The sequence below is a fragment of the Marmota monax genome, unplaced genomic scaffold (genome assembly GCF_021218885.2).
Source record: "Marmota monax isolate L192 unplaced genomic scaffold, Marmota_monax_Labrador192_F-V1.1 WCK01_AAM20220418_F8-fsc00102, whole genome shotgun sequence".
NCBI lineage: Eukaryota > Metazoa > Chordata > Mammalia > Rodentia > Sciuridae > Marmota > Marmota monax.
The window spans coordinates 1,939,543-2,072,297 of record NW_026692494.1 but is presented as its reverse complement, the minus strand read 5'-3'; the positions used below and the strand labels follow the sequence as shown (position 1 = coordinate 2,072,297).

At 55.2% G+C, this 132,755-nt stretch overlaps 14 protein-coding genes across 25 annotated transcripts; 7 read left to right on the top strand and 7 right to left on the bottom strand.

The window, feature by feature from the left end:
• Positions 1-10,351: 10,351 nt before the first annotated feature.
• On the top strand, positions 10,352-25,100 carry Camsap3 (calmodulin regulated spectrin associated protein family member 3). 5 transcript variants are annotated; one of them, XM_046443866.2, is made up of 19 exons: positions 10,352-10,540; positions 15,771-16,024; positions 16,564-16,686; positions 16,766-16,861; positions 17,036-17,068; positions 17,981-18,028; positions 18,286-18,424; positions 18,999-19,138; positions 19,213-19,306; positions 19,377-19,431; positions 19,629-19,702; positions 20,021-20,090; positions 20,237-21,677; positions 22,804-22,943; positions 23,039-23,346; positions 23,722-23,821; positions 24,100-24,212; positions 24,292-24,410; positions 24,495-25,100. In XM_046443866.2, exons 1-19 carry the CDS (start codon positions 10,393-10,395, stop codon positions 24,798-24,800), a joined length of 3,801 nt encoding a protein of 1,266 aa, XP_046299822.1. In that variant the 5' UTR covers positions 10,352-10,392; the 3' UTR covers positions 24,801-25,100. The 5 variants fall into 5 exon arrangements, with proteins under 5 accessions (XP_046299822.1, XP_046299819.1, XP_046299820.1 ...); XM_046443863.2 differs by having other exon boundaries at positions 10,353-10,540; positions 20,186-21,677; XM_046443864.2 differs by lacking the exon at positions 17,036-17,068 and having other exon boundaries at positions 10,353-10,540; positions 20,186-21,677.
• Positions 25,101-26,132: 1,032 nt separating this feature from the next.
• Positions 26,133-35,209, bottom strand: Xab2 (XPA binding protein 2). Its single transcript, XM_046443868.2, has 19 exons — positions 35,102-35,209; positions 33,760-33,908; positions 33,356-33,479; positions 32,897-33,094; positions 31,986-32,120; positions 31,735-31,899; positions 30,584-30,728; positions 30,019-30,170; positions 29,814-29,933; positions 29,547-29,678; positions 29,330-29,461; positions 29,143-29,256; positions 27,735-27,897; positions 27,465-27,655; positions 27,166-27,288; positions 26,871-27,042; positions 26,536-26,665; positions 26,324-26,433; positions 26,133-26,239 (listed from the first exon to the last, which is right to left on the bottom strand). Exons 1-19 carry the CDS (start codon positions 35,150-35,152, stop codon positions 26,178-26,180), a joined length of 2,568 nt encoding a protein of 855 aa, XP_046299824.1. The 5' UTR covers positions 35,153-35,209; the 3' UTR covers positions 26,133-26,177.
• Positions 35,210-35,356: 147 nt separating this feature from the next.
• LOC124092627 (protein PET100 homolog, mitochondrial) lies at positions 35,357-36,856 on the top strand. Of its 2 annotated transcripts, none has more exons than XM_046444468.2 (4): positions 35,357-35,490; positions 36,152-36,238; positions 36,373-36,405; positions 36,709-36,856. In XM_046444468.2, exons 1-4 carry the CDS (start codon positions 35,464-35,466, stop codon positions 36,790-36,792), a joined length of 231 nt encoding a protein of 76 aa, XP_046300424.1. In that variant the 5' UTR covers positions 35,357-35,463; the 3' UTR covers positions 36,793-36,856. The 2 variants fall into 2 exon arrangements, with proteins under 2 accessions (XP_046300424.1, XP_046300423.1); XM_046444467.2 differs by having other exon boundaries at positions 35,418-35,505.
• A 64-nt stretch (positions 36,857-36,920) lies between these two features.
• Positions 36,921-38,679, bottom strand: Pcp2 (Purkinje cell protein 2). The gene is made up of 4 exons (XM_046444469.1): positions 38,626-38,679; positions 37,935-38,049; positions 37,647-37,771; positions 36,921-37,040 (listed from the first exon to the last, which is right to left on the bottom strand). The coding sequence occupies exons 1-4, from the start codon at positions 38,677-38,679 to the stop codon at positions 36,921-36,923; spliced, it is 414 nt and encodes a 137-aa protein (XP_046300425.1).
• A 4,610-nt stretch (positions 38,680-43,289) lies between these two features.
• Stxbp2 (syntaxin binding protein 2) lies at positions 43,290-51,190 on the top strand. Of its 2 annotated transcripts, none has more exons than XM_046443862.2 (19): positions 43,290-43,386; positions 44,523-44,572; positions 44,824-44,905; positions 45,409-45,485; positions 45,642-45,720; positions 45,807-45,910; positions 46,271-46,419; positions 46,627-46,711; positions 46,813-46,943; positions 47,046-47,153; positions 47,459-47,516; positions 47,672-47,737; positions 47,851-47,931; positions 48,229-48,367; positions 48,804-48,913; positions 49,618-49,713; positions 50,300-50,385; positions 50,477-50,634; positions 51,047-51,190. In XM_046443862.2, the coding sequence occupies exons 1-19, from the start codon at positions 43,350-43,352 to the stop codon at positions 51,130-51,132; spliced, it is 1,782 nt and encodes a 593-aa protein (XP_046299818.1). In that variant the 5' UTR covers positions 43,290-43,349; the 3' UTR covers positions 51,133-51,190. The 2 variants fall into 2 exon arrangements, with proteins under 2 accessions (XP_046299818.1, XP_058435148.1); XM_058579165.1 differs by lacking the exon at positions 43,290-43,386 and adding an exon at positions 44,353-44,370.
• Positions 51,191-60,419: 9,229 nt separating this feature from the next.
• Retn (resistin) lies at positions 60,420-61,828 on the top strand. Its single transcript, XM_046443686.2, has 4 exons — positions 60,420-60,570; positions 60,711-60,838; positions 61,286-61,363; positions 61,620-61,828. Exons 2-4 carry the CDS (start codon positions 60,721-60,723, stop codon positions 61,754-61,756), a joined length of 333 nt encoding a protein of 110 aa, XP_046299642.1. The 5' UTR covers positions 60,420-60,570; positions 60,711-60,720; the 3' UTR covers positions 61,757-61,828.
• A 3,781-nt stretch (positions 61,829-65,609) lies between these two features.
• Positions 65,610-68,084, top strand: Mcemp1 (mast cell expressed membrane protein 1). The gene is made up of 7 exons (XM_046443697.2): positions 65,610-66,179; positions 66,456-66,545; positions 67,012-67,149; positions 67,278-67,328; positions 67,407-67,553; positions 67,780-67,845; positions 67,950-68,084. Exons 1-7 carry the CDS (start codon positions 66,125-66,127, stop codon positions 67,964-67,966), a joined length of 564 nt encoding a protein of 187 aa, XP_046299653.1. The 5' UTR covers positions 65,610-66,124; the 3' UTR covers positions 67,967-68,084.
• Positions 68,085-69,269: 1,185 nt separating this feature from the next.
• Trappc5 (trafficking protein particle complex subunit 5) lies at positions 69,270-70,859 on the top strand. Of its 2 annotated transcripts, none has more exons than XM_046443679.1 (2): positions 69,270-69,335; positions 70,248-70,859. In XM_046443679.1, the coding sequence occupies exon 2, from the start codon at positions 70,260-70,262 to the stop codon at positions 70,824-70,826; it is 567 nt and encodes a 188-aa protein (XP_046299635.1). In that variant the 5' UTR covers positions 69,270-69,335; positions 70,248-70,259; the 3' UTR covers positions 70,827-70,859. The 2 variants fall into 2 exon arrangements, with proteins under 2 accessions (XP_046299635.1, XP_046299636.1); XM_046443680.1 differs by having other exon boundaries at positions 69,299-69,408.
• A 2,081-nt stretch (positions 70,860-72,940) lies between these two features.
• Fcer2 (Fc epsilon receptor II) lies at positions 72,941-83,395 on the bottom strand. Of its 4 annotated transcripts, none has more exons than XM_046443859.2 (11): positions 81,413-83,395; positions 79,988-80,154; positions 79,060-79,173; positions 78,744-78,797; positions 78,249-78,311; positions 77,985-78,047; positions 77,796-77,858; positions 77,615-77,704; positions 75,357-75,508; positions 75,133-75,239; positions 72,941-74,873 (listed from the first exon to the last, which is right to left on the bottom strand). In XM_046443859.2, the coding sequence occupies exons 2-11, from the start codon at positions 80,007-80,009 to the stop codon at positions 74,675-74,677; spliced, it is 927 nt and encodes a 308-aa protein (XP_046299815.1). In that variant the 5' UTR covers positions 80,010-80,154; positions 81,413-83,395; the 3' UTR covers positions 72,941-74,674. The 4 variants fall into 4 exon arrangements, with proteins under 4 accessions (XP_046299815.1, XP_046299816.1, XP_046299814.1 ...); XM_046443860.2 differs by having other exon boundaries at positions 79,988-80,098; XM_046443858.2 differs by lacking the exons at positions 79,988-80,154; positions 81,413-83,395 and adding an exon at positions 79,682-79,935.
• A 9,537-nt stretch (positions 83,396-92,932) lies between these two features.
• Positions 92,933-96,438, bottom strand: Clec4g (C-type lectin domain family 4 member G). The gene is made up of 9 exons (XM_046443671.2): positions 96,349-96,438; positions 95,973-96,083; positions 95,626-95,679; positions 95,385-95,447; positions 95,163-95,267; positions 94,817-94,906; positions 94,487-94,635; positions 94,266-94,381; positions 92,933-93,948 (listed from the first exon to the last, which is right to left on the bottom strand). Exons 1-9 carry the CDS (start codon positions 96,401-96,403, stop codon positions 93,810-93,812), a joined length of 882 nt encoding a protein of 293 aa, XP_046299627.1. The 5' UTR covers positions 96,404-96,438; the 3' UTR covers positions 92,933-93,809.
• A 10,173-nt stretch (positions 96,439-106,611) lies between these two features.
• On the bottom strand, positions 106,612-110,932 carry LOC124092217 (CD209 antigen-like protein E). Of its 2 annotated transcripts, none has more exons than XM_046443690.2 (6): positions 110,832-110,932; positions 110,294-110,383; positions 109,879-109,971; positions 109,336-109,487; positions 108,525-108,634; positions 106,612-107,694 (listed from the first exon to the last, which is right to left on the bottom strand). In XM_046443690.2, exons 1-6 carry the CDS (start codon positions 110,875-110,877, stop codon positions 107,544-107,546), a joined length of 642 nt encoding a protein of 213 aa, XP_046299646.1. In that variant the 5' UTR covers positions 110,878-110,932; the 3' UTR covers positions 106,612-107,543. The 2 variants fall into 2 exon arrangements, with proteins under 2 accessions (XP_046299646.1, XP_058435147.1); XM_058579164.1 differs by lacking the exon at positions 110,832-110,932 and adding an exon at positions 110,646-110,727.
• A 3,676-nt stretch (positions 110,933-114,608) lies between these two features.
• LOC124092374 (CD209 antigen-like protein E) lies at positions 114,609-118,533 on the bottom strand. Its single transcript, XM_046443857.2, is given in 7 exon segments — positions 114,609-115,249; positions 115,251-115,398; positions 116,179-116,288; positions 117,014-117,165; positions 117,560-117,652; positions 117,932-118,018; positions 118,407-118,533. Coding segments are annotated over 7 exon segments (774 nt in total). The 5' UTR covers positions 118,453-118,533; the 3' UTR covers positions 114,609-115,111.
• An 899-nt stretch (positions 118,534-119,432) lies between these two features.
• Positions 119,433-122,447, top strand: LOC124092297 (C-type lectin domain family 2 member D-related protein). Its single transcript, XM_058579301.1, has 7 exons — positions 119,433-119,501; positions 120,043-120,205; positions 120,481-120,534; positions 120,630-120,713; positions 120,961-121,050; positions 121,363-121,452; positions 121,847-122,447. The coding sequence occupies exons 1-7, from the start codon at positions 119,433-119,435 to the stop codon at positions 122,212-122,214; spliced, it is 918 nt and encodes a 305-aa protein (XP_058435284.1). The 3' UTR covers positions 122,215-122,447.
• Positions 122,448-124,866: 2,419 nt separating this feature from the next.
• Positions 124,867-129,624, bottom strand: LOC124092373 (CD209 antigen-like protein C). The gene is made up of 7 exons (XM_046443856.2): positions 129,290-129,624; positions 129,111-129,194; positions 128,774-128,863; positions 128,372-128,461; positions 127,826-127,977; positions 127,000-127,109; positions 124,867-126,218 (listed from the first exon to the last, which is right to left on the bottom strand). Exons 1-7 carry the CDS (start codon positions 129,333-129,335, stop codon positions 126,071-126,073), a joined length of 720 nt encoding a protein of 239 aa, XP_046299812.1. The 5' UTR covers positions 129,336-129,624; the 3' UTR covers positions 124,867-126,070.
• Positions 129,625-132,755: the final 3,131 nt, after the last annotated feature.

Here is a 132,755-nt window from a genome sequence, read left to right as displayed (position 1 = left end):
GCTGCCTTAGCTGGGCATGATGGCACATGCCTGTCATCCCAGAGACTTGGGAGGCTGAAGCAGGAGGGATGGCAAGTTCAAGGCAACTTAGCAAGACTCTGTCTCAAAATAAAAAATAAAAATGATTGGAGATGTATCTCAGTGGTAAACACCCCTGGCTTTAATCTCCAGTACCAAATAAATAAATAAACATGATAAATTCATTTTAAAAGTTAATAATGCTTTTGCCTTCCTAGCATTGGGAGTTGTTCTCTCATCTTGTATTTTTTGAAAGAATTTGTGTAGAATCAGAATGATTTCTTTCTTATATTTTTGTAGGATTCACCCATGAAGCCATCTGGACATGGAGTCTCAATTGTAGGTAGTTTTTTTTTTTTAATCATACATTTCATTATTTCAAATAGACACAGGACTATTCCAGTTGTCTGTACCTTCTGAAGTAAGCTTTGATAGTTTGCCAACCAGAGAACGTATCTGTGTCATGTAAACTGTCAACTTTATGGACATAAAGGTGTTTACAGAGTCCCTTCCCTAACCTTCTAATGTCTTTAGGGGCAGAGTGATAGCCCCTCTTCTATTCTGCCTGCAAATGCTTCTCAGGCCTTTGCTCATTTTATATTGGCCCAAGGAAGTCACTCTGCCAAGCCCCAGGTCAGCATGGGGACAGGCTCACTGAAAACCTTGGATACAAGTAGACATGGATAAATTTGGAGCCATTACTTCAATGATCTATCTCACAAGGTCCCTCCCTGTGATAAGATTCTACCACCAAGACACAAGTTTGTTGGCATTATCTGTCTGGTGTTTTATCTATCTAGGTGTAACAAGGATATTGTACATCAAGACCTCCTTGCATGGGGGTTGGGGATATAGCTCAGTTGGTAGAGTGCTTACCTCGCATTCAATTCCCCAGCACCCCACATTAAAAAAAAAAATTAAAAAGACCTCCTTGCTATGCTGAGTACCTGTCATCAACCCTTCATCACAATCATAGTTAATGATTCATGGTGTCCGGGTTCCACTAGAACGGAAGTTCCAGGGAATACAGAGGTCTGTATTTCTCCAGGTCATACCCTCAGCTGCCCGCACATAGTACGTGCTGTGTTAACGCACTCACTCAAAACGAAAACCCATGGTTGCTACGAGTTACTCCACACTTTGATGATTACATCCCTGTCTAGGACACATTGCATAATAGAGCACTGAGAAGTGAGGAGAGGGCAGTGACAGAGAGGATGACAAGGTCAAGGACTGAGAACCTGCCAGGAGGGCAGAGAAACAGATTCCACAAATAGCAGCTGAGGACGGCTCCCCTCCTGGCTGGAGATAACCAAAGGGCTGGGCTCCTTGAGCTCTGGGTAAAACTTTGGAGTGGCTGATGCTGAAGGTTCATTTTATCTCCAAGACCCTACAATTCTGCAAGACAGGTTCTGTTTGGAGGAGAGAGAGGAGGCGGGCAAAGAGCACCGAGTGAGGAGGAAGAGGGCTGTGGGAGAGAACAGCCTGGCGGGGAGGTTAGGGTTAGGGTTAGGTGCAGGCGGAGTGCGTGTGTCCAGCTGGGGACGGAACCCAGGGCTGCTCAACACTGGACGTGGGCTCTGCCCCTGAGCTGCACCCCAGCCCCCTGCTGGCTTCCCACTGCTCCTCCCTGAGCCTCCTCACGGAGCAGCCTTGAGGCAGCTTCCTCCAAGGTCACTTCGCCACACACACACCTCTGGGTGCTGCTGACCACACCCACCTTCCCGAGGCCCTTCTCTCTCCTGTGCTCCTCCTCTTGAAGCCCAGACACTCCTCCTCCTCCATCCCCCTTCCTGGGGTTCTCTCAGGTTCTGTTCTCAGCCCACCTCTCCCTCTCCTTGTGGCTGCCATTTCTCTAACTCTCACGCCTGTATTCCAAGCCTTGACCATGACTGGGAAGCGCAGACCTGTGCAGTGGGGGTCCCAAGCTGCAGGGGCTTGGCCAGCTCATGTATCTGAAGGCTGTGGGTTGTACATGATGCACTTTCTCCTCTGGGTCCCTTAGCTGCCCGTGGTAAGGGCCAGCGGGCCCAGGGACAGCGGACCCCTCTTTTCTCCCTACTGCTTCCTCCCGCCTCCTCTCCCCACCCAGGTTGGTGTTTGTCTTTCAAACTCAAAAAGTTACTGCTTTGCTTCTGTTGGCCCCCAGACCTCCTCCTACCAGAGGGAGGGAGGGGAAGAGGCCACGGGTGGACAGAATGTTTCTTCCCATCAAGGACGGGCAAGTGACCGAGGCGCGCTTGCAGGGATCTCTCTCCCCGGACCACACCAATCCTGAGTGCGCACACGTTTGTGTGTGTGGAGGTGTTTGTATTCGTGACAGCATTTGTGCAAGAACCACTAGGCACATTCAGGAGTGCCCGAGCGTGTCTTGGTAGAGTGTTTATGGGTCCCCACGTGAGTGTGTGTTCAGGACAGACTTCATTTTCAGAATGATTTTAGGTTCACAGCAAAACTGAGCAGAGTACAGAGTTCACACACACACACACACACACACACACATTCTGTCCCCACTGTTGATGTCCCATATCTGAGTGGCACATCGGTCACCCTGATGAACCCCCATGGACAAATCATTATCACTGAAACCCGTGGTTCCCTCAGGGCTCACTCCTGATGTCACTGTCCAACAGGCACACAATGACATGTCCCCTCCATCATGGTACACAGAGGGGTTCCACTGCCCCCAGAATCCTCTGTGCTCCACCCACTCATCTCTCCCCCCTCCCGCAGCCCCTGGCAACCTTTGATCCTTTTCTGCCTCCTCAGTCTGCCTCTTCCAGAATGCGATGTGGCTGGAGTCCTATCCTACGTGGCTTTTTCTTGGTTGGCCTCTTTCCCTTCATAGAGTCGGCCTCCATCTTTGTGGGTTCTGTAGCCTCGGATTCCACCCCCCGCAGATTAAAAATATCTGAAAAAACAATTGTGCCTGCACTGACCCTGCTCAGACTTTTTCTTGTCATCAGTTCCGAAGTGACACAGGGTGACGACTATTTCCACAGCATCAACATCGCGTTGGTTGTTGTGCATCATCGAGAGATTATTTAAAGCACGCAAGAGGTGTGCAGGTTCTGTACAAACATTGGGCCATTTTATACAAGGGACTTGAGGATTTGCGGATTTGGGTATCCGCTAGAGGGGCCGGAACCCGTCCCCTGTGGACACCAACAGATGCTCCAACATGCACGTGAGCATCCTTTGTCTTTTCATGGCTTGGAAGCCACTTCTCAGCACTGAGCAATGCACTGCTGTGCCGGTGAACAGCCATTTCTTTATCCACTCACCTGCTGCAGGGGATCTCAGGCTGCTTCCAGATCTCACTGTGTTTTTGCACTGGAGAGAGGGAATGGGGTCCAGTCACTCCCCGGAGGATCTCATACCTTCACAGAGGCTCATGGGTTACCCCTCAGTATGACCTGGAGAGGATGACAAACTTCTGCCCCTGCCAATGGCCTGCAGCGACCTGAAACTCAGCCTGTCCAAGACGAAACTCACCATCCTCACCCAACCCAGCCCCTCATCTCTTGTCCCCATCTCGGCACATGGCACCGCCATCTGCCCAGTTGTGAAAGGCAGCGATTTGGGCATCTTCCAAGGCTCCTCCCTTCCTCTCCTGCCCTCCTGCGTACTTTAATTGGCAAGTCCTGTCGATTCTTAATCCACTGAATCCTGCACTCCCTGGCTCCGAAACCACTCCCTGAGATTGGCCTCTTTAGCTTTATGGTCCTCATGGGGTCCCTTGGGGGCCCCCCTCAGATGCACAGGTATGCACGAGATGGGTCTTTCTGTTCAAATTTGCAGACTTGCTTCGTCACCTACATGTGTGCGTGGTTTTCAGGGACAGTGATTATGCCCACTGGAGGAACATTTGCACATCTGGAGACACTTTGGGTTGGCATGACTGGAAGGGACTTCTCCTGACATCAAGCAGGATGTTGCTAAACCATGCAGGGCGGCCCCCATAGTCAAGAACGCTGCTGGGTCCCCAGACATTGAGAAACCCAGTGCCAGCACTGAAATGTGATCCACAGACCATGCGGGTCTCAAACTGTTGCTCACCATTCAAATGAGAGAGTGCAGGAAATAATAAGTGTTCAGAAACTCAGCAGTAAGTGACAGTAATTTTAGGATTTCTGGGCTCGAGTTTTGTTCTAAGTTATTATTATTATTATTATTATTATTATTATTATTAATAGACCTTTAAAGGAATAGTTTTTGCTTTTGCTTTGTTTGGTTTGCAGTTCTCAGGCCTGAACACACACATTGGACACATGCTCTACACCCAGCCATGCAGAATAGTTGCAAATTTATAAAAATTTAAACAGATATTAGGAGTCTCCATATTCTCCTTTTGCCCTCCTACAACACACACACACACACACCCCAGAGTTTCCAATTTCCTCTACTCAGGATTAACATTTTAAACTAGTATGGTATGTTTGTTACAATCAATGAACCAACTTTGATACATTGTTATTAAAGTTATTAAGGTCCATACTTTGTTCAGATTCTCCAGTTTTTCCCTAACATTCTTGTTCTGTCCCAGGACTCCCTTTAGGTTGTCACATACTCTGTGTGTGTGTTGCTGGGAATGGAACCCAGGGTCTTGTAGCATACTGGGCAAACACTTACACTGAGCCACATCCCAGCCCCCACATGACATTTAATCTTTGTGTTTCCTAGATTTCTCTTGAATAGGACAGCTTTTTCTAATATTCATTTTTTCCCCAAAGGGTTTTGGCTTTGTTTTATTTATTTATTTTTGATATGCTGGGGATAGAACCCATGGACCCTACCACTGAGCTACATCCCAGCACATTGATTCATTTACTTTTATTTTAAGATAGGGTCTCTTTAGGTTACCCAGGCTGTCCTTGAATTTGTGGTCCCTGACTCACAGGGACCACAGGCATGTGCCACCACCACATTTGGCAGAAATATACCTTGATCGCCTTTAAAAAAAATTATTTTAGGGCTGGGGTTGTAGCTCAGTGGTAGAGCACTTACCTCACACGCATGGGGCTCTGGGTTCAATCCTCAGCACCACATAAAAAATGAACAAGTGAAGATACTGTGTCCATCTACAATTAAGATATTTTTAAAAATCATTTTGTCTGTGGACCTTTATTTTATTTATTTATCTGTGGTGCTGAGAATCGAACCCAGTGCTTCACCACTGAGAGACAACCCCAGCCCCCTTGATTGCCTTTTATGGATCAGAACGAAGAAGGGCTTTTCCCCAGGAAAAGGAGTTTGAAATTCTTCCTAAGAAGGCGCAGCCGCTCCTTCTCTGCTGCTCCTGTCAGGGCTCTCCTTGAACAGGCTGGTCTCTGCCCAGGGCCTCTGCTGGGGGGTTCCCTCTGCCTGGAGTGCTCTTTCCCAATGCTTCTTTCCCCTATTCCAGTGGCGGCCCTCCCTACCCCTCCAGAAAAAAGTTTCCCCCAACCGCCAGGGTGCAGGGCTCCACCCACCACGGTGTGAGGCTCCACCCACCACCGTGTGGGGCTCCACCCACCACCGTGCAGGGCTCCACCCAGCTGCCTCTATCTCCCTTGTTTTGCTTTATTATCCTCCCCATATTTGGGGGGGTGGTGGTGTTCTGAAAACAAAACCCAGACCCTGGCCTATGCTGAGCATGCACTTAACCACCGAGCTGCAGCCCTAGCCATATCCCAAAATTTTATCCCTAGCTGAAATGTTCTCGTTCACACCTTTCCTCGCTGTACATTGCTACTAAATGCAAGCGTCACAAAGACAGGGCCCTTGGCATGTACCACAACATACATCAAAAGTTAGGTTGACCCATTTTGGACATATCTCCTGGAGGTCCCTAGAGGTCCTGGTAATACTCACTGATTTGAACTTCAGAGGGGCTACCAGTGGCCTGGCTCTACAGCTCATTTTGGGCTGGAGGTACCAAGAGGGGACCCCAGACCTCCTCTTCTCTGAGATCCCCAAATTTATTGCCCTTCCCCAACTCCATGTGAGGATCATAGATGTTTAGAGATGGTGACGCCAGCCTTGGAATAGAAGGTCAGCGCGTGTGTTTACCAGGGGACCTGAGATTCTAGGGACTTGGGCTCAAAGTCTCCTCCCTTACCTGTGTTCCCAGCTACCAGGGAGGCTGAAGGAGAACTGCTGGAGGCCAGAGGCTCAAGGCAACAGAGTGAGGCCCGGGGGGGGGGGGGGGGGGGGGGACAGAAAGAGAGGAGGACAGGAGGGGTGGTGTGTGTGTGGGAGAGATCATTGTGTTAGGCTCCTTCTAACGCTTGAGCCATTAAGGGTTTGGGATTAAAAGCAACGGTGCCAGGCCTATAGCGCACTAAACCATCCTGACCTGTTAATAAGATCTGCCAAATGCACACGGTCGGGATTTTGCAGATGACTTTATAGGGATCCACACACCTCCCAGACCTGACCCCTGAACCCCCGGGTCCACAAACCCTCTAAGTCATCGCCGCCCCCAGCCTAATAACCAGGGCCTCTAATGAGCTGGAAGGCGTGAGAGCCCCAGGAGGCTCCAGGTGAGGGAGGAGGCGGGAGGCAGGAATCTGAGGAGGGGCCGAGGGGGCCTCGCGCACAGGGGAGCCAGTGTGTCTGAGGCCGCCTGCGCCGCAGGAACAGGCCCCCGGGGGCAGGTGGGACCTCGATTCCAGCGGGACACGTGTGGGTGGGGCGGTCCAGCCCAGCCAGGCGTTCCAGTCGGCCCGGTGTGGGGGCTGGGCCTAAGGAGGCCCCTGGCGCCCGGGCGGGGGCACCGAGCCGGCTCCTGCTGCTTCGCCACCCCCCACGCCCCCTGCACCTCCCAGCCCAGGGCGGCCTGGGCCCAAAGCCCCCTCCTGGGGCCGAAAAGTTGCGTGTTCTCTTCGCGCCCTGAGAGTGTTTGCTGCAAGCAGCTGGAGGCACCTTCCCGGGGCTTGTTCCTGGGGTCCGCGGAGGTCATGGGAACTTTCCCAGAACGAGCAAACACGGAGTGGGAGCTGGCGTGCAGAAGGGACTGAGCATGAGGCCAACACCCCTCCCTGCCCGGAACCCTCCTGCCCTGAGCCTTAGATCCCCCTAAGTGCTGCAGATTGGGAAACTGAGGCCTGGTGCAGAAACGACCCTGTTGAGGTGCTAGAAGGGATTGGGACAGGATCCGAGGCACGCGACCCGTGCGTCATGCACATTCACACGTGTGTTCCAACACACACACACTGGCCCTTTGTGTGCCCACACCCAATCTGGCACAGGCACATCCAGACAGGAGGGCACACGCCCAGCTCCCCCCCCCCCCCCCCCTCTCTCTCTCTCTCTCTCTCTCTCTCCCTCGGCACACCCACACCCTTGCCTGGTCACACGCTCTAGACCATGAGACCCACACCCAAACACACACGGGCAACATGTGGCAGCAGGACTCTGGAATTTCAAACCCGGCCTGCTCAGGGGCCACCATCTGGGGTGGGGTGTCTTGGAGGTAGGCATGATGTTTTTTTCTATCTTAAAGCATTTATGTAGCCCTCTGTGTGTGTGATCGAAATCCCCTCTGTAGTTATAGATCACATACTTACATTTGCTCAGAAGTCACCCACCCAGTCTCACTTGTATAAGACACATAAATACACCTCAATACAAATCAATACACGTATGTATGAATACAACCACTCAGGCATACAGACCTATATACTTGAGCACAGTCATCTGCTAATATCCAGATGCCACAAAAACATACATATGCAGAGGTTCATTCAGATACTTGGTTTATATTCAGAAAACACATGCACATGCATGTACCTGGTCACCTTGTGGGTGTGAATGCTCACACAGATCCATGTGCATTTCCACAAATTTACACAGATGTAAACACCCAGCTCTAACCACACAAATACACTCAGAAATTGATACATAAAGAGAACAAACTCATATACATGTGTGCACTTGTTATTTACACAGTCACACCCATGTATACACACCTGGACTTATAGATCTGGAAAGATCTAATACTTGCAAACACAAACACTTGTGCATTCACAGTTTCACACAGCTAAGAGTCACACTGTGGATTTTTTGTTTTGTTTTGTACTGCGGATTGAACCTGGGGGTACTCAACCATTGAGCCACATCCCTAGGCCTTATTTGTATTTTATTTAGTAACAGGGTCTCCCTGAGTTGTTTGGGGCCTCACTAAGTTGCTGAGGCTGACTTTGAGCTTTCTATCCTCCTGCCTCAGCCTCCTGAGCCACTGGGATTATAGGCATGGGTCACCACGCCCGGCTACACAGCTGGTTTTTTTTTTTTTAAATATATTTTTAGTTGTAGATGGACACAATGCTTTTCTTTTGTTTATTTAGTTGTATGTGGTGCTGGGGATCGAACCCAGGGACTCACACATGCTAGGCAAGCGCTCTACCACTGAGCCACAACCCCAACCCCTACACAGCTGTTTTGACAGAAAACTACAATGGAACACACAAATAAATGGTAAACAAATGTATACAAATATATCCACACAATTATGCTCATGTGCATACATATCTGCATACATAACACACACCTTCATATGGAAACAATCAGATTCATATCACTCATAAATACATTCAAGTACACAAATATACATTTCTTAGATAATTGTGCATGTGTGCACTCTCATGAATGCACTCAGAAATGGGAATTCTTGAACATTTATATCCACTTCCTTGACTTACAAAACCTGTCACCCTCATGTTCACATCATATACTCAAAGCCACAAATACACTTACATGTAAACACACATAAAGTCATCCCTTGGTATTTGAAGAGGATTGGTTCTAGGACCTGCTGCAGATTCCAAACCTACAGGTGCTTGAGTTTTATATAAAAAGGCAAAATCTTACATAGAACATGTGCAGCCCTCCCATGTTTTAAATCACCTCTAGATGACTTAGAACAACTAATACAATGTAAATGCTGTTTACATAGTTGTTATACTGTATCATTTATGGAGTAATGTCATGAAAAAAGAATGTACATGCTTTGTTCATTCAACTCAGATGCATTTTTTTTTGTACTAGAGACTGAACCCAGAGGTGTTTAACCACTGAGCAACACCCTCAGCCTTTTCTGTGTTTTATTTAGAGACAGGGTCTTTCTGAGCTGCTTAGGGCCTCTCTAAATTGCTGAGGCTGACTTTGAACTCGAAGTTCTCCTGCATCAGCCTCCTGAGCCACTGGGATTATAGGCACCTGCCACTGGGCTGGCTCAGATGCATTTTTGTTTCCAAATATTTTAATACCTGGTTGGTTGAATCCATGGATGTAGAATCTAAGAATACAAAGGACTAATTACATGTGTACAAAACTACACCCAGAAATTGTTTCTCCTATACACACACCGGTATGCATAGCCACATTCACATACTCATATACAAATCCACTTAGACTCAAAAGTGTCCTCATCTACACAGGATCAGAGCCTTCTCCCAACATATACTGTAGATACCCAGGTACAAAGATATTCTCAAATATGCCCATTAACGACTATACATCCACACTCCTAGATACCGCCACACTCCTGCACAAATACATATATTCACTCTCAATTTCTCTTCCATGCTCCTGCATTGACACAAACATCAACCACACACTTATACAAAGTACAAACACATTTAGACACCAATGAATACACTCATATATACACTCACAAAACAGATACCCTCACACTTTTGTTCTCAGACATCTACCTAATATTGATCTTTCTACACACGAGTTAAAAACACATATACACACTCTTACACACACATGCAGTGTCCCACTCATGCACACATATACACACGCAGACGTCCTCCAAGTCACCACCCAAATATATTTAGAGATGCACAGACATAGGAGGACACAGGTTCTTGTGCCTTAGAAGCAGGTGCACCCACGCACACGCTGCCTACTGGCCAGGCTTTACAAGCCCGCGCAGGTGTTCACAGATCTGAGTGTAGACATTCAGGCCTGCACACGCATCCAGAGGGTCCCTAATCCTCTTCAGTGCCCCAGACGCGCACGCGCGCGCGCACACACACACACACACACACACACTCCTCCGCAGCGCCCCTCCCCCTCCATCACTGCAGTCCCGCCCGCCGGGCCCCGGACAGCGGCAGCTGGGGGCCAGGCAAAGCCTGGCGAGGCGAGGCGAGGCGAGGCGAGGCCAGACCAGAGGACCCGCCCCGGTCCGGGTCCGGTCCGGGGGGCGGAGCGCACCTGGGCTCCGCCCCGGGGCGGGGCCGACGCAGCGTCGCCCGCGCCAGCGGCCGCACCTGGTTCAGCAACGGCGGCGGCGGCGGGCCCGGCCAGGGCACGAGCGCGGCGCGGCGCAGCCCAGCCCAGCCTGAGCGCGGACCCGGCGCCCGCAGCCCCGGCGCCGCCATGGTGGAGGCGGCGCCCGCGGGGCCCGGGCCGCTGCGGAGGACCTTCCTGGTGCCCGAGATCAAGTCGCTGGACCAGTACGACTTCTCGCGGGCCAAGGCTGCTGCGAGCTTGGCGTGGGTGCTGCGGGCCGCATTCGGGGGCGCAGGTATCCGGCCGGGGGACGGCGGGCCGGACGCGGCAGGTGCGGGGGGCGGGGCGCCCGGCCCGGGAGGCCAGGGCCGTGGGAACAATAGCGCTGGTCGCGAGGGGTCCCCGGGCCCCGGCCCGCTGCTCCGGGCCTCAGAGCTTCCTGTTCGGCCCGGGCGGTGGACTTTGCCCACTGGGCTGCGGGAGCGCGATGGGGGTGGGGCGCCGGCACAGCGCCCCTTGGGGACCCTGGCGTCCCGAGTCCCAGGTGAGCGGGGCGGGATCTGCGGGTCGGGTGGGGTCGACGGGTGCCGGCCTTTGGGACCCGCCTCCCACACCCCCCAGCCTTGCTTTGCACGCCCTCCTCTCTTTACACACATCACGCGCCCTCGATGACCCCCTCCCCACTGTCCTCGGCCTCCCGCGGGGCCGTAAGCGCTGGGGTCCACAGCTCTGCACGCTCCCCGGGCAGGACACACGCCCCGCGTCGGCCCTGCCTGCGCTGTGGGCGGCGGGGCGAGCTCTGGGAGCCCCCTGCCTCCACCGCCCGGCCTGCGGCTGGCAGCTGTGACTTATTGCCCCATTTACCAGGGAGGCAGGCGAGCCCTGTAAAGCGAAAAGGTTTGTCCATGGTTGCCCCGGGTGGGGGCCTCCGCCTCAGGGCCTTCTCCCTTTAGGGCATTCCCCAGGCCTGCATATCTAAATAACCCAGGCCACCCCTGCGGGGAAAATGCGGGTGGGTCCTCTGGATGAGAAGCCCTGGGCTCACTGTCTTGACTTTGGGCAGCTCCACCGCCCTAGACCAGAGCTGGGAGCAGGGGCCTGGCCTTGGGGACTACAGGGGTTAATTAAGGTCTGGGCCTTCCGGGGAGCGGTGGGGGGACGCCCTGCCTTCCCACTGGTCCTGCCTACTGGTCTTGGCACTGGCTGGGCACAGCCCATCCCCCTTCTCAGTGGCCTTCCCAGACCAACCTGTTCTGGGTGTGGGTCTCAGTGACAGCTATCCCTCTCCTGCTTCCGCTTCAGCCTGTGCCTTCCACTTTCCCCTAGTATCCTTCCTTGCATGACCCACTCTGAAGCCTGCCTACCCCCAGGGGTTTACTAGAGGAAGAAAGGACTGAGGATTGGGACCCGGGACTGCCTAGCCCCTCACATCCAAGGTTATGAGGCTATAGAAAGCTTAACTTTGCAAGTCAGAATCGAGTTTGAGTGGCAGCTTCTCTAGGATGTAGAGGAATTATCTCAGTTCTGAGCTTCTGTGTCCCTCTCTGTAAAGGAAGGCTTTCACTGATTTATTTATCTATGCCTGAAAGTGTTTGTGGGGTACACACATGTGGCAGGACAGCCCACAGGGGATTGAGACCCCGTACCTTTTGGGCAAGGTTGCTGGGAGGCATCAAAGAGGTACTGACTGTCGAATCACATTGTGTTTGGCAACTGGTACACGCTAAATGGATTCTGTTGGTTCTGGTGTGATTGGAAAGGTGATTTTTATTAGTACTATGAATATCATTCATTGTTCTTGGCCAGGAGACAGGACAGGGGTTACTATCCCATTTCACAGAATGGAAAGCAGATCCTCCTGTGGGGGTTGTTAAGGTCCTGATGCTCTGACTCACCCTGTTCTGACCCAGCTCCCTCTGCTGTGTAACACCCTCGGGTGGCTGCCACTACGCTGAGGGTCAAGTTCAGTCTCTTTCCTATCCACCTGCCTGAAATGGAGGGGAGCAGAGGGCTCTGGATTCATGAACTCTGTGACTCCACCAGGGCTTGTCAGGTGCCTGCCGTGCTGGGTGCTCAGGATGTGGAGTACAGAGGATGGATACAGGAGAGGGGGGATGGGATGAAACCAGATCGTGGCTGCTTAGAGTGATAAGCTCCACGGTGTGGAGCAGGCAGTGATGCTTGGGGGGAGGAAATCCCTCAAATCTTCCTGGGAGGGAGGGAGAAGGGAAGGCTCCCCAGGGGAGGAGGAGCTTGACTCTTGAAGGATGTGTAGGAGTTTGCCAGGGGAAGGAGTCTCTGTAAAGGCACGGGGTGTGGATGGGCAAGGAGTTCTCAGAGAAGAACACACAGGTCCCAGCAGTGGTGGGGGGAGGCTGGAGATGAGGAAGACTCTGAGACTTCAGGAGGAGGGGATCTGAGGACAGTGGGGAGCCATAGCAGGTGTTTGGGAACTGACAAGATCAGACGTGCAGTTGCCCAATGGGGCTTGTGGCTGGGGAAGGAATGGTTCTGGTGGCCCTGAGGTACAGAACTGAGAGGCTTCTGCAGGAATGCAGGCAGATGGCCTCAGCAGAGCACACACTTGGAGATAAGAAAGTTTCTATGTTAAATAAGTCTGGGAAATCAGAACATCAGTAAGATATGCGAGGGAAGCAGTTTATGTGGGTTCTGCAGTTTACTAGCTGTGCCATCTTGGACAAGTTAATTCAGCTCTCTGGATCTTGGTTTTCTTATCTGAACAGTGGTGTAAGGAAAGTGTCAGGATGAAATGAAGGGCACAATATAAACAAACACTGTGCCCCAGAGCTTTGCTGTCCAGTAGGTTAGCCACTAGCCCCAAGTGCTTGTGAGAGCACCTGCAGTGTGGCTGATTGAATCCAGGTGTGTTGTCAGGTAAACTAGACACTGGATCCAACTTGGTACCAAAAAAAAAAAAAAAAGTGAAATATCTCATTAATGGTCTTATATTGATTACATGTTGAACTAATAATGTTTTGAATACATATTGGGTTGAATAAACTACGCTATTAATGTTCCTTGTTTCTAATTTTTCAACATAGCTACTAGAAAACTTCCTAAAACTACTTATGTGGCTCCCATTGTATTTCCATGGGACAGCTCTGCTGTACAGTAGATGCTCAATAAACATTTTGTAGCATAGGGCACTGTTTCTCAGCTTGTGACGTTTTGGTCTTTAGAAGACACTTGGCAGTGTCTGGAGACATTTTTGGTTGTCACTACCTGGGAGGAAGGTGCTGCTGGCATCTACTTAGAGACCAGGGATTTTGTTAAAATCCTAAAATGCACATGACAGCCATTCCCACAACACAAATAGGGTCAAGGAGGACACTGGTACAGGGGGAGTGCTTGCTTGAGAAACTTTGGCAATCAGTAGCTTAGCTCACTTGTTTTTTTTTTTTTTGTTGTTGTTTTTTTAATCATCTTGAAGGTTGAAGGCCCTGAGAAAAGTCTTAGGGGAAAGAAACTTGTTACATTTTGCTGATGGGAGCAGGAAGTGCACTGGGCTGATCTCAGGGTCTGGGGAGATAGGAGGGTTTGGATTTGGGAGATGTCAGAGGGTTGAACTAGAGGACTGATTGGATGTGAGTGGGGATAAGAAGGAGCCCACGCAGTGGTGCATGCCTATAATCCCAGTGACTCAGGAGACAGAAGGATTGCAAGTTTGAGGCCAGCCTCAGCAATTTAGTGACTCTGTCTCAAAAAATAAAATGGACTGGGGATGTAGCTAAGAGGCAGAGCTTCAACCCCTGGGGGTGGGGTGGGGTGGGGTGGGGGAGGTGGGTGCACTGGTGCCTGTCTCTAATCCCAGATACCTGGGAGGCAGAGGTAGGAGGACTGCAACTTCAAATCCAGCCTCAGCAATTTAGCAAGATCCTGTCTCAAAATTTAAAAAGGGCTGGAGATACAGCTCAGTAGTAGAGTGCTTGCCTAGCATGCACGAGGCCCTGGGTTCCATTCCTAGCACTGCAAGGAGGAGGAGAAAGAAAAGAAAAGAAAAAAACAAAAGGAATGGTGATTTGTCACTGTGATGGGGACAGGGAGGAGCAGGAGGTTTGGAGCAAGATGTTGAGGATTATGAAAGATCCTTGGTGGTGGTGGGGGAGTGGGACCCAGAGCCTGGGCAGCAGCAGGTAACAGTCCTCAGATATATGGAAGCAGTCAAGGGGTGAGGTGAGGCCTGTCCATGTATACGGAGACCCCAGGGGGAAGGAGGTCGTGCTGGGCAGAGAGCCCAGGCGCCTACAGGCCCCAGATGTGTGGCGGGGAGGCTGGGAACCTGAGGGCAGAAGCCAGGTCCAGGGGGTTGAATGGGCAGGGAAGGGGCAGGGGGCAGAGGGAGGAGGAAGTGAGCCGGGAAAGCCCTCTTCTGTCCAGGAGGCTGGAGAAGGTGGCTCTACACAGGGGTGGGGCTTAAGTGGGAAGGTCAAGTGCAGGTTCAAGGGGTGGGAAAGGAGGTGGCAGGAAGGGAGTTCTGTCAAGGGTGCCTGGGTCCTTGCACTGGAGCCTGGCTTTGAAGAGGGCAACCTGGGAAAGGTCTGGTCTGATGCAAGCCCCCGTCCCCTTCTCTCAGACCCATGTAGAACCCCAGGCTCCAAAAGAGATGTGCTGACTGCAACAGCAGCACGGGCAGCGTCCCCCATGTTGACCGCGTCATCTCCTCCCCGACTCCCCACATCTGCCAGGCTTTCTCCTCTCCACCCTTGGGCCTATGCCCACTTCTGCCCCCTACCTAGGATTCTGGTGGCCCCCTCTGACATGACCTCGCTGCTCCTCTAGGCTCCATTCCTTCATGTTCTCTGCTCCAGGGTGTCCCTCAGGCCCTCTGCTTTTACTCTCTCACCTGCTGTCCCTCCTGTCCCGTCCCCCCCCCCCCAGCCACTGATCTCAATGTCCCTATCTCTTCCCTCAGGCCCCATGGAGCCCTAGATGCCTCCTCCTCTTCCCCTCCGCCTCTTTAGTTACCAAGTTCAGTTCCCTCAAAGCTCTGGCCTCTGTCACCTCCCACTTTCCATGCCCTGCCCCCACCTCACACCTCACCCTGCCCAGCCACCAAGCTGGGTGTGGGTTTGCTTCTCAGCCTGGCATTGGAGAGCTGTGTGGCCCTGGGCGGGTTACTTTCCTTCTCTGTGCGTGCTCTGTAAGGCGCCCTGGCTGCTTCCTAGGGTGGAGAAGGGCTTTTGTGAAGCCAGCACCCGGTGCGCACGGGTCGGTTTCTGCGATTGGGCTGCCAGTGTCTTGTCTTTCCCTGTGGCCTCCCCTCGCTGTCCCACAGCCCACCGTCGCAGTGAGGCACTGTCCTTTCTCCCAGCCTCTGGCCTGTGCCAGCGCAGCCCTCTCTGCCGCAGGACCTTCTTTCCTTCCTGCGGCAAACGGCTCGCATTCCCTCCTTTCCCCTCCGGGTGCCCTAGGTTCCTAGATCGCCCCCTTAGTTGGGGCCCTGTCACTGTGAGTGGTGTCTGTGGCCCTGACTCCCGGCATGCCCCTCCCACGTGCCCCTGCAGAGCACGTGCCCCCGGAGCTGTGGGAGCCCTTCTACACTGACCAGTACGCGCAGGAGCACGTGAAGCCCCCGGTGACGCGGCTGCTCCTCTCGGCCGAGCTCTACTGCCGGGCCTGGCGCCAGGCGCTGCCGCAGCTCGAGACACCTCCTAGCCCCTCTGCACTGCTGGCCCTGCTGGCACGGAGGGGCACAGTGCCAGCACTGCCCGAGCGCCCTGTGCGCGAGGCTGACCTGAGACACCAGCCCATTCTCATGGTAGGCTCCGCCCCTGCCCAGTGCGTCCTTCCCGCCAGGCCGGGTTCCTTCCCTGAACCCCAGTCCTGAGGCCCACCTTCCTCCAAGGCCTTTCCACCAGGCCTGGCCCTCTCCTCGGGCCCCACCCACCAAACCTAGCTGTTCCCTTAAAGCTCCACCCACTGGGTAGCTCCTCCCACAAAGCCCCACCCATCAGGGTAGCTCCTCCTCATGAAGCTCCACCCATCAGACTGGCTTTTCCTGCCAAGCCTTGCCCCTCCCCTCACCCCTCCTACCAGGCCTGGCTCCTCCCCCCGACACACTTCTGCCCCTCAAAGCTTCCCTGCATGGCCCGCTCTCTGCCGAGGCCTCGTGTCGGATGTCAAGGCCCGGCCCATTTTGAGTGGTTCTTCCAGGACCACAGCCTGCAAGGACCCGCACCAACCCCGCCCCCAGCCCGGGGATCCCCTCCTACTTCACCACCCTTCCGCCTCTAGCTTCTAGCCAAGGGAGCCCCCACCCTACCTTCTGGTCTCATTCTTTAGCCCTTGCCCCCACAGGGAGCCCATCTAGCTGTTATTGATGCCCTCATGGTTGCCTTCTCCTTCGAGTGGACCAAGACGCTGCCTGGTCCTTTGGCTCTGACCAGCTTGGAGCACAAGCTCCTTTTCTGGGTGGACACGGTAGGTGGGGTTGGCCCAGGATGGGTGGGGACCAGGATCATCCTGCGAGCAGAGCTCTGAACTTCTCCTTGGCCCCCAGACTGTCAGGAGGCTGCAGGAAAAGACAGAGCAAGAAGCGGCCCAGCGTGCATCTCCTGCTGCCCCTGCAGATGGGGCAGCCCCCGTGCAGCCCTCGGTGAGGCCAGGGCAGTGCATGCCTGAAGAATGATGGATGGTTGGCTGCCAGAGGGCTGGGTGGTCAGGACCAGGTTGGGGGTGGCTGGAGGTGACTCTCTCTTTCCCTCTCTTTCTCTCTCTCTCTGCCCTCTCCCCTGCACCGGCCCCTGCTGTACCCCTCTCTGCCCCTCAGTGCCCCACGCGCTGGTATTGGAAGCTGGTTCCTGTAAGTGGGGCTGTCTGTCCGCCCCGTCTGCCTGCCCTGCTGTTGCTGTCTGTGTGTTCAGTTCTGCCTGCTTGTCTGCATCCTCTTCTCTTCCACTAGCTGTGAGCAAAGGGGGTGGGGCTGGGGAGGACCCCCCAGTGAACCAAGGGAAGGGTGCAGTCTTGATTATTACCCGAGAGGGCCAGCCTACCTGGGGAACTGGAAGTCGATGAACTGTCCCCAGGGCAAACCCTCTGCCACTAACTAAGAGGGCAGGACCCCTGTTGTTAGTTGAAGTGAGGGGAACCCCAATCCATCAGCTGCATGGATCCTGACCCCAGTGGGCAGGACACATGGGGGATCTCCCCGCCTACAGGAAGAGCCTTAAACCTTCCTAACCAAGGCACTAAGGAAGGTTTAATTTCCCTAAGGAAAAAATCCCGGCTTTGAGAGGAGGCCCATTTCTTGAAGCTTGACATTTGAATCTCTCTTCCCTAATTAGCTGTGTGACCTCGCACAAGCATTTAAACCTCTCTGTTTCATGGAATTTGTCTTTGCAACAGATAGACGGGGGGAAAGTGGGGGGGAGTTTTGGACTGGATGACTCCCCACCTTTGCTCACACCTTACCCCCACCCTGGGGTCTGGGTTGGGGGGTTCCTTTCCTGCCTACTTGCTTCCTCTGCATCCTCTCCTCAAGCTGGGGCCTGGTTTCATATGGGAGGAGGGTTCCCTGCATGGGAGGCTGCTCTGTGGGGTCCCTCATGGCTGGGAGGAGCTGGGGTCCCCAAAGCCGGCCAGAACACAAGTCAGGGAGCTGGACGGCCAGCGCTCAGGACAGGGGTCAGGACTACTCCCCTCCTCGGAGGTGGGCTTGGGGGCCCGCAGGTCAGCATCCCTCCCGCCCTGCTGACGGCTGCTCCTCTCCCCCCAGCACGCAATTGCCTTCTGTTTGAAGGAGTCGGGGAACAAACCCCCCATGGTAATGTATCCCCCACTCCTGGGTCCCAGGAGTCCCTGTCCCCAGCCCCTGCTGCTGGCCTGGCTGCTCGCAGACACCTCCTCTGCCTCTCGCTGCTGCCCCTCCCCTGCTCCAGGCTGGCCCCCACCATCTGGCTCTGGGACCCCCGGCTTCCCGCCCCCTCGTGGCGGAAACCCCAGGCCTCCCCACCCAGCCTGCATGACCGCTGACCTGGGGGGCCAGCCTGACCTCTGATCTGACCTGGGTCCTCTCCACAGATCCGATACCGCAAGGACCGTGCTGTGGCCCGTCGTGCTCCCTGCTTCCCAACTGTGACGAGCCTCCAGGACCTGGCCAGCGGGGCGGCCCTGGCCGCCACAATCCACTGCTATTGCCCCCAGCTGTTACGACTTGAGGGTGAGTGAATGGTCCAGCCGCACCTGGAAGCCTGGTGTCCTCAGCCCCCGCCCCCAGGCTTCTGTCCCCAGGTCTGAGAGACCAGGATGATGCAGTGGTTATGCGGGCAGCTTCTGAAATCAGCAGACCTGGGTTTGCATCTCTAATCCCTAATTAGCTATGTGACCTTGAACAAGTTTCTAAACCTCTCTGTGCTTCAAAGAATTCTGCCTGTGGCAGGACTGTGTGCCAGGGATCCTGTGAGAATAGATAGAGGCACACTTCTCACTGACCCCACAGATGCCCATGGACACAGGGAGAGACAATAAATTCATCTAGAAGTACCTTTGGGATTAGGTGCCCCAGGGAGTGAGGGGTGGTCAGACAAAGGTTTCCGAGTTGAGCTCTTGGGGGTGTAGTGTTGCAGGCAGAGTCAAAGGCTGGAGGAATGGTCCGTCTTGGTATGCCCCTTGCAGAGGGCACCTGGCACGAGACCCAGCCCATCGTAGGTCCTCAGGTATGGGCTGCTGGGTTTCCCCGGGGCCCCCTTCCTCCTCCTGTTAGAGCCGGGGACCCAGGCCTCCTGTCCCTGCAGAGGTGTGCCTCAAGGACCCCATGTCTGTGGCGGACAGCCTGTACAATCTCCAGCTGGTGCAGGATTTCTGTGCCTCCCGCCTTCCTCGTGGCTGCCCGCTGTCCCTTGAGGACTTGCTTTATGTCCCACCGCCCCTCAAGGTAAGGCTGCCTTGGGGGCCTGGGCGGGCGTCCAGGGAGGTGTGGTCTGTTCGCTGACCCATTCCCGCCTGCAGGTCAACCTGGTGGTCCTGCTGGCCGAGATGTTCATGTGCTTCGAGGTGCTGAAGCCTGACTTTGTGCAGGCCAAGGACTTGCCGGACGGGCATGGTGAGCTTTGGCCGCTCTCTGGGTGGGGCTGGGGGCCAAGCCATGCCTGACCCTCTTTTCTGTGTCACAGCTGCCTCCCCCCGGGGCACTGAGGCCTCCCCACCTCAGAACAATAGTGGCAGCAGGTATGGTCCTGTGGGGTGCATCCGTGGGCTTCTCCCCCTCCCCCCAGGGGCTCGGGAGGGGGCGGGAATACCAGGGAGGCGAGAGGGTGGGGGGAGCAGGGGCGGGGCGGCAGTTCGGGTGCAAGGTAGGGAGGGGACGTGGCAGTGGGGGAGTGAGGTGGCAGCGGGGTCCAAGGTTGATGCGTGTCTCCTGGCAGTTCTCCTGTCTTCAACTTCCGTCACCCGCTCCTGTCACCTGGCGGCCCCCAGTCCCCACTCCGAGGATCCACAGGTGAGGAATGGGGGCAGCTTCTACCATGAGGGACTCACCCCCCAGAGACTGCCCCAGTTGACCTATGTCTTCTCAATGACCCCTCCAGTGGCCCTGCACTGGGTCTCACTGTCACCCTAAGGTGACCCCCAGGACTTCCCCTGTGGCTCCTCAGCATCCCTTAATGATACCAAAGGGCCCCCGGTACCCATTTCTGGAAACTTCTCATCTGACTAGACACATAATGACCCATCAGTGACTCATCTGGTGACCTTGCAGAGGATGCTGACCTCACCCAGGGCCCCAGTGACCCCATAGTGATCATTTGCCCCTCCCCAGGCTCCCTGAAGTCCTCTCCGTCCATGTCCCACATGGAGGCCCTTGGCAAGGCCTGGAACCGTCAGCTCAGGTGAGCACATCTCAAGGGCCTGGCGCCAGTGGAGGAGGCTGGGCGGGGCAGGGCGGAGGCTGGTCTGGGGGCTGACCCCTCCCTCTGGCCGCCAGCCGTCCCCTCTCCCAGGCTGTGTCGTTCAGCACCCCCTTTGGCCTGGACAGCGACGTGGATGTCGTCATGGGAGACCCTGTCTTACTCCGCTCCGTCAGCTCGGATAGTCTCGGTCCCCCGCGTCCCGTGCCGGCCCGGACGCCCTCCCAGCCGCCCCCGGAGCCTGGCGACCTGCCCACTATCGAGGAGGCCTTGCAGATCATCCACAGTGCCGAGCCCCGGCTGCTCCCGGACGGGGCCGCCGACGGCAGCTTCTACCTCCACTCCCCGGAGGGGCTCTCCAAACCGCCGCTGGCCCCCTCCTACCTGCCCGAGGGGGCCTCGAAACCACTGTCTGATGGGCCTGCCAAAGCGCCCGTCTATGTGTCCCACCCAGAGGCCCCCTCAAAACCATCTCCCTGCCCATCAGGGGAGGTGTCGAAACTACCAGCCCCATCCGAGGGGTCTCCGAAGGCAGTGGCTTCATCCCCAGCAGCCACCAACTCTGAGGTGAAGATGACCAGTTTTGCTGAACGCAAGAAGCAGCTGGTGAAGGCTGAGGCTGAGGCCGGAGCAGGGTCCCCCACGTCCACTCCAGCAGCACCTGAGGCCCTAAGCTCAGAGATGAGTGAGCTGGGAGCCCGGCTGGAAGAGAAGCGCCGAGCCATAGAGGCCCAAAAGCGGCGCATTGAGGCCATCTTTGCCAAGCACCGCCAGCGGCTGGGCAAGAGCGCCTTTCTACAGGTGCAGCCGCGGGAGGCCGCAGGGGAGGCCGAGGCCGAAGCTGAGGCTGAGGCCGAGGCTGAGGCCGAGCCAGGCTTGGCCCCTGGTGGCGAGCGGCCAGCAGGTGAGGGCCAGGGTGAGCCATCCTCACGGCCTAAGTCAGTGACCTTCTCCCCAGAGCTGGGCCCAGTGCCCCCAGAGGGCCTGGGGGACTACAACCGAGCAGTCAGCAAGCTGAGTGCTGCGTTGAGCTCGCTGCAGCGGGACATGCAGAGGCTCACGGACCAGCAGCAGCGGCTTCTGGCCCCCCAGGAGGCCCCTGGACCTGCCCCACCACCTGCTGCATGGGTCATTCCTGGCCCCACAGCGGGGCCCAAAGCTGCCTCCCCCAGCCCTGCCCGGCGTGCTTCCGCTACTCGTCGCAGTCCGGGGCCTGGCCCCAGCCCGGCACCTCGCAGCCCCAAACACGCCCGGCCAGCGGAGCTGCGCCTGGCACCCCTGACCAGGGTGCTCACCCCACCCCACGACGTGGACAGCCTCCCTCATCTGCGCAAGTTCTCACCAAGCCAGGTGCCTGTACAGACGCGTTCCTCCATCCTCCTGGCGGAGGGGACACCTCCCGAGGAGCCCTCGGCCAGGCCTGGCCTCATCGAGATCCCCCTGGCTAGCCTCGGAGAGCCTGCTGCCGAGGAGGAGGGAGATGGGAGCCCCCCTGGGGCCGAGGATTCCTTAGAGGAGGAAGCATCTTCCGAGGGAGAGCCTCGGGCTGGCCTCGGCTTCTTCTATAAGGTGAGTCACAGAGGGGACAGGGGAACAGAATGGCTGGGCCAGGAAGTGAGGACATCTGGGGTAGGTGGGGCCTTGAAGAGGTAGGTGGATAGTTGGACAGACAGGCATTACTAATGGATGGGTGGGAAGATGGGTAAATAGATGGGTTGGACAGATGCGTGGAGAGGTGGGTGGGTGGGCGGGTAGGTAGATGGTTGGGTAGATGGATGGATAGGTTGTGTGGGTGGATAGAAGGGTGGATAGCCAGGTATGAGTGGTCAGATCGGGGTGGGTGGCCAGATGGACACATAAATGGGGTGGGTGGAGAGACAGAGACTGGATGGTAGACAGATGGACAGGTAGTTGGTGGGTAGGTGAAGGATGGGTGGGTGATGGGCAGATGGGCAGGAGTGGGTAGGTGGACAGACAGGGCTAGGTCTTCCATGGCACCTCTTCCCAGTGACCAGTTCCTCTCTGTGATCCTGTCCTATGCTCTTCCTCTTCATGGCCCCTGCTTCCTGGACCATCGTGGTAGCCAATGCGGTCACCTCCTGACCCATCTCTGCTACCTCCTTCCAATCCCACTCACTTTCCACTGAGCATTCAGCAATTTTGGCTCTTAGGATAAAAGTCCTCCCCACGACTTTGGGCTCTGCTCACCTCTGACCGTGTCCTATACCATTCCCCCAAGCTGTGCATCCCAGCCACATCATCCTCACACCTCTGCTGGGCTTGTTCTGGCCTCAGGGCCTTTGCACTTGCTTTCTCTGAAAGGCTCTTCTCACCCATCACCCCTGCCCAGTTAAGCCCTTGTCATTCCCAGGGGTGCTTCTCCCAGGAAGCCTCCTCAGTGCTCCCAGGGTAGGATAGGCCTCTCCCTGCAGTGTAGACTTGCAGGGCCCCATACCCTCCTCCTCGAGGTATTCACCTGCCCGGTGCTCCTTGGGTCAAGCACTCGGCGCGAGCAGTGCCACAGTCCTCCCCATCCCTCTCATACCTAGCATAGGGCAGTGTAAAGTAGGCACAGTTAAATCCTTTTAGTGCGTTTATAAAAGATGGATGAGTGGCTGGCCAGCTGGGTCAGTGGGAGACGAGATTCCAGCCACGGCAGGGGAGGGCTGGCCAGCTGGACTGTGTCTTCCCCTAGGACGAAGACAAGCCCGAGGATGAGATGGCTCAAAAGCGGGCCAGCCTCCTAGAGCGGCAGCAGCGGCGAGCCGAGGAGGCCCGGAGACGCAAACAGTGGCAGGAGGCTGAGAAGGAGCAGCGGAGGGAGGAGTCTGTGAGGTGAGGCTGGGCCCAGCTGGGGGACCCCTGCCTTTGGTTTTCCTGTCCCCAGTGACCCCATGCCGTTTTGACTGCTGTCTTCCCCTCATCTGCAGACTGGCCCAGGAGGCCCCTGGCCCCGCCCCTGCAGCACCCACAGCTCCTGTGGCCCCAGTGGCCACCCAGATCCCCGCTGCCCGGGCCCCAGCTGAGGAGGAGGTGGGCCCCCGGCGAGGGGACTTCACGAGACTTGAGTATGAACGCCGGGCCCAGCTAAAGCTGATGGATGACCTTGATAAGGTGCTGCGGCCCCGGGCCACGGGGACCGGGGGGCCGGGTCGGGGCGGGCGGAGGGCCCCCCGGCCACGCTCTGGTTGCTGTGATGACTCGGCCCTGGCACGAAGCCCAGCCCGCGGCCTGCTGGGTGAGGACACTGTGGGGGTGGGGCCTGCCCAGGGCCCTTTCTGGGGCTCTCTGGGGGAGGCCCCATGGATGTGTGGGGAGGGGGTCTGCAGGGGTGCTGGGCAGGGGCGGGCATGAGTGGTGGTAAGGTCCCCAAGGGGGTTTGACCCTACCTTTGGGGGGATACAGGGGGGCGAGGCCTTCCCTCCGTGGCTGGTGAGGCCCTCTTGGGGGTGTTGGACAAAGCCCCCTCACAGCGGGTGTGTGGGAGCCCTGAGCTGGGGGGCTGCAGAGGGCAGGGGTCTTGGCAGGGCTGGCCTGTCTGCACCCCCGCAGCTGCTGGGTCAGGTAGATGAGGGGGCTTCAGGTGGGGCTGACCTGTGGGGTCTCTCCCCAGGCTCGAGGCTCAGCAAGATCTACTCTCAGTCCACCCTGTCCCTGTCCACTGTGGCCAATGAGGCCCCCAATCACCTCGGTGTGAAGAGGCCCACGTCGCGGTGAGCTCTGGTGGGGTGACTGCCCAGAGCTTGTGGGTTTGTGCACCCCCCATGCCTGGAGTGGGGCGTGGCCTGGGTGTGGATGCCCCCTGGGACAGAGGCATGCTTGGGCAGTGAGGCTGGGGCTGCCTGCGTCTGGCTGAGGGCCCTGGAGCCTGCGGTGCCTAGGGATGAGCACGGATCGGGCTGTCTGGCCCGTGTCAGTGTCCGTGTCCTCTGCGGTGCGCTAGGCTCGCCTCTGCTACCACCTCACTCCTTCCGCCCCTTTGCTGCTGCAGGGCGCCGTCCCCATCTGGTCTCATGTCCCCCAGCCGCCTGCCCGGAAGCCGAGATCGCGACTGGGAGAATGGCAGCAATGCCTCCTCCCCGGCGTCGGTGCCCGAGTACACAGGTGAGCATGGCCCGAGGCAAGGTGTGAGCAGCAGGCTCCTCCAGGCCCCTGGTCGCCCCTGCTGACCTCCTCCCTCCAGGTCCAAGGCTGTACAAGGAGCCCAGCGCCAAGTCCAACAAGTTCATCATCCACAACGCCCTGTCGCACTGCTGCCTGGCGGGCAAGGTGAACGAGCCTCAGAAGAACCGCATTCTTGAGGTGAGCCTGCACCTGCCTAGCTGCCAGACAGGGGAGGGGTCAGTGGTCCCACCTGGCTGGCTCACGGCTCTCACCACCCACCAGGAAATTGAGAAGAGCAAGGCCAACCACTTCCTGATCCTCTTCCGTGACTCGAGCTGCCAGTTCCGGGCGCTCTACACGTTGTCTGGGGAGACGGAGGAGCTGTCTCGGCTGGCGGGCTATGGCCCCCGTACTGTCACCCCCGCCATGGTGGAAGGCATCTACAAGTACAACTCAGACCGCAAGCGTTTCACTCAGATTCCCGCCAAGACCATGTCTATGAGCGTGGACGCCTTCACCATCCAGGGCCATCTCTGGCAAAGCAAGAAGCCCACCACTCCCAAGAAGGGCGGCAGCACCCCCAAATAGCCCCACCCTGGGTGTGCACGGGCTGGGCCCCATGAGCTTTGGCCGCCGCCCCCTGGAGGACAGTTGGTCAGTATTCCTGGGTCCTGTCTCCGACCTTGTCTGGGTGGGGCTGGAGTCCTCACCCCCAACTTTTGAGTCCGGTCCTACTGTGGGGACTGAGCTGGGAGGTTCAGGGACTCAGGGCTCAGCTCAGTCCCCTTGTCTGTCCTCCCCACCTTCTTGAATAAAATAATGTAAAGAGAAGCTGAGCCTTGTCACCTCCCGGAGGTTGGCTGGGTCTCGGTCTCCTGCTCTCTTGAACTAATTCTAGTTTGTCTCTTCTGTCCCCTAGATGGCCCCAACACCCCTCCACCTAGGGTGTTCAGTGGCCTTTCAGCTGACATCTTGGTGCAGGAGGCTCATGACCAGCTCCTCTCCCGGGGCCTCCTCCGCTTCCCCATTTTCCTCCTGTGTGGCTGTTGTTATTGGCCTTTCCTGCATTTGGTCCAGGGCCAACTTCCAACTCCTCCTGTCCTCTCGCCTCCCCCTGGAGCCAGCCTGCCTGGTCTCTGTGCTGTTGCTGCCTGAGGGCCAGGGCCTCTGTGCTGCCCTCCTGAGCCCTGCGTCTGAGGATCCAGTTGCCTTCCTGGCATCGCACTAGCCGTCTCAGGTGCAGGCTCATGTGGCTACCCAAGTCGAGCAGGGCCTGGCTTCCCTGCCACTGCCCAGTCCTGGGCAGCTCACCGCCTAAAGTGCTCTCTGGCCCCATGACCACCCCGAGTCCAATCCAACAGCCTGGACCTCCTCACGTCCCCAGCTGCCTCCTGCCCACACAGCATCTTGTGTGACCTGCTAAAGCAGAAATCGGATTATGTCCCCTGATGCCTAAAACCCCTTAATAGCTTAGAGCCTGCTTGTGGCTTCCCAGAGCTTAGGACTAAGGACCACACCCCGGACATGGCCTGGCTCCTTGCCAGGGACAGAAGCACCTTGCTAATAAGTCCACAGAGCTGGGCCAGAGCCCCCTGGCCCACACCCCACAGCTCAGGACTATGGAGCAGAGCCCCAGGACAGTCCTGGTAGCAGGGGTGGCGAGACCTGGGAAGTGGGGGTCAGGTGCTCCCAGGCTCTGGGCTCTAGGAGGCATCTGGGAAGCCCTGACTGGAGGCCTCAGGTGGTAGTGGGACTGGCCATGCAGCCTCCAGAACTGGCTCTGCAGGGTGAGGGCAGGGTGTCTGTCTGGCCTGGGGCCCGGCTGCCCCACCTCCCTCACCAGCCAATCAGGGCCCAGGGCCAGGGCGCTCCTGAACTGGCAACTCTTGAAGCACCTAGTGGCAAGGAGAAGGCACAGACTGTGACATAAAAATAGACTGTATTGTGGGGGGTTTGCGGGAGGGGTCAGTCTTCCTTCAGGCTCCCAAACACAGCGGCTGGAACGCTCTGCTGCTCCAGCCGAACCTCTGTGGGAAAGGAGGGAGAGGGGGGGTTACTCCCCTGGAGGGGTTCCGGCCCCGGGCCTGCCCACTACCTGGGTGGTCACTGACCGTTGGGCTCCAAGTCCATCTCATCCTCGTCCTCGTCCTCCCCCAGCTGGATCTCCTCGGGATTGGCTTGCTGAGCCAGCGCTGCCAGCTCCTCTCGAGACGCGTCACTCCTGGGAGAGTGGCCATGCTGCTTCAGCAGGGGGCCTCTCACCAGCCTCCCCGTGCCTTCCCTCGCCCAGCACAGCTGGCTCCCGTCCTTCCCAGGTCCTCACCTCACAAAAAGAATCTTGCTCTGGGCCCGTGGGGGCTGGTCCCGCTCGGCCTCGGCCGCGAGCTGCTCTGCCCGCTGCTCCAGCAGCTTCATGTCATCCATGCCGCTCTGCCCAGGGGCCAGGTCAGACACTGGAGGGACAGGGGTTCAGACCCTCAGTGGTTCTCCCTCAGGCATGTCACACACCCCAAGGTCCCCAAGGAGTTCCCAATGGAGGTGACGAAGGCCAGGTTGAGCTCCCAGTGCTCCCAGGGCCACGAGGTCAAGGCTGGACGGTGGTACTCTGAGAGCAGGGTGCAGACATGGCCATGGCAGGGGAGTGATGGAGCTGCTCACCTGTGCCTGTCGCACTGCCCGACACCTTGAGCATCTGCGAGGCCATGAAGTTGACCTGTGTGTTATATGTGGCCTGCACACTGCGCCGGATCCGCAGCATCTCCCTGATGGTGTCCTCGTTGCCGTGCCGAACTTCAAAGTCCTTCCATGTTTGCCAGAATGCCCCAGTGGTCTGTGGCGGTGGGAGGAGGGATTGGGCGGGGGGGGGGGGGGGACAGGAGTGCATGTGTGAGCCAGCTGCTGGGCTGTACCTCCTCAGTGCCTGTTCCTCCATCCCTGATGGCCCCAGACCTACCCGGGGGTCACATATCTGGGAGCAGAAGCTGTAGATGGCCCTGGCGCGGTCAATCTCGCCGAGTTTGCACTCCATGTCTGCAAACCGCAGGCACATCTCCCGCGCATGCTCATCTGACAGCACCTGGGCGGCGGGAAATCAAGAAGGCAGGCGTGAGGCAGAGGGGGCTTGGAGGGATCCCAACACTGTCACCAACCCTGGGATTCCAGAATGAGTCGTGGGCTCCCGGCCCCTACGTGCAGGATCCTCCTGCCTACCAGGCACCCCTCATCCACTCAGGGACCCCTGCTGGCAGGCACCTCAATGGCCTTCTGGTAGATGCCACGGGTATGGGTGACACCGTAGATCTCAGCAGCCCTCTTGATGTAGATGTTGAACATGTCATACTGCTGGGCGGGTTCCACAGCCCTGGTGGCACGATCATATACAGCCATGGCATGCCGGGCCAGGCCCCATTCTTCTTCCAGCTGCGCATACAGTAGGTACAGGGCTGCATGATGGGAGGAGAGGGTCAGTAGCCCAGCCCGCCACACCCTCCCCAGGCACCAGGGAGTCCACAGCCTCCTCACTCTTAGCGTATTTAGGTGGGCAGCCATCCAGCGCCTGCTCAAAGAGGTCCCGTGCCCTCTCCAGCTTGCGGCCTCCGTAGCGGGCGATGAATTTGGTCAGGTAGGTGCTCCAGATGTCAGACACATTGGGCCACTTGAACAGGGAGATGCCACGCTCGTAGGCCTGTTCCAGGGGAGCAAGTGTAGGAGTGTGCAGGGGGTTGACCACCCTGTCACCCTCAGGTGGTCCTGGGAGGAGGCTGCCAAGTCTCCCTCAGGCTCAGCAAACAGGCCCCTCCCGTCCACTTCACAGCTTGCCTACATACACACGCTGCCCTCTCTCCCTCAACACACTGCAGGGATCTAAGGATAGAAGTGACAGGTCTCGGGGCTGGGGATGTGGCTCAAGCGGTAGCTGACTCAAGCAGTAGTGTGCTCGCCTGGCATGCGCGGGGCGCTGGGTTCGATCCTCAGCACCACATAAAAAATAAAATAAAGATGTTGTGTCCACTGAAAACTGAAAAATAAATATTAAAAAAAAAAAAAAAAGAAGTGACAGGTCTCAATACGGTGTCTGTCACTTCTTAGGTGACATTATAGGTGAGGTAGAGGTGGTTCCTGACCTCTGCAGACATTGGTGCCCAGGGTGCCCTCCCCATCTGTTTGTCTGCTTATGGGCTTCCCAACCACTCTGGCGGTGGAGTGGGGCCTCACACACATGGACACGTAAGAACCCCCCCACCTATAACCTGTCCCCTATGGAAGTACAGCCACATACTGCTAGCAACATCCTGCCCCATGTACTTGGAGGCAGGACTGCCTGTTAGACGCTGAACTGTGGCCTCCCACATAACCATGCTGACGTTCTAACACCCAGAACCTCAGAACACAAGCCTGTTTGGAGATGAAGGCACTAAGTTCAAATGAGCTGTTAGAGTGGCCCTGATCTACTGTGGACTAGTGTTCTTGTAAAAGATGAGGCTGGGTGTAGTGGTGCACATCTGTATTGCCAGTTACTCAGGAGGCTGAGGCAGAAGGACCACAAGTTTGAGGCCAGTCTCAGCAACTTAGTAAGATCCTGTCTCAAAAAAACAAAGAAAATTAAAAAAGGGCTCGGTGGGTACCTCAGTAGTAAATTGTCCCTGGGCTCAATCCCCAGTACCAAAAACACAAGTGAACAGTACACAAATGCAACCAGAGGGCTCACACATGAGGCACAGGGAGAGACGGCATCTCTAAGCTGAGGTGAGAGGCCTCAGAGGCACCAACCCTGCCGCACCTCCAGCCTCCTACACCTTGAGAGTAAAGCTGCTGTTCTGAGTCCCCTACTCTGGGACACTCGGTCACCACAGTGACAGCTGAGCACACACACCATGCCCCCCACACTAGGAGCAGCCAGTCTGGGACCTCCATGTCTGTGTGCCCTCACCTTGAAGCTCTCCTCAAAGTACTTGTGTTCCTCCAGGAACATGGCGTAGTTGATGACGATCTGGGGCGTGGCTATGCGCAGGTCCAGGATACGGTCGTACACAGCCTTAGTGGACTGTGGGGAGAGGCAGGGGTTGGGGCATGCTCCAGGCTGGGCAGTCCCCACCGCTCTCCCCACGGCAGCTGACCTGGAAAGTGCCCAGGCTCTCCTCCAGGTCAGCCAGCATCGACCACACCTTCAGGGACTTGTACACGCGGTTCTGCACGGGCTCTGAGCCATCAAAGTACTCAGCCCTGCGTGCGGGCAGCGCTGTTGCCTTCTGCAAGGGAGATGGCAGCAGTGGGAGGGGCACTCAGGGGTTGTCCTGCCCACTGCACCCACCGGTGACCTGCTCCTCTCCTCACCCGCAGCAGCCGCAGGGCTTCATCATAGTTCTCGTGCCGGAGCTCCAGTTCCCCGCACTGGCACCACACACTTGCCAGGTCATCCACCTGCTTGAAGTTCACCTTGGTGGCCTTCTCCAGGATGATGCGGGCCTGTCAGGGACAGGCAGAGGACAGACTGGGACCCTTCAATCTCACCACCCCACCATGAGAATGCAGGTGCAAGTGCACCCACAGATGAGACTGTGCTCACACCCGGTCACACGGGCACACCAGTACGGCACTTACGTCGTCCAGCTGCCCGTTGTCCTCATAAAACTTGGCAAACGCGACCCACAGAGTGTGGGGCTTGCCTGTAGCCTTGAAGGGGTCCACCGTCTGCACGGCTTCCGTATAGGTGTTGATGATCTGGGGCAAGAGAGTCAACCAGGCTGCTGGGGCGGGCCCTGTAGGTGAGGGTGGGGCGGGCTGGGGCCAGGGGGCCAGTACATACCTCCCGAGGGCGGCCCTGGTGCAGGGCCACGCGCTTGTGCCACTCATGGACGTGGTGTGGGTTCTGGCGCAGCAGGACACTATTGAGGAGCAGGGGCCGCCGGCTGATGAGCTGCTCAAAGCGAGCCAGGCGCAGCTCCAGGTCCACGTCATCTGGGAACCACAGAGGTGGTCACAAGTGCCGGGGAGGTGGGGGTGTGGGCCTTGCTGCTTGGCCTCCTGGCCCCTTCCAGCCCCCAGCCAAGCAACCGCCTTGGCTCCAGCCCCAGCCCCAGCCCCTCGGGAAGCCTCTCCTCCCTGCACCAGTCCTCCAGCTCTCCTGCTCTGTCAAGCTCTGACCTGAGCCTGGGCAGTGCGTCCAGCCCTTGTTGCTCCAGGACCCCCAACACCACTAACCACCCTCCCTCCCCCCTCTCTCCCCACACGCCCCTGGCTGAGCCTCCTGAAGATGTCCCCAGGTGAGACCCACTCACTGCCTGCCCTGGTCAATCAGAATCGCCCTCTCCCCCACCCTCCAGGTCCACCCAGTCCTCAGCGCCTCCAGTGAAGGCTGCCGCAGGGCTCACCCTCCTCCTCCCGCCCCAGCTCTGAGGCAGTCTCCATCTTGGCGGCAATCATGCTTTCCTCAAACTGGGCATAGCTGTCAAACACTTGTGTGAAGTCCCGCACGGTCATCACAGTGCGGATGGCCTCCTCGTACACGTCCCGGGCCTGTGGGATGGGAGCAGTGAGAGGGAAGCGCTGGCAGGGGGAGGCCCGTGAGCTCGCTGTCCCGGGCCCACGCTGGGATCCTGCAAGGCCTTTCCAGGTGCCCCAGCACCCGCAGGCTCAGAGGGGCGGCATGAAGCACTTCCCATCCTCCCTGCCCTGGGAGCTGCAGAGTCCTCAGTAAACTGGGTGACAGCCCTTGTACAAAGGGACCTCGAGGCTCAACTGAAACACCAGTGTAAAGCATTTTGTACCCAGTAAGGCCAACACCATGCCTGTCGCCATGGTCCTCCCTGAGGAACCACACCCTCACTTGTCACAGAGGGCTCCACCTTTGCTCCTGAGTACCCCTCATGCCCACCTCACCCCTTCTCCACCTCGTGTTCTCCCAACCACCAGCCCCACCCCCTCATGGCTCCATCTCTCCACTCCCGGCCCTGCCTGGTGCTGCCCACTGCCCCTGCTGGCCTTGGCAGGACACTCTTGTGGAAGGAGCAGAAGAGTCACCCCTGGCTGCAAGGCCTCACTCCCCTTTCCCACCCTGCACTGCTCCTGCTTCTGCTCCCCCACTCACTCACTGAAGCCCTGTTCCCACCCTTCCTCAGAGCACAGGAGCCCCAGCCAGCCCCTCCACTCCCGATGATGAGAACACCACGACAAGGACAACCAGGCACACAAGATCCCACATGAGGCACCTGCTTGGTGCTCTGCCTGAACCTCAGAGATAACTCCTCACAGGCAGGGGACCCAGGTAGGGGCAGCCAGGCTTGGCAAGACTAAGGGCACACAGCCAGGAGCCCGATCCTGAACCCAGATGAGCTGGCCCCAGGTGTGTTCAGCTGCAGGACTGCCCTGCCTGGCCTTTCTATCAGATGGCGTGTGTATGTGTGTATACACGTCACAAACAGTACGTCTGCATGTGTGTTCTGCCCATGCCCGATGTTCCTGAATGTCCCCCAAGTGTCAGAGGAAGACCTGCCCCACATGCAAGGCTAAGGGGCCCAAGCACCTTCTCAAAGTGGCCACTGCGGATGTAGTAGTCAGCCAGTGAACACCACAGCTTGCCTAGCTGGTCGGTGAAACGGGTGAGGCCACCACGGATGATGGCGTCCACGTTGAGGGACTGCACCTTGTCCGGATTCTGGGAGATGAGGTCACACAGCTCGTGCCACAGCTGCAGGGAACAGGGTGTGGGAGTCTTAGCCTTGGTCTTGGAGGGAGGAGCCCTCCTGCCTTGTCCCCATCTCCTCACAGGCCCACCTGGTAGTTGGACTTGCCAGCCTTGGACACAAAGCGCTCATCATTCACCACAGTGGCCAGGCGCTGTGCAGCCTCGTCCAGCCGGTCACTCGACTTGAGGTACTCGATGTATTCCTCAGCACTCTCTGGACTCAGCTGGGGACCCACCAACACCACCGGAGTCAGAGGTGCCACAGGGCCACACCTCCCTCCTGATCCATTGCCTCTGGGCTTCCTATAACCCACCTACCCACCACTGTCCTCCTGGCCAAGAGCCTGCCCTGCTGACCCAGCCCCAGCCCCAAGGTGGTCCAGCCTGGGTCACTATTCCAGCCTCAGTCCTGACTGGTCTGGTCTTAGCCCTTTTCTTCAGCCTTGATCCCATTGGTCCAACCCCAGTCCTGAATGCTGCAGTTTCGGCTCCCAGGGTCTGCTCTACACAAACCAGGACTGCTTCTGTCACAAGCCCCTATCCAAACAACATCATGCAAAGGGTTTGCCATGTAAAAAATGGTACAAGTTTGAGCAAATGATGTCCCACCCCCACTTTGTCTGTACCTCTGCCCAATAGAAGGGCCTATTACACATCCCATAGCTGTTATCTCCCATTCTTGGCCCTCCCCATGGCATAGTTTTACTATGGCTCACACAGTCAACTCCTGTGTACCCGTTTACTCAGTTAGACTGCAAGTTTCATGCAGGTGACAACCATCTATCTTATTTACTCTGTCCCCTGCATCTTCCCTATGTATAATGTGGAGAAGATGCTAGCAAGTTATTTGGAAAATGAAGAATCAGAAATTCTAGGTGCCTCCAGGAGCCCTCTCCCCATATCCATATCATGTCTGTTGGATGACATCTGCATGGGGCTAGTGTCCCAGTGAACCACCATTTGTGAACTCCAACCTGGGGAACCAGCCCCCTGGGCTCACCTTGAGGAAACGCCGATATCCTCGCACAGCTGTCTCAGGCAGTGGGTGGGAGCGCAGGAAGCGCAGGTACAGGGGCCAAATACGAGAGTGCTGGGTGATGGGTAGTGCCCGGAGGGCACGGTCGAAGGTGCGGCGGGTGTGTGTGACACGTCCCTGGTCCATCAGGAACTGACAATAATCTAGCCATAGACGGGGCATCTGGAATTGTGGGAAAAGATGGTCAGGTCAGAGCTGTGGGCTCCATGGCCTGGCCACAGATGCCAGAGGTCTTATGGCCCAGTCACATCTGGAACATAAATATGGAAGAGCTCAGAAATCCCAATCCCAGGACTGCCTCTGCACCAACATCTCATGCAGAGGCAACAGGACTTTAACCCTCCACCCCTTCCATGCTGAGCTCACCCCTCCTGCTTTGCCCACCTCTGTGGAGTCTGAGCTCCACTTTTCCCAGTTCCCCACCTTGTGCATGAACACAAAGGCCCTCTCATGGCAGTTGTTGACATCTTCATAGGCAGGGTCAGTCACGCAGCGATGCTTTACCTGTGCCCGACGTGCCTTTAGGTAGCGGTACCAGAGTTTGTAGCTGGGGAATAGGAAGGGACAGACACTAATGAATTACGAACCCACAGAAACCTTCCTCCTATCCCAGGAGGTAACTTTGGGGAGAAAGGCACTAAGGAAGGGTGACAAATCTCGGAAGAGAGGGAAGGACTGGGACATCAGGGAAGTGCAGTGGCTTATCAGGGGATGCATATCCAGTGATGGAAACACATAGCAATCACCTGGGATCTATTTGCCAGTTCCATTATGACTGGATAAGTGGGATGGGACCTGGTTGGCAGGTCAGTTAGAGGTATGCCTACCTGCAGGGCAGCAGCTTGAGTGCCCGCTCATACAGCTGATTGAGCCTGGGCTTGGGAGCTCCCTGTTTGAATTCAATGTAGCGTAGCCAGCATTTGACTGAAAACTGGTTCCGCATGATTTCCTCCTCATAGGGAAGGTCCTCTTCTTCCTGTAAAGGCCAGAGAAAGAAGAGAAGGGAGACCTACCCTCAGAGTCTGAGGGCAGCAGCAGCCCACCACTGGAGTTTATGCCCAACCTCCAGATTTAAACTCAGATCACAGATCTCACTGTCCACCATCAAATCCAAATCACCAGATGCCCAGACACCAGGATGCTGGTTCAGACCTTTGCCCATGATCTGGCCCAGTTAGTCTGACTTCTCAGTAGTAGAGATCTAAACCAGATAATGAGACCATAAAGCTTTAGCCCTCTCAAATCACACCACCTGCTTGCTGGTCCACATCACCAGGCTCCTTATACACCAGGGCCCTGGTCCAGATGCCAGGTCTCTGCCTTACCTCCTCACAACACCTCTTCCCAGACACCAAATCTTTGGACCCTCCAGCTCCCACTGCCACAACCACATTCCAAGCCAGGTGAGTAGATCTTTATCTCAGTCACTAGGGTTCTTGGTACCAGACACCAAACTGCTGAACTCCTAAGATCCCACCAGCCAATAATATAGCTCAACTCTGCCCCAAGGCTTGGAGGTTAGGCCTTTGCTCCAGAAAGAGATGTATGGACCAGACCTGAAGCCCTTAACTCTGGATGCCAAGAGTCTGATGAAAATGGTAGACCTGACTCCAGACATCAAGTCTTTGGCTATTTAGGATCTCGCTGGTCGTTGCCTCACAGGCTCCACATCACCAATTCCTTTCTTCAAACTCCAGGGTTCTTGAAGCACCCCCCACACTAGGCCTTTACCCCAGAAACCATAACACTTGGAACCAGACATAGAACGTTTTGCCGAACGCAAGCCTTTACCCACAAACCAGACCTGACCTGGTTCCTTTGCCTTCAAAGACCAGTTCTTTCAGGGTCAAGATCCAGTTATGCGACTTCCCTTCTCCCCAGTTCCCGGCGCGCCCCCATTTCCGCCCCCAGCCCGAAACTCCTGCCCCTTCGCCTCGGCAGCAGCTCCTTCTTTAGGCCACCGGGAATCCGGTTCTGACACTAGATCTTTACTTGTGGCCAGCTCGGTTGGGACTTCACCATCCGACCCCGTCAGGGATTCCCCTCACCCCGTCCTTGGATAGGCACAGTGTTGGCCTAAATCCCTCGGGCGTCCCGGCCCCGATCCCCCGCGGCATCTAGGCCCCCATGCGCTCCCGCGGGCCACCCGCGGTCCCGCCACGAACTCACAAAGACAAGGTCTGGCCGCTCGGGCCGCGAGACGCGCGCCATCACCACCATCTTCCCGGCTCTCCAGGTACAGGCGACGTCGCGCACTTAAAGACGTCTCCCACTGAAGGCCCGCCCCTCCGAGCCAGACTCGTTTCCGATTGGCTGTACCCTTCTCGGCCGTCAGGCTGGAGTTGTTGACTTCCGAGTGGACTGAGCCAACGACCGGAAGCGGGGATGAGGCGCTCGAACATTACGTCATCTTGGGGTTGATGGGCCAATCAGCTTCAGCAGCGGGACTCACGAAACACCAATGAGCGGCTGTCTAGCTGCTGCGGGGTCAGCTTTGGGCGGAAGTGGGTTTATAGACCCAGACGAGCGAGATGGGGGTGAAGCTGGAGGTGTTTCGGGTCAGTGACTCTGGAGTAGGTTAGGTAGCTGGTTGGGAGATTTCCTTGGTTTTGGGGCGAAGCTGTACAGAGTGGGGACTTCAAAGAGGGAGCCGCTCCTGGGAGAACACACCGGAGACTTGAGAGAGACCTTGACGGTTGGGAACTCAGGAGGGGGCGTTAGATTTGGGGGTCGGAGTGGAGCGTCTGGATTTGGGGAATCTAAGAGTAGGGCCTCTCGGGGGTGGGCAGGCGGCTCAGTGAAGGAAAGCTCCAGATCCTTCTGGTGGGTGGGCGGGCGCCTCCGACAGGGAGACTCCTAGACTTAGGGAAGCTAAGAAATTTGAAAGTTGGGAACTTCTGGCTTTGAGGTGTTCCCGGCATCTGATTAGGGGAGTGATGAGGTCTCAAGAAGGTGTCTTTGTAGTAAATGCTCTTGTGCTGCTGCTGGGATCTGTGTGTTCCTTGAGACAAAGACTTGGAGGGGACTCACAGGAATAAAGCCTCCTGGATTATGGGGACCAGGCTTTCTGTACCTTTAGTGGGAGTTCTGGGGTTCATAGGGGAGAGCATGAGGAGGTAGTCCTGGATTCTGCCGGAGAGTGTGTCTGTCCTCCAGGCACTGCAGTCTTCCTGGGATAATGGTCCCAGGTCCCTGTTCATGTACCTACTGCCTTTGCAGATGACACTCTACCTCACTTTCCCTGTGGCTATGTTCTGGATTTCCAATCAGGCTGAGTGGTTTGAGGACTATGTCATACAGCGCAAGGTGGGCATAGAGAGAATATTCACCTGTTCATTCAAGCTGGTGGTGAAGTGGGTGGGGCACCAGCCTACTGGGGACCAGTATGTGGTTCTTTAGTCTCCTGGCTTGTGCCTTCAGCTGTGACTTTGTCCCCACAGAGGGAGCTGTGGCCACCTGAGAAGGAGAGCCAGGTAAGTAACCTCCTTTTCATCCCATCAGAGGGAGAGAGGAGTCTGGGTCCCCACAGCCATGATGCATTTTGAATGGAAGTTTTCCCCTTAACCATGGGTAGGTAACTGAGAGCAGAAGGGCGTATGATTTCTTTTTTGCCTTCTTGAGGGATGAAGCTGAACTCACTTAGACTCCCTATAATTGGCATGGGGCATCCAGTTTAGATACTGAAATCTGAAGCCAGGGGCAGGGTGGTGGGAGAGGGTCCAGTACCTGAATGTGCCCCTTCCTTCCTTCCCATCCCATCCCTTTCCCACTCCCAGCGTCAAGAGCTAGAAGAATTCAAAGAGAGGATACGGAAGCAGCGGGAGGAGAAACTCCTTCGCGCTGCCCAGCAGAGCTCCTGAGGCCTCCAAATGCTTGAGTCCCAACCCCTCCACCCATGAAATAACACATACTCAGTTCCTTGTTGCTTGTGCTAGTGTTTTATTGTTTGCTTTCAGGGGCCCAGTGGGGCCCAGGACAGTTTGGGCCCTCAAGGTGCTTGTGTCTGGGGCTGGGGGCTGCTGTTCCTGCGGAAACCAAGAGCACTGGGGTCCTGAGGGGTGAGCAGGGGTTGAGGGCTGAGGGTCCCAGCTCGTTTCTGCGCTCCGTCCTGTGGATGAGAAGGTATCAGCCAGAGGGAGGACCAAGGGCAGCACAGGCCAGAGATGACACAAACATTGGAGAGAAGGTACTGATGGGAATCCGTGTCCTTCCTCCTCCTGTGTGACTGCCCCCTCTGTCCCCATAGAGAAATCTGTTTACTTTCATTATCTGCCATTTAGGGTGGTGTTTGGGTGTGAGGTGGCAGGTCTTAGGGCTCTTACTGGGGTCTTGATCAGAACTCAGCTGTGCGTAGGTACGTGGGAATGTGTGGATGTGCTCCTTGTGTGAGTGAGCTCCTGTGTGTCCTCTTCCCTGAGATGTCACCCCAGGAAGGTGGCCTGTTCTCTCCCTCTTTCTTTCTTAAAACCCTCAGACAGGGTAGGGGCAAGAGCCATGAGTTTCAGCCACAGCTCTGACACTAAATGGCCCTTGTGTGACCTTGAGCCCTTTTCAGGTCTGCCGTGTCTGGGGCTTGCTTGGTCTTCTTAACTGAATTCTCAGCAGAAGATGGACAGAGATGAAGGGAGGGTCCCATTCACTCCTGGCCAGGGATGAGCAAGGTTAGAGAGTACAGCCTGGTAGGTGTCATCAGCATTGATGGAACATCACCTACCTTAGGGCCAATGGGCTGGAAGCCAGGCAGGGTGCTGACTGTCACACGCTGGTCATCCATTCGGCGGCCCTGGGTGCTGGCCAGCATGTCCATGAGACTGTCGATCTCGGGTGTGGGGCCATCTTCTGCACGGAGCAGAAACACGTGGCCATGAACATATAGACAGATTCCAGAGGAGCCTGGCGCGGTCATCTCCCTGCCGCCCCCACCCGCACCCCACAGGCTGCCCCTGCACACTGTACTTCCCCCATTCCCACCAGCAGGCAGCATCCCCATGCCCAGGCTCACGGCTCTCAGAAGTCTGGCCCGGTCCAGCCTGCAGCGAACAGCGCTGCTCCTCCATCCGACCACCCTGAACGTGGCTCAGCAGGTTGAAGAAACCCTCCTGGTCTGGTGAGCCCGCCTGGGGACAGACACACTTGGTCTGACTGGGGATTCCTCCCCTTCTTTCCCAGTGAGCTGGCTCCCAACCCGTCCCTGAGCCTGCCCTCTTGGCTCCGCCAGCTCTTACCATGGTCCTTGTCGATCTGCTGCTCTGCAGAGCTACTCTGAATGAGACATGAGTCTCCTTGATGCTGGTCCCTGCCCCAGGGGCCCCAGCCAGCAGCATCACTTCACGTGGTGTCACCTCTAGGGATAGGCCTGCCTGTGACAGCGTCCTGCCTGCCGTCCTAGATTGGGTCCTGACTGGGATGGGCTGGGGTCTGGGGCACAAAGGAAGAAAATGGGGCTCTGGAGCCACCCCTAAGTCCCAGCACCTGCCACCTTCTAGGGGTCAGTACCAGGATTCTTGCCCTCTGCCTTGGGACTAGGGACCAGTTCATAAACCTTCTGCCCATCAGCACCTCCATGTGGTGACAAATGGGTCAGGGGACCCCGGAGACTCACTTGCTAATTAGGTGCCCTACAAATTAACTAGTCCTGTCAGTTTCAGGCTCTGAGAGTTGGAGGAGCTGAGGTGGGGGTGGGGCGTTCTTACCTGGCTCGAGGGGTCTGAGCCCCCCTCCTCTCCTTTCTCTCCCTGCTCCATCATTGTTCTTCCACTGGACTCCACTTTCTGCTCTTCTCTGTTCCAGCCCTGTGCCAGGAAGGCCTTTTAAACAACCAGGATGTGGGGGGAGTGGATACCCTCTCTAGTCCCAAATCCCCAGCTCATGCCCCATCTGCTCCCACCCAAGCTTAAGCCCCATAAAGATGATCCAGATAATTGTTTGTCCAGAATATTGCTGGGCCTGGCACAGGGTGGGAGGGAGGGTGGCCTGGGTGTGAACCTCACCAGACCCAGCGGCACTTACTAACCAGGCCCCAAGAGCTGTCAGGTGGAGTGTGGAAGAAGCCTAGAGCAGTTTTGGAGAAAACAGGCCAACAGGGGAGGGTAAGGCTGCAGCCAACCTGTGGGATCCAGTGGAGTCTCTGTCCACCCTGGCCAGCCCACTAGCTCCCTCTTGGTACCTGTGGCCTCATCCTGCTGGAAGGGCAGTTGCCATTGGCAGGGGGAAGCAGAAGAGGAAGCTGGAGCCCAGGAGCCCTTCCCCACCTCCCTGCAACCTCCTCAGGCACCACCACCCAGCCTAACTCCAGCTCTGCCACTTGGACAGCATTTCCAAAGGACATCCAGGCCACCCTGCCCTCTGCTCATTGTCCTTGAGACCTGGTTGCCTCCCCACTGGGCCCCAAGACAAAATCTGTGTTCCCCTGTCCACCTGCCACCCAGATGCAAGTTGAACTGCCTCTGATCCATCACCCCAGACCCATGTGGGAACAGGAGATGAAGTCCCTGCCCCCATCCCTTAACAACTTTATTTCAGTGACTAGGAGCCCTGACCCCTCAAACAAGATGTCTTTCTGGAAACCAGTTACAGTTTCTTCTCAGAATAAACTGTCTCCACTATCCTACCCCTGCCTGGGACACCCTAATCCAGGGCTCAAGTCCTCAGTGATGATGGGATGTTCAGCAGTAGGTGCACACGGTTTCCAAGGGCTGCTGGAAAGAGGTATCGCAGACTGGGTGGTTTAAAGCAACACTATTGTCTAAAGGCTCTGGAGGACGGAGGTCTGAAATCAGTGTTAGCAGGGCCGTGCTTCCTCTGCAACCCGGTTTCAGGGTCTTTCTTAGCTGCACTTCTGCTAGCTGCGGGCTGCCTTTGCTGTGCCTTGGCTTGTAAGTACTGCACTCCAGCCGGCCTGTGTGGGCACAGGGTATTCTCTCTGTGTGCCTTCATAGGACAGTCTTATATGGACACCAGTCATATTGGAATAGGGGCTCACCTCCTCTGTGTGACCTCATATTAACTAACTAATCTGTGATGACATTACTTCCAAATAAGGTCACATTCTGAGGCATTGGGGATTAGAATTTCAACATCTTTGATGGTGGTAGGGGTGCCGATGGTAGGGACACAATTCAACCCATTACACTGGAGGACCCTGGTTACCCCATCAAGTACAGTGGGAGGAGCTTCTGGCTCCTCCTTTTGTACCTGCTGCCTATTCTGTCTCCAAGGTCTGGAGGAGATATCTCATCTTCTCTGCTCTTAACCCTCCCTTGGCCTCCATTGTTGTCAAAAGCAAACCCAAATACCCTGGAGGTAAGGGAATGGTCAAAATGGATTTGGGTGGAGGAACAGCCCTGAAGGTGCTGAAAGCCACTGATCCAGGCAGCTCCTTGGGGTTGCAAGTTTGAGCCCAACCTGAGCAACTTAGCAGGACACCATCTCAAAATAAAAAGGACTGGATACATAGCTCAGTGTTAGAATGCCCCCGAGTAGTTCAATCCCCAGACACGGAGGTGGGGGGTGGGGGGCACTGATGTACACTTCAGGTGGAGGGAACGTGTAGCTTATGAACCACTTATTGAGATCAAACTGTTAAAGAGACAGAGGGAAGGCTGGGGGTAAAGCTCAGTGGTAGAGCATTAGCCTAGCCTGCTCGTGGTTCCATCCCCAGCACTACAGGGGGGTAAAAAGGAAAAGAAGAGCCTAAACTCCCACCTAGGCTGGCCACCACCCTGGTTTGCCTGTGAGTGTAGCATTTTTATCACTGCAAGTCCTGTGCCCTGGCAAACTTCTCAATCTGGGCAAACCAGAATGGGTTATTCTGACATTGTCCTAAAGAAAACAGGCTCCTGTCACATTCCAGACTGTCACCTCCAGCTGCACATGTCAACCCCCTCCCCTTTCCTCCACAGGAATGGCTGTTCCCAGATGTCATTCAGAGGTTAGTCCCTCAGAGAGGCCCCCTGGCACCTCCCCCAGCTCGTGTACTTGCTATAACTAGTCTATTTCCTTCAAGGAAGGATTGCTTCTTTTACTCCTTTAGCTTATGAGAGAAAACACACGACCTTTGACCTTCTGAGTTTGGCTTATTTCACTTAACATAATGGTCTCAAGTTTCACCTGTTTTCCTGCAAATGCCGTAATTTAATTTTTTAATGGCAGAATAAAATTCCATTGTGTGTATATGTATGTATGTGTGTGTGTGTGTGTGTGTGTGTGTATATATATATATATATATATATATATATATATATATATATCCCTTTTTCCTTATCCATTCATCAATTGAAGGACCCTTAGGCTGGCTCCATGGTTTTGCTACTGTGAATTGTTCTGCTATAAACATGGGCATACATATATCACTATAGTATACTGATTTTTTTGACACTTGATCACTGAGCCACACCCCCAGCCCTTTTTATATTTTTCTTGAGACAAGATCTCACCAAGTTTCTCAGGAACTTGCTAAGTTGCTGAGGCTGGCTTTGAACTCACGATCCTCCTGCCTCAGCTGGGATTACAGGTGGGCACTGCTGTGCCCAGCCCTGACTTAAATTCTTTAATATAAATACTGAGGAGTGGTATAGCTGGGTCATATGGTGGTTCCATGCTTAATATTTTGAGGAACCTCCATAGTGATTTCCATACTGTTCATGCTAATTTACAATCCCACCAACTATGTAAAAATGCTCCTTTTTCTCCACATCCTCTCCAGCATTTATTAGTTTGTATTCTTTTTTTTAATTGGTTGCTCAAAACATTACAATGATCTTGACATATCATATATCATACATTTGATTCAAATGGGGTATGAATTCTTATTTTTCCCATGTGTAGGTTGTATTCTTGATGACTGCCATTCTGACTGGAAAAAGGGCAAATATCAAATCTCACTGTAGTTTGATTTACATATCCCTAATTGCTAATGATGTCAAACATTTTAAAAATTATTTGTTGGCCATTCATATTTATTCTGTGTCTGCTTTATTTATTTGCTCATTTATTAATTTGGGTTACTTGGGTTTTTTGTTTTGTTTTTTTGGTGTTGAGTTTGAGTTCTTTGTACATTCTAGATATTAATCCTCTGTTAGAAGAGTAGCTAGCAAAGATTTTTCTCCCAGCACTTTTCACACTCTTTTCACACTCTTGTTTCCTTTGCTGTGCAGAAGCTTTTTAATTTGATGCCATCCTAATTTTTAACTCTGGGCACTATTTTCTGAGCTTTAGGGGTCCTATGGAGAAATTCTTTGCCCCCCAAGCAACTTTAAGTGCTCCATGGGTGGGCAGGCCTTCTGGTCTTATTCACTCTTTTGTCCCATGTAAGTGGCAGGGGACTCCACACCTAGGAAACTAGCCCCACCCCTAGTACTGGGGATTGAACCCAGTGATAATATCCTATGGAGCTACATCTCTAGACCTTTTGATTTTTTGAGATAGGGTCTCTAAATTGTCTAGGCTGGCCTCAATCTTGTAATCCTCTTGCCTCAGCCTCCTGAGTAGTTGGGATTACAGTTATAGGCCACTGTACTGGGTTTGGAACATTCTTAACATGGCTGAATGAAGAAACCAGTTCAGATGAGCAGGACTCCCTATTCATACGTTAGATCTGTAACCTCATCTGTATGGGTGATGCAGGGACTGTGCCCTCAGAAGCAACAGGAATTGGCACTCAAATTATGAGTTGAGTGTAACTGTGTGTGCATGTAACTCAGCATGTCACTCACCCCATGTGTATTTGCTTGTGAATATGAGATTGTCAGCCTATGAGGGTAAGTGTCATGTCTAGTGACACGCATTCCTTCAGGTACAGGCTCCTGGGTCAAATTCCAGTAGGTTCACTCATATGGTGTTGGGGGTCCTGCAGATCCTGTTTCCTCCACTGCACCAGGCTCCCTGTTGTAATGTCAAGCAGGACTGAGAGAAAATTGGATAGCTCAAGTGCATGGCACACAGTGGGTGCCCAGGCTTCCTCGCTGCTGCTGGTGCTGCTGCTAATACAGAAGCTGCTGGAATACAGAAGACAGGTGGGTCCTGGTTCCAGGCCAGGAGGAGGTTTGGGAGCCCCCGTCCTCGCGTGGACACTCTTATCACGCAGACAGGAACTTCTGGACAGGGTGCTGATTGCGACTGTGTAAGGCAAAGGGGTTATTGTCCTGCGGTCCTTCTTGCTCACCGCACACAGCCAGGGAAAGTGGCCGAACTCTCGACCGTGAGCGCATGGGTCGGGGTGTGTCCCTCCGGAGACTGTGTGGACACACCTGCCCGCCTAATCCGCGCTGGGGTTCCTTGGTCTCTCCGAGAGCCTTCAGCGAGGCGGGGCCAGGTGCGCAGGGGCGGGGAAGGGGGCGTGGCCCACGTGGGTGACGCGCAGAACCACGCCCCCACCTTGGGACAGACCCGGAAGCGGCGGCGTTGCTCGAGGGGGAAGATGGCGCCCTCGGGGCTGAAGGCGGTGGTGGGGGAAAGTGAGTGCCTTCGCGGGGCCTGGCTCCGTATCCCCTGCGGGGCGGACGCCGGGGCGCACGGTCTCTGGGAGCCCAGGACCCCGGCGGGGAGTTGGGGGCTGAACTGGGTGGTGCCCGAGCGCCTGACCCTCGAGGGGGCGGGCGGGGACTTGGTCCCAGCGGACGCCCAGTTCCTCAGGTGCTGCAGCAGAACAGAGCTGGGCCCCGGGGACCCAGAGGAGCCGGTAATGGGTGGCGGAGGCTGGAGACATGACCCCTGGGCCCCCTAAACTGCCTGCAGGAGGAGGGCATAGCTGGACCTCTCCAGACTCGGTGTCTGAGCCGGGCAAAGTTCTGGGGCTGGACTCTAGTGGCCCCACCATGCGCTGGTCAGAGACTCCAGGTGGTTTGAGTGCTCAGGGGGCGTGTTCAGGCCCCACGGGGTGATGTGGGGGGCGCCTTCCTCCTTGCCCTATCCTCGGGAGCCCCTTGCAGCGACAGGACCCAGGCGTCCGGGCCTCGCGGGCGCAGGTCCTCTACCCCTCCCCCACCTCTGATAGTTCCGGCCTCAGCTGCTCCTTCCGCCCTGGCGGGCCAGATAACAGTGGACACGACACTCTGGCCGGTCCAAGCGAGGCCACCCTGTTCCTTTTCTCCATTCCTTCCTCTGGGCAGGGCAGACTGGCTCAGACCTCCAGCACTTCAGCCCAAAAGGGAGGCCCTTATACAGTGGGTGATGGGGAGAGGGGATACAGACGAGGAAACTGAGGACTCGTGGTTGATGGGATGAGCACAGCTAGGCACACATCAGAGCTGGGAACTTGGGGTCTTGCAGTCTAGTCTTAAGTGGATCTAATGGAGGTGGGGTGGGGGCCTGATTGGTAGCCCCACAGAAGGAAAACTGGAGGTGGGAAGGCAGACCCTTCCTCTCCATTCTTTCATGGATATATGGAATGGCAACTTGTACTCCAAGCCCTGTGCTGCTTAGGAATAGAGGGTACTTAGGTAAGTTGCCTGTCCTCTCAGAACCTGTTTTCCTGTCTGTAAATTGGGAGGGGGCTGATGCCAGGAGCTGCCTCTCCAGATCAGGGGGCAGGGGTGAATGGGAGTTAAGATGAGGGTCTAGCATCCTGAGCCCTCCCCACTCTTGCCTGCAGAAATTCTGAGTGGAGTCATTCGAAGCGTCAAAAAGGATGGGGAGTGGAAGGTAGGGGTAACCAGAGTTGGCCCCTTGCCCCAGTCTACATGGGGGGTCCCTCTGTACCCACAAGAAATTTTTGAGGAGGCTGTTGATCCAGGGGGTGGGAGCTGGGTGTATGGGTCTTGGGTCCTCCGTCCCAGCCAACCCTTGAAACTGTTGATCTCTCCACTTCCCCATGCCCCTTCTGGGGTCAGCCGTAGCTCCTTCTGCCTCTTGTCTGCCCATTGGTCCATCTGTCTGTCCATTCACCTGGACAGGTGCTCATCATGGACCATCCAAGCATGCGTATCCTGTCGTCCTGCTGTAAAATGTCAGACATCCTGGCTGAGGGCATCACCAGTGAGTGGACCCCCACCTCATGCTCTGGGTAGAACCTGAGTATGGGATCCCCTGAATATGGGGCCCTTGGATATAACTCTTAAATGTGAGATCCCTAAAATTATCCCAAGCTTCCAAGTATCCCTGTCCCTGCATAGACCACCTAGAGCATGTGACCAAGTACATCTCTCAGGTATGCAAGCTGAGGGTCCCACAAAGGACCCTGTCTGCAATCCTTACTAGGGACTGCTGAGGGCTCAGCCTCCTTGACTGCAGCCCCATGTAGAGCTCCCAGGGAGACTCGAGCCTGGCCCCTTGTGAATGCATAGCCTTCTGTGGGTGACCTGCAGGGTATGGCTGTGTGGGCCTAAAGATACAAAACCATGTAGCTCCTGCGTGTCTGTCTCCTGCTTAGAACTTCAGGTGATGCAGCTCCCCTAAGCATCCAATCCCCCAAGCCTGAGACTCTCCATGTGCCCCTGGCCTATGCCACCCACGAGTACCCCTTCTTCTGTTGCTATTAGTTGTTGAAGACATCAACAAACGGCGCGAACCCATCCCCAGTCTGGAAGCCATTTATTTGCTGAGCCCCACGGAGAAGGTGCCTCTATGAGTGAGCATGCTCATGGGTGCATGCATGTGTATGGCCTCTGGGCATGCTTGTGTCTGGTGGAGGATGGGCAGTGGCTGGGGGACCCAGGCAAAGGATGGGTCTGGGGTGCAGGGTCAGGCCCAGAGAGTGATCTGCATTCCCTAGTCGGTTCAGGCACTGATCGCAGACTTCCGGGGAACCCCGACCTTCACCTACAAAGCAGCACACATCTTCTTCACTGATAGTGAGTGAGGAGAGTGGGGGATGTGGAAGGGTAGTGGGTGAGAGTGTGGGGTGGCTCTGGTCTGATGGCCCCTCTGCCCAACCCAGCCTGCCCCGAGCCCCTGTTCAGTGAGCTGGGCCGCTCTCGCCTGGCAAAGGTGGTGAAGACGCTGAAAGAAATCCACCTTGCCTTCCTCCCCTACGAGGCCCAGGTACAGCCCAGGTGGAGGTGGGGTGTCTGTGACCAAATACAAAATATGTATAGAGAGTCAGAGAGGGAAGGAGCCAACCCAGGAGCTTTGTGAACCCTGCAGATCTCGGCAACTGGTGTTCCATCCCTCTGGGTTGCTCCAGGGGGCAGGCAGCATGGAGTCTTTCCAAGGGGGAGGACTGGGGGACTTACCTGTGGACTCTTACAGACATTGATTGGTGGCTGCCCCCAGACTGCCTTGAGACTAGCAGAGCAGACTCCGGAGACCAGGGAAGGCCCAGGCAGATAGATGCAGGTAGCAGCAGCTTCAAGTTAGGCAGGTTTGACCTACAGTGGTGGCCCTGGCACTTGTGTCCCCCAGGTGTTCTCCCTGGATGTCCCTCACAGCACTTACAACCTCTACTGCCCCTTCCGGGCAGGGGAGCGAGCGCGGCAGCTTGAGGCACTGGCCCAGCAAATTGCTACACTGTGTGCCACTCTGCAGGAGTACCCAGCCATCCGCTACCGCAAGTGGGGACCCAGCCCGCAGGCCCCATGCTGCCCTCTGACCTTGACCCCATCCTGCATCCAGTTTTTAGTCTCTCTTCGGACCCCAGTCCTGGTCCTCACTCTGACCCCTAACTCCCATCCTCAACCCCAACTTTAACCTCCTGACTGTGACCGGCCCTTCCAGACCCCATATTCTAATGTCCTTGTGTCTGACCATCCCACTTCTAGGGGTCCAGAGGACACAGCCCAGTTGGCCCATGCAGTCCTGGCCAAGCTGAATGCCTTCAAGGCGGACACTCCCAGTCTGGGCGAGGTGAGGGGGTGTTGGGGAAATGGGTCAAGGCCCTGCAGGGTCAGGGTCAGGGTCAGCATTAGCATCCTTATCCCTGCCTCTAACTCTCCTGAGCCACCCAGGGCCCTGAGAAGACCCGCTCACAGCTGCTGATTGTGGACCGGGCAGCAGACCCTGTGTCCCCACTGCTGCATGAGCTAACGTTCCAGGCCATGGCTTATGACCTGTTGGACATTGAACAGGACACATACAGGTGGGTGGACCTTGGAGCCTGCTGACCCCAGTTGCCCCCAACCTGGGACCCTTGTGCTTACTGAGTGCCCTGACCCTCATGTCCCCCTTCCTGCCCTTGCAGGTATGAGACCACCGGGCTGAGTGAGGCTCGGGAGAAGGCCGTGCTGCTGGATGAGGACGACGACCTGTGGGTGGAGCTTCGACACATGCACATTGCTGATGTGTCCAAGTGAGTGCTCGCAGTGGGTGCTGGAGGTGTGGGCCCCCCTGGATGCCCCTAACTCCTTCCTCCTATGGGTCCGCTATGTGGCTATGGGATCCCTGCTGCCCCCAGGCTTTGGGTCTAGGCTTTGGACTGACCCTCCATAAGCCACACCCTTCAGTGGGACTCTTGACCGTCCTCCAGCCTCATCCTACCCCCTGGACCCCCAGGGACATGTCCCTGCCTGTCATTTCCATCTGCGAAACTGCACTAACCTCACACTGAAGTCCCAGCACCAGCCCCCATCTCACCCTGCCCTCCCTCTTGGCTAGGAGGGTCACGGAGCTTTTGAAGACATTCTGTGAGAGCAAGAGGATGACCACTGACAAGGTAGCCCCCACCCCAACCTTGGCTGGGAGTGGAGGAAAGCCCCTCTCACTTGGGTGAGGGCGGGGCCTCATCCAAGATGCTGAGCCTGGAGTGGGATCCCGGTGGGCAGGGTTTGGCTTCAAGCCCACCCCCTGCGGTCTCCCACACTCCCTCAGGCCAACATCAAAGACCTGTCCCACATTCTGAAAAAGATGCCGCAGTACCAGAAGGAGCTGAACAAGGTGATAGAGCCCGGGTGGGTGGAACCTCCATCCCCGAGCTGCTGAGGCCCTCAGCCCCAGGCTCTGCCGTGACACCACATTTGTGACCCCAACTCCCACACCCCACTCTGCAGTATTCTACGCACCTGCATCTAGCCGACGACTGCATGAAGCGCTTCAAGGGCTCTGTGGAGAAGCTGTGCAGTGTGGAGCAGGTGTGGTGGGGCCAGCCCAAAGGGCCATCCCCTGAGAGGGATGGGGTTTGGGAGAGGGCGGAGCCTGTTGGGGGGTCCTGGTGAGCAGGTGGGCAAGTGGAGTGGGAACCTCAGGGGTGGGACCTGGTTGGGGGGTGTGGTCTTGGAGAGGTGAGACTGGAGTGAGGGGTGGAGTGAGGGGTGGAGCTTGTGGGGAGGTGGTCCTGGGGCTGGGTTGAGGCCTGGGCCTATTTGGGAGGGGCAGCCTTGGAGAAGTGGGGCCTCAGGAGACCTGTTGAAAGATGGGGTTGCCTGCAGGACCTGGCCATGGGCTCTGACGCAGAGGGCGAGAAGATCAAGGATGCCATGAAATTGATCGTCCCCGTGCTGCTGGATGCAGCGGTGCCACCTTATGACAAGATCCGGGTCCTGTTACTCTACATCCTCCTACGGAATGGTGGGTGGGTCTGGGGGTTCTTGAGACTTCCCTTTCACCGGTGTCTCTAGCAATCCCGGGAAACTTCCAGCCCTACAGCTTCCCAACACCAGGCATGCTGAATCCATCACATCCCTTTTCTGGGCCCTGTGACCCTTTTCCAACTATGTGATCCTCCACAGAGCCCTTCCCCCCTCCCATTAAACATGGAATTTATCCAAAATAAGCGTTTCTTTAAACTTGGTATCCCCTCTACTAATTCTGGAGGACCCCATTCTCCCTCAGGGATGCGGATCCATAGTCTCCCTGGCGTGAGAGTTTCCCTTTACACTAACTCCAGGGGATGCCTGGATCCTGAGGACCTCCCAACAGTGGGACATGCTCATCGAAGTCCTGGGGATACCTCTTAGCCCAGGACCCTGTGTAGCCACTTTCTGGCCCCCTTCTCCTTCCCCAGGTGTGAGCGAGGAGAACCTGGCCAAGCTGATCCAGCATGCCAACGTGCAGGCCTACAGCAGCCTTGTCCGGAACCTGGAGCAGCTGGGGGGCACCGTCACCAATCCTGGGGTATGCCAGGAGCAGGGTCAGAGGCTGGGTGGAAGGAGGCTGAGGGCTTGTGGGGGCAGCCAGGGAGAGGGCCTAGGTCAGAGCCTGGTCCTGTGGTGTGGCTGCACAGGCATGCGTGGCCCATGGGGACAGAGTGCCAGGGCCCATCCTAGGGCACACAGTTGGTAGCAGGGTGAGGTGTGCTCACTGCCACACTGGTCCTGGTGACAGTGCAATGTGGGGTATGTGCTCTGAGGGCTAGGGGTATGGTAGGGTCACCGGTGTTTGGGCAGCAAGGCACCCAGAAGACTTGGGGCTCCCTGAGGTCACAGTGGACACTCCACCCATGCAGCACACTCGGCAGCTTCCTGCACTCAGCTCTCGGTTTAGTCTCTCCTGTCTCTCTCTGGCCCTGCGTGTCCCACCTCCCCTGATCCTGCCTCCTCTGCGGGCCCTGTGTGCCCTTGTCCCCATCTCTCTCGCTGGCCTGTCTTCCATCTTTCTTTCTCTTTGCTCTTGTCTCTCTCCTTCCACCCCCGTTCCTTCCCTACCCACTTCTGTCCTTATCTCTCTCTGTCTCCCTGAATCTCTCTCTCTCTCTCTCCCCCGTTCCACCTCTTCATCTTTGCCTGCCTACCCCGCTAGCCAGATGAGGCCCCAGTCCCATCTGTGACCCACCTCCTTCCCCCTAACCCCCTACTGGCCCCACCTGGCCCTGCCCGCAGGGCTCAGGGACTTCAATCCGGTTGGAGCGGAGGGAACGCTCGGAGCCCACCTATCAGCTGTCCCGCTGGACTCCGATCATCAAGGACGTGATGGAGGTACTTGGGTGGGGGCTCAGGGCCCGTTCCCCCTGATCCTGTCAGCCTCCCTCCTCCTCCTCGTGCTAAGCCTCGGGGCTTAATGGAAAATCCCTCATTACTGGATTCTCCTGACACCCAGTCTGCTCTGGTCACCCCAAACACACACCCCAGGAATTAGGGCAGCAGAGAGCCCTTTAGCTGGGGAGTCTCTTCCTCTCCACCCACTGGCCCCTCCTCTGCATCCCCCTCTGTTATCTTCTTCCGACCCCTAGATGCCCTCCCTCACTAGCCCCTGGCCATCCTGAGGCCTGAAAGCGCAACATCAAATAGCCACAGGCCAGGGGCGTGGCTTCCATCTCCTTGGGGAGTTCTGGTACCCCTTTTTGCTTGACAGCCCGGCCACCTGGCCTCCCCACCCATGTAGCTTGGAAGTCTGAATTCCTAGGTCCCAAGGGGCTGAGGATGTTGATTTGTGGGTCCCCAAGGGGCAGGAGGCGCAGATAGTGGCTCCACTTTGCCAGGATCTTGACCTCTGTGAGGACTCCAGTCCTTGGTCCCCATTGTCTGGGGCTCATCTCCTAAACCTCCCTCTCTGGCCCCCCAGGATGTGGTGGAGGACCGCCTGGACCGGAAGCTGTGGCCCTTCGTGTCTGACCCTGCTCCCTCATCCAGCTCCCAGGCTGCTGTCAGGTGAGGCCCTGGGGATGCCCTTCACTGTCATCCCGGCCCACATCTGGGGGTGGGGTGTATACGGCCTAGACTGACCTCTTCCCCCGCACAGTGCCCGCTTTGGCCACTGGCACAAGAACAAGGTGGGCACCGAGGCTCGGCCTGGACCTAGGCTCATTGTGTACATCGTGGGTGGTGTGGCCATGTCAGAGATGAGAGCCGCCTATGAAGTGACCAGGGCCACTGAGGGCAAGTGGGAGGTACTTATTGGTGAGTAGCCAGGACTGCGGTTCTCAGGGGGCTAGAGTTGGACTTGGGGGTCCCTGAGGGACTGGAGCTTAGGCCACTAGGTGTCTAGGGATGGACTCTGGGGTCCCTGGGGTGCTGAAATTAGTCTCAGGTCCCTGGAGGTCTGGTGTTGGTCCCTAGAGATTTGGGATTGGATTTTGGGAGCCCTGGGGGGCTGGATCCTAGACGCCAGGGTTTCTGAGGGGCTGGGACTTAGGTTGTCAGGGAAGGGGTCACCTGGGGCCTGCACTCCCACATTCCTAATTCTCTAGACTCCTGAATTTTAGAAAGTCAGGCTCTTGGTTTGCTGAGGGGCAGGGACAGGCCTCCAACCACCCAGGACCCAGAGGCCAAGGAAGCACCCTGTTCCTCCCCAATCTCCCCTGCTCACCAGGCTCGTCACACATTCTCACCCCAACCCGATTCCTGGATGACCTCAAGACACTGGACCAGAAGCTGGAGGACATTTCCCTGCCCTGACCTTATGCCCCACCTCTGATTCCTCCCTTTACAGAGAAATAAATCTGCCCTCTCTCCACCAGCGAGCACCCACCTTGCTTTCTTCCCAGGGAAGACCCTGGGAGCTGAGCTGGATCAGGCCTGTGCTGCAGGCCTGACACACGCTGCCAGAACCTTCCCCTGGCCCCGAGGGCATCCTCAGCCCTTGGGGAGGTTAAGAACCCTGCTCAGGTTTGACAGTGGGTGGCCCTGAGGCTTACCAGCTGTGAGGCCCTGGCTACCTTGCTGGGTCCCCCGTGCAGAAATGAGGCCATTAATAGCAACTGCTTTGCAGAGAAGATGACAGTGTGGGAAAACTGACGGCACAGGACGCTGGCAGCCTCTCCACTCACTGGAGTCCTTTTGGCCGTTGTGACAGGGCCGTTGCTGTTACATTAACAAGCACAAAGGGCTGGTGGTGTTCTCCCCTCCTCCTCCCCCAGGACTGTCCCAAGGGGGCCTGCAGCCACATGCAGCTGAGGTTGTGTCTGGCTCTGGGAATGAGAGTCAGCCTTTGGTCAGGCACACCTGACCTCACCCTGCTCGTTCTCCCAGGTGTTCTCGGGCTCCTGACTGCGAGACGGATCAGAGCCTTTACTGGAGCGTTTGTTTACGAGGGTTGCCACAGACTGGCTGGCTTCACAAAAATTCATTGTCCTGTACTTCTGGAGGCTGCAAGTCTGCACCAAGGTGCCAGCCAGGTCGATTTCTTCCGAGGCCTCTTGGCGTGTAGACAGCGTCTTCTCCCTGTGTCCTCACACGGCTGTCCCTCAGTGTGTTAGCGTCCCAATTTTCTCTCGTAGGGACACCAGTCATCTTGGATTAGGGCCCACCTTATGACCTCATTTTCACTTAATTATCTCTTGAGAGACCTCATCTCCAGGTCATTCTGAGATCCTGGGGGTCAGGGCCTCAGCATGTGAATACCAGGGAGTCACAAGTAGCCTCCAGCACTTGGCTGAATGGAGTGTGAATAAGAGCGGTGAGGACAGACTCAGCCCGGCAGGCCACCAGAGGCCACGGCAGGGGGCTGTGGGAGGCAGAGGGCACCCAGGCAGGGGTGGTTAGGGAAGACTTTCCCTGCGAAGAGTGAAAATCCAGAGGGGCTGAGGAGGCTCAGTGGGGACAAAGGCTAGAAGGTGGAAGAGCAGCCGGCTGAGCTGGAGGGAGGGTGTTGACCAGCGACAAGATCTGAGAGCGCTAGGGCCACGCGGCCCGGTGAGGATTTGGGTCCCTGCTGGAGTGACGGGAACCACACGGTGTAACTGTGGCCCCGTGCCCTCTAGAAAGAGGTCCCTGAGGAGGGCACGGGGAGGGGCGGGGAGGCTGGGAACGGCGCCCCCTGGTGGGGAGCTGGTGGTTCCCTCTCGGTCACCTCCCGGGTTGTGGCCCATCCCAAGGCTGGACCAGGAGTGGAGACAGGGCACAGGGGACCCTCCTGATTTTGAGTCACAGATTTGTTTGCGAGTTTAGGGAAATTTAAGGACACTTCCCCCCAAATTGCACACATCTTTGTGCAGGTGGAGCCTGAGACAAACTGCGACTCAGCAGTTCTAGTAGATTTCTGGGTCTCCCACCCAGGGCAGAAGTTGGACACGCTGATGTGGAGCAGATGGGGTGCGGGCAAGAAAGAAGATTTGACGCCAGCCCCTGAGACGGCGTCCTGAATACCCTAGGGCAGGGACCCGTTTTAACTGGCGGAAGACGGAGGGAGTGGGAAGGACACGGTTTTATGATTTAAACTCAGGGTCCTGGGAAGCCGCGGCTTGGCTCGGGGTCCCGCCTGTGTGGTTAAGCGCAGAGAGCGCCAGGGGGCGCTGCGACCCGGCTTTCCGGCTTCTTTTGCTCCTCGGTCTGTGTCACTGAGCTGGGCGACCCTAATTAGAGATGACAGGAAGTGGGTCGAGGGTTCTTCTGTGTTTCTCAGCGAAGACAAAACCCTGTTGTGTAAACCACCTCCGTTTCTGCTCCTTATACTTAGATGACATAATGTTTCCGCACTAAAGACAAATATTGTAAATATTCACAGGTCCCTGGGGACAACAGCCTCTGGCATTATTAGTCCTAGAAGGGCATCTCACCAAGCCCTCTACGCACATTCGGCAGCTCCTCAAAACCTCGTATTTGGGAATAAACCCCAACCTCCTCTCTCTGCATCCAGTGATATTGACCTTCGCAACTCATTGTCCACCTCTTAGGCTGATGTCCCGCTAACAGGCCACACTGTTCCTGCCCAGGGCCCTTGCACCTGCTGCTCCTGGCCTGCAACTCCCTCTTCCTCCTTTTCCATCTCTGCTCAGTTGTCACTACCTCAGAGAGCCTCACAGTATTGATTGCTGCTTGGCACATTTTCTTTTTTGTTTTCTTCCTGGCCCGTGGACTGTCTGACATTCTAGATTGGTTGGTTGCTCCCTCATGGCCTAGTGTTAACTTTTTCTCTAAAATACACTCCCCTTTGCCCTCCTATTTCTCCTGTCAACAGGTGCTTGGGACAACAGCCTTGGTTACAACCAGATTCAGCTGTAGCCAGAATAATACATGAGGCTGGATACTTCCTTCCTCACGTGAGGGGCTCTGTAATGCCACCTAGCTAAGACTGGTCACCAGGCTCGGGGGCTGTCCCTTGTCTCAGTAACTCTCCACCTGAAGATGTTAGCAGCCACCAAGTCTAGGTCCATTATCCCTTGAGGATTATTTCCAACTGCATCCTTCCTGCCGCTGGAATTAGCCGGAGGGACAGAATTTTCTCTTTTAGCAACTAGTTGGTTTGTCCACAGTAACATCCTGATACATTTTCTTCAGTGTTATTTCTGGGGTTCCTCAAGGTCACTGGACACATGAGCTCAGCAGGGAGGAATGGAGTGGGGACAAGTCTGAAGGTCATTTGCAGTTACATTGTAAATACCTAGTAATCCCCCGCCTACCCCAGGCTGCGGCTGCCATGGTAACAGTGATGGGGCTTCCTGGGCAAGAACACTGGTGGGTTGGTTTATTTATGTACATCACAGGGGCAAGAGCTTCTCCTGTGTTGCACGGAGACTCTAGAATGATGGGTGGAATAGCAAGAGGGAAAGGTGGGTGGGCTTGAACTTTCTCAACTAAAAAAAAAAAGTCAAGTGCTGCAGTGTGGCTCGGGGCAGAGGGCTTGCCTAGCCTGGTGTGTCACCCCGGCACCTCAGGGTCCAGGGCAACCTGCAGTTTCCAGCTCAACAGGAGAGGGGGCGCTGGGACGAGGAGCCCAGGACCCCTGGCAGGACAAATAGGGTGGGGTGGAGAGCCCAGGGAGGGGCTGGGTGCCCGCAGGCAGGAAGGGGAAGTTAGCCCAGGAAAGCTGCGGAAATGACAAGAGTGGAGAGAAGACACCGCGTGCCCTGGGGGACTCCAGACAGTGAGGAAGCCAGGGAGCTTCCCTTTTTACAAATTTTTTAGGGGTAAAGTTGCTCAAAATCTTAAAACACATATTAACCAACAGTTTCACCCAAGGACATTGTGAAAAAGGGTCAGGTGGGGAAATGTCCCTGCGAGCAGAAGGGTTTTACTCCTGTGGAACCAGAAATGAGACTTCCCGGGGCCTTGGGAGTGGGCAGAAAGGACAGGGAAATTTCAGTCACAGGCCCCTCCACCTTGGCTCCCACCATAGTTCTCTTCTGAGACCCCTCAGAATCTCAGTGGTTGAGCTGGGCACCGTGGACACACCCGCAATCCCAGCAGCTCGGGAGGCTAAGGCAGGAGGATCACGAGTTCAAAGCCAGCCTCAGCAATTCAGTGAGGCTCCGTCTCTAAATAGAATATAAAAAAAGGCTGGGGTGTGGCTCAGTGGTTAAGCACCTCTGGGTTCCATTCCCAGTACCCGCCCCCCCCCAAAAAAAAAAAAGAATCTCAGTGGTTGGGGAAAGTTCTAGAAAACTCATGAAAGGCAAAGTTTATGAAGCCCTTACTCTGTGCCAGGCCTCATCCCAGGTGCATGTAAAACACTCTGTCCTCACCATGGCCCTGTGAGGTCATGCCACTAAGGCTCCTGTTACAGGTGGGGAAACTGAGGCCCTGTGATGCTTAGCTGTGTACTTAAGACCACAGGGAGCTGGGACTTGACCTGGGGAAGGGGCTTCAGCATCCCTTATGCATAACCACCCAGCATCCATGAACCCCCTGCACACTTCCCTGTGGTTGTCTGGGTGCCCTGAGCAGGGCTGGGGGAGAACCAGGAGGGAGGGGGCCGGAAGGAGGCAGGTCGTCCTGGGTGGTGGGGCGGGCATGGTGTGGTGGGAGAAAGCTTTGCTTAAAAGTAAGGACTGTGGCACTGACAAATTGCCATCTGAAATCCAGCTGTCTGGGGGGCCTTTCCCACGCGGCTCCCCTGCAGTTAGCTGTTGTCTGTGCACAGCTGCCCAGGGCTCCTGCGGCCGTGCGGGAGGGGATGCGTGTTCACTCCTGGATGCTGAAGAGCTGGGTAAGTGGGGGCCCAACTTTATACCAGGAAACCAGGCCAGATGCGTCCTGCCCACCACCTTCCCCTCCAGTCCCGAGTTCCTCATTTGGGGGTGGGCGGGTGGCTTCACCACCATCCCCTTCATTCCTTTCATAGTGTGAACTTGTGCGTTCTCTGTTTTTGTTTTCAAATAGGGATACTTTATTCCTGTAATTTCTTTAAGGGGAAGAGGAGATGTGGAGGAGCAGCTCAGAGGATTCAACACAGCAGATACGCCGCGCCAGCAAGTCTGAGGTCCAGTGCGCCACACCAGGGCTGTGGTGACACTATTGTGGGCAGGGTTTTTGCTGAGAGATCTTACCTGTTCTTCCTACACACGGGCACAAAAGTTGGTAAATGTGCAACGAGGATGTGTTAATTTGCTTGACTACTGTAACCATTTCACTACGTGCATTTCAAAACCTTACGTTGTGCACCTTAAACATATTACAATAAAATTTATTTTAGCTGGGTGAGGTGGTACATGCCTGTAATCCCAGTGGCTCAGGAGGCTGAGACAGGAGGATAGAGAGTTCAAAGCCAGCCTCAGCAACTTAGTAAGGCCATATAAGCAACTCAGCAAGACCCTGTTTCTAAATAAAAGGTAAAAAAAGGGCTGGAGATGTGGTTCAGTGGTTAAGCACCCCTGGGTTTAATCCCTGGTATCAAAAAAAGAAAAAAAAATTTAAAGAAAAAAGGTATAGGAATAGTCTCAAAAGATTTTTTTTTTTTTTTAAGAAAAGCTACCACCCACACACCTTTTGGTGGCTAAGAAATGATAGTCCTGAGGCCACTCCAACTTGGGATCAAATCTGGGCTTCTGCATGTACTGGCTGTGTGACCCAGGACAAGTTGCTTAGACTCTCTGGGCCTCACACTCTCCTTTTGTGAAGCAGAGGTCATAACCATATCTCCCTAACTGGATGGTTACACGGATTCAATAAGGTCATGTGTGTGAGTTGCTCAACACAGATTCAGGCATTGCACAAGTTGTCGATAGGTTGTTTTACAACTCACAGGTGTTGGGTAGGGTGGTGGGGAGAGCCTGAAGCGAAAGATCTGTCGGATTCTGCAGGACTTCCCTTCCCCCTGGAAGGAACATTGAGAGGCAGGAGCGGGTTTCCCAGAGAAAACCTAGGGTTGTTAACACTGGAAATCTCTCACTGTGTTCCTCATGCTTCCCTGGCCCAAGGCTCGCCTGTCCCCACAGGTCCTGCGGCCTCCCCTCCCAGGTCCATCCTGCACACTGGATTCTCCCCAGGTCAGAAGCATTGGCCCAGATGGGCCGAGGGCGCTCCCCAGCACACTGCTGAAGAAACCCGACAGCGGCCAGGGCTTTCATTTCCCTTCATTCACAGTGGACGGGAAGCAAGTGTCCGTGATTCTTTTCTGATTTGATAGAGCCACCTGCCATTGCAATCTTGTCACCAGGGCAACAAGTTATCATCTAGTAAGGCGACCAATCAGCAGCCGGGGCTTCCTCTGCAAGATGGCAACAGTTTCTAAGCTTCCTAGTGATACAAGTCCCCTTTGTTCGAAGAAGGCGTCAAGGACAGATGTCTGTTAACAGCAAAGAGAGCAAGTTGGTGGCAGTTATGAATATTTATAAAGAAAACCAGTTGTATGAGGCAAAAAAAAAAAATCCTATGTGGCTTCAGGGGACACAGAAGCCATTTCCTCTGGATCTTTCAGAAAGTCCTTTTTTCCTCACTATAAACTGTGAGCATAAAAGGGCGGTGGGGGAGGCACACGCCTGTCATCCCAGTGGCTCGGGAGGCTGAAGCAGGAGGATCGAGAGTTCAAAGCCAGCCTCAGCAATGGTGAGGCCCTAAGCAACTCAGTGAGACCCTGTCTCTAAATAAAATACAAAATAGGGCTCGGGATGGGGCTCAATGGTCGAGTGCCCCTGAGCTCAATCCCTGGTATATATATTAAAAAAAAAAAGCAGGATTAAAAAAAAAAACAAAAAACTGTGAGCATTGGAGGTGCTGGTTCCGTGGCTGTGTGAAGGAGTTTGCTCTCTGTCAGGGATACCTTAATAAACCTGATTTAAATAAACTCTACTTGGGAAAAACAAAACATTCACTCAGCATGCTGGCATCAAATGGAACACTTCAGAGTGCATTTTCTTACGTATAAATTGTATTTCAGTAAAACAGATTTTTTTAAAATTTGTGTTTGTTATTTGTGGAATTTCCTTGGGCAGCATCAGATGCAAAATTGAGGCCAAGTAGAGACCATTTTCACCAGTAGAAATTGGAAGGATGAAAGGGCTTTATTTTTTTAAAAGAGAATTAAGGCTCTTTCTTGTTTCTGACCCAAGGGTTTTCAAACTGAGTCCCTAGGGAACCCTAGGGATCCCACATACTACCTCACTTTCTCTTCCACTGTTCTCAGCTGCTCGGTTCTTCTAGCCCTTCAAAAGCTCTTATCTGAAAAGTTCTGTGGATGAAGAGTTTGAAAAGAAGAACTCTTAAAAAAAAAAGACCCCCCCTTTCTGTGTGTGATGCTGGACATGAAAACCAGGGCCTCCCGTGCATGCTGGGCAAATGCTCTGCCACGGATTGGCACCCCCAAGTCCCCAAATGATTTTTGCTTCCTTGTGCAATCTCTGTTGAGCACAGGCTGTGTTGGGGGTCTTCAGGGAGAAGGGCTGAGCTGGGACTTGATCTGGACAAGATCTGGCAAGAAAGTGGACCTCAAAGTCCCCACAAGGACCAGTGCAGAGGGACAGGATTTCTTTCTTCTAACCAGGCTCCCGCCTTCCTGCCTCATTAGATTGCTCTCAGTTCCTCAAAATGGGGACACAATGTTCCCTCCACCCAGAAGGCCCTCCCTGGCTTGTTCCCTGGTTAACTCTCGCCTGCCCTCCACCTATCCTCAGCCATCTCTCCCTCCACTAAAACCTTCTTGGATTCGTCCACATGGGGCCAGAGTGTTACGTTAGAAGTTCTTATGGAACTAGGTTCTTCTCTGTACAGGAACAGCACCCGAGTCTGCGTGAGTATCCTATTGGTGTCTGTCTTCTCCCAACACATAAGGCCAAGTTCCACGGTGGCAGGATCAGTGTCCACCTGCGCTCTATTGCATGCACAATACTAAGCACAGCACCTGGCACATAGTAGATGCACAATAAATAGCACCTCCACTTTGGACCTGCAGACACTGTTGAATTTACACAGCAATCTCATACATACATGTTACTTTTATGGAAACATAACGTGCATAGAGAAAATTATGCAAATGTAAGCGTACAGTTCAAATCGTGCATTAATCCCAGAAACCTTCCGTGTCCCCATATCCTTACTACCTTGGATTCTCCAGGAAACTTCCTTCATCATTTCCAACAGCATAGATTAGTTTTGTCCTTTTTTTTTTTTTGTCCTTCTGTGTGAGTGGATTTGTGTGGCATGTCCTCTTTTATGTCTGGCTTCGGTGCTAACATGATAGCATGTGAACCATCCAGATTCTCTGCACAAAGTTGGAGTAGACAGCCTCATCTCTAGATTGCTAGAGGCCAGGGGTGGGAATTGTTTTTTTCTATAAAGAGCCATAGTAACTGTCACAACTACTCAACTCTCTCATGGATGTGTGAATGCCATTGACATGTGAAAGCAGCCATAAATGTACTTTTAAAAGTGGGGGCTGGGGTGTAGCCCTGTGATAGAGTGCTTGCCTAGCCTGTGCAAGGCCCTGGGTTCCATCCCCAGCACCAAAATCAAAACTAACTAACTAATTAAAAGTGGGCATCTATGTTCTAAGAAAATTTCATTTATGGATACTGGAATTTGAATCTCATATCATTTTACGTATCATAAAAGGTTAAAAAAATTTTGGATTGGTTTTAAAAAATGCAAGAATGGGTAGCTCCTCAGAAAGTTAAGCATAGCCAGGGGTGGTAGGACATGCCTGTAATCCCAGGAACTTGGGAGACGGAGGCAGGAGGATCACAAGTTCAAAACCAGCCTCAGCAACTTAGTGAGGCCCTAAGCAAGTCAGTGAGACCCTGTCTCAAAATAGAACATAAGATATGGGCTGGGGAGTGTGGCTCAGTAGGTGAACACCCCTGGGTTCACAAAAAGGAAAGCATAGAATTGGCCTATGATCAGGCAGCCTCTCTTCTGCATCGTGCTAAGTTAAACAAGCCAGAAACAAAGGGATCCATGTCCTATGACTCCAGGTATATGAGGTCCCTGGAGTGGACAAATTGGCAGAGTAGAATAGTGGGTGCTGGGGAGCGGGAGGGAGGAGAAGGGGGAATGAGCGTTGAACAAGGGGCAGAGTTTGTGCTCTGGATGAGGAGACAGTTCTGGAGATGCATGGTGGCCACCCAACAAACACGGTGGAGGTGCTTAATGCCACTGAACTGTATGCTTAAAATATGGCTGACTTTATGCTCCCGGTATTTTATTACAACCAAAATCTGTTGTGTTGGAAACTTAAAAAATAGCAAAAAATATAACAATTGTTCTTAGCTAGGGGATGGCCCCAAATAAAACATCTACACCTGGCCACTGGCCACAGTTGGCCAGTTTGCCTCACAGATAGTTCTGCAGAAGCAATCGACACGGTCTTGTGTCTCTATTCTCTTGCTGACGGGCATTCAGGCATGAACAGGCACACAGAGGCCATCAGACACAGCACCCTGTGTCCCCGCACGCAAACTTTTGCTTCTCTCTCCCTCCCTCAGATCTCGGCCCCTGGAGTGGTCACCCATGCTCCCTCCTGACCAGTCCCCAGTGGAGGCAGGGGGGCTGCTGAAGGAGAGGCTGTGGCGGGGAGGAGGCAGAGTCACCCTCTGGGGCCTCCATTCCAGGGGCTTCCTCTTGGCCCGGATGTGGGCAGGGAGGGCCCAGGGACTCAGCTGTCAAGAAGGAAGCCCCACACCCAGACGCCTCAGGAGAGCTGTGTGGCACAGGATTTCGACTGTTTCCTACTGAGTCCGCCAAGGGGTAAGTGAGAGCTCTCCCTGTCGTGTCCAGGGGCCCAGCGCAGACCCGTGCCCCCAGCTCCGGGCTTCGGGCACGTGGGCCTGATCCTCCCCACCATGGAAGGGAGCTGACCCAGAGGCGGGTCTTGTCTCCTCTCACAGCACCTGCGGGATGAGGACTCTCTGCGTCCTTCTCCTCCCTGTCCTGGGGTTGCTGGTGTCCAGCAAGTCATCGTGTCCCATGGATGAAGCCATTGATGAAAAGATCCAGGGGGGCATCAGCTCCCTAAGTGAGGATTCTCATATCTATTCCAGAGATCAAACCCCAGCTCAGTGCTAACCAAACCTCACACCCAGACCGCGAGCTCAACCCATCCCCACTCCCAGCTGTGCCCAGCCCTACCTGGAAACAGCTCCGAATTCAATCCCAAACTAACCCCACCTGTCACCTCAAACTTGGGGGCTTACTCCAGAACACCCGAGCCGAGGCAGAGGACCCTGGAGGTGGTGGCCTTTCCACCAGGACCTGGACCACCTATCTGGGCCTTCCCTAGGGAAACTGTGTGTTTCTGGGGATGGATCCCAGGGCCTCCTGCCTGCCAGGCCAGCGCTCTACCACTGAGCTGCACCTGTGGCCGTCCCCAGGGGAACCTCTGCTCCCCTGCCTGGCTCCAAGCCAGCGCCTGGGGATGCGGGAGGACAGCTTGGTCTCACAGCCTCCCATCCCACTTCTGCAGTTTTTGCAGCAATACAGAACATCCGCCTGGACTGCAGGACCGTCACTTCCAGGGGGAACCTGGCTACCTGCCCTGCAGGTGAGTGCATGAGCCTGTAGTTCAGGCTCAAGTTTGTCCCAAGCCCCTGGGAAGATCCCATCCTGAGCTTTTACTTCCTTAGTGTCCAGATCCCTCATCCAGCCTTGTCCCCCTCCACTCCAGCTCGGGTACCTCATTTCCTTAGGGCACTGGTGTCCAGGCCCCCAGCCTCCTTGCCCCCATGTATCCTGTATCCACTCCCTGGTCGGAACCCGTGGCCCCCACCCCGCCCCAACCTCCTGGCTCCCACCCCCAGGCCTCTCTGTCACCGCCTGCACGTGTGGCTCAGCCTGTGGCTCATGGGACGTGCGCGCCGAGACCACGTGCCACTGCCAGTGCGCGGGCATGGACTGGACCGGAGCGCGCTGCTGTCGTCTGCAGGCCGCCGCCTGAGGTCGATCACGCTGCGCCCCAGGGAGGGGTGGGGGGGCTGCAGAAATAAACGGAAAGAGATGGTGACCAGCAGACCTGGCCCCGGGTGCGGTTTCCTCAGCTGGGCGGGGCGGGCAGTGGGGAGGACGGGCTGAGCGCGCCCCTGCGAAACCCACGGAACCCAGGGAACCCAAGGGCCGGACCAGGACAGGGACGCCCCCTTCTTCTGCTCCTTCCCTCTCCTTTGCCTGGTGTCTCCACCTCTTCCTCTGCTAGTGGGACCCCGACTTCCTCCATTAACACCGCCAGCTGAGGGCTCAGGGCCACCTTCAAGAGCCAAGTGAGTCTCACCTTTGAGGCCACCTTGACGGCCTCGGTCTCCTGCCTCCCAGGAAACCGCTAGTGTCATCCCCCACCCCAAGACTTCATGCAGGATCTGGGTCAGTCCGTTGTGGGCAGGACACTCGGGGCCCTGAGTCCCCAGCGACCCTGGGCTCCAGGATTTTGTTATAATGATGCTAAGAGGACTAATACACGTGGTCACACAGAGATGCCATAACTACAGGCACGCCCATGTCCCCACAGACACACAGCGATAAGAAAGACACCCCTGAATCCACGTGAAGAATGACAGACACACCCATGTTGGAGGACAGACTAAGTGTCACAAACATATGTGTCCCTGACAGACTCTTGTCTTCTGGTAGCTGGTCCCCACCCCAACCTGAATGCACACCCAATGCCCTAGAGGGCCCCCCAGCCCCACCCCCAGCATCCTTTACCACAGCTCCCAGGGCAGAGGACAAATCTAGGTGACTCAGGGTCCAGGTCCCCAGGAATCCTGACCCAGGGGCTAGGGATCCAGCCCCTGAGAGGCAGCTAGAATTCCTAGCACCCACTCTTGAAAGACCCAAAACTCTAATGTCACCCTGCAGGATTAGGGATAGAATGGTCCTGGGTTTCAGGGTGTATGGAGCCTTCCCCCCACTGCCTCCTACCTCTCATGGTGGCTCAGCCCCTTGCGCTGAGTGACCGTGAGCAGAGATCATTCTACTCCTGGGGGCTTCCCCCCTGACTACAGTGTGGCCTCAGGACTGAGTGGGATGGTGAGTCAGAGGCGTGGCCAGGACCAGAGAGGACAAGTCTAGGCCTTGCATGTCCCTCCTCTTCATGACGCATGTGTGTAGCGGAGCTCCCTGGTCCCTAGACCCTAGTGTGAGGGCCCCACCCAACTGTCCTCCTGTGTCTGGACCCCAAGAAGGGCCTCTTCAGAGCCCTCAATTCCAGCTCAGCCATCTGCCTGTCCTAGCACACAGACTCGGATGTTATATCTGCCTATGTGACCTTGGGCAGGCAAGCCCCGTTCTTGAGTCTCTGTTTCCTCAAAAGTCAATGCCCTAGCTCCCTGTGGTGGCTAAGATTCTTGTGGACACAGGGCCACAGGCCCCAGGTCAAGCTAGGTTGAGTGCGGAGGGAGGGGGGGAGGAAGTTTTGGTATGTGTGACTGCTGAGAGCCCCAGTGCCAGAACAGCAGGTTCAGGAATGGCTGGATCTAGGGTCTCACATGATGGCTCCTGGACCAGATTCCCCCTCAGCTCTGTTTTTCTCAGTGCTGGCTTCCTTCTCAAGCAGATTCTCCCCTGTCACAATACCAGGCTTACATTATCCCAGTCTGGAAGCCTCCGTGGAAAGAAAAAAGAAAGAGCGCCTTTTTTCCCCTTGTTAACCCAACAGAAATCCCAGACCAGAGTTTCATTGGCCACGCCTGTGCCAAAGCTTAGTTTCTGATTGGTTGAACCTGGGTCATGTGCTCACCCTTAGCCAATCCCAGTTTTGTGACCCACTGGACGGAGGGCACTTTTCTATCTTAAAGTCGAGATTGTTATCCTATGAAAAGTGGGCGTTGGTCAGGTAACCCCAGGAATGTGTCCGGCATGACAGGGTGGCTTGTGGGCCTCCTGTTCAGTGGCTTTTCCTCTAAGGAAGTCTAGATGGCTGGAGCCAGTCTCAGGCTCATCCAAGAGAAATATGCAAAGTGCAGTCCGGCCCTCTGTGCCTGGCCCTCAGAGCAGAGCCGGCCTCCACTTGGTCCAGCCCCTCTGGGTCTGTTATGTAACTCAATGGCTGGTTTCTTTCTAAGACTGGATAGAGGAGCTGGCATGGAAACACTATTAAATTGATCTTTCCTGGGGATTTGGCAATATTTCGAAAACAGTATGTTATCCTCACTAGATCACGGAGTCCATTCCAAAATGATTTCGAATTTAATTTCAAGTTTTAAGCCAAACATAGAATGCTCACTTTCCTGCACATGGTCAGAAAGTCTTAGACTTCTCATTTTTCCCCCAAAGGGAATAAACTATAATACTCTTAACTTGCACTGTCCAATAGCAGGCATTGAACCTTGAAATCCGACCATTTCGAAATAGAAATGGATCTTAAATGCAAATGCACCTTTGATTTCTAAGATGAGGAAGAAAGGAAAGAAAGAAGAAATGAAGGAGGAAGAAAACAATATAAACGATCTTTAAACAATTTTTATTGACGTCTTGTTGTTGAGATGGGGGAGGGGATTGCTTGAGCCCAGGAGTTCAAGTTCAGATGGCTATGTTGCCAGGACGGCCTTGAACTCCTGGGCTCAAGCAATCCCCCTGCCTCAGCCCTGAGTAGCTGGGACTATAGGAGCACACTATGCCCAGCTTTGTTAATAATTTAAAAATATCACCTACATGCTGAAATACTAGTTTGGTGTATTATGCTAAATAAAAATAATATTGAAATCAATTTAGGGCTGAGGGTGTGGCTTAGCGGTAGAGTGGGTTAGCATGTGGGAGGCCCTGGGTTTGATGCCCGGCATCTGCTCCCCACTGACAGACATGACGAGGCTGGGTGTGTAGCTTGGTGGCACAGCATTTGTAAGACCCTGGGTTCCATTCCCAGCACTACAAAAAAAAAAAAAAAAAGGTATTTAGCTTATCAGGTGCTTTTTTTAAATGCAGGTGCTAAAAAATTTTAAATTAAACGTGTGGGTTTGGGGGTGTGGCCCAGTGGCAGAGCACCTACTTAGCCTGTGCAAGGCCCCGGGTTCTATCTTCAGCACTGCGACGGTGATAACTATCATTAATTAAACACGTGGCTCACATATATCTATTGGAGACACAGCTCTAGACTTAAGCAAAACTTCTTTAAATACTCTGTACCTTTTGTAGTCCTCATTTTCAAGGAGAAACACAAAAGGATGTTCAGGTACCTTCTAGACAGAGTGCAGTTCGTGTTTCTCTGGTGGCACGTGTACAAGAAGAATGACCGCAGCTGAGCTGTGATGAGCCTCCAGGAGCAGACGCGTGGCTGCGGGGTGTGTACTTGGAGGTGTGTGTAGCCGGTCGCATGCCTGTCATCCCAGCAACTTGGGAGGCCCAGGCAGGAGGATTGCAGGTTCAAGGGCAGTCTCAGCAAATTAGTGAGACCCTGTCTCAAAAGATAAAAAGGGCTGGAGATGTAGCTCAGGGGTGGAGTGTCCCTGGCTTCAATCCTCAGGATAAAAAAAAAAAAAATGGAGGTGTGTGTACATGTTTGTACTGTATGGCTGGTAGGGAGCCGAAAATGAGCGTCAGGGCTTGGGGGTGGCTCAGTGGTACAGAGTTGCTGGGCATGCATGAGGCTCTGGGCTTGATCCCCTGCCCTGGAGAAAAACAAACAAACAAACAACAACAAAAAAAAACACAGGAAAACAAAAGAAAAAGACCCCGCTGGGGTCTTGAGGGTGGGGGGAAAGTGTACCCCCAGGGTCTGTCTAAGCAGGGGCTGGGGTGTGCTCTGACCTCGGGGCTGGTGGTGGGCATCAGTCCCCATGGTGCCCTCATGACCTCAACTCTGTTCCTTTCCGCCACAGGGTCTTGGAGAAGCAGAACTTTTGGGTTTGGGGTAGAGCTGAGAAGCGGGAGTGGATGGGGGGGAGGTGTGAGGGGACCAGGAATCCCACCTCCAAGCCCGACAGCCTTTGCCCTAGAAGATGAGGCTCTAAGGTGGCCCAGCTCTTCTACAGACAGGAGACAGAGGAGGGAGGAGGGGAAAGTCCATCCTGGTAGGCTCCCCCCCCACCACCACCTTCTCTCATCACTGCCTGTAACATGCCAATTCTGTCTCTGGGCCAAAGGGTTCCTCTTCTTGGCCACCCCTGAGACGTCTGACCTTCTTAATCTGAGGGGCAAGGATGCACCAAGATGAGAGGGTCATGGATTTCTGAAAACCAGAAGGCAAACCCCTTTCTTCCTCTTCTGCCCCCAAATTTCCTCATCTCCCCAACACTTTCCGGTGGGTGTGGATGTGTGGACACTCTAGCAGGCCAGGGACCAAGCACCCTGAAATCTACATAACCAGCACTTCAAGATGCAGGCAGCAGCCTTCAGAGACAAGAAAGGGGGAAACACCGGCGATCACAAAGGTCAGGAACCTGGGCGTGGGCCGGGGGCAGTCAAGAAGGAGGGTTGAGATAGGAGAGAGAAGGGGCCCAGGTGGGGGCTGGAGGGGTCCTCCTCCTCCAAGATGCACGGTCACCTGCTCTGCTTCACCACAAAGCAGACTTTAGTCTCTCACTCCTTTTTTGCCCCTGAAAACTTGCCGTGTTCAGGGACTGCGTGCACCAGGGTCTCCCTGTCCCCTTCCCTGCCTCTGGGTTCTCTGTAGGTCTCCATAACCTCTCCCACCAAATCTTACACAGATACCCATGACCCTGACTATGAGAATATTACCTTGACCTTCAGAAACCGGGACCAGCCAAGGGGCAGTCATCTAGCGCCCGTGAATCAAGGTGAGCCAGGCCTGACCGCCAGGCCCCCAACCTCAGGAAGGGGAATGTGGGAGGGCACTTCAGGGACAAGGGGCTGCTTCGTGGAGGTGAATGGTGTGGAGTGTGGTGGTATCAAGGACTGGGATGGTGGCCGTGGAGGTGGCTTTGCAGGTGGTAATGGTGATGGCACATCTGAAATGTGGTGTGGGTGAGTGCTGGATACCACAGGCATCGATGTTGGTGGGTGTTGGTGGCACTGGGTAAGGTCTGTAAGGGGGTGTGTGATGGCGACGTGCTGGAAACGATCGCTGGTGGTGTGGGTGAGGGGGATGTTGTGGCAGCTTGTTGACAGTGACCATGAACGCTGTTGACGGTCACAGCTGCAGTGGTATTAAGAGCAAGCCGTCCATGGTGTCAGAGACAGAGCCAGGTCTGCCTGGCGGGAGGGGGGGGCGCTGGGGGTCACCGGCCTGCTTCTCTGTCTCAGTCTCAGCCCAGCCCAGGCCATCCTCGGACGCTGCTCAGGTCCCTGCTTGGTTGCACAGAGCCATCATGAGCCTGTTTGTCCTTCTCGCCCTGACCTTTCTGTTCTTCATCACCCTCTCCATCTTGATGCTGTTGAAAAGTGAGAGTTCTTGGGGGAGAGGGGCGGGGAGGTCTGAGTGTCCACCTTACTCCCTCCCGATCCCAGCCCCGCTCCCAGGAGGGCTGACCCACGCAGCTTCCAGGTTTCCCCTGCCCTTTCCCGAACAGATTCGGAGATGTCTAGGGAGCTGCTGAGCTTGAAAAGGGAGCTTTGGAATGGTGAGTCAGGGGCCTCACGGGGAGACCCACAGGGTTGTGTGGAGATCGGGTGGTCACCCTGCCAACCCATGCCCATAGCCACGAACGCGGCTCAGGAGGGCCAGGAGGAGCAGAGGACGCATTGGAGAGCCATCCTGCAGAACTCTGGGGAGGCCATGAAGGGCATCAGTGAGATCAAGATCAAGGTCCAAAGTGGAAATGAAAAACTTAAGACAGTGGCAGCAGGTACCTTCAAGACCCACCTTTTGTTGGATGAATTTGTTTCAATGCTCAGCACCAGGCTGGGTGCTGGGGCCTCGGGGGAAGAGACGGCTGGGCTCCTGACCTCCCAAATCCTAGGATTTGGAAGGGGTGATGGATGATGGCTCTGAGTTGCTGCACTCCAGGCTGGAGGCCTGCAGGGAGGGGCCTGCAATGGAGGCCTCATCAGTCTCTCCTTCCCTCCCACCAGAAATAACCCAAATCAATAAAAACACACAGAAGATCCTGGAGGAGCTGGGGAAGAAGATGAGCACACGTAAGCCAGGGCCCAGGGACGGGGGTCAGGGGAGCCTGGGCCTGGCCTCAGTGCCTCTCTCAGGGGGCTGGTCTGCCTGATCTTGGGTCTCTCCCCTCCCTCAGAGTCTACACCTCAATGAATAAGACACTGCAGCCACAACTTGGAGGACAGGATTGCAGCTGCCATCAAGATGAAAAATGCACTGTCAGCCTCCCCCTTGTCCCACGTATAGAAAATTGAATGTCATCATGACTGTGTTTCAGAGTTGCATGACTCTCTGTGTGTGTGTGTGTGTGTGTGTGTGTGTGAGAGAGAGAGAGAGAGAGAGAGAGAGAGAGAGAGAGAGAGAGAGAGAGAGAGAATAGCATTTGGGGAAGCATGGGAGTTTCTGTGTCTCCCACAGGAAGGTGTTATGGGTGAATGTGAATGTGGGAGTCACAGCAAATGTGATGTGTATGCCTATGACACTCTACATACAGCACACACATATAAGTGGCATGACATGTGAGTATAGGCATGTCCCAGCCATCAAGTATCCCCAAAGTATGCCATTGTGAATGTGGGTGGTGGTGACAGGTGATGCTCCTCTCACTGCATGAACATGAGTGCGCTGTGCTGCGCCATGTGTATACCTGTCATGGTGAGGTGGGAGCACACAGCTGTAGATGTGTCGTGTGCCAGCGTAAACAGGCTGTGTCATTCTGCATGTGCTGGGTTTTGTCACCCTGTGTGTTCAGAGCACAGATGTGCACGCGGCCACTTACTTCTGCATTCAGGCTTTGTGATTCATGAAGATAAAAGTCAGGGGGAAACAATGTGGTTCTTGGCCTTGTTATTGGCATGACTCTGGGACTTGAGAACTCTGGGAGAAAGTGCTTGGGCCTGGGGGTGGGGCGAGTCAGTCACACAGAGCATGGATATGATGTGGGGAACCAGGGCGGGGAGGAGTCAGCAAGAATATATACTTTGTGTAGGTCCCTGGGAGTTCCTGAATGTGTACTCAGGGTGTAACTGAGTCCCTATGCCCCAGAGTGTGTGCCCATAGGCACACATGTGCCCCTAAATGCATGCAGCCTGAGATATACAATATGTCCCTAAGACCCATGCGTGTAATTGAGCCCATAAAGTATTGGTGCCACTCAGCAGTACCTATGGGTATACCTATCCCTGATCGCTCTACCCCACCACTTATGCCTTTAATTGATATAAGAGAACATGTGCTCAAGGGCATGCATGTGCTCCAGAGGCAAGAGACGTGTGCTCATCGTGGTACCTGTGCTCCTGAGCAGGAGACCACACGTACTGCTGTCCTCCCGCTCATGGGCCAACCAAAGCCATGGCTGGATACTCAGCCGCTGGCCCGGTGGATACGCGCGCCCTCCAGCGGCCATTCTTGGGTAACGCCGCGAGCGCCCCGCCCACACGCCCGGCCCCCCGCGCGCCTGCGCACGCAGCGTCTTTTACGGCGTCGTAAAGAAGTGTGGCCGAACCGACGGCCTCAGTTCCCGGTGAGATTCCGCCCGCCTGCCCGCGACCCCTGCCCGGGCCAAGCCTCGACCGCTCCCCGACCCCTGCCCACGGGTCCGTGCGTCCAGTGCCGGCCGGGGTATCAGCGTCCGTGTTCCCGGGTTCGCCCGCTTTGGCCCACCCGGGGGGTCGCGCGCTGGGTGGGCCCTTCCCCTCCGCGCAGCGCTGCGCACCCCCCTCCGCAGCCTGGGCCGGGGCTCGACGCTCCCGCTGCCGCCTCGCGCGAGCTCGTAGGCGCCGTCTCGGCATCCCCGGACCCTCCAGCTTCTGGCCGGGGCTCTGCATGGTGGGGGCGGGATTCTCCGCTTCCCTTCTGAACCCCGGTGGCGGCACCCTCACCCCAGGATGGAGAGGGGGGAGGGGAGGGCTTCTCGGCGCCCCCTCGCCCCATTTCCCCCTTGCACCCCCGGCAGCTGTGGCTTAGTGCGCTGCGGCAGGAGGATGCCGGCGCCCTCTTCTGGCTGCCCCGAGCTCGGCTCTGACAGCACGCCCCTCCCTCTAGTGTCCCTCCACCCATGAGGGACCCCCCACCAGACTAAACCACCCAGGCCCACCCAGGTCACCGTGCAGCCAGGCTTCCCAAGCGACAGTCGGAGCTGCCGAAGGGTGTGGGACTAGAATGGGGCTTTCCTTCATCCTCCTGGCTGGACCCAGGGATCTCACCTGCCCCCGTCCCTCTAGGCCTTTGGGCTGGATACAGCCCTTTCCTCCCTCCCCATGTATTTTGTCTTGCCTAGGGGTTAGGCAGGAAAGTTCCTGAAGGTGGTCAGTGTTGCAGCGTGCAACTCCGATGCGGACAGGTGGGGTGGGTGGTCCCCAGGTTTCCCCTGGCCCTCCCCGCCAGGCCCCCCTTCCCATCGTCCCTGACACGGTGTTCCGTGGTCTCCCTACAGGGCCGCAGCGGCATGGAGGCGCGCTTCACGCGCGGGAAGTCTGCGTTGCTGGAGCGCGCACTGGCGCGGCCGCGCACTGAAGTGAGCCTGAGCGCCTTCGCGCTGCTCTTCTCCGAACTGGTGCAGCACTGCCAGAGCCGCGTCTTCTCGGTGGCTGAGCTGCAGGCGCGCCTGGCCGCGTTGGGCCGCCAGGTGGGCGCGCGCGTCCTTGACGCACTGGTGGCTCGGGAAAAGGGGTCCCGGCGGGAGACCAAGGTGCTGGGTGCGCTGCTCTTCGTCAAGGGGGCCGTGTGGAAGGCGCTCTTTGGCAAGGAGGCTGACAAGCTGGAGCAGGCCAATGACGACGCGCGCACCTTCTACATCATCGAGCGGGAGCCGCTCATCAACACCTACATCTCGGTGCCCAAGGAGAACAGCACCCTCAACTGTGCCAGCTTCACGGCCGGCATCGTGGAGGCCGTACTCACACACAGCGGCTTCCCTGCCAAGGTCACGGCGCACTGGCACAAGGGCACCACGCTCATGATCAAGTTTGAAGAGGCCGTCATTGCCCGAGACCGGGCCCTGGAGGGCCGCTGAGCCCGGGAGATAAAGGATGCAGAAAGCCCCTTTCCCAGTTGTGTCTTGTGTCTTGTGTGGGGGCTTCAGAGATGCACTCAACGCTGTGACCCAGGGCCTTTCCCGCGGCTGTGGAGCTTGTTTATAATAGGTGGGAAGGTGGAGGGTTTGACTTAGGTTGGGCTTTCAGATAAGGTTGGGATTTGGGTGAGGGGATTGGGAGGTCCCAAAGATAGGCCAGGCAGCGGGAGATGGTGGGAGTGCCAGCACTTCGTAGAATCACAGAGGCTGTCTCCAAGGTGGAGGGCTGGGGGATGGGGGTTGAGATCAGGCTAAGATGGAGCCCGGGATGGCCGACTTTGTGCCAGGGACCAGCGAGTAGATGCTTTATGCCCTGTGGTGTGGTCCCGTCACTCTGTTGACAGTCTGAAGGTTGCCTGAGAAGGTGCAAAGGAATGGGTGTGGCCGTGTGCCCTTAAAACAGGGTAAGAGTGCTTGTTCCCTCTACCCCTAGACCTTTGTTACTCAAATGTGGTCCAGGGACCTGCAGCACTAGTATCACCTGGGCTCTTGTCAGAGTGCAAAATCTCTTAATCAGAATCTAAACTGTTGCAGAATCTTCTGGGGACCCCTGTGTACCTTAGTTTCAGAAGCAGTGCTTTAGGACATCAGAATTACCTGGAGAGTTTCTTAAAACAACTGGCTGGGGCCTACCCCCAGAGTCTCAGATCCTGCAGGTTTGTGGTGTGCTCAAGAATTTGCATTCCTTGAGCTCCCGGAACAGCACTTTCGAGATCCATGGCTATCGGGACCTGTCTCTCAAAAGGGGGGTGGGAGTCTAAAGTCATCTTTACACTTAAAATGTCTTAATTTTAAATACATTTGATATACCAATATTTTTCTTGCTGAAAATTAAAAGATCACACAAGTAGCCTTCCTTTCCCTTCTGCCTACCAGCTGATCCCTCTTTCTCACCAGGAAGCATCCTCCTAATTTTTGGCCAAATCTCCACTTCCTTTTGCCCCCACTGCCAGGACCCATACAAGTGACTTCTGAACGGTTGCTATTTAGATGCTACACCTAGCTGTCCCATGACTGAGGGACACTGGTCTTGTCGGAGAACAGTTCCAGCATCCCAGCAAGAGGCGGCAGACCAGGGTGGCCTCCAGCATGTTAGCAAGAGAGTGGTGTCAAGAGGATGAATAAAACTAGTAAGTCGGGTGCGGTAGAATGCACCTGTAATTCCAGCAACTCAGGAGGCTGAGGCAGGAGTATTTCAAGTGTCAGGCCAGCCTCAGCAACTTAGGAAGACCTTTTCTCAAAATGAAAATAAAAGAGCTGGGGTTGTAGTTCGGTGGTAAAGCATCCCTGGGTTCATTCCTTAGCACTGGAAAAACAAAAATGTTGATTACCTGCGTCTTGAAGCACAGGTGGTCACAGAATAGTTGTCTGGGACAGGGGTGACTCTGGGAGAGGGCTTGGGTGGGGTCAATCTAAGAGGCCAACTGGTGTACCTGTCTGGGAGTTGGGATCCCTGATTTCAGGAGAGGGGTCTGGGGCTGGAGAGAGGAAGCCTCTGCAGAGAGGAAGCCAGAGGCCTGGAGGAAGGATGAGGGGCTGGAGTCTTGGTAAACAGAAGGAGATGGGTATGTATGGAGGGAGATGCAGGCATTTTTGAGCTTAGCATCCTCAGTCACATCCTGGGGACCCTGGTGAGAGTGGCTTCCAGGGCCTGCTGGAGAGGAGGTGATCAGATTGCAGGAGCAAGAGGCAGGAGGGGAAGTGGAGCAGCCAAGTCTACCCAGAGGCAGTGAGGATGCCAGAGAGAAATAGGGAAGACGGGAGAGCTGGTCAACTGGGAATGGAGGGTCCAGGGTCTGCCTGCTCCTGCTGAAGAGGAGTGTGGACAAGTTGTGGGATGCAGAGCTGGTCCCTGTTCAGGACGAGAGTAGAAGGGGAGGCAGCTTGTGATCACTACAGCTCTGACTTAGGATGCTTTGGGCTGCAAGTAAACTCCTTGGAGCCCCCAGACTGGTGGGTAGGGGAAGGAGGATGAGCCAAGCACCAGTCGGTGGTGAGCCACGCAAGACACATCACCATTTCATGGGCTACAAAGCAGAGTCCACGAGAGGTCATTTGTCCATGGTCATGCATATTTATTAGACAAATATTTATTGGCCATCTATTATAAGCCAGACACAGGAGACAAGGCTTAGAAGGAAATGAAGGTATCTGCCCTTCTGAAGCTCACATTCTAATTGAGAGTGGGAGAAACATCAGGGTGCAATTTTATTTATTTATTATTTATTTATTTTGCAGTGCTGAGGACGAGCCCAGGGCTTTGCACATGTAAGGTGCGTCTACCACCGAGCTGCACTCCCATTCTGGGGTTGTGATTTTAAATTGGGTGGGTGGGGAAGTTGGGACAAACCCCACTGAGAGCAAAAACTTGGAGGGAGGATTGAGCAGGAGGAACTCATGCAAAGTCCCTGAGGTGGGCGAGCACACATATCCAGGGAATAGCGGGGAGGCAGGTGGGGGGGAGCATGAGGGCTTCTGCCATCATACAGGGAACCTAAAGGACTTTGTTTTTTCCTCTGAGCTGTCAGGAAACTTATGGAAGGTTTGGGGACAGTGAAGAGGGAGACTGGAGCAGGGTGTGGTGTCGTGTGCCTGTAGTTTCAGCTGCTCGGGTGGCTGAGGCAGGAGGATTACTTGAACCCAGGAGTTTGGGGCTAGCCTCGGCCACACAGACCCCGTCTCAAAAAGAGCAGGGAAGACTTGGAGCTGGAACAGACCATGTGGGGGGTGAGGTGGAGCAGGACCAAGGCAGCGGCAGGGTGAGAAGGAAGCGGGTTCTGAACGAGGCATTTCCTGCAGACGCGGAGGGGTCTCCAGGGAAAAAGCCGAGGCCAAGGGGACCCCAGCCTTGGCCTGACCTGGGATCCTGACCTGCTTCCTCCCTCTGTCCCTGGCACTGGCTGACCCTTGTCAGTCTGGGTCCACCTTCTGCTGCCTCAGCCTCCCGGGCCCTTCCAGACCTGAACTGGCCTGAGTCACCAGGTCCCCCCCCTGTCCCCTATCCAGAGAGCACTTTGTGAGCGCTTTCCTGTGAGCGCCTTCTCTGCACCAGCCGTGTTTGGACACTGCCCCTGCCTCAATTGTGCCCTCCCTCTGGGGCCCTGGGGTGGGGGGATTGGCTGGGGGTCCACTGCCTTGACCTACAAATTTCCAGGGTCCGTTGCACCCCGCAGTCTTCATCTCCAGGCCTCACCTAGCGCCCATTTCTTGTGGTGAAGGGAGAGAGAGTTGGCAGGGAGGCCCGAACTGCGCCTCAGCTGGGTGGCCTGGGGCACCAGCTCCAGCCTGTCCCGAGGCAGGGACAAGAGCAGGGGCCACCGAGGCAGGCCGGGCAGCAGGCCTGGCTGCCTGAGCTGGGGGTCTCTGTCCTAAGGTGCTGAAGACGGGGAGGGGACAGGGCACTCCTGATGGGGTGGGAGTCACAGACGAAGCACAGGGTGGTCTGAGGCGAGAGACCCTGTGTCCCCCGCAGCGCCCGGGGTGGCAGGGCTGCCAGTCTGTACCAGCGCCGCGAGGGTCTTCCATCCTGCCAACGGCCGGCACAGGCTCTGGGGGCACCGGGCCTTTGAAGGCGGGAAGTGGTGATGACCAGTTTAGCTGAAAAGCAAGGGAAAGGCCCTCTGGGGCGCTGACGGGAGCAGGGATGGGCCAGTTTGGGGAGGGATGTCACAGGGAACTTTTAGCTACAAAGTGGCACCCAGGCCTTGCTGGGGGTCCTTAGGGTCCCACTCTGGGCTCAGCTGTTCCTGTGATCGAGGTGCGGGTGGGGGGAGGTGGGCAGGGGTCTGTCAGTGCCCTTCTGTGGGTACAGGTTCCAGCACATCCCCGGAGGCTGAGGGGGCGGGTGGCCCGCAGGTGGCCAGCTGCTCGCACACCCAGGCGTCCAGCTCGCTGCGGCAGGAGGCGTCGTTCCACTTGCCCGAGCCCAGCATCATCACGCAGTCCTCGCCCTGGTCCCCGTTGTTGGGCTCCCCCAGATTCCAGTTGCTGGGGGGAGAGGCTTGGGTCAGAGGATGGCAGCCCCTCCCGGCCCCTGGCAGGTCCCCCTGAGTCTGGGCCCGCCCCCGTCGTCCTCCCTTCTTGTCCCGGGTTCCCCTTTCTGGGTCTGTGACTGTCTCCTTCCCCTGTCCCCGCTCAGCCTTGCCCTGAGCCTAGGCTTGCCTTCCACTCTGGGCTTGGGCGTCCTCCTTGAGGCCCTGCCGGGGCGCCCCCACCTCCGCACCTGTCCCCCAAGGCCCCCTCTCACCTGTAGTCCAGGGGGCTCCCGTCCATCCAGATAAACTCCCCCTCCAAGTCCAGGTCCCGGAGGCCAATCCAGGAGCCCTTCTTGTTGGCACGCTTGGTCAGGAAGTCCTGGGAGGCAGGACCAGGCTGGAGATGGGCCCGGTCCCTCCCGCTCACTCCAGGAGGCTGGGGTGGGACGCCCGCCCCCCACCCTGCTGCCCGCAGCCTCAGCGGAGCCCAGGCCACCTGCTCCTCCTGGCTGTGGATGCTGACCAGACGCCCTTCCAGGTCGTCGCAGGTGAACCGGGCCTGGACCCAGCGCTTGGCGCCCTGGCCAAAGTAGTAGCACTTCTGTCGGAAATGGAGCCACCCCTCGGGGCACGTGTTGCACGTGGAGCCTGGGATGGCACACGGAGGAGAGGCTCAGGGTGGCAGGGCGGTGGGCACCATGATGGGCACTGTGGGCATGGTGGGCAGGGTGGATGTCCCCTGAAGCCACTTGTGGGTCCTCCCCAGAGCCTGACAGTCTCGCAGGCTGACTTCTTCACTGGGCTCTGACAAGGCCACGCAGGACCAGCTCCAGGGCATACAGGGCACACCAGCCCACACACCACCTCACAGCCAGAGGCACCTTGGTCCATGGCCAGAAACCCCTCAACTGCTGGCATCGTCACTATACGTGAACCCGTGGTCACCAACACCATGGACATAACACAAGCCCAACCATCACCACCACAAACCCCTCCACGGGCACATTAATCACCACCGCCTTCGTCACAGAGACGCCACTGCCGCATCACCTCATCACCAGCATCACCACGGACACCTCCAAGGTCAGCAGCCCCTTCATCACCAATGTCATTGCCACAGGCACCAGCTGCCACAGCAACTGTCTCCATGGCCCACACCAGAGCAGACGCCACCTTTACCAACCTTGCCAGCCACATCTTTGTCACCAGCACGCTGCCCTGGGCTCTATCACCACCAACAGCTCCAGTGACAGTGGTGGCCACCATCACTGGCAGCACCCCCAGACCAGATCTCCTGGCTCCTTTCTGGGGAGCCAAGATGGCTGGCTTCCCTCTGCTTAGAGGTACATGGACGGAGAAGGGACCTCAGGGCCAGTCCCCAAGCGCCTGTGTGAGGCCAGCTTGGTCTCTTTCTCCCCTTTCCCCATCCCGGGGAAGCCCTCAGAAACAGTCATGGTCCCCAGGACTCCAAGGTGGGAGCTTAAACCTACCGTTACTGGCTGGTTCTCTCTTGCTTTAAAGTAGACCCCCCCCCCTTTTCTTTCTTCTTTTGGTGCTTGGGATCAAACCCGGGGTCCCATGCATGTTAAGCACACGCTGCACCAGGGAGCTCCTCTCTAGCCCTGAACTAGACCTTTTTATAGTGTTGTGTAGGGAAGGCTCTGGAGATGGGGAGGGGGCTTGGGCTGGAAATGGCAACCAGTCCCCAGCCCTCTGTGGGCACAGCATTGAATGGAAAGAGAACAACTCTAGGCCCAGAGAGAAGGCCTTAGGGCTGGACATAGTGATGTGGGCTTGTGGCCCCAGCAACTTGGGAGGCTGAGGCAGGAGGATCGCTTGACCTGGGAGCTCGAGGTTGGCCTGGGCAGCAGTAGCAAGACCCCATGTCAATTTAAAAACTAATCATAAAAAGAAAAGTTCAGGAAAGGTGTCTTGGCTGTCACCACAAGGTCACCCAGAGGCAGTGCCAGAGCTGGGCTCAGATCCCAGGCGGGGGGGGAGTAGACCTCAAGGAGAGGTGGAAGTGGGGAGGTGGGTCAGGGGTAGCACCACCTGGAGCCCCACATCCACCACCCTCCCCAGGGGACCACAGGGGGGTTTCTTGCTGGGATTCCCAGAGCCACGCCACACCCTGGGGCCTGGGACTTCTTCTGAAGCAGGGTCCTTCCTCCTCTTTACCGGGTGGGTGGGGGGGGACAGTGGGGCCTCCCCGGAGGTGGAAAAGGGAAGATGGAGGGCAGGGGTGTAGGTGGGGGGCTGACAGCAGTCCAGGCACCATTTCCTGGGCTCTCTGCAGCCTGCTGGCCTCCTGGTCAAGACCCCTCCCTCTCCCCGGACAGGTCAGTCTACCAGGGGGCTGCGGTGGTGGGTGAGGAGTGAATCCTGCTGATGTCTGCCCCCACCCCACCCCGCTGAGCCCCCTGGGTGGGCAGGACAGCAGAAAAGGGAACCCAGTAGGGGTCAATCCTGGACTGATTTGACCCAGAGCCGGCTAAAGGCTTGGGAGCCCTGGAATCAGCGAGGGAGGCAGTTGAATCCCGAGGGCATCTCTGTCCTTCAGCTGCCCCCCTCCTCCACAAGCCTGGACCCATCGACATCCCCAGGCAAACCCTGCCTCACACACCCCCTGTGTCCCCAAGAGACACTGCTGCACAGACACACAGACACCCCACATGCACACGCACACCAGCCGTCATGTGTGTCTCCAGCACACCACAGTGACCGTGCCCCCACGGGCCCCAGACCCACACTCACCCTTGGACACCAGTATCTCCATCCACAGCTTGGCCACCTCTTCCTGGAGCTTTTGCAACGAGTCGGAGGCGGCACGCCTCTCATTCAAGCCTTGGGGGACAGGAAGGGGGCGGTGCTCAGGGACAAGCGGCAGCCCCCCCCCCCCCCCCCCCCCCCCCCCCCCGGCCTTCCCAAGCCTCACTCTGGGACTTGCTGTCGCTCAGGTCTGCTCGGAGTCTGTCCAGGTTCCAGGAGAGCTCAGAGTCTGGCAGATGTAAGAGGGCAGGGCTGGGGACAATGCGTAGGGGCCAGAGGGTCCCCGGGCCTGCTCCCCCGTGGCTCTGGGGCTGTCCCTCCCACAGTCTGCCCCGGGCCCCTGCCCGTCTCTCACCCTGAGATTCCAGTTGCATCTGCTGGGCCTGGAGTCTCTTCACGTTCTGCGACAGCTGAGCAGCTGGTTCAGAGAAGTGGCCCCTGAGTCCCCAAGCCTCCCACATCCCCACCCGGCTCCCAGCCTCTTTCTCTGGGTTCTCAGGGCTGCCTGCTCAGTCCCCAGGTGTGGCAGGTGTCACACTGGGCCCTGCCATGGTGTGTGCAGTGGCCACCCAAGCCCCCATCCTCCCCCATTCCGAGTCCCCATCCAGAAGAGGCTCACCCTGGGACTTCTGGGCCATTTGGTCACTCTGGTATCTGTGCAGGTCCTTGGAAACTTGAGAGACTGGGGCGTGGGACAGAAGAAGTGTCCTCAGGAACTACCAAGACGGGGCCTTGAACCCCTCCTGCCCCCGAAGCGAGGGGGCCTCCTTCGCATCGTCACCAACGGTGGCTTTTCGTTTCTCGAGGGTTTTAGGGGGGAGGCGGGCATATACTCAGGGAGATGCAGCAGGAAGAGAAGGGACCTGTGGACCCTCCCCTCACCAGGGTGAAATGCAGAAGTCCCCGAGGGCTTTGTGCGTCTGCCCAGGCGCAGCCCACGGCTGACAGGGACCCACTGCAGAGGAGTGGACGAGGCCGGCAGGGCAGCCTCCAAGCCCGCGGGGAGGGGGCGTCACGGGGGCACACTGAGGCCCAGGGAGGGGCCGTCCCCAGTGTCAGTGGTAGAAGGGGGACAAGAGCAGGGTGTCCCAGCCTCCACCTCGGCCTCCCCTACCGTTCCGGGCAGCAGAGTCTTCCAGCTGTCTCAGGTTCCGCTCAGTGTCCCAGTCTGGGGAGGGGAGAAGGTGAGGACCACCAGCTGCTTCCACGCACCCCTACCCCCTGCCAGCAGGGGTCGGAGGCTTGGGGTACAGCTTGAGGGAGTTGCTCAAAGGCTGGGGGACAGGGAAGTGTGTGTGGGGGGCTCCAAGGAGGGACTGGCAATTGGGGAAATTGGGCTCCAAAGGGGGTGGGGCTCTCCTGGTGCTAAGATGAGGTGCGGGGGGATAAAGGGCCCGGGGGGTGGGGCATGGGGCTGGGGGTGTCCTTACGCCACAGCAGAAGCAGGGTGAGCAGCCCAGCCCACAGCACTGCGGTCAGCATCCCCAACAGTACGAGCGGCAGCCTCGGCCTGCAGCATCGCCTCCTGGGGGGCTCCAAGAACCCTGCCCGGGGTGGGGGGTTTAGGGAGCAATGAGGGGCCCAGGAGGAGGCTGGGCCCAGCTCTGCTCATCTCCCCTTCACCCAGAGCCCCAATATTCTGGGAACATGTCCAGAAGCCACACTGCAGCAGAGGGTCTCAGTGGACCCCCAGCTTCTCCTGCCCACTGTCTCCACATGCTGCTCTTGACCAGTGCCCCCGTCCACACTGTCCAGGGTGTTTGTCAGCCCTCCTGAGCTCTGTCTGTCCGTCTCTGCCTCTCTGAGTCTGTCCCTTCGGCTCTGCCTGTCCAGCTTGGTGCCTGCTCACACTCCAGCAGGCGGTGAGTCTGATGTGGGTCCAGGTCCTTTCCAGAGGCTGCTCCCCCATCCCTACACTTGGCCCCTCAAGATGTATCCAGAAGCCTGTCACCAGCCCTGACCCCCTTCCCCGGGTCTCAGTCCTCCCCTGCATCTAGGTCCCCCAGGCTCACCCCAGCACCTGGCTCCCCAAGGCTCTCCCTGATCACCCACTTTGGCCCCGCCCCTCTTCACTCTGGCTTTGAGGGCTCGTCATGCCAGATTCCACTTGACCCCGTCCCTGTCCTGCTCCACTCGGCCTCCGCTCCCCGGGCACCAGCTCTGGTTGAGCGGGGTTTTGTGGAGAGGCGTTGAGTCAGCGCAGGGAGGGGCCTGGCTTCCTCCTCCCGCCTGGCTCACCTCCCACTCACTGGGGCCTTTCTTAGAAATGTGCCCTGCGGCTGGGGGGATCCCCCTCCTCCCCTGGCGGATGTAGGACAGGGACCTGCTCTTGCCAGGTGACCCCGGGAGTCCTCCCACCTGCGTATTCGTGTCCCGCCATGGCAGTCCTGCTGGGATCTTCCTGGTGACGGGACGCTCACTGCCCGCCAAGGTAGTCCCTCCACGGCCCGTCACAGCTCCGCCTGGGACCTGGGTTTTAATGCAGCATGGAGCTCTGGCCATCGGCACGGGACAGAATCTGGGACCTGGGGGGACCCAGTGTCCATTTGCTGATTGTTTTGATCATGAGCCTCGGGGTCAACTGGGAGATAAGCTGGTGTGTCCTCAGCCACCTGAGGCCACGCTACCCTCGCCCATCACACGTGAGACTCTGTAAACGTGTGCCAGCGAGGTCTTGGCACACGACTGGACTTCAACGTTTCTTCTCTTGTCCGTAAAATGGAGATATGAGAATGTGTGGGATTCTCTGACCCAGGCCAGCCCAACAGAAGCACCCAAATACCACCAGCTCTGACTGGGATACTGTGCAGCCTCAACGGAGGGGTCAACCTCTCTGAGCCTCAGTTTTGTCCTTTGTAAAATGGGGATGACAAAGCACCCAACTCATCAAGGGGATAGTGCCCGGGAGGGTGTCAGTGTGGTGCTGCCTGCAGGGGGTCTTCAGAGCCTAAATGTTTATCAAGCTGCTGAGAAGTGCCGGCACTCTGTCCCCCAATGGCTCCTGGTCCTCTGACTCTAAGGCTCCACATGTGGGAGAGTGAGCCTGGGTCACAGCTGTCCCCCTCCTGGTGCCAAGTTGCCTGCCCTCTCTGAGTCTTAGGCAGGTGGCGACGAGGGCTGGCCAGGCTCTGATTAGCTGCAGGTCAAGCCAGCTCCTCACCGTCACGGGAGGAGGCCAAGTGTCCCCGTCCTGGGGTAGCGGGACGCGCCTGACCAGAGCTCTGGCTTCTCCCTGGACGGGTGACTCAGTTTACCTATTTGTGCACTGGGAAGAGCCACAGAGCTGCCTCGTAATCCGTGGGCACCTCCTCACTCCACATGGCCTCTCACGGGCCCTCAGAGACACCAAGAGGGGTCTGCCTCACATAGTGACAGGACTGGGACTGAAACCCTGGACATTTGATCAACTATCTGGAAACACAGGCTTCATGGAAGGGTGTCTGCTGGCAAGTGGCAGGATCCTGACACCTGGCCATATTTTTAATCTGAGAGGTCTCGTCCCTGCCTACAGCCTTCCGTGGCTCCCCAGCACCTCCCCGATCAGTCCCAGGGCACCCCCCAAGCTCTCCTCTGCTCGGTCCAGCCTGCTGGCTGGATTTCACTTGCCCAAACCTGGTGGCCCAGGCCTCCTGTTCTGTCCACACGGTTGCCCCCTTGCCCACCACCCACCTCTCTTCCCAGGCTACAACCTCCTCCTGTCACCCCCGGAGGCTCAGCTCGAGGTGTGTCTTCCAAGAGCCTGTGAAGCCCCTGACACGCGCACGTGCACACACGATCACATACCTGTCTGTGTTCAACCTCCTCACAGCCACAGCCTCACTCAGGCCTGTAGCGCGTCCCTGTCCCCTTGGTGCGCGGGTGCCAATCCGTGAAGTCAGCGTGGCCCAGAGCGGTGGAGAGAGGCTGGAGCTGCCGGAGACAGCTAGACCCACTGGTGGCTTCTATTGTCACAGACCTTGTGGGCTCACCACCTGGATAACCGCAGTGCACACATGGTCTTTTCTGGGGCTCCCCGCAACCGGGGGAAGTCCGGGCTATTATTATCTTCATTTCTTAGGTAAGAGAACTGAGTGAAAGCCATGCCAGCCTTCGCCCTCCAACTCTGGGGGAGGAAGTGGTAGAGTCAAGATCAGAACCACAGGCCTGGCACCTTGGTGCCTTACACATTTGGTTTTCACAACCACCTGGGAAGTTGATACTTTGGTTATCCATGCTGCCTATGGTTAAAAGATGTAGAGCACAGAGAGGTTAAGTAACGTGCCCAGGGTCACACAGTTCATAAATGACAGAGCTGGGATTTGAACTCAGGCAGTGTGGGCAGCCCTAACCATTATACCACCCAACCTCCTATTGACACGGACCCCTTGGCCCTTCATCTCACGTGCTCTTCATTTGTAAAACGTCCTCTGATCCTTGATGGAGGAATGGCCTTTTCCCTCAACCCACCTCCATGTCTCTTGGATGGGAAGATGCCCACCTCCCCACCCCCCACCAGGCCTGACCAGGCTGGGCTGTCCACTGGAGCTGGACATCAGCCTCCCCACTGGCAGAGAGGCACCTGGCTGAACTGTCCTCTGGATGGTGCTCTTCAGGACAGCAGGGACCCTGCGCTTGACAGGGGCTGGGGGCTGGGTGGCCAGGGAGGAGCAGGCGGGAGGACCTTGGAGGGGCAGCCTGGGCAGCGGCTGTTGGGGGGTGGCCACAGGCCAGTTTGAGGTGTGGGTGGAGGGTTGGGAGGTGCTGTGGACAGCGCCTGGGCTCCTCTGGGGTGTCCGAGAAGACAGCCTGCGGTCCACTGAGGGCCACTCAGGACAGGGGAGAATCTTGGGAACGAGTCCTGTCAGGGCAGGGGGAGGGACGGGATGTGGTGTCCCCGCTCCTGTCCACGGGAGCCCACTCTCCCACCGGCGCCTCCCAGGCTCCATGCTGGGTCCTCGTCCAGACTCCACTCAGGCAAGAGGATGCTTGGGGCCCAGGGGACCGGGCACGCGACGGTCCTGCCCCTTCCTCTCGGGGGTATCGACCCACATCTCCCGCACACTTCGGGGGAAAACAGGAAACGGGGCGGATGTGGGCCCCGGGTCTGAGGGTGTAGCTTCTCCTTTCAGGGTGGCGATCACTGAGCCTGGGGTGGGGCCTTGCTCGCCCTGCGTCCAGGCTCTGGCCTCAGCAGGAGCCAGCCTGGGGTCCAGCTGGGATCCAGCCAGGCCCAGCCCTGCCCAGAACCTCGACTCCTGCTTGACCCCAGCGGGTTCCCTTTCCCAACCCTCCTCGGGGCTCTGGGTGGGGCCCAGTGTCCACGTCTGCCACGCAGAGGTCCCGTCTGGACTGTGCACCTGGGTGGGCGGAGCCTACAGCCCTGACCCAGCCCTGTCCCAAGACAGCCCCAGGCTCCCGGAACTGTTGGGCCACTCCTGGGGTTTCCAAGTGCAGGGGAGCGGGAGACCTGGGGACAGGGGAGGGCAGTGGGCATGCCAAATCCAGGGGGGCTCCCTGGAGGAGGTCCTTCCAGCCGCGCTGCTCATTTTCCACACTTTTGATCTTGGGGCAGAGACTCCTTGCTGGGGACCATCCTGGCCCCTGCCTGCTCTGTGCCACCACTGATCACCACCGTTTAGAAACGCGATTCCTAGACGCAGAGAAAGCAGTGTCACATTGTTCTGGTTTTGCTTTAACTGAGGTCAAATACGCACAACACCCTGTCTGAGCGCAGAGTCCAGGGCGTTAAGCACAGTCACACTGTGCGGCTGTCCCCAGAGCTCTCACCCTCCAAGCTGAAGCTTCCAGCCCGCCCAGCCCCTGCCACCCACCCTCCTACTCCCTCTCTGTGGCTCCTAGGGCCTCCTAGGACCTCCTGGGAGTGGATCTTGTGGTGTCGGTGGGAGGCCGACTCATCCCAGTGGGCATCACGTCCCAGGCCCATGGTTGCATGAAGAAGAAGTTTGACACCACACACGTGCGGGCCACTTTCAGGTGGTGGAGGCGGGTGGGCCTGGTGGCAGCTGGCTCCGACCCTCGCTGCTGGAGCCTGGCTTAGGTGGTGGCTTGAGTGGACGGTTCAGGGAGGAGCAGAGCTTCTGTGCCTTTAGTTTCAAATGCTTCATGCCACTGTGGGTCCCCCTAGGGAGCCCCAGCCTTCATGCCTCCCCTGGGGAGGTCCATGCAAAGCCTGAGGCCCACGGCCTCCCCACCCCTGGATGCCTGGCTCAGCAGCCTCTGCACCCCGCCCCACAGGCTGTTCTCCAGGGGAGGGCACCAACACCCGAGTGCTGGTCAGCTACCCTGTGGGCCAGGGACTTAGCCTCTTGAGGGACACAGGGGGAAATTGGGAATTCTGAAGTAGGGTGAGCCCAGTGAGGTCTCCCAGGATTTGTCAGTGCAAGGAATGCGGGGTGTGGGCCCCCCAACACACAGGCACACACGAACAAGTCACAGACACCCAGCACACAGGCACCACACAATAAAAGCACAACACACTTGTACACAAGATACAGACACACAAACACAACACAATCCAACGGAACACAATAAGACCACACACACAGATATAACCCACAGACATCTACACAACACACACAAAGAGACCACACAGCACAAACACAGATACAGTAGGCATACACAGTGTGTGCACAGACACACAGAAACACAGACACAACACAGCCAAACCACACACACATCACAAAAAACACACGGAAGCCACCCATGGACACATGCGACATATATGCAAGATACAGCTAAACTACTGACACACAAACCACATGAGATACAACACAGTACAACCACTGACACACAGGCACACACACAACACACAGCACGAGCCCAGAGATGTAGACCCACACAATCAAACTATAGGTAGCACACCGAGCGGGATACAGACACACAACAGGACCACGCACATAAACACACACACACATATATTTGCACAGAAACACATAAACGAAAAGTAGGGACATACGGAGACACAACCCAGATGTGCAACACACACCCCCACACACACCCGCACGGCAGGACGTGGTGGAGACAGACGCAGGCGAGCGCCCTCTGCTGGTCTTCTGAGCTGCTCGTGACGGAAGCCACGCCCCCTCCCCTTGCTCTCCTCCAGCCTGCAGGCCTCGGTTTCCCCGGGACGCTCGCTCCGCCTCTCCACCACCCTCAGCATCACCCTCCACCTGCTGACCCCCCACGTCACTGTCTTCAGCCCAGGCCTCTCTCCTGAGCCTCTTTGTTCATCTTTTCCTTCCCTCCCGCTATTCACTCAGCAGGTTTCCTGCTGCAGGCTGTCGCCCCGCCCTGGGCAGAGCAGCACGTGGACCTGTCATTCCATCAGGGCTGCAGACCGATGTCTGATGGTGACGAGAGTCCTAAAGCAGATCAAAGGTGACATAGGAGCTGGCTCAGCAGGCTGGTCAGCCAAGCCCTCTGCGTGGGCCACATCTGAGCAGGGACCCCTGAGCTGTATGCAGGAACCAGCCTGTGGAGGTGGGGGAGGGGTCCGTGCAGAGGAACAGCCACCGCGAAGACCCTGGGCCCTGCTGCCTGGTGCCGGAGGACCACCAAGGAGTCAGTGTGGCTGGAGCAGAGTGAGCCTGGACGCAGTCCTTGCCCCAGGCTAGCACAGCACTGCCCCTCACCACCGCTGGGCACCAGCCAGAGGCTGCAAGTCACCTGCCTCCTTCCTGCTCCTACCTGCACATGCACCATCGTTTGACGGCCCATCTCTTCTCTTGAATGCCCCCAACACCAGCCATCTTCCTTTGTCCCAGACAATGGCAGCAAGACCCTCCATGGTCTTCCTGAGGCCCCTCAGCCCATTCCCTGCACCACAGCCGTCCGACCACGTCTCCCTCCTGTGGGTCACCTTCTGGCTCCCTTCTACTCTAGTCCTAAAGTCCCAGCTCCCTGCAGCCTGGTGTTCAAGGTTGCACTTGGGCCTCTCCAGCTACACCTCCCCCACTCCCTCCAAGACTCTCCAAGTGCCTGAACTTCCCAGAGCTCTTGGTCATTGCGTAGGCCATTGTCCCCACCTGGAGGGCCAGTTTGCACAAAAGCTGCCTTGATCATCGAGGCTGAGCCCCCATGGTCCTCTAAATCTCCTTCTCCAGTCCTGAGCTGTGGACTCTTCCCAGAAGGGCCAGGGCGGTGGCCCCAAGACCCAGTCACACCCCCCCATCAAGTGCTTCCCTACCCTGACCCCCTGAGAACAGATCAACAGGAAGAGGGACGGGCAGTGGGATGAGCTCTGTGGCCTTCCTGGAGGCCCGGGACTGGAGCCAGAGCCTGTTTGTTTGTGTGATGTTGGGGGCAGGGTCTGGAGAGGCTGGAAAGGCTGGCATTTGTGGGAGGGAGTTCTCAGGAGGGGACACAGGTGGACTTGTCCACACCCTCCCCTCTGCAGGGCTCCCCAGAGCTCAGGAGGGAGTCCTGGGCCTGCAGCCCCTCCTTCCTGCCTCCCTCAGGCTCCTAGACACCCCACAGAGGAGGAGGCTGGGCAGGCCCAGCTGGGACTTCTGAGGGTGGCCCTGGGCTAGACTGGGAGGTTAGGGGATTTCTCTCTGAGAATTCCCGAGTTCCCTGAGAGTTGGGGACTCTCAACCTTCAGAGACCCAGAAATCCTGGACTTCAAGCTCTACTCTGAGCAGGCCCCCCACTCCCTGGAGACCAGGAAACCAGGCCTCTGCTCCCAGCCCTCACAGACCAGCCCTCGACCCGAGTCAGAACCCTTGACCTCACCCTCAGAGATCCAGAGATCCCCCACTCTTTAGGGATCCGGGAGGCCTGGACCCCACGCCAACCCCCAGGGACCCAGGCCCCCAGCTCCTTATGGAGTCAGGAATCTGGGACCCTAATCTGATCCTCAGGGGCCCAGGCTCAGCCCCTTAGGCACCCAGGAAGCCAGGACCCTAGACCCTTCCCTCAGGGACCCAGGGCTCCAACTTCTTAGGGACTTTGGAGGAGGTCTGTGTGTTTTTCTTCTCCACTCCTGCTCCCAGGCCCCCTGGGTCTGGCAGGCAGTGGGGTTGCTGTCTTCTGCTGGACCCACACCTGGTCACTGCCCCTCACAGGGGACCCTGCTGTGGATAAGTGCAGTCGTGAGGTCCCAGCTCCGCCCCTGTATCTTCTCCCGGCTGCAGGGTGATTGCTTCTTTTCTGGGACCCAGTTTCCTCGTCTGTGGGGTGGGAGTAGGGCAATTCCCTCACATCCGTGTGTGCTCAGCACGGTTCTGGGTTCCGGGAGCCTCAGAAAATGACAACATGTTTTTGCAGCATTTCAGGAAACCCATCTCCCGGGATCGACCGGCCCTCTACCCAGAGGCTCTTAGCAAAAACCCCCGAAATCCCTGCAGGACATGAGGACCCACAGGTGGGCATCCTCCTTGGCCCACTCACCCCGTTTGCTCCCTCAACCTGCACCAGCCGGGAGGCCAACACCATCGTTCCTTCCCACTGCTGATGGAGTAGACGGTCCTTCCTCTCCCTCCAGGTCTCTGCCCTCTGCAGGACATGACCCTGGCTGACATGCCCCTTGGCCCTGACCTCACCGCTGTGAGGTTTCGGTGTCCCTTCAGGTGTGTGCACATGTCTGGTTTGCTTCTTTATCATCCCCCACCAAGACAGGAGCTCCAGGAGGGCAGGGTGGTCTCTCTGGTCACCGCTGTGTCCCCAGGCCCTGGCTCAGGGCCTGGCACATAGTTAACACATGGGCATCACACCTGAGTGAAATTCCCATGGCACTGGAGGAAGCCACCACACGTCCAGTGGCCTACACACTGAGGTAGGATCTGCCAGGTCTAGAGGTTGGGAGCCCAAGATGTCTCTCCCCGGGGCTACAGTCCAGATGAGGGCAGGGCCGGTCCCTTCTGGAGGGGCTGGGGGAGAATTAGCGGTGCCTGCCTCCTCTTCCTCCAGCTCCAGAGCCAGACGCGCAGCATCTTCCAGTCTTGCTTTGACTCTGGCCCTCCTGCCTGCCTCTCAGGAGAGCCCTGCGGTGACACTGGGCCCCTGGGATAACCCAGGATCACCTCTGTTATGATTTAGGCACGAGGTGTCACCCCAAAGCTCATGTGTGAGACAATACCAGAAAATTCCGTGGTGAAATGACTGGGTTATGGGAGCCTCACCTGATGGTGCATTGATCCACCGGCAGGGATGAGCAGGGTGGCGACTGTAGGCAGGCTGTGGCTGGAGGAGGTGGGTCATTGGGGACATGCCTTTGGGGCATAAATTTTGCACCCCGTGAGAATCTCTCTCTCTCTGCTTCCTGATGGTCACGTCCTGAGCCGCTGTCTTCCTCCTCACCCTTCCTCCATGAAGTTCTGCCCCACCTAGGCACAGAGCAGTGCAGTTGGCCGTCTACAGACTGAGACTTCTGAGAAACCCCAAATAAACTTTTCCTCCTCTAAAATTGTTCTTGTCAGGTCTTTTGACCACAGCAGCAAAGAAGCTGACTAAAACCGTCCCCCGCCCTCAGGGTCCTTCCCTTAATCCCATCTGCACAGTTTCTTTTGCCATATGAAGTCACATATTCATGGATTCTGGGCATTAGGGTGTGGACATCTTGATCCACGTATCCATTGATCAGGGGCTAATTTAGCTGACCGTGATACATTAGGTAGACACTGGCTTTACCTTCCCCCTGGAGATGCAAAAATTGAGGCTCAGAGAAGCAAAGCCACGAGCCCGAGTCCACACAGCAAGGTCGTGGCCCGCACTGGTTTCAAGCTCTGGGCTTTCTTTCCACATCTGCCAAATCCATCCATTTGAGCCACCTGTGTCCAGGCGAGAGTCCTGGCCTTCCCAGGGGGTGGGGACTGAGCCCCATGTGGACAGGCTGCCAGGGGCTGGAAGAGAGTGTGGCCTGCTGCTGCTTTGGAAGCCCCCGGTCTCTTCCCCTGATGCCTCCGCCTTCCTGGGAAGAAGCCCTCGGGAGCTGAGGGGGTTTCCTGGGCTCTGGAGGGGAGAGGTGGGAGACCAGGGAGGTCATCTCCAGGCTGCTTCCTTGGAAGGTGGCAACTGGGGTTATGGTGGGGCCAGAGCAACCAGGGAACCCCGACTGGGATCCAAGCTCCCCGTGACTTGCTGATTTAGCCCTAGAGGGGGTGGTCATGCAATGCAGCCGCCCAACAGTGGGGCCACCCACTGCCCTCCCTGCCCCCACACTCTGCTTCCCAGCACAAGCACCCTGGGCCTTTCCAAGGCACACCCTGCTTCCCTTTTGCATCCTCTACCCCCTCCCCCCCAGGCCAGAAATGCAGCGAAAGGAGTTTTCCTTCTCTAGATTTTTCCATCTCTAATCCACCACACGGGCACATCACTTCCATTCAACCTCATCACTCCCTCCTTTCCTGGCCAGACAGCAAACCCCAGGAGGGCAACCATCACCACCCGGACCCCATATTTCATTAGGATGACTTTCAAGCATTCAGAAAAGTTGAATTTTGGAATGAACCACTCATCCCTAGAGTCTCCAAGGAACATCCCCGGCACCACCATTCCATTTGACCCAGCTCTCTTACTCCTTGGTCTATACCCAGAGGACTTAAAAACAGCACACTACAGGGACACGGCCACATCAATGTTCACAGCAGCTCAATTCACAATAGCTAAACTGCAGAACCAACCTAAATGCCCTTCAGTAGATGAATGGATAAAGACAATGTGGTATACATACACGATGGAATATTCCTCAGCATTAAAGAGAATAAAATCGGGGCCAGGGTTGTGGCTTAGTAGAGTGCTTGCCTAGCACACGTGAGACACTGGGTTCAATCCCCGGCACCACATAAAAATAAACAAATAAAATAAAGGTATTGTGTCCATTGAGAGAGAGAGAGAGAGAGAGAGAGAGAGAGAGAGAGGAGAGAGAGAGAGAGAGAGAGAGAGAGAGAGAGAAATCATGGCATTTGCAGATAAATGGATGGAGTTGGAGAATATAATGCTAAGTGAAGTTAAGCCAATCCCAAAACACCAAATGCCAAATGTTTTCTCTGATTTAAGGAGGCTGATTCATAATGTGGTGGGGGGATGCTGCATGGGAGGACTAGATGAACTCTAGATAGGGCAAAGGGGAGGGGGCGGAAGGGAGGGGAATGGGGTAGGAAAGACGGTGGAATGAGATGGATATCATTACCCTAAGTGCACAAATGGTGCGACTCTACTTTATGTACAACCAGAGAAATAAAAAAAATTGTGCTGTATATGTGTAATGTGAATTGTAATGCATTCTGCTGTCATATATAACAAATTAAAATTAAAAAAAGAAAGAAAATTGCTGAGAGTAGATTTTAGGTGTTTTCACCATGAAAAAAAATGACACATAACTGAGTGCACGGGCCATGCCTGTCATCCTAGCTACTTGGGAGGCTGAGGCAGGAGGATCTCAAGTCAAAGGCTAGACTCAGCATCCTAGTGAGATCCTGTCTCAAAATAAAATAAAAAGGCTTGGGGATGTGGCTCAGTGGTAGAGCACTTGCCTAGCATGTACAAGGTCCTGAGTCCAATCTCCAGTACAGAAAGAAAAAAATTAACCATATATGTGAGGTGATGCATATGTTAATAGCTTATTTTAGCCAGTTCACTATGTATATGTATCAAAAATCACATCATATGCCACGCATATACAGTCAGCCCTTTGCATCTGTGGATTCAACCAACTCAGGTGGAAAATACTAGAAAAACAATCTGCACTGAACATGCATGCAGTTTTTCTTCTCATTTTCCCCTAAGCAACTCAGTATAACAACTTTGCATTTATGTAGCACTCTAGGCCAACTCGAGATGATTTAGCCAGAGGTGCAGAGGCCCTCTACAAATGCTATGCCTCTGTGTGTGAAGGGCTTGGGCATCCATGGGTTCTGGTACTGTGTCGGGGGGAAAGGTTCTGGGACCAATCCCCCACAAATTCCAAGGGATGACTATTACTTTTTCTATCGTTTATGTATCTTTATTTGCCAGATAAAATCATAAATTTAAAAGTTACCTAGAATGAAATGCATGAATCCCAAGCATGCTTTCTGCAAATTTTGACGAGTGTGTTCACCGATATGCTCCCAAATCATCAGCAAACAGAACATCGCCCCAGAAAGTTCCTCCAGAGCCCTGCTAAGGTGACCTCTACCTCTGCTCCCAGGCAACCGTTCCTCCCATCTCTCCCACCCTAGCGCAGTATGGCCTCCTCTAGGACTCCCTGCGAGGGGCCCCATCAGGCCTCCGCTGTTCTGTGGAAGCCTGTGGCCCCCCAGCCTGAGGTTCTCTGGTTCCTCCTGGCCGAGGGACCCTGACCTGGAACTCCAGGGCCTGGCATGGAATCCGTGCCGCAGAGGCCTCCGCAGGTGAGAAGGGGATGGCACGAATGTGTCAGCCCCAAAGGGAAGTCGAGGACACCACGTGTGGGAACCTCGAGCGCCTTAAGCCACAACGAGAGTGGCCACCTGGGGAGAAAATAGAGGTTCTCCTGGTCCAGAAAAAGGTCTCCCCAGAGCGTGTCCGAGGGCTCTGGGATTTCACAGTCGAGGCTCGCCCTCAGGCACGCCCCCCAGGGCTCACCCCCGCCCATTGGTCAACAAGGGTAAGCTCTGGGCGCTGATTGGTTCTTGGTCACTCATGTTATACATTCCAGGTAAGAACTGCCAAGAGGGAGGGGGTGATCCTCAAGGTGTTAGGGAGGCAGAAACCTGCTCTAGGTCAGAACGACCTAGGTCCTGGGTGACTTCTGTCTCATGCCTCGTGTCCCGCCCCCCCCCGCCCCCCCTCCCCCGCCAGCTAAAGAATTTTGTGGCATTTAAAATCCTTTCTCAAATGAAGCTGCCCCTTGGGTCCGAGAGACCTGCGCCCTGATCCTCACTGCCCGCTGGCAGCCTCCTCCTTCTTCAGCGAGGGCGCCTGTCCTTTCCCATCCATCTACTGTCCCATCCAGAAGCCCCTTCTTGGGGATCAGGTGCCGATCCTTCTCTTCGTCTCTATCCAGGGACTCCTGCTATCTTCCCTAGGGTGTAATTCCAAATATCAGAGACCCCCCGGGACCCTGCTCTCCGTACTGTGCAAACCCGTGTAATCAAGAACTGCTGCTTCCTGCCGGCCTCCACTATCTGCCTCCCCTTCAGGCCTCCCTTCCTCCCGTCCATCTGGGCTCTGGAACTGCTGCAGTTTCCCTGGGGCCAAAACCCCTTCCCTGTGCAACTGGAACCTCTGGACCTTGCTGGTGAGAGTAACCTCTCTGGGAAGCTAAGTGTGCATCTAGCATCACTCCTAGGTGTTTATCCCAAAGAAGTGAAAACCTACAAATGCACATGGTGTGGCCAGAATGTGTCCCTCCAAAGTCCATGTGTTGGAAACTTAATCCCTAAATTCCCCTGTGCATGGAATTTGGAGAATCACCCTTTGGGAGGTGACTAGGGTTCAATGAGGTGATAAGGTTGGGGCCGCCATGATGGCCCCAACCAGTGACTTTATCACAAGAGGAAGAGAGACCAGAGGGGGCACACTAGCTCTGTCTCGCCATGTTATACTATAGACCATGGGTTGGACGATGTTCCCAGGGGCTCATCTGTTGGAAGCTTGGTCCCTAGTGAGGTGACCCTAAGAAATAGTGGAACTTGTAGGAGGTGGGGCCTAGTGGGAAGTCATTAGGTGTTTGGGGGCATTTCCTTGGAAGGGATTAAGTTAATTCTGCTGAGATCCTGGTGAGATCCTGGTTCTCGGGAGAGACTTGTCACAAAAGAACAAAACTAGCCCCTCTCCTCTCTCTGGCTTTCTGTCATGCCATGAGATTTCTCCTTGCTAGCCTCATGATGTAATGCAGCCACAGGGCCCTAACCAGAGCAGATACACGGCTGTTTGGACTTTAGCCTCCAAACTGTGAGCTAAACAAATCTCCTTTCTTTATAAAATACCAAGCCTCAGGTATTTTGTTTCAGCAATGAAAGAGATGAATACCTCAGCAAGAAGGCCTTCACTAAATGCTGTCACCATGCTCTCAGACTTTCCAGCCTCCAGAACCATGAGTCAAAAAAACTTCGATTCTTTGTAAATTACCCAGTCTTGGGTGTGTTTTTTTTTATAGCAACAGTAAACACGCTGACCTGCCATACAAAAATTTGTATAAGAATATTCACCGAAGCCGAATCATAGTAACTTACATTGGAAGCAACCCAAACATCCATCAACGGGTAAACAGAAAGTGAACTGTGGTCCAGCCACACAACAGAATATGACTCCGCAATAAAAAAAGAGAATATTATCGATTCGCATAATAGCATGGCTGAATCTCAAAAGTACTCGGTGGACAGAAAGTATCCAGAAACAAAGGGCTATGTGTCGTATGTAATTCAATGTATATGGAGTTTTACAAAAGACGAGTCACATTGATGGCGATAGACAACAGGTCCGTGGTGGCCTGGAGCAGGGCTGGGGGTTGGGACTGAATAGGAGGGGAGAGGAGGGGATTTAAGGCACAGTGGGTAGAGGCTGTATCTGGAATGGTGTTCCTCTCCTGCTGCCTCAGGCTGCCACCGCCAGGCATTCTGGGAACTAAAGCAGCCTTCAGTTATGGACTCAGTTCTGCAGGGAACTGGGAGCAGCTGGCCTGTTACTGTCCTCTGTTGCATCCATCTGCTTTTTTGGAAATTCTCAGAGAGCCCCCAAGTCCTCAGGATGAAAGCAGGAAACTCTGGGAGTGCAGGGTGAATTCAGATCAGAAGTCCCCACTTGTTCCAGCCAGGCTCTTTGCAGCCCACACCTCCACACTCCTTCTGCCCAACTGACAGCCTCCCTCCTGCTGGGTTCTGCTTCCTACTCCCGGCTCCCTACCTGCCCGCCACCTTCCTAGCTCCACCTGCAGAAATCCCATCACTTCTCAAAAACCCAGTTTCTCTGGGATGTTTCCTGACAGTCCCGGGAGCTAGGTGCTTTGAGCAAAAGGGACCAGATAATCTCATCAGGGGAGTTCCTCCTTCCTCCCCCTGCCTCAGGGCCTTGTGTCCTGCTGTGAAGTCTGGGATGGATGACAGGGTGCCAGTCTATCCTTCTCTTTCTCGACTAGGAAGAGAGGTGGGCTCAGGTGACCCGGGATTAGGAGAAGGGAGTTTTGAAGCTGGCGGAGGGGTGGGAGTGCAGGGTCCTGTGAGGTTGGAGCAGAGGCCTCTGAGCACCTGGGAGCCAACTGCGCCGGTGGGCGTGGCTCTGGTCAGCAGCTGCGCCTCTTCTCACAGATGCAGCCGTCCATTTTACTGCTGCATTGTGCGTCGTTCCACAGCCCCGAGTGCAGCATCATGACACAGTCTTCTTGCCTCCTCGAGTCATTGGGCTCTCCCGTGTTCCAGTGGCTGCCAAGGTGAAGTAGGGCACTGCTGCAAGGCCAGGCTGAGGACGGACCTGGGGTCCAGGCCTCCTTCCCAGCGTCTAGCCTGTTTATGGCTTGGGGCTAACCTGTTCACCCTGCGTGTCTAACTTGAGCATGCACCTGGGGTTATTACTTTGGGAGCCCAGAGTTTAACCCTCCTCAGCCAGTTCCTACGATCTGATGTTCCCATCCCTAAGAATTTAGCCCAAGCCAAGGAGTCCCCGAGAGGTGGTCCAAAGCACCTCCCCTCGGGTCTGATTTGTCCCTCTCCCCGATTCTCACCAGGAGTCCGTCCCTCACCTGAAGCTGAGCGGGACTCCATCGATCCACTTGTAGCTCTGAACCTTGCCAGAGTGACGCACAGCCCTCAGGCCCAGCCAGTAGCCCAGGCCGCGAGTGTGCAGACTCAGGAAGCCCTGGGAAGGAGCGGGGACCTGAACCCAGGAGTCCACCAACCGCCCCAGGACCCGAGCCACACGGCACACGCCAGGTCCTCCCGCTGAGCCCCTCCCTCTCGCTACCTGCTCCTCCAGGCCCCCGATGATCACCAGGTGAGCGCTTAGGTTTGCACAGAGGCGCAGCGACGCCTCCCACGAGCTGGGTGGCTCGGAGAAGAAGTAACAAGAGCCCTGGAAGGTCAGCCAGGACTTGGGGCACGGCTCACAGGAACCTGCAGGGTGGAGGGTCAGAGAGGTGGGCTGTTCCCAGGTGGAGCTCACTGAGCACCGGGTGGGTGGGTATCCCCCACGGGCAGAACCACCGAAGCCAAGTACAAGGGCAGGGCCTGGTGGAGAGTGGCACTCCGAGGCCCCGGCAGGTTCTGCTTGCTTTCCGTCCCCTGCGTTGCTCACCGTTCTGGAACTTGATGCCCTCCAGCACCCGGAACAGTTCAGTGCGGACGTTCTCTCGGTCCCTGCCGGCTTCAGCCAAGCCCTGGGTCACTGCAGGGTCAAGGGAGTTGAGATTACAGTGGAGGTTAGAATCAGCCGTGTCATGGCCAGGTAAAGGTCAGGTCCCGGTGGATGTCGACCTTGACAACGACTGTCATAAGAGGGTAGGGTCCGGCGTGGCTGGGGTGAGGAGTTGTACTCAAGGTCAGAGTCCAGCCATTAGGATCTGGTCCAGCCATGGAGGTGGGCACGATCAGGGTCAGGGGTCAAGGTCACTGGGGCCAGGGCTGAGGGTCACGCCCCTCACCGCGCTCCTGCAGTTCTTTCAGGGCGCTCTCCTGCTGTAGCACTTTTGCCTGTGTCTCCCCAAGCTCAGTGAGAGTGGTCTGCAGTTTCGCCTTGGTCCCCAAGCCTAGGAAGGACATGATACGGGTGGGTGGGACTTCTGAGGCCAGCCTGCCTGCCCCCACCAGCCTGCCCTGATCCACCTGCCCTAAGCCCACAAGCGACTGCCAGGCCCCCTTCTTACAGCAGCTGTTGCAGGCTCCGACCTCCTCCTTCAAGGCACCCAGCACCACTGTCTGTTCCGAGGCTGGAATGATGTCCCCACGCGCATGTGTACTTCGTCACCTGAAGGGACTCAGGGGACACCCTTCCCCCACTATGAGAGCAGCCTCTGGGTCCCCTGTGTCCTCACCCAGCTACTCCCCGGGCTCAGGACCCTGGACATTCCCACCCCCAGCCCCCAGGGCCCACCGCTCTGCACACACCGTTCGTCTCCAGCAGGTCCTGTTGGCCCACCAGCGCCCGGCGCTCCACAGAGGCTGCAGAGAGAAGCTCCTGCAGGCCCAGCGGGGTGACCCGGGAACATCCCCTCACCCCAGGGGTGCAAGGACCCCGTCTTGGGACCCACAGGGGAAGCAGGCCGGCGTACGACACACATGATGATCACATGTGTGGAAGGGAGACAAACGCACGGGTGGGTGCGCCCAGCCCAAAGAGGGACAGCCAGTCTATGCAGGGGTGGCACATTCAGATCCAGGCAGGGGGCTGGGATCATGGGGGGGTTGGAGCAATGGAAAGGGCAGACTTAGGTCCTCAAGAAGGGGTCACTCACCCTTGGACAACAGAATGCTCAGAATGAAAGCCCATAGGATTGTGGCCACCAGGAGAACCAGGGCCAGGAAGAAAAATCGTTGCTTGCAGTGCTCCCAGCATCCCCAGTGCCCTAGGAGAACACAGATGGACTCCTAGGGCCCAAGCACTAAACCCTAGGCTGTGGCACAGAGAGGTTAAATAACTTGCCCACCATGGCACAGCCCCTGAGCAGCAGAGTTAGGATTTGGATCCAGGTCTAACCGGGTCTATGGCTGTGGGGTTTTTTCCTGAACCCATTGCCTGGGTCTTCTTGCCTCCTCTCCTCCATTCCCCATCACACCCCAAACACACACTAGGAACCCCAGGAGACCAGCTAGGCAATCCATTACTCATACCTCCAGGGAGGTCCTGGGACCCGCCGCCCCACTTGCTGTATCCAGCATTGTCCATGGTGAAGCAGGAGTCCTGTGAAGCGGGCAGAGATATAAATTTAGCCCCCAGCCCCACCCTGGCCACACCCACTCTCTCTTCCTGCCTTCCTCCTTCCCATTTCCTTGGCCTCCATTCCTGGTAACAGGGAAACATTCGCCGACCAATCGCAGGGCCGGCTCCTTGCTGGGCTGGGACATGGTGGGGGGCAGTTCCAGCCTCCGGGCCTGGTCTCTGCAGCACGCCCCCAGGCTGGTGCTGTGGCTTCTCTTCAGAGCTTGGTCCCTAACTCTTTGGGGGCTGAGTTTCCTCCTGAGTTGGACCTGCTGATCCCAACCAAATTCATACCCCTGCTAGATCCTGAGAAAGCCCCTCCATGGGACCTCCCCAGCCAGTGCCAGATCCGCACCCCCCCTCCACTTCCCCACAGGTGCTTCTCAGAGGTTGGGCCTGACCCTGACCTGAATTCAGTCTCTCTTGGCCAGAAGGGAACAAATTGAAAAGTTTCGGGGTGGCCCGTTAAGCTCCTGGATTCTACTGCTGGGTGGGGGCGGGATGGATGGGGTTGTATGCAGATGTAGCTTCTAGAAGCCTCAGTTTTCCCTCTGTGAATAGGAGGGACAATAACAGGGCCTCCCTCAAAGAAGGATAAAGAAGTGAGGTCATGCATGACAGACCCAGCGCCATCTCAGGTGCGAGAAAACCACTAAGTGAGCCAGGTGTGGTGGTGCACACCGACAGACCCGGCAACCAGGGAGGCTGAGGCAGGAGCATCACCAGAGCCCAGGAGCTTGGGGCCAGCCCGGGCAACCTAGCAAGACTCTGCCCCCAACTCCTAAAAACAAATCCCACTAATTATTATGCATTTTTCCAACAAATATTGAACCCTTACTGTGAAGCATACTCTGAGTATTGGGTACATCCAGGAGCAGATTTCTTTGTCCTTGGAACTCAAATTCACTGGGGTGGTCAGGGGATAGACCCTATACTAAATAGACAGCAGTTTAAAAGCACATTTTATAGAGGAGTGTGCTTACCGAAGGGTAAGTGGGCCTCTCAGTGGATATTTGGCAATGTCTGGAGACATTTCTGGTTGTTAGAATTTGGTGTGTGTGTGTGTGTGTGTGTGTGATTGACATTCGTGGGTAGAGGACAGAGATGCTGCTCAAAACCCTACAATGCACAGGACCACCTCTGTCCCGTGGCAAAGAGTGATCCTGCTCCAACTGTCCGTCATGCCCAGAGTGAGAACCCTAAAAACATATATTTTAAAAAATCACAAGTGTTATAAAAGAACCAAACCTCAAACAGAATTAAGGGCTTGGAGGATTGGGCAGTGGGGAGGTGACCAGGAGACCTGGCTGGGAAGCTAAGTTTACTTGATACCATTGCATTTACTAGATTCCAGCCCTCTTGGGGATATGTGTATGCACCCTCACTTCTTAACAGGCTTTAGAAATAATTGACATTATTCACACTTCATTTAAAAAGTTAACTCAAGGGTTGAGGTGTGGCTCAGTGGTGGAGTGCTTGCCTAGCACACATGAAACCCTGGGTTCCATCCCCAGCACCCACCCCCCGCCAATTTTTAAAAAAAATTTGATAGTTTTCTTACTTCTTTCCAGAAAGGAATGAGAGAAGCATTCATGGTCACATAAAATGAAGAGATAGGAGGATTCTTTCTTTCTTTCTTTTTAAATATTTATTTTTTAGGTGTAGATGGACACAACACAATGCCTTTATTTCTATGTGGTGCTGAGGATCGACCCCGATTCCCGCCCGTGCTAGGCGAGCGCTGTACCGCTGAGCCACAATCCCAGCCCAGATTCTTTTTTTAAAGCAGATGACAAAGGACACAGGAGGGTGGGGAAGGGAGCATGATTCTAATATATAGGCTTAGGCACAACATTCAGACCGGGGTCCAGACTTGATACACACAGGTCCTCGTTTTGTTACTGCAGGGAAGAGGGTCAGACACCTGGAGATGGACAAGGAACTGTTCAACAGAATCTGGGGAAGGACATGTGGAACCAAGTTCACATAGAATGTTCCAGAAACACAGTATCAGATTTTCTACCACTGGGCTGAGGGTACATGGTATGTATGTATGAACCAAGTATGTGTAAGTTGGAACACGAGAGGACATTGCTCCTCTTCCTAGAAGTCTTCTCCTTCTGAGATGTAAGACTCCTTTTGCCTCCATCATCAGAAAAAGGAACCGTGTCAACAGGTGCCGACAGCTGACTTACCAGCAAGACATGACTATGTGGCAGAACTTTCTGGAAAGGCACACCCCAAGTGGCGCTTAGTTAGAGGAAATTAAAAAAAAAAAGATTGCAAAATTTCTGTCCAAGGCAACCATCAAAATGTGTTCTTAGGAAAGGATCCGGATGGGATTGTTTCATTAGTTATTTTGGAGGAGAACCAATTCATTCGTGTGGGGGGTCAGCAGATGTTTCCTGAAAGGGATCCCATTGGAATGGTGCCTTCAAGGACAGGTACATGGTCGAGGGGAGAAGGGAGCAGGGCAGGAAGGTGGGTCTCTGATTTATGCCTAGAGCCGATGTAGCCTTGAGGAGCTCGGTGGAGCTTTCCTACTTCTCCACAAAACCCAAAGCTGCCCATCCCCGGCCCCATGCCCAGGATTTGCTGCAGGGGAAGGGAGGTCCCAGGTACGAGGCTGGCCACAGACCCCTCACCTTTACTTCTGCCCCAAGACAGGGAAGGGAAACCCTTTTCTGGGTGTCATGGTGGGTGGGAAACACGTGACCAGGGAATTTTAAGACAGTGGAGCTCACATAGGGAGCACAGGGAATCACGAGGACTGGCAGCCACTCCTGAACGTACCTGAAGGATCCCAGAGGGCTTCTGGGAGGAGGGGATGCCCGGAGCAGTTGGCCATTCTGGAAAAGGTGGGGAGGGGAGATTCCCAGGATGACATCAGCACGTGCACAGATTGGAAGAGTGAAGGAACAGGACTCGGGAAGAAGCGAGATAGTCCAGGGGTAGGATTTTGAGTTTGGGGAGCAGCTGGTGCTAGTGGCAAGGACAAAGGTTTGGAGTAGAGGAGAAAGAAGGTAAAGGCCACCTGATTGAGCCTCAAGCCAGGGCCACTCTAGGGTGTCCATTCTTTTTAGAGAGAGGAGGCTCCTATGACCCAGGAACCCATTTCAGTGCAAAGGACGCATTATGCTTTGGTTATGGCTCTTTTTGCGGGGATGGGGGGTAGTACTGGGGATTGAACTCAGGGGCGCTCCACCACTGAGCCCCACCCCCAGCCCTATTCTGTATTTTATTTAGAGACAGGGTCTCACTGAGTTGCTTAGTGCCTCACCTTTGCTGAGGCTGGCTTTGAACTTACGATCCTCCTGCCTCAGCCTTCCAAGCCGCTGGGATTACAGGCTTGCACCACGGCGCCCGGCTTGGTGGTGGCTTTTTTAGAAAAAAAAAATTGTTTATTTTTTCACGTGGTGCTTAGAATCCAACCCAGTGCCTCACGTGTACTAGGCAAATGCTCAACCACTGAGCCACAACTCAGCCCCACTTATTGCTCTTAATATCGACTTTGATTATTATGATGAAAAAATGAGTGTGTCAAGAGGTCTGCAGAATACAATGCGCCTGCCTTCCACTCCACTGTATTCCTGTTTTGACACCATTGCATGTTTCAGATCCTTTTAAAAGTAAATATGACAAATATAGTGTGAGTCTTCTTCTAGGACTTCCAGTCCGTCTCTGGTCTCATTCCCATTTCCTTCCCCAAGGCTACTTCCCCCCCAAAGCTCAGTGTTTATCACATTAAAGAACACTTTAACTGTGCATGCACCCTTGGATGATATTTCGGATTGTTTTGCCCATTTGGAAGCTAAGTAAACACGTTCCCACGTGGTCTGTATCCTTCCGGCTCTTGTTTTTGTCTCTTCCACATTTTGAGATAGATCGATTCAATGCTCATTTTTCATTAAAAAGAAGATAAACACAAGAAAACGAATGCTGAGCAAACACAGGAGGCGATTTCCTTAAAGGCAATTTCCAGGGATCCACAGAAATGGTTTTACTTAATGATAACATGAGAACCATCTTCGGTAAAAATCAAGAACAAACAAATGAATGAAAAAAAATACATGCCCACTGAGTCGGGGGGGGTTGGTTTGTGTCCCCCACAAAAGATAAGTTAAAGTCCTAATCCAGGGTACCTGCAAATGGGACCTTATTTGGAAATGGGTCTTCACAGATGTAATCAAGTTCTGGTGCGGTTAGGACAAGCTCGAATCCCATAAGCCCCTGTCCTTCAACCAAGAGAAGAGACACAGATAAGGTGTTGTGCTGGGACAGGAGGGGAGAAGCCAGGGCTCACCGTCCGCCTCCAGAACCTGGCAACAGGCAAGAGGGGTCCCCTCCATGACTCAGAGGGACTCTGTCTTGTGGGAACTCTGTCTTGTTTCAGACGTGACCTCCAGAACTGTGAGACAGCACACTTCTGTGGCGTTAAACCACACAGTATGCAGTGCTTTGATAGGGCGATTGGCACCTACCGAACATCTCCACAAGGTCACACGCCAGGTAACCATGTTTCCATCGGTGACGAGCCATATTCAGATTGCAGAAGACGGTACCACCCATGACATCACAGCCGTCTCAGTTTGTAGGAGCATCCTCTATGATATCTGCACACGGGCAAAAGAGCCTAACAATGCTTTTCGCCCAATGTACTGCATGACTTTAAATATGAGAAACATATTTTGGTAAAATCAAGAACAAAATAAAGATGCTTCTCTTGCTTTCTGCCAATGCAATAAGAAAATAAATATTGGAAAGCAAAAAGGAAAGTTGACAGTCCGTCAAAGCTGGGATCATTTATCTAGAAATTGCTAAGGATTTAACCTCTGGACTAATTAAAGATTGTGGCAAGATTAACCTTTAAAAAGACAACTTTCTCATGTTCTAGCAATTAGCGTCTGCAAAGGAAAGAGAAACCAAAGCCCCTTCGCCAAATAGGAAATACTCTTGGATGCTGAAGAAAAATCACCTTAAGAATATGGGGTTGGGGGGCTGGGGGTGTGGCTCAACCGGTAGCGCGCTCGCCTGGCATGCGTGCGGCCCGGGTTCGATCCTCAGCACCACATACAAACAAAGATGTTGTGTCCGCCGAAAGACTAAAAAATAAATATTAAAAAAATTCTCTCTCTCTCCCTTTAAAAAAAAAAAAAGAAGAAGAATATGGGGTTGGGCCAGGTGTAGTGGCGCACACCTGTAATCCCAGCAGCTGGGGAGGCTGAGGCAGGAGGATCACGAGTTCAAAGTCAGCCTCAGCAATGATGAGGTGCTAAGCAACTCAGCAAGACCCTGTCTCTAAATAAAATATAAAATAGGGCTGGGGATGTGGTTCAGTGGTTGAGTGACCCTGAGTTCAATCCCTGGGGCCCCCTACCCCCCAAAAAAGAGTATGGGGCCGGTGAGCAGCTCAGTGGTGGAACATTCACGTAGCATGTGCAAGGCCCTCGTAGCACTGAAAAAAAGAAAAGAAGGAAATTCATGAATAAATCAGTTCATATGTTTGTGAAACCATCACCACCCACTATTCCCAAATTGAGACTGTCCAGTAAACACCAACCCTCCATTCTCACTTCCTAGTTCCTGGTGCCCATGATTATAACCCTCTGTCTTTATGGATTTCTCTAGGAACCTTAAATAAATGAAATTCTAAGCAGTGTTTTTGAGTCTTTTTCAAACTTTTTTTTTTTTTGGTAGTGGAAATGAAACCCAGCACCCCACGCACGCTAGGCAAGCGCTCGACCACCAGGCTGCACTGCAAGCCTCTTGCAAATTCTTATTTTGATATAGATTCACGATGAGTTGCAAAGACAGTCGAGAGTTCTGTATATTCTTTACCCAGCTTCTGCTATGCTAATATCATGTATTATCATTATACACTTGTCAAAATGAAGAAATTAATATTGGTATTAATCCACCATTGGTTAAACTGCAGGCCTCATTTGGATTTTACCAGTGTTCCCACCGGTGCCCCTTCTCTGCTTGCTCCATCATCCCACCCGGCATCCCACACTGCCTGTGGGCGGCGTCCGAGTTCGCCAGGGCTGCTGTGACAAATGCAGCTTCAGCCAGAGAAGCTTAGTCGCTCACAGTTTTGGAGGCCAAAAGCCCAGGACCAATATGAGCAGATGTTATAATTTGGATCCAAAATGTCCCCCAAAGACTGGTGTGTCTCCAGCTTGGTCCTCCTGGGAGGTGGTGGAAACTTTAAGGGGTGGGACCCAGCGAGAGGTCTTCAGATCACTGTGTGGATACCCTCGGAAGGGATGTGGGGCCTCATTCCCTTCTTTCTTTCTCGTGTCCCAGCTCTGAGGCGAGCAGTCTGGCCATGGCTGCTACCATGACGTGCTGCCTCACCACAGGCCGTAGGGATGGGGCCAATTGATCAAGGACTGAAGCCTCCAAAACTGTGAGCTGAAACAAACCTTTCCTCTTTGGACATGGATTTCTCTCAGTTATGTGTTACAGTAACAGAAAGCTAGCTAGCACAGCATGGTTGGTTCCTTCTGGGCTACAAGGGGAAGGGTCTCTTGTTTGTGTCTCTCCTTGGCTTGTAGATGCCACCTTCTCTCTGACATATCTTTCATGAAGTGGAAAGTTTTGAAGAGTAACAATCAGGCATTGCTTTGACACTTTATTGTCCTTGTAAAGACCTCATTGCCAAGTATGGTCACATTCTGAGGTACTAAGAGGTTAGGACGTCAACCCATGATTTTTTTTTTTTTTTTTTGCAGTTGAACCCAGGGAGCTCTACCACTGAATAACATTCTAAGCCCTATTTGAATTTTGAGATAAAGTCTTGCTAAGTTCCCCAGGTGGGTCTCAAACTTGTGATCCTGCTGCTTCAGCCTCCAGAGTTTCTGGGATTCCAAGTGTGAACCACCATGCCCAGCAACATAGGCATTGGGTTGGAGGCACTGTTCAGCCCATAACAATCACTTTGTCTTCTTGATCGCCTCCAGACTGTGACAGGTTCCTGCTGCTGTGATTTAGTGATTGGTTTGAGTGTGTCCCCTGAAGTTCATTGGTGGGAAGCTTGGTCTCATCTTTGTGATGTAGTGTGAGACGTGATGGGACCTTTAAGGGGTGGGGCTTAATGGGAGGTGGTTAGGTTTGGGGGCATCATTTTTTGCAAAGGATTAATGCCAATATCATGAAGTGAGATAGTTCTCTGGAAAGTGAATTTTTATCAAAAGAGGAAGCCTGATTAAGTATTATAATGCAAAAAAGAAAGTACATGTAGAAAGGCATAAATTGGCGTGACCAAACTTTATATATGGAGATATGAAAAATTGTACTCTATATATGTAATAAGATTGTAATGAATTCCACTGCTGTTGTGTATCTTTAAAAATAATAAAATCATTAAAAGATAAAAAATAAATAAAAACAAAAAGAGAGAAAGTCTGGCCCTTCCGTATTCTCTGGTTTCCTGTCTCATACATGATCTCCTTTTCTGCTTTCTCCACGACGCCATCTGCCATGTTGTATCACAGCCAAGAGGGTCCTGGACAAGAAGCTGAACTGATGGGGTTGCGTGGCCTTGGACTGTCAGCCCCCAAATTGAGCTAAACAAACTGTTTTTCTTCATGAAGTTCCCAACCTCAGCTATTTTATTATAGGAACAGAAAATGGATGGATATACCTGTCTTCTTCTCTTGTCTTTCATGAAGTGGAAAGTTTTGAAGAGTAACAATCAGGCATTTTGCATTGAATGGTCTTTGATTTGAACTTTCATGATTAGATTGAGGATATGGGTTTAGGGGGGAATGTACCACAAAGGTAATGTGCCCTTCTTTCACACGATATTGGTGGGTCCAGTAGGGAAATACATGATGTCCACATGATCATGACTTGTCACTGGTGATCTTAGTTAAGGTGGTAAATGCCAGGTTTCTCCATAATAGAGTCTCTATTCACCCCCACACACCTGTTCCATGCTGTTTGATGCATCTTCAATGGTACTGATATTGTTCCTGAAGGAGAAAATCTGGTTCTTTGGAGGATAAATATAGAAAGATATATATGTCTACAGGTATCTATCCATACCTGTAGCTATCAGATATCACCGTGACTTGGGGACCTACAAAACTTGTCCTTCTCCAACAAAACCAAAATCTTTGATATTTTATTTAGAGCAACAATTAAGGAAAATGTCTCTAAAAGCCATTTGATGCTGCTCTCTTCCTTGAAAGTGAGTCACCATGTCCAGCTGCCCTCACAGGGAGAACTGATTTCCAAGAAGGAGTAGATGTGTGAACATGTGTTAAGACCACAGTGGTCGTTAATAAGCATTGAGGGAAACGAGTTCACTGAGGTGGTGCAAATGTCCTGTTTCTTGTAACATTCTCCCCCATTAATTAGAACATCTGTCTCGAGATCTTTCTACAGCAATTATTGATGAGATATCCTAAGGATAATCCCACATTTCCTTTCTTCTTTATTTCATTTATTAATTGAAATCATTCTGTAAGAAAGAACAGATTTTCAAAAATGGACTTTAGTATTTAGATTCACAGCAAAAGTACAGATTTACAGCGAAATTACGTAGAGGGTGGGGGGATTTCCCATTCACTTCCCACCCCCACAAAAGCACAGCCTCCTCCATTGTCAAAGCCCCCACCAGGCCTAGATTCTTTTGCAGCAGGTGGAACAATGTGCACATGTTATTGCCACTCAAAGTCCGAAGTTTGCATTTGGGCTCACTTGTGCTGTGTGTTTTATAGGTTTGGACAATCCTGTAGGGGACGTCTCCACCAGAGCAGTATCACAGAGAAGATTCAGAGTCCCAACAATTCCCTGTGCTCCATTTATTCACAAACAGATTTTCAAAGTTCTATAGAGTATTGCAGGTAGAGTTTGAAGCCAACGTGGCAAGTGGATTATGTGGAATATCATAAAGAACAGGGAGAAGACCTTTTGAGATCAGAACATGGGGAAGGAGGGCACTGAGTTTTTCACTGGAGAGATTGACATGTTTTGGTCCCACGGGCACGGATGGCTTACTCAAAAGATCAATTAAAACCTAAAGAGCTATAGTCATTTAAAGATCATCTAAAAGAGAAATCGCACAAGAGAAGAAAAAAAGTATTTCAATAGAGAAGAAGCACGTCGGGCAGATACCAAGACGTATTGTAGACTTGGTCCAGGTTTCTCCAGAAACAGAGCCTGAGCCAAGTATTTGGATATCCACAGTTTAGCTGGGAGGTGATTCCAAGAGAAGCAGTAGAGGAGGGGGAAGAAAAGAGGGGAAGGAAGGAGGGGAACAGACACAGGGGAGGTTGACAGGCATATGACTGACGTGGGCAGCTGGGACTCAGCCCCTTGTGCCTCTGGGAGGTGTATGGAGAGAGCCTCTGAGTTAGCCCCACTGTTGAAGGTCGATTTACTGAGATAGGATTCAGCCTTCGAGTTATTTATGAAGGGACATCCTTGCGGTCAGTCCCAGCAGGAGGAAGGGGAAGTCTATGGAGTTACTTTTACACCAAGTCGTTTTCCACTTCTCACTACAGCTTCCTGGAGCTGGATTACACAAGTTAGAAATCTCAGTTCCACAAGACGAGCCCAGATGTCTTCTGCAAGAGGGGTGCCTAGGGGAGCCACGCTTCAGCCAGGCCAACCATGAATCGGGCTCCCAGAACCCACTCCCAGTTTTCCAGATGGCTCACAGAAAAATACATGCTTGCATTCACTGGGTTGTTATAAAGAACACAACTCAGCCAGATGGAAGAGATGCCCGGATGGAAGGAAAGCGTGCAGAGGTGGGACGTTCTCTCCTAGTGGGCAGCACCTCGGACCCTCTCCTGCTCACCAGCCTGATACTCACCAAACCCCACCGTTACCAGACTTTTCATACAGCTCAATCTCTGCCCCTGCTTGGGGGACTCTGGCACTCTGGGCCACTATACACCTCCCCAGGGCTAAGTACCAGGCACCTCCAGCCCAGAGCCCACTGAAAAGACTCAAGCTAGCCATGCTTACGCGAGCTTCTTAAACTCTGCCTCATTTAATTGGTGCATGGGGCTGGAAGTTCCAACCCTCTAAAATCCTCCGATTTCCCTGGTGACCCCTCCCATGTGGAGGCATCCAAGTCCTACCATCAAACACCTCATTAGCCTGAATTCAAGTGGGTGCCCAGAGGCTCACTAGGAATTTTAAAAAGCCAACCCTGCCACTCAGGATCAAAAAGATATTTTTATTATGCCATTGGAAGGGAATAGGAGCAGGGAGGGGGACAGTCCAGCAGAGGAGGTCTGACAGCAGCCACAGAGGACTCCATGGGAGCTCTGGAACCTGCATGGTCCTTCAGGGGTGCCCCATGTGGACCCAACGTGGACAGATCTTCACGGGCCTGTACCCATCTGGGCTGCACCAGGAAGGATCCCGGCCTTGGAGAAGGCAGCTCCCTGCAGTAGGGTCTAGACTGGAAGAGGCTGAGAGGTGTCAGCTGCCTCCAAGGAACTCCCAGCAGCAGGCCAGCGTGTCCCTCCCTGAAGAGAGCTGGCAGGCATACTTCAGGGTCCACCAGGGTCACCCAGGGAGGCAGGGCTGGGTGTTCATGCTGCAGCTCCTGACAGTCCTTGATTGACTGGGGGAATGAATTCCTTCATGCTTCCAGCCTCCAGGGTGAGCTACGGCAACCAGGAGAGGGCCCTGGGCAAACGGGTTGCAGGGGAGGGTCATGGAAGTTGGGCAGATGGAGGAAAGTCATGCAGAGGTGGGATAGGCCCTGGGGGACATGGCAGCAGCTACACATGGTCATGCAAACCCTCTGGTCTCAGCAGGGAAGACGGAGTAGATTAGTGGAACACACCCAGCCCACACCTGTGAGAATAGGCCCCACTCCTGGGCACTGGATGGGACTGCAAAGGTGAGACACAACCACCCCTTAAAGCCAGGGGCAACCTAGAGGCCCAGGAGGGAGGGCCCGTGTCACCCCACGTGGGCTCAGCCCCACAGGGATTGAGGCATCCCAGAGAAGAGTCCCAGAGCTTGTATTAAAACCTCGATGTCCATAGGCAGGGGAAGGGCTTGGCATAAACCTGGGTGGAGTTCTGAGACCTGCAGGGCTGTTCAGGAGGCAGGCGTGGCGCGGAGGAACCAGCAGTCACTCAGTGGAGCAGGAAGCTGCAAATCTTTTGCACACCCAGAATTTCTTGTAATCACATTTGGAGTCCTTCCAGCCACTGCTTCGCACTTCCACGCAGTCCTGTCCGCCACGGTTGTTGGGCTGCCCTGGCATCCAGTATCTCGTGAGGCTGCAAAACCATCCACGTGGTGAGCCTCCACCCAGCCCCCTCCGTGCGCTGTCTCTGCTCCAGGACATGTGATGCTCTCACATCTGTCCTACAAGCCTGTGGCAGACAAGCCTTGTTCCGGACACCCAGTGACATGCCTGAGTCACTCGACCTTGGACCCTGCCCCTTGTTGGCCCCCATGAGAGGAATCCTCCTGCTAAGGGTGTGACTGTCACATGCAACCAACCAGCCTAGACTTCACACCCCAGCCACCTTGCTTGGGGGACTCTGGGCCACTATACGCCTCCCCAGGGCTAAGTACCAGGCATCTAGGGTCAGCACCTCCAGCCCAGAGCCCACTGAAAAGACTCAAGCTAGCCATTCTTACGCGAGCTTCTTAAACTCTGCCTCATTGAATCCTTCCGTGGACACCACAATGCAGGCCCTCGCCCACGGCGCCTCCTCCCACTGCCCAGCCCTGCCCTTCCCCAGGGGGCTGCCATGGATTGAAGTTGGCTCCTTCTTTTGAGATCCACGAGAATCTCAAGCTATCTTTTCAGTGGAATTGTCTTCTTGTGCCCTTGGTCTTGCTATCCCTCAGATTTTCTAGTAACACTCTCCGTTTTCAGTCACCCACCCAGGCTCCGAGCTCCTCCTGCAGCTCTGGTGGTGGAATTTCACCCAGTGGCCCCCTCTCGGCACAGGAGGATGAAGACCAGCTTCCTCAACTCAGTGAGTGTCACAGACTCTCAGGCCTAGGGGCCAGGGAGTGGGAACCCCAGGTGTAGCCCAAGCCAGAGCTTCAGAGCATCACCCTGCTCTCTAGGGAGTGCCCTTCCCCCAGGACCTACTTGAGTGACAGAGGAGAGCCATCCACCCAGTACCATGCGCCTTCCTTATTCAGGTCCGAGAGCCCCAGCCAGGCAGAGCCTTGGATGTCAGAAGTCTGCTGCAGGAAGCTCTGGAGGGGGGAGGAGGAGTCAGGAGGAAGCTCTGGGCTTATTTACCAGCTTGTGATTCCCCAATCTCTCGGTGGCAAGTTCTGCTTGCAGTCTGGCCTCTAATCTTCTAGCATATGGAAGCCATGAACCCCCTCCTGTGTTCAGGAGCTTGGGTCCTCCCTCATCTGTATGCCATGGGCAGATGTGTTTTGGATGCACACTCAATGTGCAGCTGGCTCGTCTCTCACACACTAGCTACATGTTCTGAGCACATTTACATGAATGCATTCATGACGGGGTTAAAGTCTAGGGTCAGACCGTCCCTGCTCATGACAGCTGGTCATGCACATCACCTCTTTTCAAATCTGCATTGAATGACGGCCCATTGGTAGCTTGAAATCAGTCGTGATGGAATATCTACATGGGGAAAGTCGGCAAGTGTAACTCATGAGCACGGCACTTCTGCCCGAGAGCAAGTTGTCACCCCTGGTCAGCGCACCAGTGGGGGCACTGAACATCCTTGTTGCTCCTCAAGCATTCACCCTTGACCAGACTTTGTGTGTCCCCTGCGAGCTGCCTGGGACCCCCTGTCCATGCCCGTCTCCTCCCTTCCACTGGAGGAAGCAGCCCCTGCTTCAAAAATCCTGTTCTGACCAACGTCTCCTCCCAGGTGGCCAGTGGCCAGATGCCTGCCCAGACCAGGATGGGGCCCACCATGCACCTGCTCCTCAGTGCTTTTGATGACGACTAGTTGGGCCCCCACTTCCTGGCAGGCGGTGACGGAGTCATGCCAGTTCCGCTGGGACTTGGAGAAGAAGTAACAGTTTCCTTGGAAGAACGTCCAGTCCCAGGGGCAGGGGCGGCACAGGCGGTCTGTTGGGGGAGAGGGTCAGGCTTGACCCTTGCTGGGAGGCCATGTTCCCATGTCTGCCCACCTTCAAGCCCTGGAGAGTTAGGGACCTTGTATGACCCTGCACCTGGGTGACTGTCCCCTCCCTGGACCCCTGGCACCCAGGAGCCCCCAGGAGTCCTGGTCCCATCTCCTCCAGCCTGGGAGAAGCAGGGGCTCCAGAGCCCAGGAGACTGGCCTGAGTGCCTACTGTGGGCACGGCCATCTGTGAGCACCAAGTGCCACTGTCACTGTTATCCTGTGTTCCCATTTCACAGATGAGGAAGCAGGTTCAGAGAGGGCTGGTTATTTAAGCAAAGTCTCACAGCACAGACCCTTTGAGGCCCCCAAGAGATGCAGTGTCTGGTCACTCACCAACTGCTGCCTTCAGCTGGGTCAGTTCCTGGTACACCTTCTCCTGCTTCACTAGCTCCTGCTCCTGTTCCTGGGAGCTGGGGACCTTGGAGACTGTGCCAAGAGAAAATAAGCTACAACTGTTGAACACCTACTGTTTGGTCATCATTTCTGAGAGCCAAGGTGTTGTTTAGTTCTGATTGAAGACGAAGAAAAGTGGCATCCAGAGTGGGCTGAAGCACAAGGGTGCATGGAGCCGGGACCCTCGCAGGTCCTCCTCCCCCTCCCCTGCACTGATGTGGGGGGTGGGGGCAGGCAATCCCCAGGGAAGCTGCTGAAGGACCCCATGCCAGCTTTGACCCCATGTCCATCCGGGACCTGGCTGCCCCAGTCTAGGGCCCAGATAAGGGATCCCCACCCTAAGGCCTGCCCTGACCTTGGACAAGGGCAGCCACCAGGATCCCAGCTAAGACCGTGAGGCAGAGCAGCTGCAGGACCAGGGGGACGTGGCCATGGCCCAGGCACCCTAGGAAGAGAAGGAAGAGGTATTCCAGCGTCCAGTGCCCTGCCTCAGCCTGGCCACAGCCTGCGCCTCCCTGGGGCACAGGACTCCAGAGGATCAACCTCTGCCTGCCAGGATGCAGGAGTGGACACCAGCCTGTGTGCGTGGCTGAAGTCCTTGTCCCAGATTCCACTCCTTTAGGTCCCACTGTCCAGGGTCCTAATCTTACTATCCCAGAACCGAGTGCCGGGGGACCGTCCACCTCTTGGTCCCATCCCAGCTCTACCTGCCAAGCTATTGAATGCAGAAGTCAGTCGGAATCCTGAGCCTTCTGCCCAAGACCTGGTGGCGCTGGCCGTCATCAGCCCCTTCTCTGAGTTGAAAGCGCGTCAGTCAGAGCCTGGGCAGGCTGGGGCCCGAGCTGGCCCCTTACACCCCCCTCCCAACTCCCAGACTCCCAGCCCAGCCTCACCCAGAGGACCCAGCTGCTGCACCCTGGCTTCCTTGAAGTCACTCATGATCACCGCTGTCCCTTAGTGCCCAGGGCTGATGACACCACAGCCTTTATTCCCACCCCCTGAATTTACTGCACGTCAAGAAGAGAAACAGGGAACTGGGTAGGACACAGGAAGAGGGCAGAGGGAGGGGGCCGAGCCTGGGACACACCAGGACAGGGGCTCGCATTCCAGGATCTCAGGGAGCGGCTGTGTGGCCTGCCTCCAGAGCAGGAGAGCCGGTCCACTCTCGGGACGGCTAAGCTGTGGATGTTCTTAACAAAACCCGCATCTTGTCAAGCTCCATATTTATCCCTTCTTCACCCGTGGTGAGAGTGGGCAGCGAGGCCTCCCGTCCTCCCTGAAACATGTCCCCTCCGGTCCCAGGCATTGTTGCTTTGGTTTGCTGATGTCCTGGGACTTGGGCTGAATCATCATTGCTTCTGTGTGTGTGTGTGTGTGTGTGTGTGTGTGTGATTTAATGCATGAACTTCATCAGAAAATCCATTATCATACTGCTTTAAAAATTTAAAGTAAAAAACCCACGTAAGTGCTTGAATAGATTGAAAAAAAAATAGGTAAAACACAACACGATTCCTGATTGAAACTTTTAAAAATACTTTTATTGATTGATTGGTTTCATGGGGCGCTGAGGATTGAACCCAGGGTCTCACACATGTGAGGCAAGCGCTCTGCCACTGAGCCACAATCCCAGGCCCTGACTGATACTTTAAAAATTCTTCGGCAACTAGAAATAGAAATGAAATGTCCCTAATGTGATGGTGGTGTCCATCAACCCCCCCACAGCAAGACTCATGGGAACTGTCAGGAGCACTCTCACTGAACCCAGGCGGAAGCCGAGTGTGGTGGTGCACGTCGGAATCCCTGCTGCTCAGGAAACTGAGGCAGGAGGATGGCAAGTTCAAGGCCAGCCTGGGCAACATGGTGAGACCCTGCCTCAAAATAAAATTTAAAAGGGTGTCATTCAGTGGTGGAGTGCTTGGTTAGTATGCACAGGACCTGGGCTCAGTCCCAAGTAACACACACGCACGCACACACGCACACATCAGGAAAAAGAATGAAAAGAAAAACATCCAGAGATCACACAGAACTCCTAAAACTCAACAAGAAGAACACACTGAGGTGTTTTTTTTAAAATATTTTTTAGTTGTTGATGGACCTTTATTTTATTTATTTGTAGGTGGTGCTGAGAATCGAACCCAGTGCCTCCCACATGCTAGGCGAGCACACTACCACCCAGCCACGGTCCCAGCCCCCACACTGAGTTCTGACATAGGCAAAAGTGCATCTTAACAACAGAAAAACACATCCCCGATTATGAAAAGGACAGAGCACCCAAGTAGACACCCAGGTGGCCAAGGGCACATGAAGAGGTGAGAACCACCCAAGAGTAGCCAAATAGCCAATGGTCCAAGGGTGCAGGGAGATGGGAATCCTTGGTCACCGTTGGCGAGAACATGGAACGGAGCAGGGCCGTGCTTCAAGACACCACTGAAGGAGTTTCCATGTGGCCCGATGATGATGCCATTTCTGGGAATATGACCAAAAGGATCCAAAGCGAGGATTCAAAGAGATAATTGTACAGTTGTGTTCGTCAGAGAGGCATCTGCTTCAGCAAAAAGGTGGAAGGAACCCACCCGTCCAATGAACCCACCAGAAATGGATGACCAGAAGCCGTCTACTCACAAAGCAGTGGACTATCACTCAGCCTTCAAAAAGAAAGGCCATTCTGATGACGCCACCTGTGAGCAGCAGGGACCTGCTGCGAGGTGGAAAAGACCAGTGCACAAAGACAAATGCTAGGATCCTTTCTTTGAGGGATGATGAAACCAGGTAACGGAGTGGTTATTCCTGCCGTTCCTGTGACCCTGGACGGCCTCAGCCTCCCAAGCCACCGGGATCACAGGTGTGCGTCGCCGCGCCCGGCTGCAAATGTTCTCACTGCCACTGAACTGTCCACTTTAAAAACTCTGTAGATGGAAAATGCTATATCGTTTGGATTTTACCACGATTAAAATGACACTTTTGAAGGACAAAAAAATTTCCCTTTCCCTACCTTAAAAGGAAATGAACTAAATTCCTTTTTCTCTTTCATTTCTGCTTTCCTTGGCGTTTCCTGGTCTATACAACCAAACTTTTTACTCTGGTTCTTTTGTATGTTTGTTTTGTTTGGATTTTTTTTTTTGTACTGTCAACTTAACCCGGGGGTGCTCAACCACTGAGCCTCATCCCCAGCCCTTTTTAATTTTTTTATTTTGAGACAATGTCTTGCTACATTGCTTAGGAACTTTCCAAGTTGCTGAGGCTGGTCTTGAACTTGCAATCCTCCTGCCTTTACTTCCTGAGCTGCTGGGATTACAGGCGTGTTCCTCTGTGCTTGACTTTTTACTCCAAAGATTGGAAATTTCACCCCGTTTTCATAGAATGACAGGTGGCCCCACTCTAAAACTGACCACAAAACCTATGGAGATCAACTCCGCTGTTATCATGTTGTTCTTTAGCCGGGGAACTAGCCTTCCAATAATATCAAGAAACCAACACAAGAGAAGCCAAATGCCAAAAGCCAGGATAAGGAACAAAACGGCACAGGTAAGAACAGAGAGCAATGCGAGTTGATCATGGAGGGACATTGGGTCGACACTAGGGCACAGGAAGCCCGGGGTGGGGGGAAGGACAGTGAGGGACAGCGGGAGACGGGCCAGTGAGAAATGAAGGACGGAGACAGGCAGAGACCCGCACCAAGGTTTATTTGTCACAGATGACAAATAGAGGCCATCCCTCTCCAGAGAGGAGAGAGGCCCCGAGATGTTTGGGGTTCAGCTTTTGTGGGGTCGGGCTTTGGAGCTGGAGCTGTGGCGCTGTGGGACAGGCTGGGGACGTCAGAGCTGGGCGGTGGGAATAGCATGGGATTGGCTTAGGTCGATGGCACCTGGGGCTCTCCAGAGCCAAGGGATCGTGTCCTAACTTCAAGTACATCTGTGCAGCTGAATACGGTACATGGGGTAGGTCACTAACAGGGCAGGAGGTCGGGTAAGAGGAAGTACAGGAAGCAAACTTATCTCATAAGGTGGCGGTTAACTTGGAAGCTGGCTGCTCAGATGTTAAGTCAAGACCCTGTGGGGTGGTTATTTTCCACCAGCGGTCCTCCAGCTCTGGCACCAGCTACCAGGGGCAGCAGCGGATTCCACCAGGTCTGGGCTTCCTCCCACAATGCTGACTTCCTGCAGGTGTCTGCCGCGTGCAGGGGCTGACCCTGCTTTATCAGGCCAACCACAAAGTTTGGGTTCTTCCAACACCCTCACGTTTGGTAATTTTCCAGGTGGCTCAGAAAAAAAAATGTTGCTTATATTTTCTGGTTTATTATAAAAGATAGAATTCAGATGCAGACAAAGGGAAATGGTGTATACAGTAGGGGAAAGAGGGAGGAGTGGTGTGGGGCTTCCTGTCCCCAAGAGGGCCGCCTGCAGCTCCTCCCTGTCCTCACCAGCCTGGTCTGACCCGAGTCTCCTTGCTACAAGAGTCCTCCCAGAGCTCAAGGGCCAATACCCCCCCGGCTCCCCGGAGCTGAGCCGATGGGGCTCCAAGTTCCAACCTGCTAATCATCCATGTGGACTTTCTGGTGACCAGCCTTGTGACAAGGTTGCCAAGCCACACGCTAACTCGGCTCACTGACCTAAATTCAAGTGCACCTGTTGTCAGATCAGGCGAGGCGGGCAGCAATCAAAGGAGGCAGATTTAAAAGGACCACCAAAGGAGGCTTTATTGAGATATCACTCCCGGGCAGAACTCGATCAGACCCACAGAGGGGACAGGAGAAGGGTCTGAGGAGAAACTGTGTGGGAGCTCGACCAGACTGGACTTTTATGGGGCTTACAGCAGGAAGGGAAGGGCTTGGGACAGGAAAAGGTGTTTTTAGGGTCCCTTGTCCCTTGGAGTTGGTCGGGGGAGTTGGCTGAACTCCAGGATTGGCCAGGGGGTCCTGATGATTGACAGGCCTTAGTCAGGAGATCCCGCTGATTGACAGGCGTTTCCTCCGGCACCTGATTGATGTTCCTTTCCCGCCCGCGCTGCTTTGTTCTAAGTCGACAGTAAGTTGCCACCAAGTGGCCACCACCGACCTAACACCTGTGCAGCTGAATACGAACAACAAAAGGCACCTCCTCATTCACAACCACAGAGGGAGCCCGTAGGCACAGGAGGGAGGGAGGCCATGGCCTAGCCTCTCTGGAGAAATCTCCTAGAAGAGACCCAGAGCTGGAGTTGAGATCTCCGTGCCTACACCCAGAGAGGAGAGGGCTGGCAGAAATGAGAGTGAAGTTCGGTCACCTGGCGAGGAGGTTGGAGCTGCTAGGGCTGGAGAGAGGGACTGGCTGTCACTCGTGGGAGCAGGAAAGTGCAGATTTTTTGCAGACCCAGAATTTGCTGATATCACATTTGGCGTCATTCCAGCCGTCGCCATCAAATTCCGCGCAGTCTTCCTGTCCCAAGTTGTTGGGCTCCGTTGGGTTCCAGTACTTCATGAATCTGCAAAGCCACCCGCATCATGAGCCTCTGCCCAGCCCCCTCTGTGAGCTGTGTTCTGGCTTCTGGAAACCATCTGCCCTGCACGCACATGCATGCAAGCCTTGCTCAGGACGCCTAATGACATGCCCTGTCCCTTGTCGTCCCCCATGCTTAAAAGGAGCCCCCCAAATCAGGGTGGGACCTTCAGACACAATCTAACCAGCATCCTAAACTCCACACCCCAGACACTTTGCTTAGTGGGCTCTGGCACTCTGGGCCACTCAGACACCTCCCCAGGCCACATGAGACGTCTAGGGACAGCACCTACAGCCCAGAGCCCACGGAAACGACTCAAGCTAGCCCCTCGCCAGGCTGCTCACTCTGCCTCTCCTCTTCCTCCCTGTGGAAGCAATAAAGGCTCTTTCCCTTTTTCTGCACCCTCTGCCTCCCAACAGGCCCCCACATCCTCCCCACGTGTCCCCTGTGGTGTGAGGGACAGGGACACTCCCTCTCTTGGGACCTGGGAGTATAACAATCTGTCTCTTCCCCAGAAATGGTGTCCTGTGATTTTGCCTGTGTTGAGCCAGGCTGGAAGCTGCTCCTGCAGCTCTGATAGTAGAATCTGGGGCACCGGCTCTTCTGTCTGAACACGGGTGGGGAGAGCACCCCCCTCGGCTCGGCTCATGTCCTAAGCTCTAGGCCTCGAGGGCGAAGGAGTGGGGAGCAGCCCACCGACAAGTCAAGCCACAGCTTCGGAACCCCACCCTCCTCCACAGCGTGTCCTCATATCCCAGGATCCACCTGAGCGACAGAGGGGAGCCGTCCACCCAGTGCCACGTGGCTTCCTCATTCAGGTCTGACAACCCCATCCAGGTATGGCCTCTTTTCTTTGTAGTCAGCTGCAGGAAGCTCTGGAGAGGAAGAGGAGGAGACAGGAGGAACCTCTGTGCCCTATTGTCCTGCCAGTGTCTCCCAATCTTTTGGTGTGGGAAGTGCTTCTTTCAGTCTGACCGTCAGCTTCTTTCTAGTCTACCAGACCAAGACGCTCTCCTCCAACTTGTGCTCAAGACGTCTGAGTGTCTCCCACGTCTGTATGCTGTGGGCAGTGTGTCCGGCCTGGCATACTGTACACACACAGCCGGCCTCACAACACACGCTTGGTAATATTGCGTGTTCGACTCGCCTGTTCTGAGCACGTCCATACAAACTTGCTCATGACTAGCGCTGGAGCCAGATTGTATCTGTGCATGACGGCTGGTCAGGCACGTCACCTCTTCTAGCTCTACAACAAGTGACATCCTATGGGTGGGCTGACCTCAGCCATGGTGGGAATATTTACACCAGGGAAACTGGCAGAGTGACCCACGAGGACCTCGCTCCCCACAGACTGAGTTGTTGGGCACTGGGTCAGCACACATGTGGGAATCTCTTGGCATTTCAGGTGTCCCCACACATTTAGAGTTTGTGTGAGGCTCCCTGCGAGCTGCCTGGGACCCCACCCGGCCACCCATGCCTTCTCCTCCCTTCCACTGGAGGAAGCAGCCCCTGCTCCTGAAAACCTGTCTGACCAACGTCTCCTCCCAGGTGGCCAGTGGCCAGATGCCTGCCCCGGACCAGGACGGGGCCCACCACACACCTGCTCCTCATCGCTATTGATGACGACTAGTTGGGCCCCCACTTCCTGGCAGGCGGTGATGGAGTCGTGCCAGTTCCGCTGGGACTTGGAGAAGAAGTAACAGTGTCCTCGGAAGAACGTCCAGTCCCAGGGGCAGGGGCGGCACAGGCGGTCTGTTGGGGGAGAGGGTCAGGACCCGTGCTGGGAGGCCATGTTCCCATGTCTGCCCACCTTCAAGCCCTGGAGTCAGGGCCCTCACATGACCCTGTGCCCGGGTGACCATCCCCTCCCCACCCCCTGGGTTCCTTCCACCCAGGAGCCCCCAGGAGTCCTGGTGCCATCTCCTCCAGCCTGGGAGAAGCAGGGGCTCCAGAGCCCAGGAGACTGGCCTGAGTGCCTACTGTGTGCACGGCCATCTGTGAGCACCAAGTGCCACTGTCACTGTTATCCTGTGTTCCCACAAAATAGCCCAGGAAACTGAGGTTCAGAGAGGACCAAGGACTCAAGCAAAGCCCCACAGCACAGACCCTCTGAGGCCCCCAAGAGATGCAGTGTCTGGTCACTCACCGACTCCTGCCTTCAGCTGGGTCAGCTCCTGGTACACCTTTTCCTGCTTCGCCAGCTCCTGCTCCTGTTCCTGGGAGCTGGGGACCTTGGAGACTGTGCCCAACAAATAAATTGCAACTATTAAACACTGACTGTGTGCCACAGCCCGCACGGGACCCCTACAGACATCACTTATGTCTAATTAATCGATCCTGTTGGAGGATGAAGACACCCAGATACACCTGAACCAGGAGGGCAAGTGGTCCAGGAGCCTCCCTCGCTCCCCTGCGTAAGAACAAGCATCCAGAAGAGGCTGAAGGACCAGATCCTGCCTCCCCCACCTCCCCCCTGGCTCCAGCTTAAGGACCACACCAGCCCTCAGGCTGCCCTGACCTTGGACAAGAAGAGCCACCAGGAGCCCAGCGAAGAGCGTGAGGCCGAGCAGCTGCAGCACGAAGGTGTGGCCGTGGCCCAGACACCCTGAGGAGAGAGGGATGGGACTCCAGCGCCCAGCGTCCCTGCCTCAGCCTGCTCCGGGGACAGTCTGGCCCTGATCCCCAGGGCACCGGCTCCCAGGCCTCCATTTCGACCTTTCTGCGTCAGCCCGGCTCCCAATTTCCCCCAAAGGGTCTGGGGTTTCAAACTCGGGGTCTAGAGTCCCCGACCCAAGTGTCTTGGAGGAGCTGTCCACTCCTCCTCAGCCGCATGCCGGCTCTACCTGCCAAACTACCGAAACCAGAAGTTGACGTCATCTGCAGAATTCTGGTGCCTCTGGCTCTCAGCTGTCCTCGTCCACACGGGCAGAGTGTCAGACCACGCTGGCCGCCCAGGCCCCTTCCCCAGCTCCCAGAGTCCCAGCCAGCCTCACCTGGAGGACCCAGTGGCTGCATCCTCACTTCCTTAGAATCAGTCATGGTCACTGCTGTCCCCCAGTGCCCCGGGCTGCGGGGACCCAGCTTTTATTCCCACCCCACCCCTCTCTGGATCCACTGTCAGGAAGAGGAACAGGACACTGGGGAAGGGCCCAGAAGAGGGTAGAGGGAGGAGCCTGTGCCTCTTCCACCCCACAGCGGGGGCTCGAGGTTCCAGCAATTTCTGGGAGGGGTTGGAGGTGGTCTGGGCTCTGAGGCAGATAGAACTGGTTCACTGGTACTGCGGCCAGGCTACTGTGGTCTTTAAAACCAATGACTCATTTTTCTAAAAAGCGACTTTTTACTCCTTCTCCACTGTGGCAAGAGTGGGCTAGCAACACCTCTGTTTCCCAGAAACACCTCCCCTCTGACCCAGGCTTTGCTGACATCCTCACTTATGGTGCTGACTTGGGACTTGGGGCTGAAGCACGGTTGCGTCTATGTGCTTCACGTCTATGTGCTTCACGTCCCCTACAGTGAGGCTCTTTTCTGCTTTCCGGTACTCACTGGTTGAATCTCTCCAGCCTGTGATGGATGATCTGACCTCCTTTTTACAGTTTGGGTCAATTGGAAGCACAGCATGGTCAGGACACTGGCTCAAGGTCACACAGCTGGTGAATTGTGGAGCTGGAAATTAATCTTAGACAGTCAGTCCCCACAGTCCACACTGTGGACCAAAGGGAGTCACATAGTCTTCAGGAGAAAGCAAAAAAGAGTTCCTAGCAGCTGAATTCACCACAGTCCAAAATTGTGAGAACCCAAGTGGCCACCTATAGACAAATGAAAGAAAACATTGGGTCTTGGCAGATGGAAGTCTATACAGCTAAGAAAAAAAAAAAAACTATCAAATTATGAAACAACATGCACGTATCTCCTAGAAGAGTAAAGGCCTTCAGACATCCAGAACACACCCCTAAGACTGGCTTTGGTGTTTTTCCATTCCAAGAACCAATCTTGAAGGGGGGCTCCGAGTGCGGATTGACATGGAGGAGGATCAAGGACATCTTCAGTGTCCTGAGATGTTTTCACTCTTCTCCGAGAGGAGGCTGGAGGTATGCTCTCATCGATAAAAGTGTCCTGAGACATGGATTGAAGACTTGCACCTTGTACTGGAGGAGTGTTATGTCCAATTTAGAAATTAAAAACACGTGCGCAGGTTATGATGAAATACTGGATTTGCTGCCTTATTTTTAATATTTACATAGGAATTTTATTTTATACTAGTTTTGGTAATTTTGCAAAGGTAGCATAGACCTTTCCCGAGTCCTCGAGGGAGCTCCCCTGTTCTGGCGCTCTGGCTGGGAGGTGGAGACCTGGCAGGTGCCCCATGCTGACCTCTTCCTGAGACAGGTACAGAGTCACTGGAAGTGGTCTGCGGGTCTTGCCGTTTTCTCCAACGTCCTTCCTCTGCTACAGAATCCACCCAGGACACTGCTCGGATCTGGACATCACATCCCCTTTGGCTCCTCTGGACGGTGGCAGATGCTGTGACTCTCCTGTTTGGAAGATGCTGACCACGTTGACGTTGACCACGACAGGTCAGCTGTTTGTGGGATGCCCCTAAATCCGCCAGCGTCTGATGTTCACTCCTAGTGGGACAAGAAGCCCCAGGAGGAACCAGCAGGCAACACCCAAAGTGGCGACATCAGGAAACGGAGACATCAGGGCCAGGGCCAGCGTTTCTGGGAAGAGGGGGGCGTGGCTAGCTCACCACCACCACATGGGCGAAGGTTGGCCAAGCAGCTTAATTTGACAAGTGACCCATTTCATTAACGGCACCCAGAGTGGCCAGACCAGGAGGGGACCGGTTCTTTCAGCCAGGGACCCCAAACCTTGCAGCCCTTCCCTGAAATTCCGGGAACACAGGGCACGTGCTGCACTGTGACAGGTGTTCGGTCCCCTCCCTGTCGCTTCTTCCGAAGTCCCTACCCAGTTTCCTGTTTCTTCCTGACGGGGAGTCGCCACAGGCAGGGAGTTACAGGGGTGGGGATAAAGGCTGTGGTGCCAGCAGTCCTGGGCACTGAGGGACAGCAGTGACCCTGAGTGACTTCAAGCAAGTGCGGGTGCAGCAGCTGGACCCCCTGGGTGAGGCTGGGCTGGGACTCCGGGAGCCTGGGGGGCCACGGGCACCAGCCTGGGGGGCAGCCTGTCCCGCTCTGACTGACGCTCTGCCCACACAGAGGAGGAGCCGGCGGCCAGCAGCGCCAGAGGCTCCCTCAGCCACCACGCACTCCAGCCGCCCTCCAGAGCAGGCAGCTCTGCAGGTAGAGCAGGGGGGGACTGAGGAGGGACAGGTGCTCCTGGGCAGCCGCGTCCTGGGGACGAGGAGGTCGGGTGTCCGGGCTCTGGGATCCTGGCAGGCGGAGGCCCAGACCTGGAGGCTGGAATCTGGGCTCCTGGGTCCTGGGAAGGTGGAGGCCGAGGTCCGTGGACGAGGCCCGGGCCAGGCTGTCCCTGGGCCAGGCTGAGGCAGGGACCCTGCTGTGCTGAGCCCCTTCCCTCCCTCCTCAGGGTGTCTGAGCTCCGGCTCTGCCCTCCTGCTGCTGCAGCTGCTCTCCCTCATGGTCTTGGCTGGGCTCCTGGTGGCCGTCCTTGCCCAAGGTCAGCCCTGGGGTTTGGAGCTCTGTGGTCTGGCCCTTGGACTTGGGTGGCCAAGGCAGGAGGGAGCTGGGATGAACGCTGGGATTCGACCCTTAGCAGGTTCTAGGGTCTGCTCGGCCCCCACACCCCTGGTGCGGGGGGTGGGGAACAGCACAGGAGGGTGCTGGTCCCGCCTTCCCTGGGTGTCAGGGGTCCTCGTCTTCAGCTGGGGTCAAGAAGGCCTTGGCTCTCAGACACCAGGTCCCTGGGGGCCAGGGCAGTGCATGGAAGCCAGCAGGTCCGGCATTTGGGGCTTCTTTTCTCTTGGCACAGTCTCCAGGGTCCCCAGCTCCCAGGGACAGGAGCAGGAGCTGTCAAAGCAGAAGGTGTGCCAGGAGCTGACCCAGCTGAAGGCAGGAGTCGGTGAGTGACCAGACACCGCGCTCCCAGGGCCCCAGAGGGTCTCCATGTGGTGACACTTTGCTTGGGTCACTAGCCCTCTCTGAGCCTCAGTTTCCTGGGCTATTTTATGGGAACACAGGATAACAGTGACAGTGGCACTTGGTGCTCACAGACGGCCGTGCACACAGTAGGCACTCAGGCTAGTCTCTTGGACTCTGGAGCCCTGCTTGTCCCAGGCTGGAGGAGATGGCACCAGGACTCCTGGGGGCTCCTGGGGGGAAGGGACATCCGGGAATGGGGAGGGGACAGTCACCCAGGTGCAGGGTCATGTGAGGGCCCTGACTCCAGGGCTTGAAGGTGGGCAGACATGGGAACATGGCCTCCCAGCACGGGTCCTGACCCTCTCCCCCAACAGACCGCCTGTGCCGCCCCTGCCCCTGGGACTGGACGTTCTTCCGAGGACACTGTTACTTCTTCTCCAAGTCCCAGCGGAACTGGAATGACTCTGTCACCGCCTGCCAGGAAATGAGGGCCCAACTAGTCGTCATCAAAAGCGCTGAGGAGCAGGTGCATGGTGGGCCCCATCCTGGTCTGGGCAGGCATCTGGCCACTGGTCACCTGGGAGGAGACGTTGGTCAGACAGGTTTTCAGGAGCAGGGGCTGCTTCCTCCAGTGGAAGGGAGGAGAAGGCATGGGTGGCCGGTGGGGCCAGGCAGCTCGCAGGGAGCCTCACAGGAAGTCTGGACGTGCATGTGTGCTTTGGGAGACACACCTAGAGGGTGATCTGGTGCGCTGGCTAGGGGAGCCGCCTGCTCTCAGGGATAACAAGTACTCGGGGGCGCCGTGCCCATCTCCCTGGTGTAAACCTGCCCCCGCCCCCTGGTCGCGTTTCATGACTAAAACACTCAGGTTCCTCCAGGTGAACTGGGCTGCACAAAATTACCACACAAGAGTCAGGGAGACCTTTTTCTTTGGGTTCTGATGGCTCCTCTGATTTTAGGTGTCCTTGGAGAGAGAGAGAGAGAGAGAGAGAGAGAGAGAGAGAGAGAGAGAGCGCTGACCCCTTTTATTGGGGAAAAGCCATTCAAATGAGGCTGGGGTCAGGTTTCAGGGGGCTGAGCCTAGCTTCGAGATGTCCACTGTCAGCAGGTTGACTGACATCTAGGAAGGCCACACCCGAGGGCAGAGCAAGAGAAGGGGACACACAAAGGGGATTTCCATGGAACATTCTATCCCAAACAGGACAAAGGGGTAGTATTACAAAAGAATAAGTGAGTGTAGCTCAGCCCCGGGGGTGTGCCTACTCAGAAGACTGCCTTGCTATCTGAGCAGGGGAAAAGACCGAGTCACGAGTCATGGCGTGACCTTTCAGATCCCCATGGTGCATCAGGACTGGAAGGCGTGGTCACTCAATGTGGCTCCCCACACCCATGGACGATGGCGCATGCCTGTAATCCCAGTAGCTGGGGAGTCTGAGGCAGGAGGATTTTGAGTTCAAAACCAGCCTTAGCAGCTTAATAAGGCCCTAAGTAACTCAGTGAGACCCTCTCTCTAAATAAAATACTAAAAAGAATGGGCTGGGGTGTGGCTCACTGGTCAAGCACCCCTGGGTTCAATCCCTGGTACAAAAAGAAAAGAAGTGTTTGTTTAGTACACAAGTGTTAGAGAATGACCTGTCTTGTCTCAGTTACTGATTTCTAGTTGGATTCCCTTATAATCAAAGAACATACTCCACACAATTCCAAGGATTTAAATGTATCGAGGCCTGTTCGCATCCCTGGACATCATCTACCCTGATGAATGTTGCCACGGAGAACGTGGAACTTGAGAAAGCTGTGTACCATGTGTGTTCTGTAGTTTGGTACTGTGTGTGTGTGTGTGTGTGTGTGTACTTGACTTGATTTAATTTAAAAATTCAGTACAACACAAGGCCCATTCATGATTTACATTAAACATTCTTAGTGAATTAGAAATGAAGTGAAATGTCCTTAACATGAGAGTGATGTCCCTCGAGAACCCACAACTATGATGTCCCTCATAACTACTGGAGAAATGTTGAACGGTCCCATTGAAATCAGGAACAAGCATAAAAATGAAATCTGTAGTCTGCAAATCACATAACCCACAAAGGATTTATATCAAGAGTACATTCATAACTCATCAAACTCCATAAGAGGAAAATAAGATACCGAATTTTCAAGTGGGCAAAACGACAATCCTGTAACAGAAGAACGCATAGCCTCGTTAGGGACAAAGGACTTCAATGGCTATGTCTCTTGAGACTTTTAGGGAGTAGGAGAAACCCCCCTAACAAAGGAATCACATACCTGTATTTTAGATGTTATGGATGCAGGGCCACATACAACCTAAAGGATCTGGTACACTCACAAGCAGGAGCACATGCGTGCACGCGCACACACACACACACACACACACACACTTTTCTTTTGCTTAGATTGGAAAAGAGGTGTAGGTAAAATCCCAGAAGGTTGCTGTTTGAACTAAGCTACTGCTCTAGGGCCCAACAGATGAAGCAAAGCCCAACAGAGTCTCTTAGGCTAATGTTCCTAGTCACCCGACTGAAACTAAAGTGCTTCTCTCGCTTCCTGAGAAGTCACAGTTGGAGGGATGACTGCCCAATTTTACAGCCAGGCTGGTTTCCACAGGCCTGAAAACAAAGCTCTCCCTGCCGTGATCCTCACACAGAAAAGGCCACCTAAAGTAGCCTCAGGTCTCCCAGTCTGTCCTGGCTCTAGAGTTCTGTCCCCCTGCCTTCGTCCGACAAGGAACGTAAGGTGGAAGGGACGATCCACTTTGTCTCGTTTCTGCTTTCCCCAGCCCTCCCTCTCTACCCGGCCAGACGTCTTGGCTCTGAGGATTAGAAAATCTGTCCTACTTTAAGCAAGGAAGTGTTGCTGTGCTCTATATGGGAACACAAAGCCGCCGGAGATTCAACCCTAGAACTTGTGCTTATCAGAGGAAAGATCTTACACACACAGCCTCAAGGAACTAATTTTAAAAAGAGTCCAATCGATGCCAAACAAGCCCAGAGAAGGACATAGCGAAGACCAGAAAGGGAATCAGCACCAGGGGAACCATCGGGAGAGTCCAAAAAATAAAACTGCGTTCAAAATCGACTGTCTGTCGGGGCGAGGGAATTTAGCACACAAGCTGTTCATGAAGGAGCATTTTCGGGGCCATCCTTGGTGGCCGGGAGCCTGCAGAATTTTTTCCAACAAGCAATCCTGCCGTTCTGACACTAGTCACCAAGAGGGCACATCAGATTCCTCAAGTCGGTCTGGTCCGTAAGACGGAGCCCTCTTCTGCTGCACCCTCCTGGGGTGCCTGGGCGGGTCAGGCCCCCGCGGGCCAGCCCTCTGGCTTTGATTGCCCAACCCAGTCTCCAGATCGATGCACAGGAACTCAGAAACACACTTTGCTTGCACTTACAGGTTTATTATAAAGGATACCGATAAGGGAAATGCTTACTGGTTTATCATGAAGGAAACAGACACACGGAACAGGTGAACCCAAGAAGGGAGGGAGAGAATCTTGTGGGGTGCGTCTGTGCCTCTCCCAGGGGCCACCCTCCGGTACTTCCTCATGTCCCCCAGCTGTGGAACTGCCAAAGTTCCCTCTTCCAGAATTTGTATAGCTCCGTCTCCACGCCCCTCCCTGGAGATTTAGTGGTTGTTCCCATCCTCAGGTTCCTAGAGACCCCCGTCTAAGTCACCTGATGAGTCTAAATTCAGGTGTGAGGGAGCAGACTAAAATACCCAAGGGCACACCCACGGCTCAATATCGGCCCCAAGAGCAAACAGATCTTCTGTTATGTCCTGAAGGGGAGCACAATGGGGCAGAGGAAGAGGTCAGCAGAGCTCTGACAGAGCCACAGCTGACCCCACGGGAGCCATGGCACCAGAAGGGTCCTTCAGAGTTGGCCCATGTTGGCCCACCACGGCCACATCTTCACCCTCCTGCACCCGTATGGGATGGGTCAGGAAGGGAGCCCACCCAGAGGAAGCAGCTCCCTGTAGGAGACCCGAGGCAGGAGGGGGCTGCCCGCAGCCAGGCCGCATGTCCTTCCTTGAAGAGAGATCGGGAGCCGGACTGCGAGGTCCCCTGGGCATCCCAGGAGGGGGAGCTGGGGTAGTCATCCTCCGACTCTCTTCAGTCGTTGGCTGGGGAAGCCCTTCCCAGCTGCGTCCAGCCTGCAGGAGGAGCTACAGCAACCAGGGAAGGTCCCCGGGGCCAGGGCTGCAGGGAGGTGGACGAAGTTGAGCAGATGGAAGGAAGGTGTGCAGGGACAGAGGACAGGGGACAGCGAGGCTGCACCTGGCCGCCAAACCCTACAGGGAAGGCAGAGCAGATGAATGGAGTGCCCCAGGTCCTGATGCATCAGACACCTGGTCACCGCATTCAACCATAAAGGTGGACCAGAAACCCAACCGCTAAGCCCACGAGAACCTGCAGACATCGAAGGAAGGACCCTCGCAGTCCAGCCCCTTAGATGACGAGGACTCCAAGGCAGGGAATCAGGGCTTTGCTAAGACCCAGGGCAAGAGGAGGGACACTGGGGTCAAGCTCGACCACCTGTCCAGCCAGGTCAGGCAGCAGTGACAGGTGAGAGAAACAGCGTTCAGGTGTTGGGGCAGGAGGAGGAGGAGGTCTTGCAGACCCAGAATTTCTCAGCGTCACACTTGGCGTCGTTCCAGCCGCTGTCAGTGATCTCCGCGCAGTCTTCCTCCCCCACGTTGTTGGGCTCTCCTTCGTTCCAATACGTGAGGCTGCAAATCCATCCACACTGTGAGCCACAGCCCCCCCTGGGACAGTCTCTGCCCCAGGACATCGGATGCCCCCTCTCTCGCATCGGCCCTGCATGCACACGGCTGACATGGCTTGTGGACGCCCAGGGACGTGCCTGGGTCAGGACCTTGACGGACCCTGGTAACCCCAAGCTGAGGGTGGGATTTCCAGTCTGCACCGCACACTGCCCACGCCGTGCTCAGTGGGCCCTGGGCCCCTTACACCTGCCATCGCCACCCGCTGACCAACACCAGAAATGAGGGGTGGCTCTTCCCCAGAACCCACTGAAAAGGTTCCAGGGGGCCGTTCCGAAGCCGCTCGCGCTGCCTCGCAGGTCCTTCCGGGTGGACGCCACGATAGAGGCTCTTGCCGGCAGCCCCTCCCTCCCCATCCTCTGCTCCTGCCCTTGCCCTGGGGGCCCTTCGAGGGGTGAGGTTGGCTGCTTCTCTTGGGCTCTTTGAGGTCTCACAAGCTCTCGTCCCTGATCTGGTGGCCCTCCCAGACCTCAGGCTTCCTACTAGTCCCCTGGTTCTAAGTCACCCACCCAGCCAGGAGCTCCTCCCGCGGCTCTGACGGTGCAGCTTCGGGACCTGCCCTCCCATCTGAACGTGGGCATGAAGACCCCCTTCCTCAACACGAACGACGGACTCTGGGGACCAGGGCAACAGGGAGAGCAGGGGACCCACCAGGATAGCTCAAGATCCCCCGTTTCAGAACCCACCCCACTCTACCGCCAGCCTGTCCCCTCATCTGAGGACCTACCTGGGTGACAGAGGTGACCCATCCACCCAGTGCCATGTGGCTTCCTCGTTCAGGTCTGACAGTCCCATCCAGGTGCTGCCTTTATTCTTAAAAGTCTGCAGCAGGAAGTTCTGAAGGAGGAGAGGAGGAGTCAGGGGAGAGCTCTGCCCCCATTTCCACCTGCTGTCTCTCCAGTCTCTTGACAGGAAGTTCTGCTTGCAGTCTGACCTTCAGCCTTCTAATGTTCCAGGTCCCATCCATGTTCAGGAGGTCTGTGTGGCTCTCATAACTGTACCCTATGGACAGATGTGTCCTGACTTGCACACTGACTGTGCCCAGCGGCCTCTCGTCACACACACTTGGTGACGTGACATGTTTAGCTGGGTGCTGAGTTCTGAGCACTTCCACAGGAAGTTACTCGTGACAGGGTTCAATGTGCGGAACTGGATGGAACCTTCGTGCCCGCCAATCACGCACATGCCCTCTTTCCAGCTCTGCACAGAGTGAGTCCCTGGGACGCTGGAACACGACCACAGGGCGGGGGGCAGGTTTTCACCAGGGAGATGGGCACGGCGCCCCCGAGTACTTGTTATCCCTGAGAGCAGGCGGCTCCCCTGGCCAGCGCACCAGGTCACCCTCTAGGTGTGTCTCCCAAAGCACTCATGCACGTCCAGACTTCCTGTGAGGCTCCCTGCGAGCTGCCTGGCCCCACCGGCCACCCATGCCTTCTCCTCCCTTCCACTGGAGGAAGCAGCCCCTGCTCCTGAAAACCTGTCTGACCAACGTCTCCTCCCAGGTGACCAGTGGCCAGATGCCTGCCCAGACCAGGATGGGGCCCACCATGCACCTGCTCCTCAGCGCTTTTGATGACGACTAGTTGGGCCCTCATTTCCTGGCAGGCGGTGACAGAGTCATTCCAGTTCCGCTGGGACTTGGAGAAGAAGTAACAGTGTCCTCGGAAGAACGTCCAGTCCCAGGGGCAGGGGCGGCACAGGCGGTCTGTTGGGGGAGAGGGTCAGGACCCGTGCAGGGAGGCCATGTTCCCAAGTCTGCCCACCTTCAAGCCCTGGAGTCAGGGCCCTCACATGACCCTGCACCTGGGTGACTGTCCCCTCCCCATTCCCAGATGTCCCTTCCCCCCAGGAGCCCCCAGGAGTCCTGGTGCCATCTCCTCCAGCCTGGGACAAGCAGGGCTCCAGAGTCCGAGAGACTAGCCTGAGTGCCTACTGTGTGCACGGCCATCTGTGAGCACCAAGTGCCACTGTCACTGTTATCCTGTGTTCCCATAAAATAGCCCAGGAAACTGAGGCTCAGAGAGGGCTGGTGACCCAAGCAAAGTGTCACCACATGGAGACCCTCTGGAGCCCTGGGAGCGCGGTGTCTGGTCACTCACCGACTCCTGCCTTCAGCTGGGTCAGCTCCTGGCACACCTTCTGCTTTGACAGCTCCTGCTCCTGTCCCTGGGAGCTGGGGACCCTGGAGACTGTGCCAAGAGAAAAGAAGCCCCAAATGCTGGACCTGCTGGCTTCCATGCACTGCCCTGGCCCCCAGGGACCTGGTGTCTGAGAGCCAAGGCCTTCTTGACCCCAGCTGAAGACGAGGACCCCTGACACCCAGGGAAGGCAGGACCAGCACCCTCCTGTGCTGCTCCCCACCCCCCGCACCAGAGGTGTGGGGGCCGAGCAGAGCCTAGAACCTGCTAAGGGTCGAATCCCAGCGTTCATCCCAGCTCCCTCCTGCCTTGGCCACCCAAGTCCAAGGGCCAGACCACAGAGCTCCAAACCCCAGGGCTGACCTTGGGCAAGGACGGCCACCAGGAGCCCAGCCAAGACCATGAGGGAGAGCAGCTGCAGCAGCAGGAGGGCAGAGCCGGAGCTCAGACACCCTGAGGAGGGAGGGAAGGGGCTCAGCACAGCAGGGTCCCTGCCTCAGCCTGGCCCAGGGACAGCCTGGCCTGGGCCTCGTCCACGGACCTCGGCCTCCACCTTCCCAGGACCCAGGAGCCCAGATTCCAGCCTCCAGGTCTGGGCCTCCGCCTGCCAGGATCCCAGAGCCCGGACACCCGACCTCCTCGTCCCCAGGACGCGGCTGCCCAGGAGCACCTGTCCCTCCTCAGTCCCCCCCTGCTCTACCTGCAGAGCTGCCTGCTCTGGAGGGCGGCTGGAGTGCGTGGTGGCTGAGGGAGCCTCTGGCGCTGCTGGCCGCCGGCTCCTCCTCTGTGTGGGCAGAGCGTCAGTCAGAGCGGGACAGGCTGCCCCCCAGGCTGGTGCCTGTGGCCCCCCAGGCTCCCGGAGTCCCAGCCCAGCCTCACCCAGGGGGTCCAGCTGCTGCACCCGCACTTGCTTGAAGTCACTCATGGTCACTGCTGTCCCTCAGTGCCCAGGACTGCTGGCACCACAGCCTTTATCCCCACCCCTGTAACTCCCTGCCTGTGGCGACTCCCCGTCAGGAAGAAACAGGAAACTGGGTAGGGACTTCGGAAGAAGCGACAGGGAGGGGACCGAACACCTGTCACAGTGCAGCACGTGCCCTGTGTTCCCGGAATTTCAGGGAAGGGCTGCAAGGTTTGGGGTCCCTGGCTGAAAGAACCGGTCCCCTCCTGGTCTGGCCACTCTGGGTGCCGCTAATGAAATGGGTCACTTGTCAAATTAAGCTGCTTGGCCAACCTTCACCCATGTGGTGGTGGTGAGCTAGCCACGCCCCCCTCTTCCCAGAAATGCTGGCCCTGGCCCTGATGTCTCAGTTTGCTGATGTCCCCACTTTGGGTGCTTTCTGCTGACCTGGGACTTGACTGAGTCATCATTGCCTCTGTGTATTTTAAGCCTCCTGTAGACACGAACTTTTCTAATTAGTTATACACGACAGTAGAATGCGTTTTGACACATCATACATAAGTGGAGTGTACCTTCTCGTTCTCTGGTTGTTCATGATATAAAATCACACCAGTCCTGACATCATGTATGCACATACGGCCATAATATCTGATTCATTCCACTGTCCTTCCCACTCCCATAGCCCCTCCCCTCTTACCACCCCCCACCCCCCGTCTAATCCAAAGTACCTCTATTCTTCTGTAGCCCCCACCCCCAATTGTGAATTAGGATCCGCAAGTCAGAGAAAACATTCAGCTTTGGTTTTTGGGGGACTGGCTTATTTCACTTAGCATGATATTCTCCGGTACCTGGTCAATGCCATAGTTTCATTCTTCTTTAAAGCTGAGTAATATTCCTTTGTGTATCTATACCACATTTTCTTTATTCATTCATCTATTGAAGGGAATCTAGGTTTGTCCCACTGTTTAGCTATTGTGAATTGAGCTGCTCTAAACATTGATGTGGCTGCATCACTGATGATTTTAAGTCCTTTGGGTATAAGCCTAGGAATGGGATACCTAGGTCAAATGGTGGTCCATGCCAAGTTTTCTGAAGAATCTCCACACCACTTTCCATAGTTTGCAGTCCCACCAGCAATGTATGAGTGTACCTTTTCCCCCACATCCTAACAACATTTATTGCTGCTTGTGTTCTTGACGATTGCCTTTCTGATTGGAGTCAGAGGAAGTCTTAGTGTAGTTTTGATTTGCAAGTCTCTGATTGCTAGAGATGGTGACCATTTTTTCGTATATTTGTTGATTGATTGTATTTCTTCTTCTGTGAAGTGTCATTCAGGGACTTTTCTAACTATTTTACATACTCGTTCATTTAACCTCTCCACCCCATAGTAGATGGTCTGCTGTCTGTTATACAGATGTGAGAAACTGAAGCCCTGCAAAGTTGGGCTACGGGGCCACAGTCACAAAGCTGGTTTTTGGTGAAGCTGGAATACGAACCCAGAGAGTCTGCCCTCACACTCTCCCCTGTAAATCAAGGAGAGTTAAATAGTCCCAAGGAAGAAAACCAAGTCTCCCGGAAACTTTATTCAGAATTATTCCAAGCTGAAAAACCCAAGCTGTCACCAGTAGATAAATGGGGAAAAAAAAGTATATTCACAGAATGGAATACTATACGGCAATTTAAAAAGCAGTCTACTGAGTTGGAACACATATGAACCTCTTAAAAAAGTGAAAGAGCCAAAACATGAAGTGTATTACTGTAAGATTTTGTTTTCTATGGATTTCAATAACAGGTAGAAATAATCTTTAAAAAAATTTTTTTAGTTATCAATGGACCTTTATTTTACTTTATTTGTTTAAATTTATATGTGGGGCTGAGAATCAAACCCAGCACCTCGCACATGCTAGGCAATCACTCCACCACTGAGCCACAACCGCAGCCTCTAGAAATAAGCTTTGATGAGATGATGGGGTGACCAGGAGGGCTGAGTGGAGATTGACCAGAGGGGGTGTAAGAAAGTGCTAGAAATGTTCTCTGTTTGGATCTGAGAGGCGGCCACATGGGTGACCTGCATACTGAAGGCTTGAGCATCGCGTTGTGTGCTTTATATCTCAGTCTGAAGATGGCAGATACGTGTGTGCCTCATGACCAAGAGCAAGGGTTTCTTCTTCTCTTCTTTATTGTTTAATAAATGGTTAAACTCACATTTATTTTTAAATAAACGATTAAGCAGATTTGGATTTGTGGCTGAGGTTTCCAGTCCTCATTTCATCAGGTTCCCCTGAGGCTGACCTTCCCCGCAGCAAGAAGTGACCACCGCAGCAACTCGCCCACATGGGCTGCTGAGTTAGTCCAAGCGCAGAGGAAGCCACACCCGTCACGGGTGGCACTATTTCCCCTACCCTTCCTCCTCTGCTCCCGGGTCCCATCAAGGAAGCCACGTTGTGAGCTTTCACGGCTGACGGTTTCTCTGGCTTTGATTTTGATTCCCTTGATCATTTGAGGACTGCAGTTGGGTACCTTGCAGAACGCTCTTGATTTGTCGGTGTCTGGTATTTGGGGTGGGTGAAGTGCCGCTCTGAACACCTCTGCAGTTCAGGGTGAGGCATCCATATGGCCTGCAGATGAGGAGGTGAAGCTTGGTGATTCGGCTCAGGTGAGGTGTGCCATGTTTCTTCACCATTACCTCATGCTCAGCTCATCATTCTTGACACTTTTATAAGCAGCACGAGAAAACTGACTACTGCACAAACCATGTAGAGCAGAAAATCCACCTCAGAATCTCAATGCATTGAATGCGAGCATTCAGTAAAACTCAAAACTGATTCATGGGTTATATTTTTATTCAATTTATTTTTATTTAAAAAAAAATAGTCGATTAGAAATGCAATGAAATGCCCAGTAGCTTGGGAGGCTGAGGCAGAAGGATTGCAAGTTCAAACTCAGCAACTTAGTGAGGCTCAACAAGATCTCTCTCTAAATAAAATATTAAAAGGGCTAGAAATGTGGCCCAGTGGTTCAGTGCCCCTGGGTTCCATTCCTGGAAGAAGGAAGGAAGGAAGGAAGGAAGGAAGGAAGGAAGGAGAGAGAGAGAGAGAGAGAGAGAGAGAGAGAGAGAGAGAAGAGAAGAGAAGAGAAGAGAAGAGAAGAGAAGAGAAGAGAAGAGAAGGGAAGGAAAGGAGAGGAAGAAGGAAAGAAATGGCCCTTAATGTGATAGCGGTGTCCATCAAGAACCCACAGCCAACCTCTTCCTACTGGAGAAACTTTAAAAACCATTTCCACTGATGTTGAAAAGAAAAATGAAGTGAAACCCGAAAGACTAGAAGAAAATGCTTGCAAATCATGTATCATACTGATTTCATACCCAGAATGTGTGCACAACTCCTAAAGCCCAAGAAGAAGAAAATAACACAGCACACTAGTTTTTAAATGAGAAAAAGTACA

Excerpts from the sequence above, each read along its gene's own strand:
- Camsap3 (XM_046443863.2), top strand. The coding sequence starts at position 10,393 with ATGGTGGAGGCGGCGCCCGCGGGGCCCGGGCCGCTGCGGAGGACCTTC. Across the intron at positions 18,425-18,998 it reads CCAGCTGTTACGACTTGAGG|AGGTGTGCCTCAAGGACCCC; the intron begins GTGAGTGAATGG and ends CTGTCCCTGCAG. Across the intron at positions 24,411-24,494 it reads AGAAGAACCGCATTCTTGAG|GAAATTGAGAAGAGCAAGGC; the intron begins GTGAGCCTGCAC and ends ACCACCCACCAG.
- Xab2 (XM_046443868.2), bottom strand. The coding sequence starts at position 35,152 with ATGGTGGTGATGGCGCGCGTCTCGCGGCCCGAGCGGCCAGACCTTGTC. Across the intron at positions 33,909-35,101 it reads AGCGGCCAGACCTTGTCTTT|GAAGAAGAGGACCTTCCCTA; the intron begins GTGAGTTCGTGG and ends TGGCCTTTACAG. Across the intron at positions 30,171-30,583 it reads GCTGGGGCGGGAGGAGGAGG|ATGACGTGGACCTGGAGCTG; the intron begins GTGAGCCCTGCG and ends TGTGGTTCCCAG.
- LOC124092627 (XM_046444467.2), top strand. The coding sequence starts at position 35,464 with ATGGGGGTGAAGCTGGAGGTGTTTCGGGTCAGTGACTCTGGA. Across the intron at positions 35,506-36,151 it reads TTCGGGTCAGTGACTCTGGA|ATGACACTCTACCTCACTTT; the intron begins GTAGGTTAGGTA and ends CTGCCTTTGCAG. Across the intron at positions 36,406-36,708 it reads CACCTGAGAAGGAGAGCCAG|CGTCAAGAGCTAGAAGAATT; the intron begins GTAAGTAACCTC and ends TCCCACTCCCAG.
- Pcp2 (XM_046444469.1), bottom strand. The coding sequence starts at position 38,679 with ATGATGGAGCAGGGAGAGAAAGGAGAGGAGGGGGGCTCAGACCCCTCG. Across the intron at positions 37,772-37,934 it reads GGGCCAGACTTCTGAGAGCC|AAGATGGCCCCACACCCGAG; the intron begins GTGAGCCTGGGC and ends TGCTCCGTGCAG. Across the intron at positions 37,041-37,646 it reads TCCAGCCCATTGGCCCTAAG|GACGGAGCGCAGAAACGAGC; the intron begins GTAGGTGATGTT and ends TCTCATCCACAG.
- Stxbp2 (XM_046443862.2), top strand. The coding sequence starts at position 43,350 with ATGGCGCCCTCGGGGCTGAAGGCGGTGGTGGGGGAAA. Across the intron at positions 45,911-46,270 it reads TCCTCCCCTACGAGGCCCAG|GTGTTCTCCCTGGATGTCCC; the intron begins GTACAGCCCAGG and ends TGTGTCCCCCAG. Across the intron at positions 46,420-46,626 it reads CCAGCCATCCGCTACCGCAA|GGGTCCAGAGGACACAGCCC; the intron begins GTGGGGACCCAG and ends TCCCACTTCTAG.
- Retn (XM_046443686.2), top strand. The coding sequence starts at position 60,721 with ATGAGGACTCTCTGCGTCCTTCTCCTCCCTGTCCTGGGGTTGCTGGTG. Across the intron at positions 60,839-61,285 it reads GGGGGGCATCAGCTCCCTAA|TTTTTGCAGCAATACAGAAC; the intron begins GTGAGGATTCTC and ends CCACTTCTGCAG. Across the intron at positions 61,364-61,619 it reads CCTGGCTACCTGCCCTGCAG|GCCTCTCTGTCACCGCCTGC; the intron begins GTGAGTGCATGA and ends TCCCACCCCCAG.
- Mcemp1 (XM_046443697.2), top strand. The coding sequence starts at position 66,125 with ATGCAGGCAGCAGCCTTCAGAGACAAGAAAGGGGGAAACACCGGCGAT. Across the intron at positions 66,546-67,011 it reads TCTAGCGCCCGTGAATCAAG|TCTCAGCCCAGCCCAGGCCA; the intron begins GTGAGCCAGGCC and ends TCTCTGTCTCAG. Across the intron at positions 67,554-67,779 it reads ACTTAAGACAGTGGCAGCAG|AAATAACCCAAATCAATAAA; the intron begins GTACCTTCAAGA and ends CCCTCCCACCAG.
- Trappc5 (XM_046443679.1), top strand. The coding sequence starts at position 70,260 with ATGGAGGCGCGCTTCACGCGCGGGAAGTCTGCGTTGCTGGAGCGCGCA.
- Fcer2 (XM_046443858.2), bottom strand. The coding sequence starts at position 79,724 with ATGACGAGCCCTCAAAGCCAGAGTGAAGAGGGGCGGGGCCAAA. Across the intron at positions 78,312-78,743 it reads AGACTCTGCTGCCCGGAACG|TCTCTCAAGTTTCCAAGGAC; the intron begins GTAGGGGAGGCC and ends CCCACGCCCCAG. Across the intron at positions 78,048-78,248 it reads AATGGCCCAGAAGTCCCAGG|CTGCTCAGCTGTCGCAGAAC; the intron begins GTGAGCCTCTTC and ends TCTCTGAACCAG.
- Clec4g (XM_046443671.2), bottom strand. The coding sequence starts at position 96,403 with ATGGACAATGCTGGATACAGCAAGTGGGGCGGCGGGTCCCAGGACCTC. Across the intron at positions 95,680-95,972 it reads GAGCATTCTGTTGTCCAAGG|CCTCTGTGGAGCGCCGGGCG; the intron begins GTGAGTGACCCC and ends TTCTCTCTGCAG. Across the intron at positions 94,382-94,486 it reads TCGGGGGCCTGGAGGAGCAG|GGCTTCCTGAGTCTGCACAC; the intron begins GTAGCGAGAGGG and ends GCTCCTTCCCAG.
- LOC124092217 (XM_058579164.1), bottom strand. The coding sequence starts at position 110,721 with ATGACGGCCAGCGCCACCAGGTCTTGGGCAGAAGGCTCAGGATTCCGA. Across the intron at positions 110,384-110,645 it reads TGCATTCAATAGCTTGGCAG|GGTGCCTGGGCCATGGCCAC; the intron begins GTAGAGCTGGGA and ends TTCTCTTCCTAG. Across the intron at positions 109,488-109,878 it reads CCAGCTGAAGGCAGCAGTTG|ACCGCCTGTGCCGCCCCTGC; the intron begins GTGAGTGACCAG and ends CTCCCCCAACAG.
- LOC124092297 (XM_058579301.1), top strand. The coding sequence starts at position 119,433 with ATGGAGGAGGATCAAGGACATCTTCAGTGTCCTGAGATGTTTTCACTC. Across the intron at positions 120,714-120,960 it reads CAGAGCAGGCAGCTCTGCAG|GGTGTCTGAGCTCCGGCTCT; the intron begins GTAGAGCAGGGG and ends CTCCCTCCTCAG. Across the intron at positions 121,453-121,846 it reads CCAGCTGAAGGCAGGAGTCG|ACCGCCTGTGCCGCCCCTGC; the intron begins GTGAGTGACCAG and ends CTCCCCCAACAG.
- LOC124092373 (XM_046443856.2), bottom strand. The coding sequence starts at position 129,335 with ATGAGTGACTTCAAGCAAGTGCGGGTGCAGCAGCTGGACCCCCTGG. Across the intron at positions 127,978-128,371 it reads CCAGCTGAAGGCAGGAGTCG|ACCGCCTGTGCCGCCCCTGC; the intron begins GTGAGTGACCAG and ends CTCCCCCAACAG. Across the intron at positions 127,110-127,825 it reads TCAAAAGCGCTGAGGAGCAG|AACTTCCTGCTGCAGACTTT; the intron begins GTGCATGGTGGG and ends CTCCTCCTTCAG.